The sequence below is a fragment of the Hydra vulgaris genome, chromosome 12 (assembly GCF_038396675.1).
Source record: "Hydra vulgaris chromosome 12, alternate assembly HydraT2T_AEP".
Lineage (NCBI taxonomy): Eukaryota > Metazoa > Cnidaria > Hydrozoa > Anthoathecata > Hydridae > Hydra > Hydra vulgaris.
The window spans coordinates 80,996,600-81,140,778 of record NC_088931.1 but is presented as its reverse complement, the minus strand read 5'-3'; the positions used below and the strand labels follow the sequence as shown (position 1 = coordinate 81,140,778).

The following is a 144,179-nucleotide window of genomic DNA, read 5'->3' as shown; positions in this document are numbered from 1 at the left end:
GATAAAAATTCAATAAATAGGGCTGCAAAAAACTTTTTTTTAAAAATATGTATTTTTTTATTTCAATATCAGGAATATTATCCTATATACCTGATATAATTATATTATATTACTATATTATTATATTTCAATATCAGGTATATTATAAGGCGCCATCTTATTATACCATATTATCTTATATTATACCTGATGACGCTGATCATATTTAGTGAAATATCGAATAATATATATTGAAATAAAAACAAATATACTTTTTTTTCAAAAAAGTTTAAACGCAGCCATATTTATTGAAATTTAATAACAAATATATAAATATATAAATACATATATATATATATATATATATATATATATATATATATATATATATATATATATATATATATAAATATATATATATAAATATATATATATATAAATATATATATAGATATATACATATTTTTTAAAATTGACATGTTTTGTAAAATTTATTTACATTTTCAAAAGATTATTTTACAATAATAAAAAACGCTGAAATAAATATTAAAAAATAGAAGTCTTTACAGAGAAATATTTACGGACAAAAAATTTTACAAAATAAACCAATATATTTATTACAAAATAACTCGGTAAATAACCAATTTTGTAATAAATATATTGGTTTATAATGTATACTTGTTCATCTGTTAATATTTCTCTGAAAAGATTTCTATTTTTTAATATTTATTTCAGAGTTTTTTATTATTATAAATTAACCTTTTGAAAATGTAAATAAATTTTACGAAACATGTCAAGAATAAAAAACATCGTGTTATTTTTAAAAATAATTACTTATTTTATGCTATTATGATGTTCAAAAAATATATATATTTATACATATATATACATATATATATATATATATATATATATATATATATATATATATATATATATATATATATATATATATATATATATATATATATATATATATGAATACATATATAAGGAGCTATTCTAGATCGATTTTCAAAAGCACCAACTGTATTTGGGCACTGTCCAAATTCAGAAAAAGAGGAAGTTTCTTTTTTACTGCAAACATTGCTTTATTCACAAAAAAACAGCTAATTTCCTTACCGAAAATCACCCTCACAGGTGAGACAGCCGCCCAAAATATTGTCCTAGAAGATCTACTCTATATAAAAATATATATTATATTTATATATATATATATATATATATATATATATATATATATATATAAATATATATATATATATATAAATATACATATATATGTACATATATATGTACATATATATATGTATATATATATATATATATATATATATATATATATATATATATATATATATATATATATATATATATATATATATATATATACCCACACATATATTATGTATACAAATAAATTTAAAATGAATTCTATAAATTAGAGTGCTCAATGCTTTTAAAAGTACAGAGCAATAATAAATCAGTAGAAAATCACTTAACAAAAATTTTTTTCATTTAACACAGCGCTTCATCAATAGAGATTCATCAGAAAATAAAAAAAAAGAAAACTTTTTAATTAGTCTTTATTATATAATGTATATATATGTGTGATATATGTTGTAAAATATAATGTGTATGTGTGTGTGTGTATATATATATATATATATATATATATATATATATATATATATATATATATATATATATATATATATATATATATATATATATAGATACAACCCTCGGAATTAGGGTCGGCATTCAGCAATGCCGACCTGAAAATAAGTGAGATCGGCAAAAAATTGCCGACCTCGTTGTAATGTTTTATGGTTAGACCTTTGTATCAAATAATTTTGGTCGACCTCAAAAAGATTGAGGTTGGCAAATTATTGCCGACCTCATTTTTCCTAATTCCGAGGGTAGTGTGTGTGTGTGTGTGTGTGTGTGTGTGTGTGTGTGTGTGTGTGTGTGTGTGTGTATATATATATATATATATATATATATTTAACACCCTCAATTCCAACAAGGCTGCAAGCAACCACTATTAGAGTCGGAAATTACTGGAAGAGAAAAGATGAAGTTTAAAGTGCAAGGTAATGATTTACAGACTTTGAAAGAGAAAGGGCATCATTGGAATACTGTTGCCCTATATATGGCAACAGTATTCCATACAGGACGGATTTGAGATATATAGAGATAAAGAATAAAATCCGGAGTAAGAAAGTGTCAAGCTTGATAAAGAGATGCAGCCATAGTGGATGCTAATTTTGCAATGGATTTGATATATGGTTTCTAAGAAAGATCGGAACTAAGAGTTAATTCTAGAAGATAAAGGGTAGATGACTCATTGAGTACATTACCACCATTCATAAATATATATACGAAGATCTAAATTAATGCGATAACAATTGGCTGAAAATTGAGTTTTATCTGAATTAAAGTTCACCAGTCACTGTGACCCTAATGCTGTAGCAGTAGTGAGATCTTTTTTAAGTTCAAATGCCTCCTCTAAGTGGTCAGAGAGTGTTGGCTTCTTATCAAGATAAGATTAAATGGCAGTATCATCAGCGAACAATGCCACCTTAGTGTGAGAATTTCTGGAAGATCATTTATATAAATTAAAAAGAGTATAGGGCCAAGGATTGAACCTTGAGGAACCCCCAAAGTTACAGGATATGAAGAAGAGTGCTGTCCATTGACGACAACTTTTATACTACGATTGGAAAGGACATATTCAATTATCTTAAAGATGTTATCTGATACACTGTTAGAATAGAGCCTATGGAGAAGATCAGCATGCCAAATTTTATCAAAAGCTTTAAAAAATCTCAAGAGCAATAGCCTTAACCTCTCCATATCTATCTAATGCACGATAAAACCTATCAGTTAAAACTGTTAGACGAATCAAATTGTTCCCCAGAATTTTTGAAAATAGGGATAACAGATGCTGCTTTCTGGAACAGCATGCTGGAAAACATGAGCCTAATTTTTGAGATGAAATATTAGATTTCATGACCTGAGAATAGCAGGCTTTGGAGTTAGACAAAACCTATATATACATACATACATACATACATATATATATATATATATATATATATATATATATATATATATATATATATATATATGTATATTTATACGCATATATATATATACGTATATATATATATATATATATATATATATATATATATATATATATATATATATATATATATATATATGTGGTGTACACTAGGATTTTGGTCAGTCGTCCGAAGGGTGACTGAGAGTAATAATTTAGTTAATCTTGGTCGCCCGCCATTATTTTGAGTCGCCCGTTATCATTAAAAAAAAAAAGTTTTGTTTATGTTCTAAATATGTTTTAAATGAGTTTTTTTAAGTGTGTGTTTTCACTATGAATAAAATTATATTTTCATATTTGATAAATATAAAGTTATAAAAAAGATTATTTATCTTTTTTCAATTTCAGCGGTTACGATACATTATATTTATTATAATAAAACTACTGTTGCATTTATAAAGTAGCATTTAAAACGTATTTTTATTTGCGCCACCTTTTATGTAATTTTATGTAAACTTTAAATGAATGAGAATTGTGAAAAAAGTATTGACACATTTATACAGTAGTGTTTAAAATGTTTTTGGTATTTATGTTTGCATCACGTTTTATAAATTAACCTTAGATTGAATGAAAAATGCAACTTTAAAAACTTTTTAAAAAAAAAGTTTTTTAAAAAACATTTAAACCCCTATAACATTTTTAGGTTACATTAAGTATTTTAACATAAACAAGTTTCGTTACATTACGTGCAAAATGTCCATTATTTTTACGTAACCGAGACGTAAAATTTTACGTAACGACACGTAACATTGTTACGTAACAATACGTGCAAAAGGTCCGATATTTTTACGTAACCGAGACGCAATATTTTACGTAACAATACATAACATTGTAACGTAACGTTATGTGCAAAAATGTAATTTTTACGTAACCGAGATGTTACGTATAACGTATTAATATGTAACATTTAGACCTAATAAGGTGTGATCATGGTCACCTACGGCGGACTTTCAATTTGCAACATTTTGAATTATTGTATGCGATAGCATAATTTATTGATGGTTTATATTTTTGTCACAGCTTACACTTATAGCCGAAACAGTTTAGACTAAAAAAAAGAAACCTTTGTCTACAGTGTAAGGGGTAAACAGATACTTTTACAACTATAGCAATCACACTAAAACTCAAAACATTGACCATCAATACTAATAAAAATTTTTATATTACTTGATTGTAACAAAAACTTACCGTAGTATACTTAATATGAAATGCAGAATGTATGAGATTGTCAAAATTGACATTATAAACACATTTTTGATTGTGGGGTAATAAAAACAAAACAAATGTTGCTCTAATTAAATAAAAAAAAATTAATAAGGTTTTGTTTATATAAAACGTTAAAACGTATTTTGATTTACGATATTGTAATTAACATTAATAATAAGTCCTTTATGAGTTATGTATATATTCAAATTTCATTTAAAATTTATTGATGACGATCAGAAAAATGCATTTAATTCAGAAGTTTATTAAAACGAAAAAAAAAATTAACATAGTAATAATATAATCTGTGTACATTTTGCCTCTAATTACTGTCTTTGTTAAACGAAATATCATCGTTGCAAATATCATCAAAGGCGTTACTGTCAGAATTATCATTACCAATAGATTCAGGTGCAATACTAGCCTTCTTTGGTGCCCGACTAGGTATGCCTATTAGCCTGGCTTCTGCCTTGATTACTGCACGTTTTGCATGCATTAGCATTCGTTTTAATTGATCCCCGAGCGCCTCTGCCACCCTATGGACGTTAATGCGTTTTTGCGATCTTAGCTGCAGAGAATCTTTAAAATATAAAAATAAAATCTACATCTTTAAAAGAATAGAATCGATAAAAAAAATAAAAAAGATTTATCCAATTATATAATTATTGAAATCACATTAGCACAACAGTAAAACTTTTTTTGATAAAATAAATAAATTTAGCGGCAAGACACCTCGAAAAATGCCCCAAATTGTCCCCAAATTATTTGACTTTGAGCGCAAGATAAATCTCAATATTTTGTAAAAAAAATTTTTTAATGTGATTATAATGGTCCAATTTCTTTTTTAGATTATTGTGTATTCTGGTTTTTTGTTTAAAATAAAATAAAGTTTCGCAAAATTTAGTCAAAAAAAACAAAACTTTATTGCGTATTTGCCCATAGTTATTTTTTTCCTAAATCTTTTTTTTTAACTTAAACAACATTTATGAAAAAACCGGAATACATAATCTAAAAAAGATTTGGGTCATTATCACATAAAAAATTTTGTTTTCAGAAAATATTGAGATTTACCTTGCGCTCAAAGCCAAGTAATTTGGCAACAATTTAGCGCATTTTCCGGGGTTTTTTGCTGCTTGAGCACAAGGTAAACGTCAATATTTTTAGAATTTTTTTTTTGTAATCATATTTTTTTTCATATTTGCTCCATAATTGGTTTCTTGAGTATTTTTGTTTTATAACAAAAAAATTTTTGAACACCCCTAATGTCTAGTTTAAAAGCCAAAAAATTCAAGCATAATTTTAACTATCATTGCTAATTGTATACGTATAAATGTATTTCTAATTAGGAGTCGTTCATTAAGTACGTATGCTTTCATTTCAACCCTTCTTCCCTCCCCTTTTTTAGTACCCTCCACCTCAATAAAAGAACCTACCTTTTTTTTAGTACCCTCTACCTCAATAAAAGAACCTAAGCTTTTAAAGTACCTACCTTTTTTTTAGTTTAGTGTTTTCTTTCTTTTATAATTGACCCCTGACCCCCCTTCCGTCGTAATTACGCCATTTACAGATATAAATATAAGGTACAGACGCAATGGAGTGTTCATACATCAGCTGTGTATTGTTTCATGTACCTCAAAATAATGCTTTTCTACAGCATTGAAATCTAAGTTTTAATCAAAAAAGTTGCAAAGAAAACTTGAGTATTAAAAATGTTTTAATATGCCGTCTTCGGACTTATTAACGATTTACGTCGTTTATAAGACTTAAAAGAAGTTTTCTTTTAAATCAAACCCACTAGCAATCTGAATTAGCTATTTTATAAGAAACAGGAATTATTTGAGATCTTTTGTATATAAAAAAGATTAAGTATATATAAAATAATTAGATAGGATTGCTTGTGGGTTTTATTTAACAAAGATTATTTTCTAAACTTATAAATTTAAAAGCTGTTGATCAAATTAAACGTGATGTAACTTTATATAATCTAAATGTGAGACAATTAAAATACATATAGATTTTTTTGACGTTATAGTTTGACGTTATAGTATGACGTCTTAGTTTACACTTATTAAAAGTGCACTGTTATAATTATAAGTGTCATGGTTTTTTTTTAACTTATACTTATAAGTTAAAAAAAACCATACTGGTAACTTTTAACAATATACAAAAAATTAGTTCTAATTTTTTTTTGTAACAAATTTGTCACCAAAACAATGTTTCGATTCGCGAAGTTGCAATTAACTAATTGCAACTTTGCAATTTGAATTTTTTAACAAAAAAATATTTTTCTAAAACTTTTTTTAGTTATTTATGCCTTGACAAATGCATCGTTAAATACCATAACTCATAAATGAATTACAGTATTTAACAAATTTGTTGAATTAACAATATTGTAAATGCACTGAATACATTTTTCCAGACCATTACTTAATATTTAATTAAAAGTTAGAGAATGTAACCTTGTTACCAATTGTAACCGATTAAGACGTAACGTAACTTTAAAATGTTATAGGGGAAACTAGCGTTTTAAACATCTTGGTATTTTTATCGGGCACTCACTCTTTTTTAAAGAGAGAAAAAAAAGTTTTTTTGTAATTAAACTTTTAATGAACAATAATTGAAATATAAAATAGCTTACAAAGTTTTTTTGAAGTTATTCTTTATAAATAAAAATATATCATTATATTTAAATTATTTTTAATAATATAACAATGGAATGTTTTTTATTATAGAGCTTATAATAAAACTTTATTTGTATATTAAAATTTTATTATATTATTTAAAGAAGGTGTTTTCAACAAGCATTTTAACAAAATTAAATAAAAAAAGTTTATATTTAATTAAAAGTGTTTGATAAATAAACTTTTAACATAAGAAATTTTTATAATTTAATTTTGTAAAAATGTTTGCTAATTAACAGCAGTTATGACTTCAAAACTTTTATTCATTTTTTATAAAGAACGAAAACTGGCGTTCTAATTTAAACAGAATGACGTAAGTTAATAGAAAAGAAGGAAAATAAACTTCAACAATAAGACTTTAAAAATATTGCTTTATTGTTATGTTAGATTAAAAAGTAATTATCAAAAGCTGTTTCATTGATAAAAATTAATACTTCGTTGATAAAAAGTAATAGTCTTTCGAAAAACAAAAGAACAAATTTACCTTTAGTTGCAACAATGTTACTAACTGTAGAAATGTAAACTGCGGCAAAAAAATAAATTTGAATAACGGTAACATAAATTTAAGTAATAAGTTAAAAAATGAACCAGTTTTATTAGTCGCCCAGCCAGGCAATTCAATTGCATCAAAACATTATTTCCAGTAGCCCTTCGAAAGATTTGAATGGCATTTGCCATCGGGCGACCGCAAGTGTACACCACTAATAAATGTATACACACACACACATATATAGCTTTTGGAATTAGGGTCAGCATTCGGCAATGCTGACCTAAAATTGTTTGAGGTCAGCAAAAATAAGCCGATATTGTTTCAATGATTAATGGTAAAACCTATGTGTCAAATTTTTTTTGCCGACCTCTAATAGTTTAAGTGTGTGTGTGTGTGTGTGTGTGTGTGTGTGTGTGTGTGTGTGTGTGTGTGTGTGTGTGTGTGTGTGTGTGTGTGTGTGTGTAAAATTCAGTGCTTCACCAATTCAAGCCTGAGTATCAGCAACTTAATTATTTTATTAAAAAAGATAAAAGAAATTTGTTTTCTGAATTCTATTTTGACAATGAATTACAAAAAATATGAAAATATAGTAAAATCTTGGCATAAAGATAACTTCATGTGCATTTTCATGTCAAAGGATTGTAAAGAGATTTTTAAGTTATAGGAGATACTACTCATACTAGTCTAGTCATAGAAAATACTACTCTGTTGGAAATATTTTTTCAGCTGATATTTTTGTTAAAAATTACATTGATCTAGATTTTTCAGATTCAAAGAATAAATTTTTGTTTTGCTTATCTTTCATCTTGAGCAAGAGGATAAAGAGTTAAGTCTGTATTTAAAATCTAACACTGAAAATAATAATATACCATTATTATATAATTCTACTTGTTCAGATGAGCCTAGACTTAAACAGGAACCAAAACAATAAACTTTTTCTTTTTTTAGAGGCAGGTTTATCGAGAACCCGTCTTTGCCAGAAATTATTATGATGTAGACAAATACAGGACGGTTTAATAGGGTCCATTGAAAAACAGAATTTTTTTAAAATTGCCTTGTAATAGCTCTAAATATATGCTATATAATAAAATATCACTGAATTAACAAAAAATTTTGAAATTAAAATATTTTTAGAGTTGCCTCAAAAAAATTCTTCAAAAGTAGATCAACCTAGTACTCAAAAGAAGCAAAGTTTTATAAAATGTTTGAAAATAATATTTATTTTATGTAAAAATTATTATTTTGAATTACATTGCATAATAACTATGGTTTTTCAACTAAAAATAAAAAAAAAGTGCATTTTTACAGATTTTTCGATGATATTTTTTTTTTTAAAGTTTTTTTATAAAACAATTTTTATTTTCGAACTTTTTATAAAATTTCACTTCTTTTGAGTACCAGGTTGATCTACTTCTGAAGAATTTTTTTTCCCCAGAATATTAGGGGCCCTAAAATATTCAAGGGACTAGAGGCAACTCTAAAAATATTTTAATTTTGAAATTTTTTGTTAATTCAGTGATATTTTATTATATAGCATATATTTAGAGCTATTACAAGGCAATTTTAAAAAAATTCTGTTTTTCAATGCACCCTAATGGTTTAACTAGACTTTCATGAACCTTAAATTAGGTATTTTATGGATTTGTGCACAGAATAGAATAGAAATTGATGATTTGAACTTGCAGATTATATTGAAACACTATATTTTATGTAAAGTGAGAGGGTTGCCATTCATTAATATAGAATTGTCGACAGCACTGCGATAGTTATTTGCAGTTTTTTAAGTGTCAGAATACAATGACCTTTTTTTGTTTGACACACCTAAAGTCCCAATATTGCATAAAAATACTGTCTAAAATTTTTTTCTAACACTGCTGCCATTATACCTTTTTTCAACAACTGTCAGATACACGGGGTCATATGCTTGGGTTTCAACTGCACTTTATCGCCAATTTTTTATCCTTTAAACTCAGTCAAAGACATTTGTGTTGATTCAACTTAGTCAATTCAGGAATTTAAAAACATTTTTAATGTTGGCAAATTAATGTGCCATGTTTTGATGGAACACCTTTTAAAATGTTGATTTAGAATGCAGACATGGGTATACAACATTTTGCTCTTGTGTTTTTTTTACTTTCCAATGAATTCTTTCAACAATTCCATTTCACACTTAAAACAGTATTACATTTTTGTGTTGCAACTTATCTATTTTGTTTTGCTTTTTTTCCATTGTTGGCATTCTTTTAAATTCATAAGCAATATTTTAAGTAGTTAGCAATTTTCTGAATATCTGAAGCCTTTGTCGAATTTACATTTCGCATTATCCAACACATTTTTATAGGTTTATCACAAGTCAATTCAGATTTTAACCAATTAAACACATGTTAAGAATCAGATTTAATAGAGGCATTACTTGGGTTCCATTTTAATGCCATATTCAAGCTTTCCATACATGCATCAAGTTTACCTACATTAATATGAATTGCACCAGACTTTGATCAAAGCCATGCCCACCTTGCATTATTACAACTCCTTGGCTAGCAAACTTGCATCACACCCTAAAGTTAAAGATGCATTTAGTTTGACATTCTATACACTTTTTTCTAACTGACAACTTAATCAAGGAAATACAGAATTTCAATTTTCAAGTGCCAATTTATAGTCCATTTTAAAGAGTTACTACAGTTTTTTTTTAATAGTTGTTGTTACAACCATTTTCCAACCATATAGCTCTAAAACAACAATGTTGACAATGAGGAACAAGTTGAGTATCAGAGTTTTTCTTCTAGATAAGTTGGTTTTACCACAGCTAAAGAGTTCACCACCTGTTTGTAAATATGTCATTTATTTAATGCAATGCATTTGACCTGAAATGTTTAAACCTATGCTCTTTATTTGTATTTGTTGATTTGTAAAGTTTAATTTAGAATATAAATATATTTTGTGATTTTTTTGTTACAGAAAAAAGTCTGCCATTCATTTTTAAAGTATTTCTTTACTTTACTTCTAAAAAGTAAAATTGAAAAGAATGTTACTTATAAGTAAATTGTTGTTGTTCACAGAAGTTAATAATCTTTATTTATAATAAGTATTATGATTTAACACTTAATCATATTGTTTCGGTTTATTATTTAATGCACATTTAAAATGCATACACCAAGCACCAATTTGTTAGGTAGCATATTTAACACTAATTTTACACTGAATTATTCTGCCCATTTGTAGCAACAAATCACTTTGTAGTTAAACAGCAGTAATTTTTTGGTTTATTATCAAGTCTATAGTAGGTAGTATTGTTTTGGGATGAGTTCTTATACAAATACCTAATGCGAACTCGTCCCATTTAGGTTTTTCTGGTTTTGTTGACATTAGTAGCAGTCTTTTGCAGCATATTTGAGCAAGCATTTTTTAGCTTTTCCACCAACAGCTAAAAATATATCAGAGTATTAACAGTGCCATGTTGTGCATGGATGGTGTACCTGTTCGCCAGACCTACTTGCTCTTTGTGAGAATAATGTGAGTTCAGCTGTCTCACTATGTAATCTTAGTGTTGATGGTTATCTTATTTTAATTTGTAGAGACTCCAATAGTTACATACTTGGCCTGGGCATTTACTTTCATAAGAACTCCCTCATTTATCAGGAAACTGGGTTTGAATCCACTATTCTTTTATGTGCTTTTATTTAGCACCACTTCACACTATTGCCTTTCTCTTTACTCTATATTCTCTCCTTCATCTCAAGCTGCACTCTTTTAAATGTTATTTCTGATCAAACTGACCAAGCCCTCTCTTTTTATCAATCAGCCAATATCGTTGTTGTTGGTGACTTTAATGCTCATCACACTGAATGGCTTGGCTCTAGTGTCAGTGACTCTGCAAACATTAAAGCCCATAACTTTTGCTTTTCTCAATCTCTAACTCAAATAACCAATTTTCCAACTCGTTTTCCAGACAACCCAAATCATTTATCTTCTCTGCTCGACTTATGTCTTGTTTTTAATCCTAGTCAGTACTCAGTTTCTTCAAATTCACCTTTAGATGCTTCTGATACAGCTTGATCTCTCTAAAACTATTTTCTCATTCTTCTTCATCATCAGAATACCCATTATTATCATACCTCTTACAACTACCTTAAAGCTGACTGTGATTTTTTCTGTGATTTTCTTTGTGATGGCCCTTGGGTAAAAATTCTCCATCTTCCTGCTGATAAATGTGCTTCTTTCATAACTTAGTGGATTCAGGCTGGCATGGAATCTTTTATTCCCTCCCGACGGTTTCAGGTCAAGCCTCATTCTTTTCTATGGTTTAACTAGGCTTGCAGAGCCGGAGCCAGAGCCGGTAGACAGATCTTCCACGATTTCTGTTATTTGTAAATTGCAACCATGAGTGATAACGTAGAAGACAAGAGGTTGTATGATGAACTGAAATGGTTTGCTTATCGCGAAGAGGACGACGTGTTTTTTTGTCAAGTTGATATTAGTGTAGGGGAGGAAGTCAGCAAACTTTGCGGTGAAACTTGCAAAATGCAGTACGAGGGAAAAGAGAAACAGAAAAAAAAACCCACCGCCAACATGAAACGCCATTTTGTCAATAAACATTCGACACTTTTGACAAAAATTGTTGAGGCAAGAGAGCAGAAACTGACGAAAGAGAAGGCCAAAAAGGAAAAGAAACACACCTCATCCATTTTTGGAGGAAATCAGAGTTCGACTAGTGAGACAAGAAAAGTACAAGCATCCATCGATCGCTTTCTCAACAAAGTTACCATCACAATTTCGAAAGAGGACTTTAAGAAAGGCATGAACATGATAATTCTTTAAAACGGCGTTCCCTTTATCCTATTCAGCAGTGAAGGAATCAAGATTTTGACTGGCGAGTTGGCAAAAAATTTTGACCTTGAAAGTCAACCGGGATTCTGCTCGAAGTAAAATCATGGCTTTGGCTCAACAAAAGCGGGCTGAGTTAAAAACCAATCTACAAGGAAAGCTGGTTTTTCTGAAAGTCGATGGAGCTTCAAGACATAATTGAAGCTTTCTTGGCGTCAATGTGCAGTTCTTCATGGATAGCGAAATCATTCTCAAAACTTTGGCAGCAGTTGACAATCATGCCAGACACAAGGCAAAAGAAATTCAAGAATCTCTTGAAGGCGTGCTGGAATCATATGGCATCAGGAAAGAAAATGTCCTCTGAATTACGACTGATAACGGATCGAACATGGTAAAAATGGTTGAAGACTTTGGAAAGACAGATGAAGAAGGTGATGTCACTGACAAGTCTGCTGAAGAACTTGCTGGCGTCGAAATAGAAGAAGAACTTGAGGTTGAAATTGAAGGCAATCTGCCGGATGCTAATATCACTGACGACGACGTGTTTGAACAGCAGAGGCCTTACTTCAATGAAATATCAAAAAACATGAACACCGTTAATCTGCAACGTTGTGGTGCTCACACCTTGCAGCTGGCTGTTAAAGATCGCTTGGAAAAACGAGGCATTAAGTCTCTGGTTGGCAAAGCTCGAGATGTAGCAAAAGCTTGTTGAACGTCGAAAGCAAATGAATTTTGCAAACAACACAAAACTAAAAAGGTACATACAATATAATCGCAAATCGCAATAAACGAAAATGTTTAAATGAATATTACTAAGAATCTGAACTTGAAATTTAACATTTGTCAATTGTGCATTTTCGAATGTTGAAAACATTCAAATTTAAAAAAAAATTACTCAAATTTACATGTTGCAATAATCGACAATGCAACCAGATGGTCCAGTACATTCAACATGCTCAACCGCCTTCTTGAGATGTGTGATTGAATGCACTGGTAGCGGAATATAAAACCTGTGACTTTACGCTTCTAAATTACGAGTGGAAGCAAATAGAGGAACTTGCTCGAGAAACCGGCAGTCGCAACTCAACAATTCCAGAGTCAGGATCTCAGGCCTGGGAACTTTATTTACATTTGGGAAATTCTGAAGGAGGAGCTAGTTTCTGGTGAATTCAAGACGTCTGATTTTGGGAAGAATATCAGGGATTCAATGGTGCATTGGGAATCACTTTTGTTCGATAATCTCTTTTTTTGTGCTGCTGTCTTTGTAGATGTACAATATCAATGCCTTCTTGGATAAGAGCAACAGGTTTTTATCTCAGTTTTCAATCTATTATTTTTTTAAACGAAAATTGGAATTTGAAGTTACGTACTTTTGATGAAATTCAAAATACTGTTTCATTTAACTTTACTTTTTGACATTCTACTTTCCTTAGTGTAAGAGTATGATTATAATTTATTATCTAAGAATATCTAAACAAATTATTATCTATATCTAAGAATAGATTATAATTTGTTTGAAATTTAAAAACATTAAAAATGCTTTACAATATTTCAGTTGATTGCTGAAGACACTCTGTGGAAGATCCAGAAAAAGCTCAATGAGCAAAAGAAGTTCACAATCGAAGGGAGTGGAATTGGTTGTCATGGAAATGACTCTAGCAAGAGTACTGGAAGCGGTTTGGAAAATGAAGAGGAATCCGAGGAAATGAGTACCAGAAAAAGGATGCGAATTCGAATGGAATGTGCTCGGAAGCAAAAAAGCAAGCAGTGCAGCCAAGACATTGTTAGTCATAAATGATTGGAGGAAAAAGAATTCCGAGAGGCTATTCAAAGTTTGCCAAAGCATGCTCAACAGATCATGAAGAAAAAGGATGATGGAAATTCAAAGTGCAAAACTGTTTTGGACGAAATAAAGCTGTTTCCTGAGTTGATCCAGAAAGCATGCCAGATTGCTTCTGCTCTTCCTATGACGCAAGTCAGCGTGGAGCGGGTGTTTTCTGGCCTAAAATTTCTGACTCCGGACAAAAGAAGTCATATGGAATCGGATTTGATTGATAGCATGGTTTTTCTTCGAATGAATAAAGAGTACATTTGACTTTTGAGTGTGTATTGAAAAAAAAAAAAAGAGAAAACATTTGGAATTTGGAGTTTAATGCTAAAAATGTTTGTTGAAAAAATTTTGTAGAAATGACCAGGCAATTGCATAAATTTGCAAGTACGAAATGAAAGGGTATATAAAAGGGACTGATTCTTCAAAAAAATGTAATAGTTTATTTTTCATTCATTAAAAAATTTATGAATAGACGGCAAGGTATACTTTTAAATCTTATTCTACTATTAACATTATAAGGAGCTGGAGCCGAGTTATTGCTGGGAGCCAGAGCCGGAGCGGAGCCATGAAAAAAATTGGGCGGCTCCACAAGCCTGGGTTTACCTCACATTGTGCTGCTGCAATTTCCAATCAAAACCGTTACTTCCATATCTATCAGCAAAACAATTCTTCAGAAAACAGACATCTGTTTACTATTGCAAGAAACCATTGTAAAAAGGTTTTGTCAAACGCTAAGGCCCGCTATTCTCAGGTCATGAAATCTTGTATTTCATCACAAAAATTAGGATCTCATGACATCTGGAAAACCTTTAACAGTGTCTATAATAGGGGCAAATCTATTAGCCCACCTTTCTTGCATAGTTCAAACTCAAACTTTTCATCAATTCAATCTCTTGATTCTACTAATTACATCATACCTGACAACCCTCAGAATGAGGTCGGCAATAAATTGCCGACCTCAAACTGTTAGAGGTCGTCATAAGGTTGGCAAAAAATTTTATACCTAAAGGGGTTACCATAAAACATAGAAACGAGGTCAGCAATTTTGTGTCAACCCTAGTTCCAAGGGTTGTACCTGATATAGTCGATAAACAGGTTGATCCATTGCTTGACATTCGTATCACTCCAGCTCTAAGCAGGAAAAGTGATTTCCTGCTTAGACTCTTCTACAACTTGTGGTCTGGACAACATGCCTGTTATAGCCTTGCAGAAGTGTTTTCCGAAGCTGTTGTCTATACTTTCAAAGCTATTAGACAAGTGCTTATCAGAGTATTGTTTTCCAGTCAGGGTATTGTTTTCCAGCCTGCTGGAAAGCAGCATCTATTATCCCTATTTTCAAAAATTCTGGAGAGCAATCTGACTCGTTCAACTACCGTCCCATTAGTCTTCTTCCTATCATAAGCAAGGTTTTGGATTCTTTAATTAACAAAAATTTAACCTCTCATCTTGAATCTAATAACTTACTTTCTGATCATCAATATGGGTTTCGATCTTCTCATTCTACAGCTGATTCGCTAACAGTAATAACTGATAGTTTTTATTGTGCATTAGATAGATATGGAGAGGTTAAGGCTATCATTTTAGACATTTCTAAAGCTTTTGATAAAGTTTAGCATGCTGGTCTTCTCCATAGGCTCTCTTTTTACCGTGTATCAGGTAAGATTTTTAAGATTATTGAACCCTTCCTTTCCAATTGCAGTATAAAAATTGTCCTTGATGGACAGCACTCTTCTTCATATCCAATAACTTCAAGGGTTCCTCAAGGTTCAATCCTTGGCTCTATACTCTTTTTAATTTATATAAACGATCTTCCAGAAATTCTCACACTAAGGTGGCATTGTTCACTTATGATATTACCATTTAATCTTGTCTTGATAAGAAGCCAACACACTCTGACCGCTTGGAGGAGGCATTTGAGCTTGAAAAGGATCTCACTTCTGCTACAGCATTAGGGTCACAGTGACTGGTGAACTTTAATTCAGATAAGACCCAAATTTTTTTAGCTAATTGTTATTGCAATAATTTAGATTTTCCAATATATTTATGAATGGTAGTGTACTCGATAAGTCATCTACCTATTAACTTCTAAGATTAACTTTTAGTTTCAATCTTTTTTGGAAACCATTTTTTTTTTGTAATTCACCTGGCCGAAGGCCACTACAGATGAGGAGGCTACTTGTGGTTATAATCCTCTCTCAACTCTATAACTCTAAAACACGAACCTTGGCAAACAAGGCCGTTGCAAGGAGAAACGAGTTGAGCGCGGTATTATCAGGGACAAGGTGGGAATCAAACTCGGAACCTCTCCCTTATGAAGCGAGCGCTCTACCACTACACCACTACCGCCTAAAATCATATATATATAATAAATCAAATACATTGCAAAATTAGCAGCTGCTAAGGTTGCATCTCTTTATCATGCTAGACACTTTCTTACTCTGGATTATATTCTTTATCTTTATAAATCTAAAATCTGGCCTGAAATACTATTGCCATATCTGGGGCGGATTTTCTAATGATGCCCTTTCTCTTTTAGACAAGGTGCAAAAATAATGCCCTTTCTCTTTTAGACAAGAAGTAAAAACAAATTGTAAACATAGCTCGACCTGCTCTTGCAGCCAACCTCCAAACATTATCACATTGTCGTAATGTTGCTTCTTTTTCTCTTTTCTTCCAATAACGTTATAGTATTTGTAGAAAAGAGCTAGCAATTCTCGTGCCATCTACTAAAATTCATTCTTGTGCTACTTGTCATTCAATAAAGTCTCATGCTTTTTCTGTGACTGTTCCTAAGTGCTCCAAAAACTCTTATTTGTCTAGTTTTTTCCCTCAAACATCAGTTCTTTGGAATTGGCTTCCATCATCTTGCTTTCCTGATTCATATAATTTGCAATCTTTTAAGTCATCTGTCAATCATTATCTTGTACTTTAAAGTTTATCTTTTCTCTACTAGTAACTTTTAACTCTAATAGTGGTTGCTTCCAGCCATGTTGGAAGTGAAGATGTTGAGAAAAAAAATATATTATTTCACATAACTCCATTAATGAATTGGCCACAAAGTTCTTTCTTTGAAGGCAAGAACTTGCAATCTTGAGCTGCACAAAACACTTGATGTGCTGGAATCACTCAATACAAATCAAACTCACCACAACAAAATTCATGATTATAGAATCATGAATTTTGTTGTGGTGAATTTGATTTGTGTTGAGTGATTCCAGCACATCAAGTGGTTTGTATATATGTGATTTGGACGGATTTCCATAATGCTATTTTCTCATTATGAAATTAAAAAGTTGAGGCAATTACATTAATTACAACACAGTATCTTTTGACCTGTCTTGCCTGTCAAAATATTTTTTAGATCTGGACATCGTATTTTTATTATGATAGCTTATACAAACAGTTTTTAGTTTTTTAGATTTTATTAAACTGAATATAATATTAATAATATATAACAATACCATAAATACTACATTTTGAAAAAAACAACAACTTACGCCTCTTTGTCTTGTGGAACAGCCAAAGCATGATCCGCTAAGAATAAATCATGTGTTCGCTTAATAGAACGAAATACAAGTGTGTGAACAGAGTGCTTTGTTATTTCCTGTTAAAAAAAAAAGAAATAGAAATAGAAAAAATATATATCTTTGTAGAAGTAAAACTCTCAGGTAATCCTACAGGATTACTTTAAACTATTCTTTATTGATTTAACAATATTAAGCACTTTATTATCTATTTAATTTCTCTCTCTCATATATATGTGTGTATATATATTTATATCGTCGTGTTGATTTGACAAGATTCTAACTGATCCGTGAGTAGTTTTGAGTAAATCAATGTCAAAAATTGTTATGTTCCTACAATAAAAATTTATTAGTATCAATTAGAAATATTTTTTACTCACGGTAACATAAGCATTTACCTTTGGTATCACTATTTGTAATTAAAAAGTGTTTTATTTTTCATTAAAAAATAAATACCCCCAAAATGCAGTTAAAACCTTGTCATGGTGAAATAGTCATATCTTCATAATGACAAGATTCTAACTGCTGTTATAACGGTAGATACATTTATATACATTTAGATAACGGTACAGATACATTTAGATAATGCTAGAAACATTTTAGCTACTTTAAAATTTTGTGATTGAAGTAAACTACTTTTAAATTTAACTGAAACAATAGTATAATAAACGGTAATTACCATATTATCTAACAAGATTCAACCTTTATATTATATTTAATAACCATTATGGCTTAAAAGCTTAAAAGCTTTTCATTGCATACTGTCATTTTTATAGGTGAAGAACCACTGGTCTTGAACACAAAAGAAAATACAGACTTTTATTGTGCAAGTTTAAATCTTTGGTTCAACATTCAAAACTCTAGAAGTTGATAGGGTAGTCCTAGCATTTTTCTGTTAGGTTTTTTCATCTTATTGAGCTTTTCAAGTTAGCTATGCGCATGATCCACCTTCTGGTTACATGACTAGGAAGTAAGGATTTTGCAGTGTTCAAGTTAAGGCTAGCAATCTCCCTTTATAAATGTAACACTATTTGATATTATACTGATTTTGAGAGACGCAGCAGTCGGACCAAGTAACTAAGTTGCGCATGTCACTTTCCCTCTGCCATAACATCCAATATCTTGCAAGACACTAGAAAAATGCTTGTTGGTATTGTCCACCATTGATTAAGTCCATAATGCTAAGTATTGTTGTTTGGTTGTTATATAATATGCTGCCGAGTTAATCCCACTTTGCTTTCTCATATAGTTTCATTTCCAACATAATTAACTTAATTTACAACACTTTTAAAAGTTTTTTCAAGTTATTTTAAAAATCTTTTTTATTTAAACTACAGCCTACTTTTTAACATTGCATTTTTAATATTTCATTACAAATTGTTTAATTTTTTTAATATTACTAATGTATATGATTTAGAAAATTAAAATTATATTATTTTGTTCATAACTATATTCAAAATTATACATTCATTAACTGACCATTAGAGATGAATAACAAACATGCATGGTTGATTGTTGGAAACACAGTTGAACATACTTACATTGACTGACAGTTTAGGATATGCATGGCAAAATGTACTTACATCAAATAACGATAAGTTTGTGAGAAGACAATTATTTCAACGCTGATAGAAACCAGTACCAGAGGTAGACTATAGTAACTTGTCACAAATAACTAGACATCTAATTATTAAACAATGTATATTGTTAATTTATAACACACAATTAGATATTTTGATTTAAGGGTGAGTTTTTTTTTAAAAGATCTTGAAATCACTATTTGTTTCTTTGGTTTTAAGTAATTAGTCATCAAACTGACATACAGTCTGTTTTAACTTCACCAGGTTCATTGGGAAGCTTTCTAATGAACCAGGCGAAGGAAAACAGACTGTAGAAGAAATTTATAAAAGTGTTTTTAATAATTTATTGCTTTGTTCTTTAAGAACATTTAGCACACTACAATATATATATACATATATATATATATATATATATATATATATATATATATATATATATATATATATATATATATATATATATATATATATATATATATACACATATATATAGACACACACACACACACACACACACACACACACACACACACACACACACACACACACACACACACACACACACACACACACACACAATAAAAAAAAAAAACTCAATAAGAAAATCAAAAATTAATAAATTAATTTTTGATTTTCTGCATGATCCTATCAAACTTTATCTATGATTTCGTCCATGTCTGCTTTTACTTATTTGGAGCAGATTGGTCAACATTGTGATCAAAGAAAGCCATACATTATACAGGTTCAAAATAAATGTATTCTACTTACAGAAAATGATAAAATTAAAATCTAATTATTACACCCAAGTCAAAAAATCAAATTTTTCTGAAAATTTGCATATTTACAAAACTTGAATATTTTTAAGTAAGGAAATCATTTAATGAAAAAATTGTTTACCCACAGCTGTGTTTTGCTATAATAGTGGATAAAGTTTGCATAATAACACTTGCTCAGCTGTGCAACAAATTATTATATTAATAAAATATTTAACATTAATATTCAAGAGATTTTAATTTAACTTTCAAGAGTTTTCTGGTAGAATAGTTCACCATTCGCCATTAAATAAGATTTTAGTTTTTTCTTATAAATAATTGCATTTTTTTTTTTGTCACAGATGATATTTGGAAATATTTTCCAAAGTTTAAGACCATATTTGGATAATGGTCGATTACCAAAACAATTGCTGCATTTTGTTTCCTTTAATATTAGTGTTCTTTCTGATATTGAGTAGTGAATTAAATTACATAATGACGTTGGTGCTTCCAGAATAATAGATTTGTGCATTATTAAAAGGACCTTGAAATATATTCTTTCTCTAATTTTCAGCTGATGCGATTTGTTAAATTCCTGGTCGTTTACATGATTTTCTATTCTAGTTTTAAATACCAGTCTTGCAGCACAATTTTGAACAGACAGAAGTTTTTTTAATAGTGTCTTTTCAATTCCAAAGTAAAAAGAGTTGCAATAATCTAGCTGTGCAAATATTAGTGAACTTACTATGGTGCACAAATCTTTGTGCGATTTGTTTTATTTTGGAAGAATAAATGTGACATTTTTCCACTCATACTTTTTGTGATTGGTTAATTGACATGTGTCTAAAATGCCTTGAGAAACTGTTATATGTATAAAGTAAATGTGTGAGATAGATCAAAAAAAGAGATTCATAAGATATTATAAATAAATATTTCATGAGAGTAATATTAAAAAAGTTATATTAAATATGCATTAGCTATAGCTTATATTAGTCAAACAAAATCCTCTAAAAATTTAAACAAAAAACACTTAAAAATTGCAAGAAAAAGCAGAAAAACACGAAAAAAACGCACACAAAATAAAAAACCAAATAAAAGAGTTGCATAAAAAAACTTATTTTTAGCAAAACTCTCTTTCTCTCTCTCTCTCTCTCTCTTGAGGTGGCCCCTCTAAATCTCATTCAATTTTTTAACAGAGTGCCTTGTGAGAGCCAATAAAAAGTTTTAAGAATAGGGACAGATCAACTTTTGGATGTATGGGGCGTTGGATGCACCCTAGTATATACATATACATATATATATATATATATATATATATATATATATATATATATATATATATATATATATATAATAAAACAAGACACTCTGTTAAATTTTTTCAAAATTGAACGAGATTTAGGAGGGCCAGCTCAAGTCTGAAACTTGCAACGAGACCCTAAACAGAAGAAAAAAAAAGTTTTTTAAATGTATGCCATGTTGGGTCTCAAGAAGAGCGAAATTTTATAAATTTCGCTTTTCTTGAGACCCAACAACAGAAAAACATCAGGGATATTTCAAAAATATCCCTGATGTTTTTCTGTTACCACATTACATAAAGTAATCATAGGTTTTTTTTAAATTAAATTGTTTTTTATATCAGTTATTAAACTACTCTTTCTGAAAATTTCCAGGAAATCTGATGTGCACATTCTGAATATAGGTTGCACCAAGCACACAAGGTATTGTTGTGAATAAACAAATTTTGAAGCGTTGTTATCCTAGGTTCGCATAGTAAAGTTTCGCGGACCACAAAGTAGTTTAATTGAAATCTGATTGGTGCAAAACACTTATTCTTTTATTTCGCCTAAAAACTAATTTGTTAGCTTCACTGAACAACCTATAGACTTTGATTTTACTTTATTGCTTATATTTTTCATATAAATATTTTTTTCCACCCTACAGTGGATTTAGATAAAAAATACAAAATTTTGCAAGCTGCTATAAATGTCCTTTATAAATGGATAATGCCTACATAACCCTAAACATTCAATCTATATACTTAAGACTCTACAAATGACAAATCTACATATCAATGGTGCTTTGTGCACAACTAATTTGCATTTATTTTTATATAGTAATTATAATATATACAATTGTGTGTGCGTTTATACAGAAATACATTTATGTGTGTGTGTGTGTGTGTGTGTGTGTGTGTGTGTGATGTGTGATGTGTGTGTGTGTGTGTGTGTGTGTGTGTGTGTGTGTGTGTGTGTGTGTGTGTGTGTGTGTGTGTGTGTGTGTGTGTGTGTGTGTGTGTGTGTACAGGGCTCCAATTATTAAAACTGAGGCTAAAAATAAGGATTTTAAGGAAATATTTTCACAAATTTTTGAAAGAAAAAGTAAGGAGAATTAAGGAGCAAATGATTACATTAAAAACAGAATCTTATTTTTTTCAATAAATTTTAAATAAAAACAGAGAAATTATTATAAATTAATATTACTTTATATATATATACATAGATATAAATATATATATATATATATATATATATATATATATATATATATATATATATATATATATATATATATATTTAAAAAAATATAGGTTTGCAAACTAACAAAGAACTATATATCTTCTTCTTTATTAATAAGTATAATCCATTCACTTTAATAAAATTTCCTAGATGATTTAAAAATAGCAGAGAAATCAAAGAGAGCAGTCAAATTTTTACTTTTTTTAAAGTTATTTAAGGACATTTATGGAGGTTTTTATTTTTTAAGGATATTTAAGGTTTTTAAGGAGGAATGGAAACCCTGATATATATATATATATATATATATATATATATATATATATATATATATATATATATATATATATATATATATATATATATATATGTATATATATAAAGCATTTTAACAACATGGTAACATATATACAAAGCATGTTAATAACAGCTTAGCATGTTGAGAATTTTGCTGACAACTTTAAATTAGCCATATAATAACATGATTTTTCAAACGATTTAAACATAAAGAGAAAAAACACTATATATCTAAACTTATACTCTAACTTGGCAATTTTAAAGCTGCTTAAATGGAGTTGAATCAACATTAATCGCATCGCATTTGTTTATACAATTCTGCCCCGTGAAACAATCTTAAAATGAGAAAAATGTAATATGCTCATTTTTATATTTAATATGCCAAATATTTTTTTGAATGAATAAAACAGACAAAAAATATTTATATATTAAAAAATAGTAATCATAAATAACATAATTTAACTATTATAGGCTATTTAGCTGTATAATCAAAATATAAATAAAAACAGAGAATAAGGACAAACTACCTCCGCTAAAGTGGCTGCCATTATATATAAACGAACATGGTGCGAATGTTGGTGCTAAAATGTATAAACTGCCGTCAGCCAGTATAAGCAAAAAAAATATAAATATTATTATTGATGTAATTTTAAAATATAAAATGTCATAAGTGTAATGTAAAATTAACAATTAATAAATGAAAGTTTTATGAAGGTGGACCAAATATAAACTAAGTCGCGTAAAATGTCAGATATTGATAGTATTAAACTGCCATCAGGCAATGTAATACTATTAATAGAATGCATTTTGTCGGAGATTTTTTTCTTCTTGTTTGTTCTTTGTTACAAACTATACAAATAAATAAAACAGAAATTATAATAATAATTTCTTTAAAATAATAATGATTTAAAAAAAAAGCAAAAACTTATAGAAAACCGTGAGGACATCAGAGTTGTTAACGAGGTCAAAAGTTACAAGACAAAAGCCAGTAGTTTTTAGGTCAAGGCAAAGAATAAAATTTTCAAGACTAAGGCCTATGCAAACATTTTTAAGACCAAAGACAAAAATTTTTGTCTTACTTTAAGGCCAATTACTAACAAAACTGTATGTAGCAAGTGCTGTGACAATAAAACCACATGTTGTAAAAATAGACCAAGGCTGTGCGCAATATTCAACGAAGTCAATAAGAAAATATACTTGTAGCTATATATGAAAGTTGAAAACAAAAATACATAAAAATTAAGAATGAAAATTTTTAAATCATTAATTTTATGTTTTTTGTTTGAAGGCCAAGATCAAAACAATCAAGGCCAAGGCCAAGAGTTTCAAGACCAAGGTCCTAATATTTGGCCTTAAAGCAAGACCAAGGCCAAGGGCTAACAACTCTGAGGGAAATGCGCTGAAATTAAACGCGTATAATTTTAACGGTTTAACAATATTGTGCCAAAGGATCTTTTTGCAGTTGCCACGAAAACGGCTAATATCAAATATAGCATGAGTGCTGCGATTATATTTGTTAATGAGCAACTCATATCACAATATTTTAATTGGGGCACGGGTAAAATTTTCTAGAAGTTATACTCAGTATGTCGTTTAGGTTGAAAGTATTAATACCGTCATTATATTCCACTTTATATTCAAGAAGGTAAAATTAACTAATACAGATACCTAAAATTTTTCGAGATTTGTATAGGACTGATTAACTTCATAAGAGTTGCATATGTCAGTAATGTAGATAGCTACATCGCTACCTCAATGTCTGTCTTGGCATTTTTTTAAAAAAACGATTTATTGTTTTATTATATTAAAAAAAAAATTTGCTTAAAAAAAATCAATAATAAAGCTATTGTATACAATTATACTTTATTATAGCACTTTGGTCCACTAAGTAACCAATTAGCAAAACTACAGTGAACCGCTTGAAATGCCAAGAGAGGTCCACTCAAATTCCGCTATACAATATTAGCTGGGTAATTACTTTTCATATGAAGGGTTGAATTATTTGAATTTTCTTGAGTGATCTCTGTGTGACTGACCTGTGTGATCTTATGGAGCGATATATATATCGCTCGATACAAGCTAGCCCATGTCAATTACGGACTTGCTTTTATGGATTTTACCTTTAAATTCTTTTTTTTTCCCACTTCTAACTTCTATTTTATTATATTGAGCCAGTTTGTGTCGCCTTAAAAAAATTACAAAAAAAAAATGAAAGAGTAGACCTTCTTGACTGTAGTGTGAATAAAATAAAAAAATATTTTAAGTTAGACTCGTCTATATTGAGTAAATAGGACTTTGCAGTTATCGACTCCATAACACTCTTGGACTTATTAAGAAGTTTATTAGTTGAAGTCTAAACTAAAATTAATCCTATTAATAATATTTGAGATTTCTAGGATATTGATCATGTTGAAAAGATAGAGAAGATGGCTAAGGTTCTCATGTATATTGGTAGGAAGAGTAATGATGAGTAATGATTGCCCTTAGAAGAATTTTATTTTAGGCATTTGAAGAACCCGCCTCCATTACACACACTCATCACAGTAGAATCATGTATCATCTTTAATATTTTAGAATTTACAGAGGATCAGTGTGTTTGGTTGAAAATTCCCAAGAAAATTGGAAGAGCTTTCCTAGTTATTTAAAGTTTCAAACGTTCATTAAACCAATGAAAGTTGTAGATGATTACTCAGAAAGAGCAGTCAAACTCATTAAGCAGAATTTTGGGAAAGCAAAATCTGAAAGCAAGCTGGAGAAAAGTAATATTTTACTTTCCATTTATATATTTTTTAATAAAATATTTCAATAAGGTTATTTAAAGTGAAAGTTTGTCACAAAGCTCTAATACAAATTATTATTGAACAAATCCGTTCTCGCTAGAAAGAATAAATTTTTTCAATCCGCGCTTTAATAGGTCTAGTCCCTAGTTCTTAGGCATAGACACAGTTTTTTAGTGTTTGAGATGAAATGGAGAACACTCTAAACATTTATAAAATCATTTTTATGTAAAATAAAGATAAAGTGTAAATAAATTTTGATGATTGGAGCAGTGGCGTAGCTAGGGTTTTTGGCGCCCAGGGCAATGCTGAAAATTGGCGCCCCCCTGAAGCAGACATGTGAACAAAAAAAAAACTTAATGATTCCAAGTATATGACAATTTTAATTTAAAAAAATGCAAATACTAATCATAATGCAAACTCAATTTAACTCATGTTTCCAATTACGTATCCATTATGGTTCATGCAGATGGCAGACGGCAGATGGTCAATCAGATCCAATAATCAAGAACTATTTATAAATTATAATTTGATCTTTCTAGCTTTAACTGAAGCAATTTTATCTATAATGTCGTCAAAGTCTATTGATTCTAGAGTTTCTCTTTTGACACTAAGGATTGCTAAATTAACAAAACGTTGTTGCCCCATTGAAGCTCAGAGATATGAAAGAATAACCTTCAACTTGCTGAAGGAACGTTCTCAACTGACTATTGACACTGCAATTGTGAGCAAGATTTGTAATATAATGCGTAAGTTTGGAAAAACATCATTTCCGTATGACAAAATAAATGAAAGTAAATCCAGCGGAGTTGTTGATATTGGACCCCCACGAGATTTAAGCTGCATCTGACAGTCTGGGATTTTGTGAATAATTCTGCTTCACTGATATCTGTACTGTAAAAGTTTCCCAGATCCAAACAATGTTGCTGCAAACTTTCTTGATTTTCATAACCATCCCTCTTTATTAATACTCTAACATCAAGCAGGAATCCAAATTTTTCATTGAGATCATTTAATTGTCAAAGCGAGTTGCTAGTTCTTGTTGGAAACGGTCCAATATCATTTTCAAAACTCTGCTAACTTCATCTTCAGCAGAAAGGCCAATATCTCCAGCACGTTCACCTGGCATTATTCGCCGTTGCCTGACTCTCCTCTCAGCTTTAATTCCCCATTCCATACATCTGCTTTTGATATACTCAATTGTATTTTGACACAAATGATCACGAAATTTTTGAGATAATTTTCATATCAGATGCTGCATCTTTAAAGTTCATCGTGGATCTTGTAGTCGTTTGACTGTTAGTCACTGTTGGCTCTGCATCTGGATCCAGAGTGGCGTCCGGGGCGACTGCCTTACCTGCCCTCCCCTTGCTACGCCTCTGGATTGGAGCATGAGAACAAAAAAACTATGATGATTGGAGCATGGGAACAAATTGCAACAAAACGCAGGATGCAAGTAATAAATATTAATATAAGCTTTAAAAGGCATTATAAACCAGGTTTGAATTTTTTAACCTATTTGAACACCTCCCGCCAAAGTACCAAAAATAACATATAGTTCCCAAAATTAAAAAAATAATAATAGATTAGTACAATGGCACGATCACTTCCCACCGATTATACAAAAAGATAAAAACAGTAACAATTTTCTCTAGTAGCCACAAATTAGCCTTCATAACCCTTGAAATATTTAAACAATCTTTTTTTGATCCAGGCTACACTGACTATATAGGGCCTATAAAACATTTTACATGGGTTTGATACAACCTATATTCCAGCTAGCATACTTGCGTTGGGCCAATGTAAACATCGCAATACATCGCAAACGTCGGCTGTTTTCTCCGATGCAAATACAACGTTGATCCTTAGTTAGTTTCATCGTATATGTATTAATAAAAACCTAAATAACAACGTGATTAAAAATAGTTAGTAAAATTACATTGGTCTAATGTATGTAAAAACATCGCCAAAGTTTGTTGTTTATCCGATCTAAACCCAACGTTGATCCAATGTATATGGATCAACGTTCACCAAATGTGTATAACCCCACATTGATTCAATATATATGGATTAATGTTGATCCAATATTTTTAACCAAACGTTAATCCAATGTGTATGGATTAACGTTGGATTATATACATTGGATCAATGTTAATCCATATACATTGGAATAAAGTTGGATTATATACAGTGGATCAACGTTGTGTTTGCATTGAGAAAAGGCAGATATACAAACATATATTTGTATAATTCATAAGAATTATTTTTCATACAATTATCTCAGTTAACTGTGGAAATATATTTTTCTTATATATTTGTATCTTTCTTATATAAAGAAATATCAAGCCACAAGCAAAGCAAACATGAATAGTGGTTTTTAATCAGATCCGATCTCATTAGTTATGATATGTAATAACAAACGTCCTCAGCAATGTTGATTCATTGAAATGGATGAAATATATATGTATAAATATGAAACATACTGAATACTAAAATATGAAATAAATAAATTTAATTCCGATCAAAATTAAATATAACGTTGTGCAAACGTAAAATATAACGCTGAATCAACGTAAAATATTACGCACTGCCGACTTAAAATACAACGATTGGGCCAACGTTGTTTTTTGGTTGTTGGCGAAGTTGCTTTTGTAACAAAAATGATATAAAAACAACGTTGGCGATCGATGTTGGGCCGATGCAACGCGCAACATTATTCTAACGTTTTATCAACGTATGTGTGCTGTTTGGAATACTATTATTAACTGCCAAAAGATTTATACAGAACATTAATGCGAATAAAAAAAGTCCTAGTATAGATCCATATGTAAAAAAATTTGATAAGAACGTTGTATGTCAAGTTTATCACAATTTGTTATAACTTTTATATTTATAAAAGTTTCGTAAATTGTTGCTTTTAAATATGATCAAAGTGAGGAAAAGAAGTTTTAAGTTCTCACCTAACAACTATTATATTAATTTCTTTTTTTTAATTATTCACCTTCCTCGAGGTCGAGAAAGCCACTACAGTCGAGGAGGCTACTTTTGTGGTTACAACCCGCTCTCAACTATATAACTCCGAAACACGAACCTCGACAAACAAGTTGAAACAAATTGAGCGCGGCACTACCAGGGACGTGGTGGAGATCAAACTCGGAACCTCTCGCTTATGAGGCGAGCGCTCTACCACTACACCACTATAATTAATAATTTGTTTGTTTTTTTAAGTAAAAGTATAACATGTTTAACTTGTGAGACTATTTAAAGTAAAATTAGAAATTTGTTTAAAGGTACCCCACCCATGGGGTACCTTGATACACTCTTAGTGTATCAAGGTACCCCATGGGTGCATCATTAAAAAAGTAAATAAAAAAGTATAAAACATAAAAGAAAAGCAGATTTTTACTTAAAAAAACAAAAAATTATTAGTTTTAACCCAAATAATGTATCCAGTGGTCCAAATCACATTTCAGAAGACCAGATAATATATCGCTTTAAGTGCCATTCTTAAGCGTCAATAAATAATAGCTTTGTATTGAAATTGGATTTACTTCTATTATATTTACATAAATCTTTTTAAATTTGACTGTAAATGTTAAAATAAATGATTTTTAGAGTTATTTATGACACAATGGAGGATTATTCTAAATTTTTAGGGCCCCCCACAAATGCTGTATCAAGTTATCCCATACTTGCTAATAAAAAACAATTTCTTCATTTTTAGTACCAACTTGCTTTTTCAATAATTTTGTTTAATTAAGTAAAGAGCTTATGGATTGTAGTTTACAAAATAATGTTACTCACCGAAAGACACATTGAATAAGATACCTTAAAACTTATGAGCTTTAGAAACTAATAAATTACTTTGTCATCAAAAAAACACAAATTTTGACCATTCGCAGGCCTAATGATGTCAAACATAGCTCTAGTAGTAACTGTTTCACAATATGAAAGTGGTTGTCACACCTTATAAGATGTCTTCACAATTACAATGCTTCATGGTGTCCCATGTTTTATGGTGCCCCACTCTCCCCTATACTTCTTGTCAACTGAAAAACTGGATGTTCAACAAAGTTTTTGAAACTTTACTTTCTATATTATATATATTGCCAGAATGCAAGTAAACTGTGTTTAAAGAAGGTAAATACAGGATGATTATAAATTCTGTCGTAAAAATTTATTTTTCAAAAAAAATTTGCACTAATTTCATATGTCACATGCAAGCTTATTAGAGCATATATAAGAGCACACAAGTCTATTAGAGCAAAAACTCTGTTAAGTATGCATACCATTTATTGTACACAATCCTATTTCATTCAGCAGATTTAAACAATACTACAGTGGTTTCTGCATAACAAGTTCAACATAATAAGAATTGTGAGGACTTGAATGTCGATAAACACTTTTGTAAAAAATGTTTTATTTATACCAAAAAATAATATATTTACTAAAACCATAACTATAATTAAAAAAGTTTTCAAAATCAGCGTTTTACTTTATTTCTTTTAAATGAGAAACTTTAACGCTTTTTTTATTAGTTTAAGCAAGGACGTATAATAAAACTTTTTAAATAAGATCTTATTTTACGTCCTTGATTTGAGAAAACGTTGTGGCTAGCGCAACAGTTGCTTTAATTTTTTATCTTAAAGTCACGGTAGTAAAGTTAATAGATTGGTTTATTTTAAGCCACGGCTGCAAATATTATTAACTGGTTTTAAAAGTTTTATTTGTACAAATTTTTAAAGAATTGCAATTCTATCTTGTTTGTTTAGCATTGTGGTGTCTCATTGGTTCATCTTCCATGATGATCGGGGATCGAGTCCTTCACTAAGAAAAATGCTTTTAAATGTTTTTTAACTATTTTTTATTGAAAGTTATTATTATTGTTATATATTGAAAGTTACATTGGTTTTTATTATTTACATACATCGACTGATATAGGGATAGGCGCAGTGAGTGTACATACATCCACTGATTTGGGATAGGCGGAGTGAGTGTACATTAGGGATATGACTTTTTAATTTTTTTTCAAATAAAATGTTTCCTGTATCATAAATCGATGAACTTTTACCTAAAATCATGAAAAAAGGCCCAAATAGCTTTCTGCAACAAAAAAAGGTCACCCCAAAAAAAAAATTTGATTTACCATTTTTATACATTCATTTTTGACCGATGTTTTAATCTTAAGCTTAATTCTCAGCTTAATTCTATTTATTTCATTATTTTGTTATGAATTTATAAATATAACGCCACACGTTACCATGGCAACGAAACGGCCGTGTGCCGGCAAATACTTGGAATTGTTATGTGATGACGTCATTGTGTTACCACGGTGATATAGACGACTGTAACAGACTGTAGAAGATTATAGAACTTAGTAGAACATTCTGGAAGCTCTAAATAATTATATAAGCGAGCTGCTGTCAGAGCTCAGTGTTGATAATGTGAATAGTTCTATGAAGTACTCTGCGTGTAACTGAGCTAATAAGGAACTACTGTAGCGAACTAAAGACGCTGTAAGTGTACGAAGTATAAGTAGTTGTAGCATTATCGTTAGGATACGGACTGGATTATCGAACTGTTATCAACATTGACTGGATTATCGAACTATAATTGGATTACTATACAGTTAAAGTATTTTATTAATTAAACGACTTTATTAAACGGATATTTACGCTCAGCTATCCGTAAAGTCGTAACAATATTATATGATGTCTCACAAGAAAAGTCATACCACAGTAACAAAGAACAAGAAGACTTGGACTAAAAATTTGGTGAGATTTCAAGAGTCACACAGAAGAAGAGGAAGCGTGGCTGTAGAAGAACATTCACTCGATGAAAAATCCAGAATACCACTTCAATTGCAGATCGTAGGAAGATACCAGTTTCTCGGAGCATATGTTAAAGGAAGAAAAGAACGAATAGACCAAATTTCTAAGGAAATTACAAAATTGTGGGACAATAAACTGAATTTTCCACGTGTGTCTGATCAAGTGATAAGAGCAAAGCTTATGAAGGTGCTGAAGGTCTATGATGAATGTGTCAAGCGTGGAAAATATGATGTTCTCAATGCATTATTTGACATCACGAAAGTGAATGGCCAGTGGTTATCCTCGGAAGATAAACGTCTATACCACCTACAAAAAGAAAGTAAAGGACAGGTGGGGTACTCAACAGGACAAGTGGCAAGTAAAGAAACCATTCACCCTTCCAAGAGAAGGAAAGTCCAGTCTGGAACAGCAATACCTTCCACATCACAAGTCCTGTCTACCACAGACAGTGGTACTGAATCTGAAAACTGCAAAAGTAAGAGTGAAGATGATGAAGACGACAACGGTGATAAAGACGATGATGAGGACACTCATAAAAAAACTAGAAAGCACTACAAAAGTAAATTTGCTGTAAGTATGGTTACATCAAGTGGAGTTTCCACAAAGAAAGCTGCTAAAATATGCAATGTATTATCACAACAAGGTATTGATATTCCAACTCCAAGTCAATCAGCAATTTACAAGTCCATATTCAAAGAGGCAGGTAAATTAAAAAAAGAAATGATACAACAACTTAAAATGGAACAGTGGTCCTTACACTTTGACGGCAAACGAATAGATGATAAGGAATATCAGGTAGTTGTACTTCAGAATGAAAGAACTGACGTGAAACTTGATGCACTGCGTTTAAAAGATGGCAAAGCTGAAACTGTTGCTGAAAAAATTGCCAAACTTATCGATGAATACAATTTGTGGAATTCAATTAAGATGATCATTACTGATACAACAAACGTCAATACTGGGAAGAGAAATGGAGTTGTTGTGAAGTTGCAACGTATGTTTAAATTAAAGGGTGTCACAATACCACAATTTATCGGTTGTCAGCATCACGTACTAGACAGGATTCTCCGTCTGGTGATGGACGAAGAACTTGGGGGTGATACCAAATCTCCAAACATTGAATACCCATTTGTGTCTGAACTGTTGAATAAGTATGATGAACTGAAGGATAAGTTTGTGAATGGAACTGTAGAAATTCTTGATAAATCAGGGTGGAGAGACGATATGAAGTTTTTGTACCATTTAACAAGAGTGTTTAGGTTCTATGAAGAACAAAGAAACTTCCCTCTGATTCACTTTCAGAACATTCCTAATATGAGCAATGCCAGATGGAACTCAAGAGCCATTCTCGCCATTCTGGCGTTCATTCTTATGCCTGAAGCAAGAAAGAATTTGGAGAAGGTTTGCAGGTTCATTTCATATGAGTGGGCAGAACATTGGTTTAGTAGTCAAAAGTACAATGACAATGACTTCAAGAATTTATCTGATGTATTGAAGCCTTACAAAAAGGCATTGCAGTCATTCAAAAATCACTGGAAGAAAGAGCCATCCGTCATCGACATACCACGAAGTAATCAGATAGCTGAACGTGCAATCAAGGTGATGCAAGACCTGTATGCTTCCTGCAGAAAGAAAGACAAACTGCAACTTCGATTCATTCTAAGTAATAAGCGCTAGACTCTTTATGAGACGTGAGCATCATGTGACCCATGTACTAAACACAGTAGGCCTATAGACACAGACAGTTATGTATATTGTTGTACTAGACGCTTTGATACTGTTAATTTTGTAATACTTGTATAATTATATATCACATAATGTTTTTTGTTATATCACAGTACATGTTGCATAAATAAATAAAATAACAACAGGAGTATGACTCTTACAACATCTTCAGCCTTTAATATTCATTTACTGTACAAAAGTGTACCTATTGAAAATTCGATTTTTTGGTTTTGGGGTGACCTTTTTTCAAAATATGTCAAAATGAAACATCTATTCGTTCTTTTTACATAAAAGTTCATTGAATTACGATACAGGCCTAGTAGGTTGCAAAAAAGTCATATCCCTAGTGTACATACATCCACTGATTTAAGGGTAGGCAAAGTGGAGCACACATACATCGACCGGTTTATGGATAGGTGCAGTGGAGCGCACATACATTGATTAAGGGTTTTGGTTTGGGCATGCATTCTTTAAATAAAAGAAAAAAAAAATTAACCAATCAGAAATCACAACCGTGACTTTAAGAAAAAAATTAAAGCTACGGTACCGTTGCGCTAGACGCAGCGTTAAGAAAATACCCAATAATAAAGAATTCTCGAGGAACCTCAAGAAATCAACTAAAATAAAAATGTTTTTACATTTCCTTTTTTTTAAGAAAAGTAGTTTTATCCTAGGATAATTTTTTTAAAATAAAAGTTTTTGATTAAAAAATGCATTACTACCTCTCGTAAAATTACATTTTGTGCTATCTCTTAGAATAAACATCTTTATCGACGTATTTTTGACAACTAATTTTTTATCCTAGTTTTATCCTAGGATAATTTTTTTAAAATAAAAGTTTTTGATTAAAAAATGCATTACTACCTCTCGTAAAATTACATTTTGTGCTATCTCTTAGAATAAACATCTTTATCGACGTATTTTTGACAACTAATGAATTGTTGATGGCTGCGATCAATGATTATTCAAATTTTTAAAAAGTTGAGGCATTGAAAAATCAAATTATAGATGTTAAAATCGATCCAAATTACAAATACCAAAATTACGTCCACGTTAGATTAATTGTGCATAATCGTTGGGCCCCTATTATTTTAAATTTTTATAAATGATCTTAACAAAGCCTCTAACTTAGGCACTATAATTTTTGCTGATGAGACAAATCAGCAAAAATTATAGTGCTTAAAAACATAAATACACTTTTTCATAATAAGACATAAGAATTAAATAAAATCTCATATTGGTATAAGAAAAAGAAACTGTCCCTCAATATTGATAAAACAAAATGAACACTTTTTTACCCAAGAAAAAATGGTTGCCAAATACGATGCCCGACCTCTTTATTGATAATAAAATACTAAAAAGGAAATTTTTGAAGTTCTTGTAAACGAAAAGTTATCCTGGAAACAACAAATCAATAATATCTCCATGAAAGTTGCTAAAAGTATTGGAATTGTATATAAAGTTCGACATACGTTAAATAAACAACAATTAAAACAACTATATTATTCGTTTATCTACTGCCATTTAAATTATGCAAATATTGTATGAGGAAGCGCGCACAAAACTAAACTTAAATCTCTTTATCAGCATTAGAAACAAGCAGCTCGCTTAATTAATTTTGTAAATCGTTTTTCATATTCAAAACCGTAAAATGAAAGCCTTAAATGTATACGAACTAAATGTTTATAATATTTTGTGTTTCATATTTAAATGTAAAAATCATTTATCTCCTGATGTATTTATAAACTTTTGTAATGTAAAACCCATAAATAAATACATTCTTTGTAATGGAAAAAATCTCCAAGAACCTTTTTGCCAAACTTTGAACAACTATTTATTTTTTATCGCGATCCTTATTTATGGAATAAAACAGTTTTGCCTAATTTTGATTTGTCTTTAAAATAGACTTAAACTTCTTTGTTATTATTATTATTATTGTTATTATTACTACTATTATTATTATTATTACTATTATTATTATTATCATTATTATACTTGATATTGTAAAGGACTTCATGATAAGATTGTATGATCTTCTGGAAGTCCAGCCGATTATATTTGTAATAAAGCTATTCTGTAATTGTAATTTTTTATTGAAGGCAAATAAATATTAAAAATAAATAAATAATAAGAATGTATATTATTAGTATGTTGTGAGGTTATATAATATATTTGGATAGTTGATATTAATACGGAGGTATTTATTTTTTTTATGTCAAAGGTGGGGGATTTTATTATCGCAATATTTTGGCAGAGTATCCATAGTTGACATCCATGTTAAGACGTGAATTTTTACTGTTTGCACCATACTTGACAGTTTTGGCTTAACATTAAAATGTCTTGAATTCCCACCTGCCCTCGTCTAGCCAAAAACTTACCTGTGCCGTTGTCTTTTTATTAGCATAAAATATACGATCGAATAATAACAACCAAAAACCTCTTACCCGTACTTGACTTTTATACTGTAATTCTAATGAATGAAACTGTTATTGTTTTTAGTATTTTCAAAACGTTAAAAAACCAATAACAATATGTTTTAAATTAAAATAACGTATCGCTTCCTAATGACTACTACTTCATAAAAAACTAATTTTTGTTTTATTTTATTAAATGTTTTTGGAGATTTGCTTTTACTGATGTCGATTTATGTGCAAATTTGATTTAAAGTTAAGTTATGAATCTTAGTTTTTCGGAAGCCGACTTGGTGCGTAAAATGTTTCTTCGAATGTTTTTTTTTTGTGTCTCGGAACAAGAATTTTATCGTTCGCAGAGATGTAGCTAAAATTTATCGTCATAATTAATTTTAGAGTCAGCACTTTAATTTAAATTTTTAATTCATGGGTCTTATGCAGACTACAATTACCTTTTTATGTATTAATAAAATAAGTGGTATCTATTTCATGCACATTTTTCGTTTTCAACATTACTAATTATCGGATACATATATATTACGATACGAAACATAATTATTATGATTAGAGAGCATTTATCTGATCCTCTTTGGAGCAGCAGCACAAATAGAATGTCAAACAAAAGGTATTCATTTTAATGGAGTGTTGATAATTTAGTTATCTATTCTTTATATTACTCCCTAAAGTAGCAGTCTTGAAAAAAGGAGTTTTGTTTCGGTTACAACAGTAAATCTTTGTAATATATGAATATATTTGTATAAGAAAGTATTTATTATGATTGTAGAGTTTAATACCTATAGTTATAAAAATTAGCATATATGCTGAAATTTTCATACATAAAGAAATATATTTTTGTTTGTTTTATTCATCTGTTAACACTATACATAAGAGTGTTTATAAAGAGGCCTGAAACTCTTATTTAGCTATTTATATCTAGAGAAAACAGCAGCAAGGTTATAAAGGGAGAGGAGTCAGATACTAATTTTATAAAGCACAAATTTTAAATGACCTAGTACATTTTAAATATGTACCTTGTAAAACATGTTTCAATTTTTTTTTGGGTTTCACTAAGACAGTTTACTAAGAATAACTTAATAATAGATAATATATTGCTATCCGAAAAAGGACTGAATATGTGTAATAAACTAAAAAGGTTTTAAAGTTAAGATTGTTCTTTTTACCTGGCTTGATTATTATTTTTAAAGTTCAAATTACTTTATAACCAGTAATTGTTAGGGAAATTATTGTTCAAAATTAATCTAAAAATTGATGGTATTGTTTATCAGATTTGTGTTTTAAAGTTACGGGGTTAAGAGAGGATTGTAAAAACAATTTTTTTTTAAAAAAGTACTTTAACCAACCTCATTGACTGTAGTGAATACAGTAAAAAAAGAGTTCCAATAAAATACATTTTATAGTAACAATATTTATTAAGTCTATAGTTTTTAGTATTTCTTTTATATACAGTATTTCTATATTAAATTATAAAACTTGATAAGCTTGTTAAAACAGGTGAAAACTGGTGGTTGGTAATTTAAAAGTATTGACAGCTCATCTTAATAGTTTAAATTATTTTTTGTATTTAAGTTCACAAGGATTTTTAAGATATTTTATGAATAATTTAAAAGCAATACAATTATTAGTTTCTAATTCATTTTTTTTCAATTATCTCTATAGATAATTAGTAAACAGAGAATATTAGAATATTAGTCTAAATCTCTCTTAAAATACAACTTTTTGTTGTGTTTTACATCATTTAATATATTGGTAAATAAGAAGGTTACAAGATACAAGGTTACATCATGCACAAACAAAAAATTAAGTCATGAATGTAAGTTCCAAGTTTGTCTAGTTCATGTTGTTGTTTATATGATAATAAATTGCTTATAAGTGTTTAAAATGAATAAAATATCATTTCAGCTTATATTCAAAGAAATTGCAATCATTAAATATATCTAGTTAAGGGTAAATTATATTTATGATTTTAAAGAGTTAAATTTATTAATGTTATAATCTTCTAAAATTTGTTAAAATATTTTGATAACAGATATTTTAGTTTGTATATCTATTAAGATGAGTTGTAACAGCTTTAAAAAACTTAGTTTAAGAAAGTTGGCATAAAAAAGAAAAGAAAAATATAAAAAAAGATTATCAAACCTCTTCATTTAAATAAAAAAAAAATTATTAATAAAAATAAATCTACAAAAGTATATATTTTTTAATGCTTAAAATTAGTATTTTACTCCTCAGTATCCTTTCAAGCATTTGTAAACAGTAAATTTTATTGAAACAGGTTTGTTTGTAAACATTAATTTTTATTAAAGCAGGTGAGTTTGTTAAAAATTTAAAAAAAAATTGTAATTCATTTTTTTTCCTTTGAACTAAAAAAGCTGTTATTGAAACTAATATAGTATAATATAACTATATAATATAAATATAAGACTTTATAATAAATAATTTATGTAATTTCATCTATTTTACTGTAAATAATAAATTCACAAAATAAACATAAAAAAAACAACTAAAATAGCCACTAAAGTTCTGTAAATGATGAATTTAGAAAATTAAAATAAACTGCAAATCAATAGTGTCCGACTCGTTTTTGTGTAAGTTTGTAAACAAGAGTTATGGAATATGTAGCACTCCCAGATTTGTAAACAATATTAGTTTTATAAAGTCATTTTGACTGATTTATAAAGAATATTTGTTTTGTAAAGATGGTTAGACTGATTTTTAATTAAACATACTTTATAAAGACATACCACAATGCACAAATCTAATTTGATGATTCTATAATTATTTAAGTAAAATGCAATTGTTCTGAAGATTTGCATTCTACTTTATGAATCAATACATAATTAAAGGAAAATACTGTTAGAGTTAATAACTACTTCTTTATTCTATTTTATTTGTTTTTTAACATCTTTACTTCCAAAAAGTCTGCAAGCAACAGCTATTAGAGTTACTGGAAGAAAAAAGATTAAGTTTATAGTGCAAGATAATTGATTAGGACTTTAAAGATTGCAAATTATATGAATCAGGAAAACAAGTTGAAAGAAGCAAATTCCAAAGAACTGATGTTCGAAGAAAAAAACTACACAAATAAGAATTTTTAGGAACAGTCTCTAACAAAATGAGACAATTGATTGGCGAATAACACAAGAATGGATTTTAGAAGATGGCACAAGAGATGCTAGCTCTTTAGAGCAGTGCCCATTATAGTATTTATAGAAAAGATAAAGAGAAGCAACATTATGACTATGTGATAATGGTTAGAGGTTGGTTGCATAAGCAGGTCTAACTATGTTTACAATGCGTTTTTGTACCTTGTCTTAAAGAGAAAAGGCATCATTCAAAGATCTGCCCCCGATATGGCAACAGTTTCCATACAAGGATGAATTTGAGATTTATAGAGATAAAGAATGGAATCCTAAGTAAGAAAGTAGCAAGCATAATAAAGCGAGGCAACCTTAGTAGATGCTAATTTTGCAATCAATTTGATATATGGTTTCCATGAAAGATTGGGAGTAAGAGTTAATCCTAAAAGATGAAGGGTAGATGACTCATCGAGTACATTACCGTTCATAAATATAGGAAGATCTAAACTATGGATATAACAATTGACTGAAAAAAATTAGGTTTATTTGAGTTAAAGTTCACCAGCCACTGTGAGCCCCATGCTGTACCAGATGTGAGATCCTTTTCAAGCTCAAATGCCCCCTCCAAACAATCAGAGAGTGTTGGCTTCTTATCAAGACAAGAGTAAATGGTAGTATCATCAGTGATACTACCATTTACTCTTGTCTCATCAGCGCTAACCACTTCACATCTATTTAATCCACAATAAAACTTATCAGTTATTACTGTTAACAAATCAGCTGTAGAACGAAAAGATCAAAATTCATATCAATGATCAGAAAGCATGTTATTAGATTTAAGATGAGAGATTAAGTGTTTGTTAATTAAAGACTCAAAAACCTTGCTTATGATAGTAAGAAGACTAATAGGATGGTAGTTAGATTTTTTATAAATATATCGAGTATAGATGAGTCAGATTTTATATAAATATATCATTTATTTGTTTTGCATGTGAATATACTGCTTTATGTAAGAAGTATATATACAAACATGTAGGAGAACACTGTTATAAATGTCACATCAGATTTGATTGACAGAGCTAATCTGTGACTATTGATGACCCATAAATTAAAAGTTGCTACTTTAGTTTCTTTTTTCTCTGAGTCTAATAAAGTGTTTGATCCAAGGAAAATTAGTGAGAATTGTTTTTTACCTTTTACAAATTTACCTTGAATAAATTTGTAAAAAATAAACAAATTATAACCCATTTTTTTGATCTCTAAGGTTGCTTAATGCAGTCCTAAACAAGTTGTTGTAAACATTCTAACTTATTTTGTTGTATGATAATTTTTCAAATATACATAAATAATACTGAAGATGCATAGGACACCAAGTCTAGTTGGCTACAGAGGTAATCACATTTTAGGCTACAGAGGTAGACACATTTTAGGCTACAGAGGTAGACAGATTCAAGATTTCTAATAATAATTACATTTTGTAGCTCAAAAATCATTTTAATTTGTTTTAAATATTTTTTTAAATAACAGTTAAAGCTGCTTCTTAGTACTAGTTTTTTTACCTATAATTTGAGTGCTTTTGATTATTACACCACAAGTTAAAACTTCAAAAATATAGATTTTTGTGTAAACAAAAAAAATGATAACAATTACTTAAACAAGTTACTAGACATTACATCTCCAACTACAATAATGCTTCCAAACTGTTTCTATAAAAATCTTTAATATGATTTTACATCATTTTTTACACTGTTAGGTCTTTGACATAAGGATCTGTCACTAATAATGAGAAAATTTGTGCTATGATACATTACAGGGCTCAAATTAACGCAAAAAAATCTAATTGTGAAAAAAAAGATTTTTTTGTTACCTCCCCCTTATCCCCCCCCCCCCATTGACCCGGGCACCGCTTTGCAGTAATGGAGGGGGGGGGTTGCATTAGTATAAAATTGTATCTTTTGTACATTAGTTTGTAATTGTTATTTTTTAGGCATATTATCTTTCATATTTAAATATTATTTTATAATTATCTCGTTTGGCAGAGTTTAAAATAACGTAAGTTACTTTTATAATTAACAACTTAAGTAATAATATAAAGTTTAAGTTGCAGCTATAGTGTAATGAGCAAATAACATATTTAATACTATAAAGATATTACTTTTAATAATTGTTTTTACTAAACATGATACTTAAAAAAGTAAAAGTAAAAAAGAGTAAAAGCACTAATATTACAATATTTAAACCACAAGTTTAAATATTGTAATATTTGCGTTAATTTTATTTATTATCCATAGAATACTATTTACATTCATTCCGACGATAAAAAACATTATTTTTAAAGACTTTTAAATTGTTATTGTAAAAAAGGCTATAAAACAATGACAAAAAAAACTGCAAAGTTTTAAAAGTATAACGAGCTTGTGTTAATGTAAAACAATTTCGTGACACTGTTTTATTGCTGTTTTATACACTTTGTAACTTTAATAACATAAAATGAGTTTAAAATAAAATGAAGCAAATAAATAGAATTGTTCTAATTAAAAAGTTATTGTTATAAAACTTTAAACTTCATATTTGCGCAAAAATACAAGTCTATATTACACTAAACGAGTAAGATCAAAGCAAAAAAAACTTTAGATACCACATTTGTTATAATTTATTGTTTCTTGATCGAGCGTACTATTAAAAACTTAAGTATAATTAAGTTTTTCATTCAAATTGTTAGTGAATGTTTTTATTCAATTTTTTGATAAAAAGTGAAAGAAAAAAATTTGGTTTAATAAATCGAATTATATTTCCTTTATATTTCCTGGAACCACCAACACAATAACCTACCTTTAACTTTCATCGATTTCTTTTCCAAAAGTGCTAACACTTGTTATCACCTTCATTCCAATAGTAATTTAAACCTGTCTGTCTCTAAACACTGGTCTCATAAATATGGGCATAAATCTATAAAATATCAAAGCATTAAAACTTGGAACAACCTTCCTTATGAACTAAAAGCTCTCAATTCATTCTCAACCTTTAAAACTAGTTTATTCTACTTTTTATTAAAAAAATATAGTTAATGTTTATAATTTCTATAATCAATTTTTGTTGTCTTTAGTATTGTTTTTTATTGTTTCTTTTTTGTTTTTTTTTAATTTCTATTATATATTTTGTTGTCATTACTATTGCTTATTGTTATTTTTATAAATATTTACATTACTATTATTAACTACTTTTAACTATTACTACTAATATTAATATTGTTATTATTATTACTATTATTATTTTTATTATTGCTATTATTATTATTATTACTATAATTATTATTATTGTCGTTATCATTTTTTATTATTATTATTATTATTATTAGTAGTAGTAGTAGTAGTAGTAGTAGTAGTAGTAGTAGTAGTAGTAGTAGTAGTAGTAGTAGTAGTAGTAGTAGTAGTAGTAGTAGTAGTAGTAGTAGTAGTAGTAGTATTAACACCATTATTTTCATGTTATAAAGTTTATTATTTTTATTATATATTATGAAAATTAGCATTATATTTATTTGAATTAGATATTATTAACATTAGCAGGTGTTTACTTTATATTAGTAAATTTACTATATGTAAACATCCTTGAATGTAAAATCTTAATTCAGAAATAAATTATTGATTGATTGATTGATTAAGTTTAAGAATATGCTTAAATTATTTTCTTAGTTAAAAATTTCTTTGAGCATAAATAAAATAGTTTATTAATTTTAATTTTTTATATTTTTAATTTAACTTTTGCAATCACTGGTTTAATGTTTGCAATATAATGTTTCTACTTTTAAAACTATTTTCAAAAATCAAAATTTAATTAAATATTTAAAACGTTTACGGTTTAAATAAAATTGTCTTCCTCGCTTGCACAAGTATATTAAGTAAATTTAATAGTTAAGTAACTGTAAGTTACTGTAGTAATTAACTGGTTGTTTTGATTTAGTTTAAAGGTAAATTTACTGTGATGTACTTTATCCACTCACTAAATCAAACTAAATATAACTTTAAAATATTATTGGCTTCCACACAGAGACTTAAGGTAATTTAAATTCAAAAGCGTTCTATGTTGAGTAAAATCTCCGCGCAAGAAATAAAGATTATACTTCTATTCAAAAGATAAATTTAGCGTGACGTACTTTATAACCTCGAATAAAAAACTTAGACAGAAACATTACTTTTGACTTTTAAAAGAATGCCTAAAAATGCTAATTTAAAAAAAAAAAATTGCAAAAAATTTTTTTAAAGAAAAAACTAATCGCGAAAGTATGAAAAGCAATCACGAATGTGATATGCTTTATTTGAGCCCTGCATTAGTTAATAAAATTATACATTTGCAAAATTACCTAATAGAAATTTATAATTTTTATTATATTTATTGATTAGGTATGTATTAATCAATATATACTTCCTAATACTTTTTGCTGACTTATTTTGTCAAATTAGTATTTGATGTCAATAAACCTTTATTTAAAAAAATGCAAAAATATGCATCCAAAGGACTAGACCGAGCTGTCAAGCCCAAGTGAATTAAGGAAAAAGTTAGGAAGAAGAGAATGAATTAAAGAATTAAAAATATGTATTGAACAGATGTTCAGAACAAAACAAAGACACTATAGTAAAGCATGTAGTAAAAAATAATAATGATAATTTGACACTGCGTATGTAATAGAAATGTAATAAAAACAAAACAAGACATAAGTAACCATAAATCTACAGTAAATACAAATATAATAATATAAATTGTTCTAATAGAAAACCACAAAATACTTAACTACACTACTAATGTGATAATTGCTGTTAGATAAAACTTAATTAAAAATACAATAAGTTGCTAAAATTGGTACTTATTGGATAAATAAATTTAAGCTGATAAGCTATAAAATTATAAAAACGACAAAACCATACAAAGTTTAACGCTACCATAGATACCTAGATTAAATGTTGTTAACCAATCAAAAAAACAGGTTTTAAATAAAATATAGCTATAACAGCAAAAACAGTAAATGAAACCACTACAACATCAAAAATTACGTAGGGCAGGAAAAAAATCATATATATATAAAAAATGACAACCTAAAAACAAACATTTTTACATATATCAGGCTTGTACAGGAATGGCATGCGATCGAGCGCTATTGCTGACTATGCAAATGATTTTTTTTTTTACAACTTGACCACGATTGCTTATATCTTTTGATGATTTAAACATTTCAGAAATGGGCTGGAAATAGAAACGCTAAGCTCAACTTAAACTAGGGGGGAAAAAAATATATTAGTAATAAAGAAAAAATAATTCCTTACGAAAGAGAAAATATATAAGTGCTAAAATAAAAATAAAAACCTTAACTCAAAATGAAACTTTTTGTTACGTTTTAAATTGCGTTTGAAATATGTTATTAAAACTTATCATTTTAAATGTTTAATAAAATGTTAATAAAAAATGTTTAATAAGACTTTAATAAGAGTTACGCAAAAGCATTTAAATTAAGTAACAAATTACTACTGATTGTTTTGTTATTAAATGAATAAATTTTATCAAATACATTAAAAAGTGTTTTATATATTAGTTTGAAATCGTATAAACATTTTTTCAAAAAAGTTGCAAAAAAAAGTTGCAAAAAAAAAATGTAGTCTTTTTAAAATAGTAATTTTTTATAATTTCATGCTCTAATTATTAAGTCAAGTTAAAAAAGAGATTTTAAACTTTTTTGTTCGTTAAAATAGAAACAAAAAAAAATAGCAATTTAATTTAATTTTAATTTGAGCATTACAAGCAATTTGTAACTTTATTGATAAGCATTTCACATAAAGAATTTAAAAATTATTTTAAAAGATTTAAATTAATTTTTTTCATCTATTCAATATATATTTTAAATTTTTTCATCCTTCCTAATTTTTTTCTTATTTCACTTGGGCTTGACAGCTCAGTCTAGTCCTTTAATGCATACTTTTGAATTTTTTTGAAAATCGGGGTAAAGCATAAATGGCGATGATGTTTATCTGACGGGATAAACTAGGTATTGGTGCTAAGCCTCTTCAAAACGCTGGTAATAATAAACACAATTCTGAGGAGAAGTTTATTACCACCACTACATAAATTATGATTACACAAAAGCAATAATGTTTTTTCTTTATCTTATACCTCCTATCATTTTGTATTTATTCATTTTAAATATTTATATATCTCTACATATGTATATTTGTTTTGTATATTGTTAAATTTTTGTATTTACTGTAAATTTATGGTGACTCGTGTGTACTGTTTTTATTACATTTCTATTACATGCTCTAAGTTATCATTATTGTTTTTTACTACAGGCTTTACTATAGTGTCTTTGTTTTGTTCTGAGCATCTGTTCAATATATTTTTTTAATTTTTTTATCTGTCCTCTCTTCCTAATTTTTTCATTATTTCACTTGGGCTTGACAGCTCGGTCTCGACAGCTCGGGCTTGACAGCTCGGTCTAGTCCTTTGATGCATACTTTTGCATTTTTCAAAAATATTTGTTCAATCTGCACAAATATTTATTTTGTTATTTACCTCTTCTGTCTTTTTTTGGCCTCATTTTCTTTTTGAAATTCTTTGATAATTTGCTGACTGGTAAAGGCACCATATTTCAATTTGAATCTTCCCTTTCTTTTTGAATGATTCTGCATTTCCTAATGCTACCTCGCTGTTTTGCTTAAAAATTTAAAAAAATTTTCAATCCAGAGGGTAGTCATTCTTAAATTTTGTTGATGAATTGTTGCTTCTTAGCATCTAAAGTATAGCCACTGCTTTCATGTAATCAAGTTTTGTGCATCTTGTAAGCTTATCAGCGATTGATTTCTCCGCTTCCTTTGTCATTACACTTTCAACTTCTCTTTTGGAGATCAAATCACCCACTCCATTGAACCATGTGTCTTCTTTTTGTGTTTTGTTTTGACACATTATTCCTAATTATAAAAAAATATTGCATGCAAAATTTCAGCTAAAAATGTTGAGCGGTTGACACGATACTGCAATTTTATTATTGACCTGGTTTCCCAAAATAACCCGGTTTTCATGACATTCTGAAAAAACATTTTTCTTAAAAAAATAAGAAACAAAAATGACAAAAATATGAAAATGAATATATATAGTGTTTTTTTGATGCTGAATTTAATAAATGTATCTAAAATGCTGAAATGTTAGAGGAACATGCCTAAAAGTTAATAAAACAACTAGTTTCTATAAACCAACTTTGGAGCCCAATATCTCCAAGATGTATAAATTGATGAAAGCTACAAGTACCTGGTAGAGTTGTTACACCAATATACCTTTCTTTTTGCTTTTCACGATGTAATTGTAAATCCAATCCCTTTATGTAAATGAAATTAACAACCTTGATTTTCTCAATACAAAATTCATACATAGCTTCTGTTGTGAGATTTGATTTGGTTTCTGTTGTGAAATTTGATTTGGTTTCAGTATGGTCGTTTTAAACTTTCTTGCATTGTTAACATTTTTACAGTACCATTAATCTCATTGCATGGTGACTTTCCATGGGATGTGGAAAAAAGTTCCATTCAACTTTAAAGGCAAATTCGCTCTCTAGTTAGCATAGATTGTAAAAGCTTTTGCAATTTTTGTACTGTCCTGCGCAACCATCAGTGAATAAATATAATTTAGACAGATTGAAAAATTTTGTTTTTAATATTGGTATGATTAGTTGGAATATTTTGTATACATAAGTTACATCATGTATCATGTCGTCTGATATAAAACAGTAAGAAGTATGTTTCAGTACACTGTTATCATCTTTATAGTATATCACTAATGGACATAAAGAACATTGTTGGGTGTTCCAATAATAGTTTTTTACTTCATCTTGGACTACAAAAGCATAATTTTCAGCAAAGTTGCCATTAATGATAATGTTTGATTGATCCATAATTTGTTTTAATTGGTACTGTGATTGAAAGTAATAAAAAAATGAGCTTCTAGCTTTTCAAAGCAAGGTACTAATAGTTTAACAAATGTTGGAACATCTGCTATTAAACTCAATAGTGTTGCACAATCAGTAGTTTGCCATTGCTTGTAGTGTCTCAAAATCATCTTCGTATTCTCCAAAAATCTCATACAAATATTTGGTAAGGGTTTTTTTACCAGGACAATTATTACACTGTGCAAGAATTCATTCTTTGTTTTCTACTGAGCAAACAGTTTTCAAAAGTAAGTCTTTATACTTTAGTCCAATATTTAAGGCATCTACTAGCAATATGGCATTTTGGTGATAAGAACAAACACAACAGAAGGTGTACCACTTGTACCTGGCAAAATGCACCAGTCTGGTCTAAGTGAAGCAAATTTTGAGTAACTTATTTTTAATTCTGGATTGTTTTATTTGTATAATACATATTGTTCCTTTAAATTACACAAAAGCAGTTTTTTTTGTTTATGGATGTTCTTTTGAATGCTAACATAATCTTTTTTTTTCCAGGCATAGTTCTACATAAATCACTTGAGTCATGAAACAATTTAACAGAATCTTCTATTTCTTTGTGTAAGACTTGACCTTTATACAATGGAAAGATAGCTTATTTTTAATTATTTTTTATTAAAAATTTGTCTAGCCATCTTTGCTTGGTTTTCTGTAACTCCAAAGTTATTTTGTACTTCTAATATGGACCAACTTGGGGGTGCCAGTGTTTGAAGTTGAACAATAGTCCTTTTGTCAGTACATAGAATTTTTTCTTTTATCAAGCTCAAAATTTCATCAAAGTTTTCAGCCTTCTTTTTCATGTTATATTTTATAACACAGTTTTGAGGGAACATAGACTTGACTTTCAGTTTTTCTAGTAACATTACTTACCATTTCGTTGATGTGCACAACTTTTCGCTTTCCTTCTGAGAGTATATATTTTGATGACTTTAAATGAGATTTTAGAGATATATTAAAATTTTTGAGTTCTTTATTGATCTCCTGTCTTTTTGATTTGAATGATAATATTAGAAAATCCTCATCTTGTTAACCCTGACTTTGCTTCTCTTTTTTAAGATCTTCTTTTCTGACAATCTTTTGCTTACAAGGTTTGCAAAGTTTATTCCCAGGACCAATATTCAAACTACTTCTCATCATGACTTGTGACTCATTTATCGTAACTACTCTAAGATTTTCTAAAAGTAATTTTAAAAATAGTAAAATTGAATTGTATAAAGCTTATCTGCACAATTGTTTAAAACATTGTTTATGTTTTGGAAAATACAAATTAAAAAAGTATATATATTAAAATATTAAAATTCTACATCTACTTACTACATCTATGCTTTCTGCCATATAGGATACATTTTCAAATATTTTGTAGTATGTCTTTCACATAATATTGTTTAGTTTGATAATTTAATGTTACAGCATAATGATATAGTTATTTTTTCTTTATTGCTTTAAGTTTCAATCACATCTTGTTGGCCTTTGCATGCCTCTGATGTCATTAAGCCAATAGAACACATCTTAAGATAAATTACTTAGTATGAATGTGTTTCCTAAAAAAAAGAGAATTCTTCTTTCCTACTTAATTTTCAGTAAAAAAAAAAGTTTTTAATATAGAAATAATTCAAACCTTTTCAGAATTTTTCTGTTGTATAATTTTTTGCACTGATAAATATTTTTAATTTATATATTTATATATATACAATCTATGTATATCAAATTATTAATTTGTTTAAATTTAAATAAAATTTTACCAATAAATGTTGTTCTATAACTGAAATTTTTATAAACTAGTTTTTATAAACTTTTACAAACTATAGTTGTCAAAATTTCAAAAACAAATGCACTTCAATATCACACTTAGTCAGTTTTTATATAAAAACAAAACAGGATGTTTTTTTCAGTTGTTAAAATCAAATAAACAAGTTATCATATAATTAAGACTTCCTTAAATATAACAAAATTGTTTTGTTTTTTTCTTCTAAGGAGTCTATAAACTAAATTTAATATTTTAAATAATTTATTGAAAATTTGATATATATTTGAAATTAAAGTTCCATATGTTTCAGTTGTTTTTCCTGTTAGATTTTTTGTGCCTAGTAAGATTATAAGCAACTGAAAATATTAACAGCAAAAAAAAAATATTTAATGGGAGTGTTTTGAGATATTGGGCTCCAAAAGTTGACTTATAGAAACTAGTTGTTTTATTAACTCTTAAGCATGTTCCTTTAACATTTCAGCATTTTAGGTACATTTATTGAATTCAGCATCAAAAAAACATTATATATATTCATTTTCATATTTTTGTCATTTTTGTTTCTTATATTTTTAAGAAAAATTGTTATGAAAATCGGGTAATTTTGGGAACCAGGTCAATATTAAAATTGCAGTATCTTGTCAACCGCTCAACATTTTTAGCTGAAATTTTATGTCTTAACTTTCCTTTAAAATATTTAACAGCCAAAAAAGTTTTTAAAAAATTTAAAGACCCATGGTTTAAAATTTCCTAAATTTTGGGTGATTTGATGCGGAATTACCCCTGAATAATCTTTAGTGATGTACCAATTGCACATTTGTGGCCCATGCCTAGACTGATGCCGATGGGTAGGAAAAGGCAATAGCAATGCCGATACCATTAGAATAAGTAATTATTAAAATTTTTAAAATATAGAACCATACAATTTTAAATCATATAAACTTTTTCATGGAATCAGTACTGGTAAACAAATACTTGGACCCAAATTAGAGCCAAACCTTTATTTTAAAAGATATTAGTAAAGCTCAGTTAAAATAATATACATTTTTTTTTTTTTAACTATAAAAAGAAAACTTTCAAAAAATAAATGCAATTTTAGAGAAACAATTTTTATTTCAATTTTAAAAATAAAATGCTATTAATATAAGCAGTTTTCTTAGAATTTTAAACTCTTTATAAGAACGAATAAATAAAAACTTTATAACATGAAATATATTTTCTCAAAATAAAATAAGAGACTTCAAAATCGATACCAAGAAAATAATAACTCTAAAAACTTCTAAAAAAAGCCCCAATAACAGTTGTAACAATGTTTAGTATTCAAAATTGTGTATAAATATTGTAATGTAAAAACTCACGCATTTCTTCTGTTTCCAGAGCCAACCTATTTTGTTGTGGAGAATAAATTTGTCATTCACAACTTAAAAATCGTTCACTTTCAACAGAGATTGAGGGCATGACAAAATAAAACAAAATAAAATAAAATTATTCTAAAAACATGATAATAAAAGTATAAGTACATTGAGCTGTTAAATTAAAGCTTATAAACATTATCTTAAGAAAAAACAAGTTTGCCTGTAAACAAAATCAATATAAACAATTTCTCAAAAAAATTATAATTAATGCATTAAGTTTAGTTTGTTTATTTATTTATTATCACAATGCAGAATAAAAGTATTAAAATTCCATTGGTTAGTAAAAAATTCCATTGGTTAGTAAAATTCCATTGGTTAGTAAAAAAAAAGTTCCAGTTTCCATTGGTTAGTAAAAAAAGTTCCAGTTTCCATTGGTTAGTAAAAAAGTTCCAGTTTCCATTGGTTAGTAAAAAAAGGCAGATGTCGATACTGATTGTGCAAAAATGGCAAATTAAGTTGATTCTAATACCAATGCTGATTAACTGGTACATCACTACTAATCTTTTATCGAAACCATTAATAAAAGAATAATTAAAAAGTGATGGTTGTTTGTGGATGTCAAATAATGGAACCACTTCTTGGTGATACATTCCAGTTGTTATTATTGAAATATTACATTAAATGCAACAAATCACTAAACAAAAATTTTTATTGAACTTTGCTGTGCTTGAGAAAGCTAATTATAACACTATTGCTAAGCTTTTTGATGAGAATTTTTTACAAAGACACTATTTTGCTGATGCTGCACCACATATGGTAAAAATAGCTTGAGCAAAAAAATATTTTATCTTAAAATAGTAAACTTAACCTATCTTGCTCATGAAACACAGTATGTAAGCTAATACAAAGCATATATCCAAATGCTGATCAACTAGTATCGAATGTAAAAAAGGTATATTTTAAAAAGCATTGTCAAGATCAAGAGTTATATATTTACAACCTTGCCTTGATTTGCCATCACAAAATATAGTAACAAAATAAGGAACTTATTTTGTTACTATATTTTGTGATGGTAAACTCACAGCTTTGAAATACTAAGTCAAATATTTACATGGTATTTGACTTAATGAACAAAAATATTTGTTGTAAAATAAAATAATGCAAATAACTGTTCATTAAAGTTAAGGCATTATAAAACAAAACTTTTTACATATTTTGATAATTTAGATTTTGTGTATTTTAACTGCTTAAATCTTAAACAGTTTTAGATACAATTAGAGTAACCTTCAATCCTAATCCTAGAAACCATATAACAAATCTGTACTTATAATAAATTGCAAAATAAACTTTTGTTTTATAACTCCATTTTCTTGCTAAATTTAAGTCCTAAGGTTGGTAGTAATGTTTCCCAAACTCTTTGGTAGTTCTCAGAGAAGCTGATTCCAATAACAGCTGTAAAAAATCCCTGTATGCATAAGACAAGTTTTAGATGTATACAATATGTATTAATACATGGACTGTGTCCCTGTTGGTGCTTTTAGTGGGCATTGTCAAGGCCACATAAGGAACCCTAAGTTACAACTTTGGGTTAACTAGCAGGACTGAGACAACTGCATAGCTCAGTGCTTAGGATGTCATGCCTTAAGTACTTAAAAATATTTAACATAAAAAATGATCATCACCATTTAAAAAAATATCTTTCACAAATATTTGTGGTCTTCAAAGTAACTTTCTATTTTATAATTTTTACCTATTGCAAAATTCACCTGACTTGCTTGCTTCTGAGACTAATTTGAATTCAGCTGGTTTTTCTTCAAATCTTAGTATTGATGGCTACTAAGCCATTGTCTAAACATACTTTTTTTTTCTGAATACATTGGCTCATTTTGGGATTATGGGATACATATATATAATCACGGTTCTAAAAAAATTAGCTGATTTGGACTGAAGGTAATTTTGGGAAGTCACTTCAAAGTTTTCAACTATTTGTCTGTTTTCCTAAAAAATTATTACCCCTTTTTTTTTTTTCAATATTTTTTTTTATTGGAAAGTGTTCACAGAGAGTTCTGATTTTGTTTTAAATTCGGTTAGTTTAATAGAAGCTAGAATTTTTATCTCACGCCTTTGTGCCCTGTGTATGGTTTATCTAATTTTTAACATTTATTACTGGCAATACAAAAACTTTTTATTTTTCTCATATTGGAAGAAACAACAAACTGTATTTTAAAGAAATGTTTGTCATTTTCTATATTTTTTGTAACATTAAAGGTGATAAAATTACTTTGGAGAAAATATGCAATGGTCGTGTTTCTGTTGGTTTCTATTCTGTTCTGGTTTTTAACCAGCATGTAATTATGCCTCTTCACCGTTCCATAAACATTTTTTAAGGCTTCAGAGGAAAGTTCCACCGATTGTGAGTTGTTTGGCAGATCAGTGAGAGAATTTTTTCTAGCAGTTTGAATAGTTTGTTGTAACTTACATAAGGTAATAAAAAATGAAGTAGGATGCTCAAAATTTAATAAAGCCACATCAACATCAAGCAACATTAACATCAACAAACTCCAAACTTCAACTTTGAAGTACAAGGATATATCTTTGATTTTTTGTTTGAAATCCTGATTGATTTTCTTGAATAGCATAATTTGAAAAATTTGATCAAGAGCACAGGCTCTTAAAACTTTCTCATCGTCTTGCAGCATAGCATCAAGAGTTTTTTTTTGAAAAAAGCAGCCTGAAGGAGTAACCCTGGAGATTTTTGAATTACTAATGGTTATTCATACATGAAAATTTCAAATATTTGTTTACCAGTAGGACCTTCATAGTTTTTAGGATCATTAATTTTTCTATTTCCGATATAAAAGAGGTAACTCACTCATGGTGAAGTAAGCAAACCACTATATGAATGCTACGTTTAAAAAATTTTTCTTATCGGATAACTAAACCATTGTTAACACCAGTAATGGAACTTGTATTATCTAGACCAATCACTTCTAACCATTCAATAGTATCATATTCAGTAAAAACATTTAGTGTTGTTGAAGCCATACTGTTTTCTGTACCGTTCTCTACTTAAACATGTGTCATATTTTTTCCAGAAATAGGGAAAAACAACTACTTCTTTAACAAGTAAAATTGATGTGATGTTTATCTTGAGTTGTTCTATACAATACCCATTACTCATCAAATAGACTAACAAAATTTTGTCATTCTTGCCATCCACACAAATTAATTTTAGCTGTGAAACCTATGGCCAATGCTTAGTTTCAATTGAAATAGCCATTTGCTTTTTAACAAAACACTTTTTATTCTGTTATTATCTGAGATTTGTTATTCTTAACGACTCCATTGTCAATTAAAGTAGCTGTTGCTATTGCAGCTGTAGCAGCATCATTAATCTTAAAACTTATTGCAGCTTTGGCTAAGTTAGTAATTATCATCATCATCTTTGTTTCCGTGCTTGCACGGGTTGGACTTTTCTCATAATGTCATTTCTCTAACATACACAGTCTTGAACATCATTCCTTAAATGTAGCTTTTTCAAATCATCTGAAACACATTCTTTCTAAGTTTTTCTGCTTCTACCTTTAGCTTTTTCTTCTGAAACTTCCAACTCTCTACATGCTGATAACCAGTCATCTGCATCTTTATGCTTTACATCCCCAAACCACCTAAATCTTCCTTGACGTACCCAATCAGATATACTCACAACGCCTAATATTTTATTATCTAAAATTTTATTTATTTTAATTTTACGCCTAATCGTAAATCATCACTGCTTTTATTGTCTTTTAAACAACGGATATCCATCGAATCATTATCTTTTCTGTTCTTTCCAAAAACTAGACATCATCAACCTTCATTGTCCATGTTTCATTGCCATGCATCATAACACTCTGAACGTATGTGCTGTAAAACTTTCTTTTAATCATTAATGAAGCACCTCTTGCTGTTAAAAGTGGAGATAATTCTTGGAACTTGGCCCAAGCAGACCTTACTCTTGCCTAGATGCTTCTTCTGCTCCAGCAGCTGATCCAATTGTATCTCCAAGATAACAAAATTTACAAAAATACACTATCTTTTCTCCACTTTTTATTTCAATCTTTTTTTTTAATTTCTTCTCTATACACTCCAAAAGTACACTTTCTACTCTCAAAACCAACAATCTTTAGAGAACATCTCTTATGAAACCATTGCATGTAAACTCTCTTGAGAACAAACTTTTTATTAATGCAAGAAATCAATGTAAAAAAGTCTCAAGCTAAGTTTCGTTATTATCAACTTGTTAAATCTTGTATCTTATCTCAGAAGAGACTTTTGGAAAATCTTCAACAGTGTCATTAACAAAAGTTGAACATTCCATTTTCAGCTAAACAGGTTAACCCATTGTTAGACATTCAAATCACTTTGGCTTCGATTGCTTAAGTCATATCTCAATTAAACTCTTCCACAGCTTGTGGTCCAGACAACATTCCTGTCAGAACCCCCTACAATTCTCTCTAATCTATTTAATAAGTGCTTGACTGAGTCTTGTTTTTCTGCCTGCTGAGAAATGGCATGTGTGATTCCAATTTTTACAAACTCTAAAGAACATTCTGACCCCTCTAACTATCATCCAATTAATCTTCTTTCTGTTATTTGCAAGGTCTTTGAGTTTGTAATCAACAATTTTCTAAAATCTCATTTAGTGTCTAATAACTCTCTGACGATCAATATACAGTAACTTCTGGGGTACCTTAAGATTCTGTCCTTTTTCTTATTTACATTAATAATTTTTCTGACAATCAAAACCTCTGGTGATAAAAAATTTGGCAAAAAATTTATTTAATAAAGTTTTAATTATTTTTAAAAAATCTTGTAAAAATTATCTTTATTAACTTTTATAAACTACCACAACAAAATAAATTACTGCAAAACAAGTTTATTTTATTAATTAAGAAAAACAAATTATTTTTTTAATGTATATATTGTAGAATGTCAATGTTGAAAAAAATTTTGTTTTAATTTTTATTTTTTTAATTATAAGTAATTAAATTTACTATTAAATCTTTTATTATCATTTAACATAAATTAATTTCTTTCTTCTCTCAACATTTGTATAAATAAATTAAAAAATGTGCAGTTTTGCAAATAAACAGGTTTTTACTTTTAAAAAGTTATTAATAAAGAAAAAAAATTAATTGTCGCAAAGAAAAAAACTCAAGTTAATTACTTTACCAGTGCTTTTTTTGTGTGACAAACAAAAATTTAAGTTTCCAAGTATCATTTATTAAAAGATATATACCGTTGTGCTTTCACTTGCCTTGAAACAAAAAAGCTAAATGTATGCTTTATAAATATTTTTGATGCAGATTATAAGTTATAACATATTAACAAGGAGTTTAATTTTTTATAAAAAATAGAAAAGGAGAAAGAAAAACTGACGGAAAAAAACAACTAGTTTTTTTAAATTTCATTAACTTTTTTAATCAAAATTCTTTCTTAATTATAAGGAAATTTCTGTTTTTACTTTTTTGATATTGCATAATCTGTTATTTATGTAAAGCTGATGTAACTATTATAAAATATTATTTTTCTAAACTATCACTTTTCGCAAAATAAAACTTATAAATATAAAAAAAGATATTGCAAGAGCTATATTGCTTCAAGCGTAAGTTCAAGCAAAAAAAAGGTAATAATAGAGTTACATCCATAAAAGAAATTTTCTTTTTGATTATGAAAAAATAAACTCTTTGTAAGATGTCGTTTAAAGTTTGTAATAATATTTTTTCATTTTTTTGATAAAATCAATTATTACATCAAAATAAACAGACAAACAAAATTTAAAATATCAAAAGTGGCGCTAATATAAAATAAAAATTAACGTGTACTATTTTTTAGCTTATAATTTTTTATTTTGTTTTTTATTTATTCTTTTAAATTGGGTAATTATTTTTGTTATAGTTTGCGCTAGGTAATAAAATTTATTTTATGATTTCTTTTTTTAAGCGCTTATAACATTTTTTTTTTTCTTTTACTGAAAAAATTTACTTTTTGATGGAAAAATTTGGTTAGTAAAAATAAAATTTTTTTAAGTTATTACATTCGTAAATAGCGCGAATATCAAATGTAATTGTCATACAAACTTTTTATGTAATCGTCATTCAAACTTCATATGTGGTTTTTATAACATTATTTACTTAATTTCTTACTGCTTTAATGATTTCTCTAGACTTGTTTAAATATAAAAAAATGATTCAAAATTGCTTACATAAATTACTGCTTACGTTAAATGGCTTAGCACATATGTAAATGGCACATCAGTTTACGTTTTATAACTAGGCCTGCATATGTTCATAATGTTTTTATAGCAGCTGACATCTTGCCTTCCACTGCCTATAATTTTTTATAACATTTTTTACCATATCTGTAAGAAAAGCCCAATAAATGATCTGCCTATAATTTTTTATAACACTTTTTACCATATCTAAATAAATGATCATATCTGAATAAATGAATATTCAGTAAAAAAGTAATAAAATACTTTGCTTAGTATGATTGTTATGAAACACACATGCACACACAAGTAATTCACTTGGCACTATTTACTGAAAACAGTAGAGGTTTTGACCCTCCCCTTTTTAGGGGTGGGGACACAAGTTATGTCTAGCCTCCAGTGTCATTTTAGCTTGCTACAGTGCTGAATGTCAATATGCTAAGCAAATAACATGGTAAAACAATTTTTTGAAAATTTTGAAAGCAAATTATCATATTTGCTACTGTAGTTACAATTAAATAAACTCAACAAAATAAAAAAGTATTTTACACAGATGGTTATCTAAAAATTTTATAATCTACTTTGCAATATTTTACCATAAAGTTGGCCATAATAAAATTACATAATAATTATGTAAATAAAAGTAAATAAAATTTTACTTAATACTCATAAAATAACTTTGAAATAACATAAATTTTTTTTTTTCAAATTTCCCTAGTCAAAGATTTCTGGGAAATTTTCATCACTACTCTAAACCCAATTATATTTTAAATTACATTTTAAGAAAATTTAACAGAGTTGCTTGTGAGAACCATTAAAAAATTTTAAGAGTAGGAATAAATCTTTTTTTTTTTGAAGGAAGAGGTTTTTTAATGCACCCTAATACACATGTTATAACTTTGTTGAAAAATGCACATATCTCTTTGTCAGAAACAGGCAAGTTATTACTTTAACATTTTTATAATTAAAAAAGAAACTTTAAAATTAATTTAAAAAAATGAAATTAAGATATGAATTTTTTGTTTTCCTTTTTTTTTTCCATTTTTAAAATGGCTCATTTTAATAAACTGCCCAAGGTTTCAAAATGGTTAAAGTTTAGTTACTTAGTAACCACCCATACATACTTACTAAACCCATACATACTTAGTAAACACCCATAAGTTCTGCTATTCTGTAATATCTGTTGCAAATCAATATTATATAAGTTAATTATTTCATTCTTTTAAGTTTTCAGAGGTTGATTGAAGTAAAACTTTTTTTAGCATATCTGAAATCAAGTTACTTAAAGAACAAGCAATGAAAGAGAGACACAAAAAGGCTACTGCACAAGCTGCATCTCAAGCCTTTAAGGTTTTTTCTTCTTTTTCTAGTCTTTATCTTTTTTTATTTTAATATTTAAATAATATGTTTTAAAACCTTAATAACTGGTAATATTAAAACAAGTTCTAAGACTAACACATGTTTAAAATATATATTTTTGAAAAGTAGTAACATGTTGTTTACTAGCATTTCATTGTCTGGTCATGTTATCTATAATTTGACTGTAAAAAATGTTTAATAATTGTTTTTTTAATTCAAGAGGTTTGATGGGATGTTCAATATTGAACCAAGGCGTGTAAGTAGTTTTTATTTTAAGTTTTGTTTCATTGTTTTTTTACTTATATTTATTCAACTTAGATCAACTATAATTAACTTTTTATAATAGTTTTTGCAATAAAATTTTTTTTTTTTGTTATTTGTATATAGGAAGCTTTTTGTTTTCTATGATTTTGATATTTTGTTTTATACATGTTTTTTAGCCACAAGATGAATCATTTCTGTCCACGACTATTAAGGTAAATATTTCTGTCCACGACTACTAAGGTAAATATTAATACTAATTATTATTAATTCAATTATTATTGTTGTTGTTAAGATTTAAGTTTGATTTAAAGCTTTTCCGAAAAAATGTTTATTTTTAAATCACTTAAACAAAACTGTGTTTGTATAGAAAAAAATAATTGCAAAGCGCTGTACAATTTTTTATAGTTTCGTATTTATTTAAAATTTTTATAAAAATTTCTGATTCTTTATTAGAGATTCTTTCTAATAAAAACTATTTATTTTAACAAAAGAATATTTAGCATTCTCTTACAACTGTTTTGAAGTTAATTGACTGGAAACTGCAATATCTTTATGTCCTAATAATAAAAAAAAGGAAAAAAACAAACAAAGTATAACTAAAAAATGTTGTTCTCCGCGCAGCAGCTTTGTTCATCAAGGTTTGTGTTTTGAAGTTATAGAGTTGAGAGAGGGTTGCAATCACAAAAATAGTAACCTTCTCAACTGTAGTGGCCTTGGTGAATTAACATTTAAAAAAATTGATGTGGTTTGAAAAATTTAAGACTTGATTTTACAAGTTTTACTGATTTCTCACTTTAAAGCATGTATTTAGGTCTTTAAAATAGATCCGGGTTAAAAAATGTGCAAAGAAGCTTGAGATTTTAACCAGTTTATTAAAGGTTTTTCAATTATATCAAATAATTATCAAATAATAAAAAAATCTTAAATTTATCTATTTTACTACTGCAACTTTAAAATGACTTTTTTTGTCACAAAAAGATCAAAACCTTGCAGAACTATATTAAAGTTGATTGCTTTTTTAAAACCTGCAACCTGCAGAAAAAGTATGTAATGAACAATTTTTTATACTTTTTGATAGCGTGTTAAATATATATATATATATAAATATATATATATATATATATATATATATATATATATATATATATATATATATACATATATACACACACACACATATATTTTTGGTAATTTATCTCCTCAAGGCTGAGAAGGAAATTAAATAGCCTCCTCCACTAAAGACAAGGAGGCTACTTAATTGCGGTTGTAACCATCTTTCAACTCTTTAACTCCGAAACACAAAACCTTAGCGAACTAAGTCGCTGCGCGGAGAAACAAGTGGAGTGCAGTACTACCAGGGATGTGGTGGGGATCAAACTCGGAACCACTTGCTTATGAAGCAAGCCCTCTACCACTAAACCACTACTGCATTATATATATATATATATATATATATATATATATATAAACACTTATATGTTGTCTGAAAGTTTTCTTCCATATTTTGTTGACAAAAAGTAAAAGTTAAAATACAAGACCGGATTTTTTATTTTTATTAATTGATAGACTGCCTGCCCCAACCAAACCCTCAGTCGATGTAGCAGCACTCCCTTGCAAGTCAGGCTAAAAGATAGTAGATGTAGCAGCACTCCGTTGCGTGTCAGGCTATTTGTCAGTCAATATAGCAGCACTCCCTTGCGAGTCAGGCTATTTGTCAGTCGATGTAGCAGCACAATCTAGCAAGTTAGGCGATAAGATAGTTGATGTAGCAGCACTCCGTAAATGATTTACAGTAAAAAAAATTAAAATAAAAACATTTTATTAAAAAAAACAAAAATAAAAACATTTTATTAAAAAGAATAAAAATAAAAACATTGTTTATATTGTTAAAAACATTCAGAATGTTTTAAAAAACATTCTGGTCAATTAAATTTGCGTTTTTGCAGCTTTTTTAAAAAACGATTAATTTGTAATTAAATTAATGGTTTTTACTTTCTGACAACACGCAAATGTTGGACGAAAGTCAAAAGTAATTAAAAGTGACGTATGTGTTGGCGTAAGAATCACTTTTTTCCTTCCGCTCTTCCCAAAGACAACAAACTATAGACATATATATATATATATATATATATATATATATATATATATATATATATATATATATATATATATATGTATATATATATATATATATATATATATATATATATATTGTTTTTTTAAAACATCTTTACTTCCAACAAGGCACTAATTAAAGTTGGAAGTTACTGAAAGAGAAAAGATGAAGATTGTAGAGCAAGATAACGATTGACGGACAACTTAAAGGATTGCAAATTATATGAATCAGGAAAACAAGATGAAGGAAGCGAATTCCAAAGAGCTGATGTTCGAGGTAAAAAACTAGACAAATAAGCGTTTTTAGAGCACTTAGGAACAGTCACAGAAAAAGGATGAGACTTAATTGAATGACGAGTAACACGAGAATGAATTTTAGTAGATAGCACAAGAGACGCTAGCTCTTTAGAGTAGTGCTCATTATAGTATTTGTAGAAAAGAGAAAGAGAAGCAACATTACGACGATGTGTAAACATAGTTGGATCTGCAAGAGCAGATCCAACTATGTTTACACCTTGTCTAAAAGAAAAAGGGCATCATTAGAAGATCCGCCCCAGATATAGCAACAGTATTCCATACAAGGCCGGATTTGAGATTTATAGAGATAGAGAATGGAATCCGAAGTAAGAAAGTGATAAGCTCGATAAAGAGATGCAACCTTAGCAGATGCTAATTTTGCAACTGATTTGATATATGGTTTCCAAGAAAGATTGGAAGTAAGAGTTAATCCTAGAAGATGAAGAGTAGATGAATCATCGAGTACACCACCGTTTATAAATATAATTATTGCGATAATGATTGGCTGAAAAAAATTGAGTTTTATCTGTATTGAAGTTCACCAGCCACTGTGAGCGCCATGCTGTAGCAGAAGTGAGATCCTTTTCAAGCTCAAATGCCCCCTCCAAGCAATCAGAGAGTGTTGGTTTCTTATCACGACAAAAATAAATGGTAGTATCATCAGCAAATAATGCCACCTTAGATGTAAGAATATCTGGAAGATCATTGATGTAAATTAAAAAGAGTATAGGGCCAAGGATAGAACCTGGAGGAACCCCTGAAGTTACAGAATAAGAAGAAGAGTGCTGTCCATCGAGGACAACTTTTATGCTACGATTGGAAAGGAAGGATTCAATAATCTTAAAGATAGTACCAGATACACCATAAGAAGAAAGCTTATGGAGAAGACCAGCATGCCAAACTTTATCAAAAGCTTTTGAAATGTCAAGAGCGGTGGCCTTAACCTCTCCACCTTTATCTAATGCACAATAAAACCTATCAGTTATTACTGTTAGCAAATCAGCTGTAGAACAAGAAGATCGAAATCAATATTGATGGTCAGAAAGTAAGTTATTAGATTCAAGATAAGAAATTAAGTGTTTGTTAATTAAAGATTCAAAAACCTTGCTTATGATAAGAAGAAGACTAATGGGACGATAGTTAGACAAATCAGATCGCTCTCCAGAATTTTTGAAGATATGGATAATGGATGCCGCTTTCCAGCAGGCTGGAAAACAAGACTTATAAGCGCTTGTTAAATAGTTTTGAGAGTATAGATAGCAGCTCCAGAGAACACTTTGGCAAGACTATAACAGGTATGTTGTCCGGGCCACAAGATGTAGAAGAGTTTAAGCAGGAAATCACTTTAGATACAGAGTTGGAGTGATACAAATGTCAAGCAATGGGTTAACCTATTTGACGGCTATATCAGGTAGAATGCAACTAGTGGAATCAAGAGATGATAATGATGAAAAGATTTTAGCAAACAATTCAGATTCAAAAACCTTGCTTATGATAGGAAGAAGACTAATAGGACGGTAGTTAGGCAAATCAGATCGCTCTCCAGAATTTTTTAAGATAGGGATAACAGATTCCGCTTTCCGGCAGGCTGGAAAGCAAGACTCTGATAAGCACTTGTTGAATAGTTTTGAGAGTATAGACAACAGCCATGGAGAACACTACTGCAAGACAATAACAGGTATGTTGTCCGGGCCACAAGCTGTAGAAGAGTAGAGGCAGGAAATCACTTTAGATACAGATGCTGGAGTGATATCAATGTCAAGCAATGGATCAACCTGTTTGTTGGCAATATCAGGTAGAAAGCAACTAGTGGAATCAAGAGATGATATTGATGAAAAGTTTTTAGCAAACATCTCAGCTTTGTCTTTAGGTGAGGTGACAAAGTCTGAACCATACAAGAGAGGTGGAATTATAGATTTGCCCTTATTATTGATATTATTAAAGATTCTCCAGAAGTCACGAGAGCCTAATTTTTGAGATGAGATACGAGATTTCATGACCTGAGAATAGAGGGCCTTGGGGTCAGACAAAACCATTTTACAATGATTTCTAGCAGTAATAAACAGACGTCTGTTTTCTGGAGAATTGTTATGCTGATAAATATGGAAGTAATGTTTTCGATAGGCAATCACAGCAGCACATTGTGAGGAAAACCATGTAGGAGAGTAAGGCTTGGCCTGGAATCGTCAAGAGGGAACAAAAGATTCCATGCCAGCCTGAATCCACGATGTTATGTAAGATGCACATTTGTCGACAGGCAAAGGGTTTCTACCCAAGGGCCATCACGAAGAAAATCAGGGAAAGAATCCCAATCAGCTTTACTGTAGTTGTAAAAGGTTCCATAATAGGGGAATTTAGGTGATGAAGAAGAATGAGATATGAGTTTTAGAGAGATCAAACTGTGATCAGAAGCACCTAAGGGTGAATGTGGAGAAACTGAGCACTGACTAGGATCAGAAACAAGACATAAGTCGAGTAGAGAAGGCAACTGATTCGGGTTGTCAGGAACGCGAGTTGGAAAGTTGACTATTTGAGTTAGGGATTGTGAAAGGCAAAAGTTGTAGGCTTTAAAGCCTGCAGAGTCACTGACACTAGAGCCAACCTATTTAGAATGGTGAACATTAAAGTCACCAACAGCAACTATATTAGCTGATGGATAAAGAGAAATAACATCAAAAAGAGTGCAGTCTTGAGATGAAGGAGAGCAATATAGAACAAATAGAAAGGCAATAGAGTGAAGTGGTGTTAAACCAAAGCACATGAAAGAATAGTCTGTGGATTCAAACCTAGTTTCACGACAAATGGGTGAATTCTTACAAATGTAAATACCCAGGCCAAGCATGTGACTATTGGAATCTTTACGAATTAAAGGAAGATAACCATCAACACTAAGATCGCAAGATGAGACAGCTGAACTCAATTTAGTCTCACAAAGAGCAAGTAGGTCTGGTGAACTTTGCAAGTAATAAGGCTCAACAGAAGAAAAGTTACTTCGAAGACCATGAATATTAGTGAATGATAGGTTTAGAGAACTTGGTGATGATGATGGTTTTTTGTTTTATAGTTTTTAGTACTTTATTCATTTTAAAATTATATTGAAGAACTTGACTCAAAGCATTGATAGTACTCAGAACACTGTTTAATAGCTCAAGCAATTGCCTCATTACTACTAATAAACCCTAAGCTGTAACAAAGGGCTCCAAATGTGGCCTCCGCAATGCACACCAAAAGTACAAACAGGGACACCATTCATGCGCAACATGGCACTGTTAATACTTTGATATTTTTCAGCTGTTGATGGAATCAGCCTCTCTGAAAGCTACCACAGAGTTTGGGAAACCTGACTACCAGCTGGCCTCAGAACCATAAAACTGAGTTTTAGAGCTGTACCCTCGTTAGGAGATAGTAGAATGAGTTGGTCATAAAAGCAGAGATACAAGCAAAACCCATGCATTGAGTCAAGAAGATTCAACATCCTAAACTAGAAACAATATATTAAAGCATTCAACATCCTAATCTGGGAACAATGTATTAAAAATACATTTGCGCCAGCCTAGTAGATGAAGAAGGGGTGCGAAGATGGTCAACAGATAGGATCTGTTTACCCCTTAATAATATATATATAAAGCATAAGATTGAAAAATATGAGAAAGTTAAATCTTTTCAAAAATATTTGAAATAACTGTTTTTTTACAAATTTCTTTAATTTTTATTTGAAGGTAACAAATTAAAGAGTATAAAAATACTTTTAGTTTTAAAATTTTTCTTTATTTCTAAAAACTAATTGTACATTATTAGTGCCCAATAGTTTCTGCACAACTGTCATTGTCATTTTCTTGCTTATAGTTGACCATGCCTTCAGCAATTCTTGTACTGAATTAATAGTCTTGCCTGTTTTATGGAAATATCCTTTATCAATATCACAATAAATTTCGACGGGCCGGAATTGTGGGCAATTTGGTGGATTAATAGTCTCGCCTGTTTTATGCAAATATTCTTTACCAATACCACAATATTTTTCAATGGACAGGAATTGTAGGCAATTTGGTGGATTGAGCTTTTTTTGTACAAAATTAACCTTTCTCAAATTATAGCACTCTAAAGTTTTTTTACCGTAATGGTATGAAGTTAAGTCAGGCCAAAACAAACTAATTTTAGTGTGCAATCAAATGAGTGGCAAAAGTCGCTTTGAAGGCACTCTTGAATATAAATTTCTGATGTCAAAGTCACAAAAGTTCTACTCTTTTTCCACAACTATATAAATTGAATTTCTTTTTTTATGTTTTTTGACAAACTATCATTACTTGATTAAAATATTACACTATTTAACACAATTTTTGTTTGCTAATGTTTAGATTTTCTAGATTTACGATTGTACTATAAATCACTCTCTCGAAGTAGTCGCTTCTTGATGAAAGCACTCATCTTGCTCCTCGGAGTATGTGCCCATGTTTTCCTTTAATTTTTCAAGATGCGAATCAAGGATATGGACTTTCAGAGACATTCTGCATCTCATTTTGGCATAATTCTTTATGAGAGTCTGCACCAACTCCATATAGTTTTCAACTTTGTGATTACCTAGTAAGTCCTGAACAACTGCAACGAAACTGCTCCAAGCCATTCTCTCTCTGTCCTGTTCAACAGCTTTGCAAAATCCTCACATTCTATGATCTTTTTGATCTGTGGTCTGACAAATATATGAGCCCTGACCTTAGACTCAGACAGCTATGGAAAAAGTCCTTAGAGTTATTGAAATGCTGTTGACTCTTCGTCAAGAGCAGTGACAAATTACTTAATGAGGCCTAATTTGATGTGCAGTGGTGGCATAAACTTTTTATGAGGTTCTATCAGCGGCTCCCAATTTAAACTGCTCTTTCTAACAGAAAATTGGTCCGTTGTGGCCAGTCTTTTGTGCGATAATGTGCCTTGATGTCATGGCTGTCTCAAAGACATGGAAACAAGCAAATTTTGTGAAATCTCCTTGAAGACCCACGAGGAATGATATCATTTTGAAGTCACCAATGAACTCCCATCCATAGTTGTTATACTTACACTGATTTAGTTCTCTTGGAGATGCACAGAGTGGGGCATCGGGAGAGACGAGTAGTTATTTCTATTGTTGAGCAACACAACTTTAAGGCTCCGGGATGAACTGTCTATGAATAGACAACATTCAATAGGATTACATGCAATACCTATAGCTTGGAATAGAACAGCAAGATCACTGCAGACGCACAGCTCATAATGTTGACTGAAGAAGTTGGAGAATCTTTGATACTTCTTCCTTTGACTTGTCACTTCCGTGACTTGTACGCCATGATCAACCAAGTGCTACTGAGCCTGGGTATCAGAAGCTCAGCATTCTATTTCAAAAGCCTGAGGTCCCTAATTAATTTGTTCACGTCTTTCTGGTTAGGGAAGTATGGCTTTCTTTCCCCAACTTCATCTGCGGAATCGTAGTCCATATCTCCAGTATCTATCTTGCTATCTTACTTGCTGCTGTCTCTTAAAGATGGCCAATGCCTCCTAGGAGGAGTTGGAACAGGCAGATCGGGCTGTGTGGTACTGGTGTGGTACTGTATGCAGGCGATGGAAGGTGTATGTCCGGATAAATGATCTGAGGGGCATTTTTCCCTGTGCAACTATATTTTTGGTTTACCATGCAGAAGTAGCAGTTGCTGGAGTATTCTGTTGGCTCTTGTCAAAACTTGCAGCATAGCAAACTTGATCGCTCGCTTCTCTCCTCTGTACCAACCTGTAACACAGCACATAATAATTATAATAATTTACAGGACAGAAAATTTCAAAATATGGAACGATTTCAAGATTGAATCTATTATTATTATTGTATTTGCCTACAGTGCATGACTTATGACAAAACTTTGTAAATTACAACTCCTTGAATTCAACTAGATCTAAAGCAAGAAATTTTATGAAAATAAATTAAAAACATCTAAGCAAGAAGCAACTGTTCAGTTTACCTTTCTTTTACCTTCGGTTTGTGTCTGTGTGTGTCTGAATGTACATATGTAGACCTTGTGATGAATAAAATATTATGTAATAATGTAATCAAGTTTATTTGCTTCGGTTTTTTGAAATATAAAATAATTTGTTTATTTTTCTCAACATTTGACACAATCATGTTATGACTATAAATGAATGAATAAAATATGCTAATATTTGATTTTGTTTTTTAAATATTAATTTACAGTTTTAAAAGTAACGGTTATTTTAAATTTTTAAAAAGTCAACAGGTGATAAACTTAAAACTTTAAATGGTAAAAGAATAAAAAAGTGTGCAATTTTTTTTATCAGCAATTTTATGTTAAAATTTTTTATAAAAGTGTTCTGAATAAATAAATGTAAACTCAAGCTAAAATTAAAAATGAACTGAAACCATCAACTGAAGCAAGAAATAAAAACTAAACTAAAAAAATAAAAAACTTAAATAAATGATAAAATAAATTTATAGAAATAAAAAAAAAAAAAAGAAGCGTATAATTAATGTCTTTATTTTAATTTGAAATTGTTTCACTTCATAGAAAAGAAGTTTCAAAGTTATTTAAAGCTTGAAAATTTGATATTTTCTGATGTCTACTAAGGAAATAAAACAAAACAATAATTATCTATTATAAAAATTTGGACCCTCATCCAATGCCGAACTAACAGTCGTGCTTTTTAAATATAACAATAAATCAACCTAATCGTTCCACTATCATAATGATATAAGAAAAATTATTAACTTTAAAGTATTAATTGAAACGCTTTTAAATTAAATTAATTAGGTTTGAATTATTGAGATGCTTTTAAATTAAAAATATATATTTTTATTTTTTATTTTTTGGTTCATCCTTTATTTATTTTATCATTCATTAAGTTTGAGACTAACTGTCAAATGATAAAATCAATCATTATATTGAAACAAAACAACATTTAAATTAAGTGAAGCTAAGTTAGATAAAAAAGTTTTTTAAAGTATTTTTTTAATTGCCAGTTGTTGCTATATTTTCAATACCTGAACAAATATAATTTATAAAATTAGCATAGTCTAACTAAATATTCACATGATTGCTTTTGCTATTTTTGCTAGATTATTTTGCTTAAATTTTTTATATATTTTTTTAAATATCGTTCATTTACGTCGTTTTAAAGCAATTAACAAATTTTTATTCTGTTGATGAATATTTCAAATAAAAAAGTAGCTTTAATAAAAATTTATACTTTATTTTTTTATTTCATCTGAGTTTATTATTTGAAAGTAATGAGAATTGTTTATATATTTTTTTATTCAAACTTTTGTAACAATAGTGTGCAGTTTTTAAAACTGTAATTACTTCATTAAAATATCTATTAAGTTATTTAAATATTACCAAACAAAAAGGTTTTTAGCTCAACGTAAGCAACTAAACCTTATGCAAAGTTGCTTTTTCATGTATATATAAGTGCGTTTTATGTAGGCACATGAAATGCACTTATATATAAAATATTTCTTATTTAATAAAAATTAATAATATTTAATTAGTTTTAATGAAATATATTTAACTGTTTTAATATACAAAATTATTTTAGCATGTGTTGGGCGACTATGCAACTTTTATGAATTTAATTGAAGCAAAGGAAACTGCTCAGTACTATGGACTTGATAACACTGTGCCAGGAACTCCTGAAGTAAAGGATATTGACTTTGATAACACAAACAATGGGTATACAAATTTAATGATAAAAGGAAAAAATGGAATTTCTTCCCATTCATCAGTTCCATTAAAAAAAACTCTAGAAAATATCAAAATTGATAAAAATGATCACACTTTTTTGGAACCTACAAAAACGAGTAATGGGCCTGAAAATGATCAATCTTTAAAGTTAAAGATCCCAAATAGTAACTCAACAAGTAACCATTTAACAAATAATAAACACTCACAGGTGTGAAAGTTATAAATTTTTTAGCTAAAATATTTAAATGAGAATTTTTTATTTTAGACATGGATTTAGTAAAGTTTATTTTTAATTTATTTTAGGGTAAAACACCAAATGAAATAGAAAGTATTTTGAAGGTAATCACTTTTTTGTTTTTTTTTCATTTTATTTCTTTATTTTTATATTCATCAAAACATCATTGGCTAACTCTTATTTAGTGTCATTTAAACAAGAAAACGGCATTATCAGAACTCATTTAAATCACGCAAGTGTGTTATTAGTAGAGAATATAATCTAAAGAATTTTTATAATGATACAAACATGAGATTTGTTGGGTTTTTGAGCTTCAGATAATATTATCTAAAAAAAAATCAAGCAAAAAAATTCAATGCTATATCTCTAATCCAAGATGGTAGTTATAAAATATTGAAATGAGATTGTAGTTATAAAATGAGATGTAGTTATAAAATGAGAAATGAGATGGTAGTTATAAAATATTGAAATGAGCTTAAGAAATGAAATTAGAAAAATAAACATGCAACTGTATTTTTAACATATTGCTATAAATCTTAAATAATTACAACAAATTGTATGACTTTTTTCACTTTTTCTAAAAAAATGCATTATTGCAAATCAAAATAAATAGTTCATTTCGATATCATTGAATATTGATTATTTAATAGTTTAGCAAGGCCTACAACAACACTAATTCATTGCACCAATTCAAGGTTTGCAGGGAATGTGCATAATAATGTACTTGGGAGGCTGGAAACCATGCTCGAACCATGTTTGAATAATGTATGATATGATCTAGTTTATTTCTTTTAGCAAAGTATTGAGAAAAGTTAAAAAATAAATAAAAGATTCTTACATGACTTTGATATATTGCATTAGGACTGAATTTGGAATACTGTTTGAACTGTAAAAGTTGAGTTAAAAATATTTTGCACTTGAATATAACAAAGTTCATATGTAACAGAATGCCAATACCATGTAAAATTCTGGAAATTGAATTAAGAAGCTGCATCACAGTTGACATGTTCATGCATATTTTATCAAAATATTCTAGTAAAACTGCTAGCAATTATCTTTTTTCTTTGTATATGTGCTACTTTTAAAGCTGTGATGGGATTGTTGAAATAATTCACTTTTGATAAAATACAAACTTCTTTATTGAAAACTTTCTTTTATATGTCTCAATCTTAAGGTTTTGTTACAATAAAAGTTAGTCTGGCTAAACTCATAATAGCTAAACCAAAATTGGTAAAATCTGGCTGAGTTCATTTTCACATCTTTAAGACAAAATATTTATTGGGTTTTTAAGATGCAGCTTTACTTGTCAAATTACACAACCAATTGTGAGAGTGCAATTGAGTTTTTTTAAATGCAACTGTGCAAATTTATCTTTTACTTTTTTTATATTTATCAATGACTTTGTCTTATAGTGTTGTGTAACAAACAGTTGATTTATTTTTATTATTTATGTATTCCACTATCTTCTGGGAGATAACTGTTTTCTGGGTTTAAATATAAAATGTTTCAGTTTAGGTAATCAATTTTTATATATGTGCTTCAGCATACATAAAAAGTAGATTTTTATATATGCTGAAGCGCACAAACTTTTTTTGAGTGTTTTTTTTTTTTTTACATCTTCATATCTTTATTTAAAGATAAAGTTTTCTTATCTTTTCTTTTTTTAACTATTTGTGCGTTGTTAAATAACAAATAATAACTGACATGGTGCATAGCATTATGTAGCTGTCTGTGTTGAAATGTTTTCAATTTTGATTTCGCTATCAAATATATACATGTTTATATGAATTAGCAAGGTCAATAAAACCTAAGAAATGTTGTTTTATTTCAAGTGATTTTTTTTTTTTTTAGTTCTTTAGAAGTTTTAACAACTTCACAATAGTTACAAGAATATAATAAGAATATACATAAAAAAATGTATTTATAAAATTTATATTCTTGTGAAATGGTATAATCATTTATAACTAAATGGTTATTTACAAAATCTAGGTTACAAAAATGTTACAAAAGCCAAATATTTTTAGTGACTTTTAAGGTTTTAATTAACATGTATAAATTTCACTGCCTTCTGTATTGCCAAGGTTATATGAATCAGTGAATGTTAAAAGGGCAGAAGTTCAACAATGTAAACTTTGAGAAATTAAAGAAAAACTGCATTTTCCCCCATAGCAAATTTTTGTTAATGGTTTAATAGTTTTTATTCTGAAGAGGATAATGTTTTTCACCTTCAAAAAAAAAATTATTAAACCATTAACAAAAATTTATTATGGGAGAAAATACAGTTTTTTAGTTTCCCAAAAGTTTACATTGTTGGACTTCCTCCATTTTAACATTCACCGATTCATATGTTGTGTTGATATATAATATCTCACTAAACAATTGAAATGGTACTTAGGTATAAGTGCTGAAATTAATTTTTTTAACAATTTATAATATTTATTACCATTATCTTAGTTTTAGTTTTAAATTTTGAATATTTATAAAAAAAAAGTTTTATAAAAAATATAAGTTTTTTTTATTATTAAGATAATAAGTTTGCAATTAAAAATTCTGCGAAATATTTTTTTATTTTATTTTAAAGACTTTATTTACAGGAGATGACACAGGGTTTGCCGCCTTTACTTACAGAGATTCAAACACCTCGCTCTGAAAATGATTTTTTTTCTTTTCCATCTAAGGTATGAAATTTTTTAATGTACAGGGCTCAATTTAAAGGTTGGACATCCCACCCCCGGACTGTTTTTAAGATCTGATTTATGGGGGCAACCAACTCTTGTTCATTTTTAATGAAAAAGTTAAAAATGGTTTGTTGCCCTCCTCTAACAGGTCTAAAATTGGTCCCAGGGACAGCGATGTCTGACCGTTAAATTGAGCCATATATATATATAGTGTATATTATAACTATGTAGGGGAAGGTAGAGTACAATGGAGTTTAGAGTCACAGTGGTTTAAAGTTTAAGTATCATATATCCCAATAGTTTTTTTTTCTTCATACTACGATCATGATGTGTTTTAGCAAACTAATGTATACATTTGAAATATTATATAGTTTGGGAAAAGCACAGAAATAAATTAAAAAACAACATTAAAGATGTAGTAAAATTTGAGCTCAAAAAACAGGAAGTTTAATAAAATTAACAAAAAATTATGGGGTTTATATGATTTATATCTATTGATTAGGATTGTTTATTAAATGTCAGATTATTTTTATTTTTAATATCAATTAGGTGAATGTGGCGTCCAATTGTCTTGCTACAGTTGATCTAAGGTAAACAAGAAAACAAAATAACTTTGTGTTATACATTATGGTGCATCCAATTAATTATGGTAAAATAATTTTTGTACTTTGAGATTGATTGGTTTCATTATTTTCTTGGTCTCGATATTTTCTAAATCTTGCTAATTTTTTGGTGGCATTGCTGTCTTGGTTTCACGGTTTTTTGAGTTTCACTAATTTCAATTTTTTTCCTGATTTTCATTATTTTTTGGTTTTCACTATTTTATGAGTAAAAGTACATACATAGACTATCTTATAGCCTGCTACCACAAGAGAGTGCCACTACATTGATTGAGGGTTTGGCATGAGGCAGCAATCTTTTCTTTCATTCTTTGTTTTTTTCTTCTTTTTTCTGAAAATGTCGTATAAATTAATAAAAAAAAAAAAGAGTAACAATATATATTGTGTATATATATATATATATATATACAACCCTCGGAATTAGGAAAAATGAGGATATAAGAAACAATCTTTTAGAGGTTGGCATCAGATTGGTAAAAAAATTTGATACTAAGGTCTTACCAGAAAACGTAGAAACGAGGTCGGTAATTTTTTGATCTTAAACACTTTTAGGATGGCAGTTATGTCAGCATTGCCATGCCGACCCTAATTCCTAAGGCTGTCTATATATATGTATATATATATATATATGAATGATAAAAAAGCACTAGTGCTTTTTTATCATTTATATATTTATTTAAAAGAAATAAATCTTTTTTCAAATTTCAAAAATTCAATTATTGTTTTTTTTGCTTGGCATACCTTTTTCCATTATATTGTTTATTATCAATTTTGTAGTTATATATATATATATATATAAATATTTATATATATATATATATATATATATATATATATATATATATATATATATATATATATATATGTATATATCAACTAACTAAAAATGGTTAGTTGATATATACATATATGTATATATATATGTATAAAATCAACTAACCAAAAATGGTTAGTGACAGCAAATCAATGCAAAAAATAAAATGTATTTTAAAAGTTTTTATTTACAAAACTGTGTTGAGATTCAACCTTTTAAAATGGGTAAAAGAAACTGTCTATTGGCATTTCAAATATTGTTATAAAAAACAAATTTTTCTATGACAAATCTGATTGAGAAATTACCACACAAAAAAAAGAAACTTAATTTACTTGCAATTTACCATTTATATTTTTTGCTGGCATTTTATGTTTACCTTTCAATAATTTTATTGTTAGTTATTCCATTTTTAAAGAAATGCGACATTTTTTTTTATCTTCATTTCCTTATATCTTTTTCAAATGCAATAAAAGTTTTTTATAAAATTTATTTTGTTTTAGTGTAAGTTCTTCTGCAAACGACTTATCAAAAGATGTTTCCAATGAATATGTACAGTATGATGGATTAAATGACTCAAACAACATGACATCTGAATTAAAAGAATTCAAATCTTGTGATGAAATCAAAAATAAGGTATGTTATTTTTGCTGTTGCATATAAACTACATTTTCAAATATAACTAAAATTGTTACAATTAGTTTATTACAGTTTTGAAGTAACTGAAAAACAGCAAACAATTAATGATTTAAGGAATGTCAGTTAAATATCCTTCAAATGGTGTTTGAGATCAAAATAACTATAATAACACTAATAAATTATTTTTATCATTGCAAATATACAGTAATAATTGTTCTTAATTATTTTGATTATTTCCAAGATTTTTTTATTTTATTTCCAAACTTAATCTTTTGATTTTTTGAACTTTTTGATTTAAAACATCTAATATTTCATTAGATGTGTTAAATCAGTGTTCTTCTTTCAATGATTCTTTTTTCAAATTGCTGTTTTATAAACTGACTAACTGGTATTTTTATTTTATCCAACTTTTTATCTGGGCAATTAAGTTACAATTTATAAAAGAATGAATCAGCCTTTTATTTAGAAAGTGCTTCAATTGCAAGTTTGAGTGATTTTATGGCAACACAAATGTTAGTAACTTAATCAAGTTCATCTTTGGAAAGAAGAAAATCTTATTTTCAAAGATGAAAATAAATGGAAAATGCTGATCAAAACTATTTTTTTATTTCTTTTTCAAGTTTCAAAAAGTACAAGATAACACTTTGACCTTGAGTTACCTAGACTTTTTTTTTCAAATCTTATAATTTTAACGTTTGGTTGAAGATCATCATTATCACTTACAAGTGTTCTATGAGACATTTAATTTGGGCCACAGGTTCTTAAAATTTAGCTGTCATTGGTCAAACCTTAGTTAGAGGTTTGAATACTTTGAATATATTTGATGTCATTTTAATCTCTTTTTTTTTGCTGTCCTCACCATGATGAGGATGATTAACAGCGGTAACAATAGTTTTAGTGTTCAGGTTTACTTTCGTAGTCAATTTTTTTCATCAAACTGGTCAAAAAAGTAATTAGTTCAATGACTTAAGAATGTCAAAAGTGCTGGCATTTTGCCATGCATTTTTGACATTCAAAAAGATTAAAATCCTTAACTATAATAAATATATTTATTATTATAAACTTGAATATTTATTCAAGTTTATGTATCTTCTGTTGTTGACTAATAAGTACTTACCAAATGTAAAGCTAACTTTGTGATCTGTTAAAACTTACCAAATGTAAGGCTAACTTTGTGATCTATTAAATGTAAGGCTAATTTTGTGATCTGTTAAAACTTACCAAATGTAAGGCTAACTTTGTGATCTGTTAAAACTTACCAAATGTAAGGCTAACTTTGTGATCTGTTAAAAGTAAAAAGCATCCTCCATTGTAGAAGTCACTGCAGTATTGACAGCGATAATGTTTAATTTTCGTATAAGGTTTTCTTAATGCAGAGTTATAACAATATAAAATTCCGTTTTTTTTTTTAAATTATTAACAAAACAGGGTGAGGTTTAATATTTATTGGTGTCTCAATCATTAAAAAACAATATCAAAGTAAAAAGTTTTTAACATATATAAAAAGATGAACAATTTTAAAAAAGATTTTGAACATTAAACAGAAATTTTATAAATTTTTGATGCTTTTTTTTAGAAACTGCAAGATAAAACAAAGTAAGTGAATATTTTTTGATTAGTAAATTTTAATTTAACTTTATTATTTATTAAAATTTTTTTTTGGTGTCTATGAAATTATATTAATTACATTTATTCCAAAAAAAATAATAGTTACATTTAATACAAAAAAACTAAATTTAAAGTATTAAGGATTAGGAAACCTTTTAGAAGAGTTTATTGGCTTTTTGAGTACAAAGTTTCTACAAAAAAAGTTCAATGCCAACAGTGCAACTTGTTGAATAATTTTATTATTAGGAAATATCATATTTTAATGGATGTATTTTTATTCTCCCAATTAAAATAAAATGTTTTTACAATTAAATAAAGAGAATGTAACAGAATATAAAGAATAATGCTAATAATAGTATTATTTCCTATATTGATAAAATAAATAAATGTGTAAATAAAAAAAAAGAATCTAAAAAAAAGAACAAAGCTATAGTTATAAGTAAAGTTTTTATATAACACTTATAAATATTTATAAATATAAGTATATCAACACTTATAAATATAATTTATAAATACTTATAAATATAAGTACATTAACACTTATAAATATAACTTTTATATATATATATGTATATATATATATATATATATATATATATATATATATATATATATATATATATATATATATATATATATATATATATATGTATATATATATATATATATATATATATATATATATATATATATATATATATATATATATATATATATATATAAACAAACATTTATAAATATTAGTATACTAACACTTATACTGCTGCGCTAAGCAAAAGTGCAGTATCTCCAATTTTGGTCAAAATTGAGGTATCGGTACCTGGGGGTTAACAATGTGGTTTTGTACCACTCGGTGTAGTTAAGGCAATTAATTATAGTGTCTGCATAATATTTTATTGACTATGAGATATTTCCATTAAATTATCTGGTCTGTGAATTATGAAAAAATGAAAAAAATTAAAATGATAAACTTTACAATATCATAAAGTATAAATGTTTGCAGTGAAAAAACCCAGACAAAAGATTCTTTTTAAAAAAAAATCATGATTGTTTGTTCAAATTTGAAAATGATTTTAACTAAATACGCTTTTTAGGTGAAATGGACATCATAGTTTAATAATATGGCAATTTTTTATAATTATAAGCTCTTTCTTGGTCGGAATACTAGTAATTTTTGTAAAAAATTATAGAAATATTGTATTTTGACAACTATATATAGTTAATATGTCAAAACCAATTAGAACTAGGACCTATAATGGGTTAAGGCACTTTTAAAGTATTTAACGAAATTAATGTTAACGTCGATGAGCAAAAGTGATCTAATGACTCCAAAATGGTGTTCTTTAGATTCACTATTAGGGATAGTAAAAAGGTTTTAAAAATTATATAAAAAAAGAAAAATTTAAATATTAAAAAAACCTGAAGCAAAAAAAAATTACAACATCTTAAGCTCTTGTTTGGACATGATACGCTGATAAAATCATGCTAATTCCAAATAAGAGAATTTGAATAATTTGTAAATCACCTTAACTACACCAAGCATTTTTCACAGTAAAAAAACAAAACAGTAAAAGTTTATCCAATATTTAACATTAAAAATGAGCATTTGAAATTAAGAAAATAAACATAATTTTTGTGAAACTAGGAGCAAAAATACAGTGACTCCCAATAAGTAGCTAATAAGCAGTAAGCAACGTGAAGTTACTGTTATTTTGTTTATTTTCAAAACATTTTATTGCTTATTTTCAAAACAGATCAGTAAAAGAGTCTAAACCTATTTTGGCACCTGTTTAGTCGATTTTGCAACATTTTGCTGTTTTTTGCTTAGCACAGCAGTATAAATATAGGAAAAGTTTTATTTTTCTATTTTTAACTTTAAGGTCATCTTTACGGAAAGTCTCGGTGTCATCAAGTTCTTCCAGCAATTCAGAAAGTTCTAGCACATCAGAATCTGAGAGTGATCTAGAAGAGCAAGCTACTCAAGTAATTCTATTTTAGTGGTTTAACACTTTCTTTTTCTTTTCTTTTTTTGTAGATATTGCTTATACTTTATTATGATTATTCAATTATAAGTTCTTTCTTTAGTGCTATATTTCATCAGATAATTTTCAAGGAAATTCTACTAATAATAATTACTTACTTGAAAAAGATAATGCATCAGTCCCAGAATCCAGTTCAACTTTGAATAGCTATCAGAATTTAAATGGTATTAATGAAGATTTTGGTATGATTGATAATGACGATAAAATAAATTCACTAAATAAAAGATCGATATCAATTCTAGATGATGCAGCTTTAAAAAATATTGAAGATTCATTTCACATTGGAATAGAAAAGACTGTAAGTCCAATTAGTGAAATTTCTTTTGATGATTTAGACTTAATAAACAGCTTGCCCTATGATCAAAACCATGACGAATCAGATATCAAAAGTGATAATCTTAATCCAAACGTCCTTTCATTTTTAAAAACTAACAACAAAAACTATAATCAAGATTGCATGCAATCTATTTCTAATGACTCAATTTATACAACTAAAAATAATGATGTAAGGAATGCTGCAAGTAATAAAATCAATGAAACTAAAGATAAAAGTAAAACAAAATCTACAAGGACTCCTGAATATAATACAAGGACTCCTCCTGAATATAATACTGATATTCAACAAACTTTACCTATTCCACTCTTTAAACAAAACACTTCATTAGAATCAACACTTTATATTGTTGATCAATATACCGAAAGTTCTATGTGGGTTCCACATGTAACTCCTTTACCTAACTCTCCAGTTTTGTCTCAATTACCTGACAATATAATAAAAACAGATTGTACTTTTAATACTAATAGTGAAATATATGCTAGTGCTAGTCCTCATATTGATAATATGTATGTTGTTACAGAAAATAGTATAACAAATATTGATACAAATATAAATGTTATTAAACACGATGAACATAATGAATATGAAAAAATTAGTTGTCTTGACAAAAATATTAAAGTCGAAAATCTTCAAACATCTTGTATAACACCCTTTAAAATAATAAATGATTCTCAAAATGTAACACAGGAGTTAACCTGTAAACCAATAAACGATTCTCAAAATGTAACACAGGAATTAACCTGTAAACCAATAAACAATTCTCAAAATGTAACACAGGAGTTAACCTGTAAACCAATAAATGATTCTCAAAATGTAACTCAAGAGTTAACCTTTAAACCAATAAACGATTTTCAAAAAACACAGGAGTTAACTACAGAAGTAAAAATGGAAGTTAAGGAGTTAGACATTAGTACAAACCTGCTAAAATTACATAATAACTTAGCTGACATATCTTTTTCTAAAATGGAAGAACAAAATAATTTTTATAATGACTTAGATGTATCTAATGAAAAGCCTGAATTAAAATTAAGCAATGATAGAAATATGAACAGCTCATTGGTTGTCAAAATACCTCTAAAAAAAATCAAGTTAAAAGCTAAATGTTTTCAAGACAATCAAAAGGAAAGTGTTGAAGGAGATGAATTAATTAGAGTAGATAATCCAGTTTGTATTAAAAAGCTTCAATCTTATAAACGAAAATTAATAGATGATGACAGCGATAGTTGCAGTGAGAGTGCTTTCAAGCTACCTCATAGTTCGAAATTTGATGATCTTTTAGTAAAAATTAATTTATCAAGATTAAAGCGAAATCCAATTGCAAAGGTTGAAGTTTCTAACCGTTCATTGCTTTTTGAAATAATTTAGTGTTTTATATCTTGTATTTTATATCAGTTTAATATCTTTTTTAGACCATCCAATCAGAAGTACAAAGGTAACCATGGTTATCAATAATTTATTACAAAACTTATCTAAAATTTTTGTCATAAGTTTAGAATTTCTGATATTTTAATGGTTGTTTGTAAATTTTTTTATTTTTGTACATTTGCTTTATATTAAAGTGATTTAAATATTACTCCAATCAAAAATGAAATTTCTTTGGATATTGATGAAGAGGCGTCATCCGACTGTTCATCTAACAGCATCAATATTGGTATTTTAATACTATTGTTATAATGGTTATCATTATATATTTTTTCATATGTTTATTCAGGTCAAATTATATTGAGATTTTTAATTATTTGTGTTTTATTAAAACATATACTTTGATTACAAAGGTTTAAAGAAAAAGAATGGTTGTCCTCTTATAGATAGTAAAATGGAGTTAGGATTTAAAAACACCAATAATAAAGTTGATGTAAAGAGATGTAGTGAATGTGGAATATTAAATGCTGATTCAGGAAAAGATCCTATAAAACTCTCTGGGTAATTTTTTTTTTAGTTTAAACAAATTATTAAATTTTGTAAAGACTTTTTGAAAGACCAAAAATTTCTTCTAGTCTATATTCAGATTTCAGTTCAAAGAAATTTGAAAAAATGGAATCATTATCAATTCATAAAACAAGATTTTTAGATAGTTCTACAAATTTCCATATCAATGTCTTATCAATTTTTTATTGGTTTTAGTGATACTTTTTGATTTTTGTATTTTTTTATAAAGTTTGAAAGGCTCATGTACCCTTTAATGAAAATGTACCCTTGATGTACTCTTTAATGAAAAGCACAAAACAGAAAATATAAAGATCTAGATACAAATTCAGATATAAAATCCAGCAGAAAAGAAAGATCTCAAAGAGAAAAATGTGGGATGTTCTGTATCAGTATGATAAACATCAAAACAAACCAAACAAAGTAGGACAAAAACTAAAATTAAAAAAAAAAGGTAAAAAAAAGCACTCAAACGGATTTAAACCCCATGCAAAAAAGTATACCAGCTCAACGCTTTATCTGATCATGTTAAAGAGGTAGTGAATAGTAAAATTAGCTGTTATTATAATAACTAGCTGGCCTGTAAAATACGGGTCTTGGTATTTGACACCAACCATTTCTATACTTATTCCTTATTTCAATCTTTTTTAGTAAACCATAGAAAAAATAATTCACTTATAAGTTGTGCCTAGAACCAAAAAATTTAATGTGCGCACTTTTTCCGCATACTTTTAGCTTATCTGGTTTATTTATTTTGAAAAACAAAGTCTGAATTTAACATCTTTTCACTTTAAGAAAGAAAATCGTTTTTTTACAGCGTTAGATGTGCAGATTTACCTGATTGATTACATAAACGCATAAAGTTTCTCTTGGTGTTTTTAAAATTTAAGACTATAATAAAATTTCAATCCTCTCATTAAAGCTATAATTATTTACAAAGCAAAAGAGGACATGAAAACATATCAGAGGAAACTAGGTATGTTAAATATGTTAAGTCTATCACTTTCATGTAAAAAAAAATTCAACAGAAAATGATCAATATATCCATAGAATGAACAAAGTAAACCATAAATTCTTCACTAAAAATATTCAAATAATTGAAATTCTATACGTGAAGATAATAGTAATGGCTTTAGGTAAATCTCCCTTTTAATTTTTAGATTCAATTTATATAATTATATGAATTATAACAATGTAGTAATGGTTAAAAGTACAAGAAAAAGTATTATAACAATTTTCATTACAATATTGTAATTTTTAATAAAATATTTAAATAGCTATGCTAATTAGTATGAAGATTAACGATAATTTATTTCCTTTTTTAGAAAATGATAACTTTAACAGGAACTTTACCTAAAAACAGAATAATGCACATATAATGTAATACAAAACTGTTAAATACTTTAGTTAACACATTTTTTAGCCGGGTACTTTAAAAGTGCAACTGTATTGCATTGCGGGTTAAAAGAAAAACATATAGTAGTCATTTATTTTTTAATTCAATACCATATTTTTGAAATACCTACTTTAAAAATGAAAATGATCCTGTATAAACAATTTAATCAATTTTCATACTGTATTTAAAAAGTAAAGATTTTAAATGATAAATGAAATCTAGTAGTAAAAATAAAATTAGTAAAAAACAATATATAAGTATGTAAAATATAAAGATACTTTAACTAAATTTTTGATAAGCGCAATTGCAACGTTGTTTTTATTTAAATTAGTTGTAGTTAAGTTTTGTAGTTAAAATTTTTAATTTTTAATGTCAGTATATTATTTTCCATTTATCATAATAAATAAATATTTAATATTGTGTTAATTTCCTAAAAGCATTTTCAGAAACTATTTTAATATATATATTACAGTTTACTAAATACCATTTTTGTGATATCACACATGTATCAAAAAACAATGAAAAGTTTTATTTGTGAGCAAAACAGAATGCGTTTTTTTTTAATATTTTTAGTTATAGGTATATTTAAATATGCTTAAAAAAAATTAAAAAAGTTTGGTTACACACGTAATGCAGTTTAATAGTTAATGATATATGTGTGACATTACACAGATAAGAATATTAAATTCAAAGAATCAAATTGAAAGTTTGGAGAAAGAAAAAAAAAAACCAGCAAAAATGAACAGCACAGAAAATGGTTTATATAAAGAAAAAACCGAATATGAAAAAAAAATTAAAGACTAATTAATTAAATAAATCTATATCTTCAAGTTTAAATAATTGTAATCATTACCAATGTAGTCAGACATTTGGAAAAGCTTTATCAAAATTATTAAGAGCACTGCCAAAATCTCCAACTAAATGTTAAGTTGTTGTACAAAGTTTGGCAAATAATGTTGGGTTTATTTTTAGTAAAATTGAAAAGGAAAAGAAGTTATCAAGTGATATTAATGAAAAAAATAAGTTAGTATTTGATTTTTATTACAGAACAGACATTGCTTTCACAATGCCTGATCTAAAAGATGAAATACCAATGGAAAGAGAAAAAAAAAGCGTCTACTAATAAAGCATCAGCAATAATAGTTCATGATAGTTAGATAACCACTGTTGGCCTTTATAATTCTTTCTCTCTCCAAGGCTCTCCAAATAGTGAAAAAAAAAATTTACATTATTGTTTTAACCTCTTAACAACAGAAAGCAAGTTGAGTGTGACACTATCAGGGACTATACCTCGTCTTTATACCTTTTGTTTGCAAAGTGAGTGCTATATTGTTGTACCACTTCTTTACAGAGTTGTTAGTCCTTGGCCTCGGCCTTGCCTTAAGGCCAAAAATCAAGGCCTTGGCCTTGGCCTCAGCCTTAAAAAATTTTTAGCCTTGGCCTTGATTGTTTTGACCTTGGCTTTCAAAAAAAAAAAATACATAAAATTAAAATTTTTCATTCTTTATTTTTATGTATTTTTGTTTTTGGCTTTCATATATATCTACAAGAATATTTTCTTATTGACTTTGTTGAATTCTGCACATAACCTTGGTTTATTTATACAACATGTGGTTTTATTGTCACAGCAATTGTTCCATACAGTTTTGTTAATAATTGGCCTTAACGTAAGTCAAAAATTTAAGTCTTTAATATTGAAAATGTTTGCATAGACTTTTGGCCTTGTTAACAACTCTGCTTCTTTATATTTATTAGTGCATATTGCTGCATATTATTATTTTTATCATGCTCACCATATTCTTTATCTATATTCTTTATTGTGCTTGCCATATTCTTACTCCTGATTATATTCTCTACCACTATAAATCTCTTATTTGTCCTTGTATGAATTACTGTTGTCATATTTGGGCTTGTTCTTCTCTCTATCTTTTAGACAAGGTCCAAAAACCTAGTTTAAATGTTGTTGCTTTGCCAAGCTTGAGTCTCTGTCCTTTCTTTTTTCTACAAGTATTACCATAGTTGCTGCTCTAGTAAGCAGCATGTAATAATCTTGTTCCATCAACCAAAACTCAATCTTGCGTGACATTATTCAGCTAAGTTGTCTTGTTTTACTGTAACTGTTGATGCAAAAAAAACAAAATATTTTCCTTAAAGCAATATTATAAACAATTTCTATGATTGATTTACAAAAATTATAAAATTTTTTAATGTTTGAAACTTTTTTGAACAAAGTTTTAAACATGTATTGGTTATAAAGATAAACAGCACCACCCAGGGCTGTCCCAAGGGGGGGGGGGGGCAGACTAATAAAATTCATAGGAGGGTGTCTAACCCCTCTACGATTTTTATTAGTCTGCAAATTAGACACTGGAGTCAAAATTGGATCTATGGTTGGCAGTTGGCAAATGTCGGGCAATGAGGACCATTTTTAAATCAGCAAAAATATTTTTCTAGGCCTTAGTCGTCAAAAAACAGATATATCAACCCCTCTTTAAGATCACTTTAAGGCGGCCCTGGCAGAAAAAATAATTTGATTTTTGTTACAGTTTTAGATTTCTTGTTAGATTTTTAGATCACTTATAAATTCATCGTAATCATGCTTACTAAAATTTAACTTATTTTCTTTTAATATGCTTTCAAATTCTTAAGATAAAATGATTGCTAATAGTTTTTCCAGCAAATCTAGATGACCTAGAATTTATTTAGGATATAAGTAGTATCAACACATTTGATAAAACACTGCTTTCATTATAGTCTGAATAAGTCTCTAGAGACTTATTCAGCATATAGCAAAAGTCTCCTGAATAAATGACACTTTCGAGACCATTTTAAAAGAAATGGTTAATGAAGGAAAATAATCTTGAACTTTGATCAATTCAATGTTTTTAATCAAATGTGATTTGATTAAAATCATTGAATTGATCAAAGTTCAAGTACTGATTCTTTGTTAAAATTTGATTTGATAATATTTTTAGCAAGTTTAATTATTGTTGACTATGAATATTAGAAATGGTTTTGTGACTTATTTGAATGCGGTAGTGGTGTAGAGTAAGAACACTTGCTTCATAAGTTCTGAGTTCAATCGCCATCATGTCCCTGCTAGCATTGAGTTTAACTTGTTTTTCAACTTAGGGGCTTTGCTTGTCAAAGTTTGTGTTTCAGAGTTTGAGAGGGTTTTAACCACAAAAAAATTAAAAAAAGTAGTCTCCTCGACTGTAGAGGAGGCAATAGCATTTAAAAATAATTGAATTTGGTTTTTGAAAATATTTTATTAATGATACTTAATCTTTGTGCTGCTTATCATCATATCATGTTAGCTTATCATATATCGTGTTAGCTTATCATATAGGTTTCTGAGTGCCATTTTTACATTTATTGCTCAGAAACATTAAAAACTGAAATTTAACATCTTTTTAAGATTTTTTAAGAAAAGCATGTGAACATTATTAGTTTAAATCATTATCATTATATAGCTCTTGAATAGATGATTAAAAATTATTTAAAATTTTTTGAAATATCTTTTAAAACTTTAAAATTAACTATATACTTTAAAATCAACTATAAATCCTTATAAAAACTATTTGTTCAATATCTGACCAATCTCAGAGAGTGCTTTTTGAATGCATGGTTTCAATTTTACTAACCTTTCAATCGTAAGAATCAACAAGTTCCAGTGATCTTTGTTGGTAAAGTTTTGATAATATTAAGCATATACAAAAAATTATTTCTTTCAAAGAATAACACTATGATGACACTTAACAATTACTTATCATCGCTATGATTACATTATGATGACATGAATATTAACACACTATGAAGAAACGTATCTAATTTGTATAAAAAATCTACAAATGGCGGAACAAAAAAATTTATTTCATTTACAAACTTTGAACACAAGAATAATGCTAATGCATCACTTTATGCAATTAAGTAAACATTTTTAAACGAAAGAAATTTTTTTGTACAATGTATTCAACAAATTGTGTTAATGTGTTTAGTCTTATAATAAAATTTAGATTATTTTTTAGATTATTTGGTCTTGTAACTTGTTTTTTCTTGTAGTGTCATTCATGTGTTTTTTTATATTGTAGATATAAAGTTTACCGACCTTTTCTTAATGAAGGTGTCATGAAAAAAAGAAAAGCAGATAATCTTGTAAGTTTTTTGTTTCCTTAATAAAGGTGTTATAAAAAAAAGAAAAGCAGATAATCTTGTAAGTTTTTTGTCTTGTTAGCTAAGTTTTATACCCTTTGAAAAAAAATTTTACTTTTTTATAATTTTTCAGAAAAGTCCTATGGAACGTGCACATACTTACACTGAAGCAGTTCTAAATTATATCAGGTATCTAATTGGTTATGAAGTAGCAGGCAAACTAATGACAAAACAAGGAATTGATGAGCTAATGCGTATTTGCAGTGATTGTATTCGCTTAATAGAGTAAGTATATATTTGTATTAAAAATAAAAACTGTTTGAATTTTTATGAGTGCATTATGATAATCTTTTATAACTTTTAGTTATGTAGTTGAATTGTGCAGACGAAAGACAAATGATTCTAACAGATCGGATCGTAGGTTTTTGTTTCTATGGTATGTAGCTTGATATCTCTTTAAAAATACTTTTAAATTTTAGTAAAATAAAACAATTAAGTAAATTTATTTTTCATGGAATTTTTAATTACACTCAAATAATGGAATTTACAAATAGTATTGCAGAACTGTGGATGGAAAAGTATCAATGTTTGTAGTTTTAACTTTAAATTCTCTTTGAGATTTTCAAAATACAATTTTTTCATTTTTATACCAAACTATAGTATAGATATTATTATTGAACATTTGGAAGCCAAATTTAATTTTGAAAAATAATATTTAATATCAAGAACCAACCTTGAAAATATTATTTTACATTGGAGCTTGAAGTTTTCTATTCTACATATTACAAATATTATTATATTTGTAATTTTTATCTGTGTAACTTGAGATTCAGTTCATATCTTTTTACAAGTCAAGATTCATTTTACATCTCTTTAAAACTCGAGATTCGATTTGCAGATTCATCTCTTTACAGTGGTTGTTTTTATCAACTAAAAACTTTCTTTAAAATTTTTTTATTCTATACAAAGTTTTTTTAATTTAAAATTCACGTATTGTTATAATATATTGTAATTAGTGGTAATTTTTTATTTAAAAAAAAAAAGTTTTTTTTTATAGAAATTTATTAACCAGGCAAAATTAGCAGGTGGTTTAGCTAGTAAAGCTAAACCACCTGCTAATTTTGCCTGGTTAAAGGTAGACTATAAAGGTTCAAATAATTTGGTGTCAGCATGTATTGATAACAGTTGCAATAGTCTCTTTTTTTCTTTGAAATGTATTATAATGATTAACCCCTAAAATGTCAATGATGTTTATATATACAAGACAAAACTTTTGGAATAAAAAAATAGTGATGACATATATATAAACAAATATTTGTTTAAAGCAGTGTTACACTTGCAATACCAAACCTTGTAACCAACCATAAGTTCTAGAACATTTTTTCCACAGAAATTTTTAACTTATAATGGATATATTTTTGTAAGTGTAACTGATCAATCTAAATTTTAGTAAACACTGTTTAAAATTCCAAGTTATAAAAAAAATGCTAGTGATGTTAAACTGAATTCAACAGAAGATATTGTTAGTTTTATGCTTGAAAGTGATAATGAAAGTGATAATGAAATCTCAGATTTGAGCGATAGTAGCTTTGATGATTTGATAGATGGCATAGATACCTCCTCTGAATAGGATAACAATAATATAAACATTTCAGTTGCTAAAGTTGATTTAACTGGATTGACCAAGGTTATATCTGTTGTTGTTCCAACTTGTAAAAAAAAGAAAAGTGACTTGAAAACCTAAAATTATTGATGATATATGTTAGACAAAAAGTAAACCCGTAAATTGCCAAATATTTCATAGTGAGCCAGGTATCCAGGAGTCTGTTTTTAAGGACGTCTAAGCTGGAAACAGTTTATCTGCACAAAAAGTGCATGCTCTGGACACAAATCATTTGTTTTAAGTAATGCAGCTACTGGATATATTTGGAATTATTAAAATGGGAGCAGACACATTATGAAAAGACATTCATAATGTAGATTACTATGCTTCTAAAATTATCTTTCCTCTTCTTGATAACTTGTTAGATTTATTATAGAAAGTTTTTCATTGGATTTATTTAGATAATTAGTACACCTTAATAGAAGTCTGCAAAATACTCAAGCTACTGATATAGTTAGTACAATTTGCCATGAATATAAAAGTAAAACCATCAGTAAAAAAAATTAAAGCACGAAGATAGAGTAATAGAGTATGTACATATAAGGAATTGCTCTTTTACATTGGAAAGACAAAAGAAATGTATTCATGGTGAGCACATGTATACCAGACAGTAAGGAGTTGTAGCTAGTTGTGGCATTTCAGCAAAGATATCAACTTTTATACAGGAGTACAATCAATATGCGGTAGTGGTGTAGTGGTAAGAGCGCTCGCTTTGTAAACGAGAGGTTCGGAGTTCGACTCCCACCACGTCCCTGGAAGTACCGCGCTCAACTTAGTTTCTCCGCGGAGCAGCCTTGCTCGGCAAGGTTCGTGTTTCGGAGTTAAAGAGTTGAGAGAGGGTTGCACCACGAATAACGACTAAAAAAAAAAAAAAAAATTAGTATCCTCCTCGACTGTAGTGGCCCTCCTCGGGCCTTGAGGAGGTGAATAATCTAAAAAAAAAAAAAAAAAAAAAAAATAAATGGGCAGTGTAAATCGTTCAAATCAAATAAGAACTTTGTACCCGACATGATAAAAAGTGGTATAAAAAGTCATTTAGTAAACATGATTCAACATCATTCACAACAAAAAAAATGTTGAAGTTGATGCTCTTTATTTTAAACTAAAGTTGATAAAACATATTGCTTTAAAATATAGAATAGAAGTAGACACCCAACACTTAAAGGAAACCTTTTTCAACTTGCAGAGTCTAACCATTACCCGAGTAAGATACCAGCTGCGGCATGCAAAGATAATAAATTTGCTTAGTATGTTTTAATAAAACGAGCAAACCATCAAAAAAATCTCGTTACTTTTTTTCAAATGTGATGTTGGATTATGTGTTTTGTCTTGTTTTGAGAAATATCATATTTGGCATTAAGATATTGTATTTATTTTATTTTTCATTAAATTCTAGTTTTTCTAGAAATCCATAAAATTTTCCAAAAATACAAATAAGGATTTTTTTTTCAAAATCATCAAATACTTGAAACAATTACATATCATAAAAGAATTTTTAAAATAACAAAATTTAACCAATTTTAGAATACTTTTAATACGTTTTAAGATGACCCACAACTTCAAATGAGTTTTAGCAAGTTTCAAAAAATTTAATTTTATCTTATAAAATTACCTATTTTTACCTTTTTTTTAATGCAACAATGAAAACAACAATGACTTGAATTTTTTTTGTATGGGTTCAATTATTAAATTGAAAATAAATTAAATCTAGGAGTAAAAAAGCTACAAGCTAACAATAAAATTTTATCAGTTTTAGTGTGGCTAATTCAAAAGTATTTTGAAAATATTGCTACAAACAACATATTTAAATGTCAAACCATTTAAATTGGTTTTAATTGCATTAAATTTGTTTACTTAATATATATAATTTGTCATTTAATTTAATTATTAAAATATTGTTTTATTTTAATATTTAACTTAATTATATTTTATAGTTTTCGTCTTCAAAGTATGTTACACATGAAACTTTTTAAGACAAGGAGTGATTCAGTATGGAAAGTGAAGAAAATTATGACAGATTATTTTACAGTAAGCAATAAATAAGTTACTAATCATACTTAATTATTGTTGTTCTAATTTTTTTTTTTTTTTTTTTTTTGGTTAACCTCATTTGTATCTTATTAAGCTTTTATTATAGCAATATAAACCTTCGTCAAGAATAAGTACACAATCAGCTGAGGGGTAATTTTTTTAAATTTATTACATAGTGTAAGAAATTATGCTTTTTAAATGTTTTTAACAATTATGTATAAGCAGATATGATTACAAAATGCTTTTTTTTAAATGTCATTACTAATATGAATAAAGTATGAACAGTTATTTTTTAATCCCTTGTTAATTAGATGTTTATTGAAATAAAGAAATTTTTAAAAATTTTTATTTTATATGTATGCAGGTTATTGTAACTGTTTGAAGTTATCTGTTAATTATTTGTGGCTTATAAGTTTTAGTGATTTTTTTTAATATGTTTTATATAGTAATGCTAGCACACCTTTAACTTCATCGCCAAGTTTTGGACCTTCTCCTGGACAAAGTATTGGCTCCAATGGAAGCGCTGGTAGCTCCAGCAGTGCAAGTAGTAATGACAGTAAAACAAACTTAGGTTTGGCTATGGTTAGCATCCCATCAGACATGCACGAAAAGTCATTGCAATATCTAGAGTTCACCAAACATATAATAGAAGCTCATCGCCTATGGAGTAATGCAGAAACATTAATACCTTACTGTGAAGGTAATATGATTGTATTTTTAGTGAGAATTATTAATACCTTACTGTGAAAGTAATATGATTGTATTTCTAGTGAAAAATAGCAGTTTTGAAAATATTTTAAATCTCTTAAATTTTTTACTAGATTTTATCATTGATGTTACTCGGAAAGTTGGTCCACTTACGCTTTATAGGTATTATGTAATTAATAAATTTATTTAGGGAAAACCTGAGCTAGGAAAAGTTAACAATTTTATTTTAAGTTTTCAATTAAAGTAATAACAAATTAATAAGTGAACTTAATAGTTAAATTTACAAATGTCAACTTAAATATTCATATATTAATTGAGCCTTTTTCACGCTTAATTAACAAACTTATTAAAATCATTTTTGTTCTTCTTACAAATGTCAAAATAGTAATTATTATATTGCATGATAATTTGTATTCTAATAAATAATGGTTAAATTTACAATTTGCAAATTTACAGTTAAGAAAGTATACAAGAGATAACTTTTTAGAAATCTGACTTTTATATTAATACAATAGTCACTTTGACAACTCATTTTACATATGACATAAAAGTTTAATCAAGTTTATTAATTATACCTTTTTTGACACCTGATAAATATTTTACTTAATTGTTGCTTTAATTGGGTCGAGTACTGAGTATTTGTAATGCTTAACTAAAAAAATGGTATCAAATTTACAAAACAATATTTTGATTGCTAAAAATTGTCAAATATTAACTTGCAATATGCTAAGTTTAAATTTGAGTGCAAATGTGTTGAAAATCAGAGCATCAAATAACAAATTATTTTTTGAATAAAAAAAAAGCATTGCATGTTTGAATTTTGCATGCTAACAGTTAAACCTGGGTGGCGAGTGATGCTTCAACATGTCTTACATCTCTTGTTCTAGAAGTTGAAAAAACTTAAACTGTTGAAGCTTAGTGTCAAAATAGGTTGTTCAGAACAAAACAAATCCTTAGCAACAAAGTTATAATATATATTCAACCAGTTCTTTTTTAATTGAAATGTAAGCAGAGAACTTGTTATAAGAATAGCAAAAAAAGGTGTTACGTCTTACATTGCAGTAAAAAAACTTATCATGTCAGCATGAATTGACACATATGACAAATGTTGCAAAGAACATTTGCATGAGGCAGAAGATTGAAAAAGGTGATTTCGAGCAATAAATTTTCAGATTATAAATTACAAAGGAAAAAATCTGCATAAAAAAGAAATTTTGTTTACAAATTTCAAAATTACAAATTTTGAAATTTGGTTTGAGAAATTGGATTTGAAAATTAGATAAAAGTTATCTGAATGCTATTCACAAGCAAGGCAACAAGGTAGTGGATACTCAGCAGGCATATTTTCCGCAAAAGCATTTATATTTGTAAGCATTTTATGACCGTATAAATTAATACACTTACAAAAATACATTAGAATCATGTTTGATTTCTTTGATAAATCAATTGTATGGCAGAATAAAAAATACATCTTTCAGCAAGACAGTGCTCCAACACACACAGCATATAATATAATGCACTTGTTCAACACAAAAGAAACCATTTCTTTGTTTTAGTGCCCTAGATCACCATATCTTAACCATATCAAAAATATTTGTTCATGAACCAACATTCAATCGGTAAACCATTTAATTTAATCAACTGAGCATTTGAAGCAACTTTTGAGAGGATATTAGTTTAAGGTGCCATGTGAGATATGTATGAAAATAGTTGAATAAAAAAAAGAGTCCTTTTTTGCTTTCAAGCAAAGTAACTTTAAATATAAAACTTGTATTTATTATTTTCAATTTTCTGTTCTAAATTTGAACATTATTACACTTTTATGTCACTCTTTTTTTAGTTAATTAATTTTTTGTGATTATTTTTATAAGTATTTTTTCTTTTATTAGATGTAACAACTAAAATCAGATTACATTAAACCAGCACAAACTACTTTATATTTATATAATCACACTTCTTTGAAAGGTTTTTTTTTTTTGTCGAGCTTAAAATTCTAGGTTATTTGTTGTTTGTTTTTTTACTGCTTAAGCTTCCTAATTAATAAAAACAGCTAAAATTTTCATGTACAAAATTAAGGAAATCTTGTAGTCTGATCCAAACAAATAAAAATCTAGCTTAAGTTAATGTTTAGTTAATTCAGTCGCAATCTACATTACTATGAATTTACACTAATAGCTGGAAACCTTGGTGACTTATTTTTTAGCTATATTAAAAACTATGTATAGAGTTGCAAAAAAAAAGCGTCTTTTTTAATGTGTTTTTTTTTTGCAAAAAAAAATGTTTTTGTTTTGTTTTTTTGACTTTTAGATTTTTTAAATTAAAGAAACTTACAACATGTTATTTTGAAATTTATTATAATGTCAACAACTAATACAAAATTTTAAATAATTGTCTAAAAAATGAATTACATTATTTTTTAAACAACAGGTTACTGAACCAACCTTACTTAACATACAGAATGTTTAGAACGTCGGTTCAGTAACTCTGTTCAGTTATTTGATAATCAAGGATCGGAGGGTCCTGGGCTTTGAATCCCAGAAGAAGAAAAGTTTTGAAATCAAGAATTTCTTTTTGAAATAACCACACCAGGCCACTCCTTAATGAAAATATAGTTTTTAGATTTCAGATAAAGTTAAGATGCCAGAGCAAAGGAAGATCATATTTAAAATTGTTCAGGTTCTTTGAGTCCACCGCATCTTGGCTAGAAGCATTCCATAATTTGATAACATGGTTAGTGAGGAAGTTGTTTCTTTCTGCATAGTTTCGTACAAGTTGTGCTTTCAGTTGTTTTGTGTATCCACGCAGTCGGAGACTGTACTTTAAAGACTTGGTGTTTGGTTGAAGCTGAAGAACGGTGAATTTAACTTTGTAGATTTTGGTGATGATTTTGTATTGCTCAATAAGGTCTCCTCTTTCTTGTCGTTCGGTTAGCTTTGTCAAGTTAGTTCTTGATAGTCTCTGAATATAAGGCAAGTGTTTGAAGTTGGCATTATGTTTTGTGGCTTGGTGTTGAACTTATTCGAGTTTGGCTGTGTCTTGAGCTGGAAACGGTGGCTTGTACTGCAAATTCTAAGTGTTACGACCTAAAAAAGCTTTCTTGAGTTTGCCAAGCATTCGGTTGCCAGCTGATGCAGCCATAAAGACTTGTTTTTCAACCTTTAGATTGTAAGTCATAACAATGCCTAAGTCCCGTTCAAATGTTGTGCATGACTGCTGATGCAGTTGGCATGCCAAGTTATTCATAATGTAAATTGCAGTAAATTTTTTGGTGCTGCTGCGCCCAGGTGTATCATAAAACACAAGTTAATTTTTTTATCTTTGGTTTTTGAGACCCTTAATTTTGTGGGGAGCCCTGTCCCATACCACCCCCTACTTTTGTCTAAATTTGGACCTGTATTTAAAATCAAAATCTATTTTACTTTTAATTGTGGATTAAACATTGTGTACTAAATGATTTTTTAATTTTCGTACTTGTTGATGGAAGCGATAAAATTTAACTAACAGTATTGGACAGTGTTGACACTGTCCAATACTGTTAGTTACAACAAGATCGAAAATACCTATTACAGATTAACAAAATTGAATCTTCAAGATCTACCTCATGGCTGTCCATTAGTTATGTCAACAATTTTTTGGCAATTTTTAGCTTCCCCTCTCCCTAGTCATCAATTTGTCAAAATTCCAAAGCCCGCTTTCCCCTCTCCTATAAAATTACGTCAAAATTTGACTACTCTTCTTTCCCTCCCTTAACCTCGTTTAAAAAAATTAATTTGAAGAAAACATCCTTTTTTTTTTAATAATTTAATTTATTTTATAAAGTAACATTGGTGGCGTAACTTTTTCTTGATTTCCCCCCCCCCTCCCTTCCCCTACAAATATAAATTGTCAAACTTCTTTCCCCTATTTTATTGAAATAACTAATGGACATAACTTAACTATGTTTAAAATTTAATACATTAGTATTAAAAAGTAGCTTTACAAAACACAATTTTTCTTATATTTTTCTTATAGTGTTTTTTTTTTAACATTGATGTGAAAATAGTTATAGCTAATATATTGGGTAATACACATTATATTAAACAAAAAAAAAACATTTATATTTTAAATTTTATATGAGATGGAACTGTTTTAAGGTTCATTAACATCTAAAGAATACTAAAAAAAAACAACCATAAAACCCATGTTTTTAGGAGTGCTTTGTTGTTTTTTTTGCAAAAAAAAACGTTTTTTTTTTAAAAAAAAAACAAAACGCGTTGGTCTTTTTTTGAGTTGCAACTCTAATGCTTTATGCTTTATAGAATTTATATAAACGATGTAATTAATGTAAATTAAATAATATTTTAAGACGTAATAAAACATATAATCGCAAGAATGTGAAAGGGCGTTAAAAAGTTGACATAAGGCTTTTCTTTTTTTTTTACAGATAAAAAAAAATCTCGTAAAAAAATTACTTGAATATAAAATTTGTGATGATAATTGTTAAACTTAAAATAATAGTTTTAAAATTTTTGCGTTTATTTAAGTATATTTGAGGAGTTAAAAAATTATGAACACGCTAGGGATAAATATTTAAGATTTAATATTTAACATAATTTAATATTTTTTATTAATTAAGTTATTAATTTAATATTTAACATAATTTAACACAACAAAAATATTTTGCTTTGGTGTTAAAAATTAGTATTAAATGAATGATAATGTATTTTTATAAGATGACATCTTGAAACAATTTACTTTCAGAAACTTTTAAAAACCTTTTCATTTACCTTAAGAAACACTAAAGTTTCTGAAAATAAATAATTTACAAGAGCCAATTTTTAAATGAGGGTCACACAAAGTATAGTTGATCTATAATGGAGTTGAAGTTGACCTATAATGGAGTCTATAAATGGAGCTACGTCTGATGCAAAGTTTTAGTAAATTAAAGTTAAAATATTTTTACTGTTTACAACATTAGTAAACATAAATTTATCAGCTTTGTTGTCAATAAAAATTACATGTCTTAAAAATAAGGGCATTTTTTTAACTTTTAAGTTGCTTATACTATGCAAACATAATCTTGTATGCTTGACTAAAAACCAGGATCCAGGCCTTATACAACTTGGTTAATTAACACGAATTACTTTGTTTTTTGGTTTACTGTGCCCATTATGATCCTTGTTTTAGTTAAAATATTAAGTTTGACTAAAAGTACCAAACATAAAGTACTTAGAGCAGGTTCTTCAATACATTTCGATCCTCATGTTTTTTATTTATTTATTATTTTTAAATAAATTTACACATTAAGTAGTTGCCATCTTTTTTTTAGATGTTTATATGTATTTTTAGTTCTCTGGCGCAAATGGTTGACTATATGACTTTTGGCCTGCAAGTGATTTTAGATTCGCCTTACCCCTCATGACAATATGTTTGTTTAATGATATTTATTTTGTAACGATAGTCAAAAGATTATGGCATTGGTTAAATCTTTCAACTTTTTTCGATGGTGTTGAGGTTTTTATATGCGATAGGCGCGAGAATTTTTTTATTTCAAAGAAATATAGATAAGTAAAAAATGAAAAAATTTTATTTCTTATATTTTTATGTTTTAATTTAACACAATTAGTAAAACAAATCAAATAAAGCGTTGTACGCATTCTACATTATATTTAATTTATAAATATCAATAAATAAGAATTTTCTCAAATTTTTGTTATTTTTGAGAAATTTTTGTTATTAGCAGAGTATAAGGTATCGAAATTGCTCGTTATGTAATGAAAGCTGAAAATTCTTGTTTCAAAAGTCGATTATTTCATTAACAAAAAATTGAGATTTTGCTATTTAGTCTCTCTCTCTTATCATATTTTGCTATTTAGTCTCTCTCTTATCATATTTGAAGTGCATTTAATAATCTTGGAATTTTTTCATGGTCATAACTTTTAAACGTTAAAAAATTGTTATATAAAACTTAAAGCCTGTCGATGAATTTAAATATAGTATATTATGCTAAAATTTATATTTTATCAACTGATAGCCCTTACGTTCAGGGTAAAGTGGGAGCGAACTTTAAGTGTATTTTTGTTTCCAGGCTCCAATCAGCGTGATTTTTTGCAAGACATTTTCATTTGAAATAAGCATAAGCATACTTAAACTTAGAATTGACACAATGCATAGTTTAGCAAAAAGGTTAAAACGAAAGGTCGTTATTATATTGACTTTTTTAATTATTTGCATTTAACATGCATACGTAAACGACAAAGAATATTTATTTTATAATGCACTTGATCTATTTTTGTATACCATTTTGGACGCCTCAAAGTCAAAAAGTTGTTAAAATGTGTGAAAAACGTGAAATACTAGTAAATAATGGTAATACAGCTGCGACATTTAAAAATAATCTATCCTTGTGGAATTTAAAATATTTATACATATTTATCTATAATTTTATAATTATTATAAATGACAGGGGTTTTAATTTTTCAGTAAGTTTTTTTTTACAATTCTTCGTGTAAAAAAAACTTTGCGATACTGGATTTCAGCGTTTGTATAATGTTGAGATGAAGTTAATTTAAAAACATGCTTTATTACTAACACTTTATTACTCTAACTAACTCATAATGAGGAGATAGTCTTCCCTCGCTAGCTTACTTAGGGGTCGTAAGGTACGTCGCTAGCTTACTTAGGGGTACATAAAGTACGTACGGTTTTTTCCGCCGACCCCCTCCTGCATTTTCCCTTTCTAAATTTAGCTTAGTAAAACTTATTGGTATTGTCATTGTTTCTTATTTTAGAACAAAAATTAAAATTAATGGTTGAAAATAATGCTAAAATACAAAGTAAATGGAGAACGCTAAATCCTGTTTAAGCATGGGGGACAAAAATAGAGTCAAGAAACCCGAGAAAAAAAAGTAGAAAATATACAAAATTACTTAAAGATAATAAACAAAAAGCTGCTATAGAAAGAAAGATTGAAGAATGGGGAAAAAGCTCAGTAGACAAAGCAAATACAAATAAAACTAATGAAATAATTTGCTGCAAGCAGCTAATTATTTCATTAGTAGCAGCAAATATCATTCTTTATCAAAAGCTTAAACAAAATAAATTTAATATTATCTAATATACCCTCAAAGCAAAAAGCAATTGTTCTAAAATATATAAGCTAGTAAACTATATTGCAACATTGTTGTAAGCTAGTAAACTATATTGCAACTTCTCATACATTTAGAGGAAATTCTTTGAATGAAAAAAATCAAGTAAAAAGTATTTTTTAGAAAAAGATGACGTTAGCCGTACGTGTCCTGGAATATAAGTTAAATTAGCTATAAGCAATAATAATAAAAAAGCTTATACTCAAAAACAAAACAAATACATGAGCATTTAGAAGACAAATGCTTATTTTGTGGCAGAAAATGAAAGCATACGGCTTGTTACGAGTAAATTTGTATGTTTAAGGCCATTAGATGTTCTTCTTAGTCAATACACGCTAGCTGATTTGTGGATATGTATATATCCTCAAAATATAATTCTTACGCTAAAAAATTTTCAGATTATAGTGCAAACATACTTCCTTATTCAAAATAATTTTTAGTAAACTTTGCATTCACTGTCCAATAGGTACCAGCAATTTTTGGTATTAAGTTTCTTCAAGCTGGAGTAGATAGTTCATAAAAAAAAATAATAGTCAACTCAAAAATAAAAAAATCTAAAGTTAAATAGTTGCTATCTTATTTGAAAAAAAGTTTGAAAATCAACATAAATAAACCACTTTCAAGCCAACCTTAAAATATGAAATTTTTCAAAATTTCAAATTGTACGGTTTTACCCAATATCATATACGTAGAAAATGATGGTGATATTTGTTTTTCAAAAGAATATTTACAACTTATATGATTTTATCATTAGATATAGGTGGTCTAATTTTTTTTTCTAAAAATTGCATAAATTTTGCGATTTCAAAAAATTTAAAAAACGAAGCCTACCTGAACTTGTTTTAATCATTGGTAAGCATTTAAAAGTAATCCTGAACATCCGCATGTAGTTTTAAAGTATAACCAAAAGTATATCTCCAAATATATTCGAAAAGATTTAATAGAAGCATGCTTTTGCTGCTGGCAGATATATTTTGTATTTATATATTATAGTTCTTAATTTACTATAATTTATTTGATTCGTGCTAGAAGTCCTACTTGTGTATTTAGTTAGATGATTATGATTATTATTCAAATTTAGAAAATAATAAGTATGGAAAATAAAAAACTTGATGCTGGAAAAAGACGAAAGGCAGGAGGTCAAGAATTTTCAAAAAACGACGTTTTCATGGCAAAAGTTTTTTTAAAGCTCCTGAACCCAACATTGACTCGGAAAATAGTCTTGTTAATAACATATCTTCAACAAGTAATTTAAATGCTTCAACTTCATCAAAGAAACTTACATTATTAAATCATAAAGCAACAACAGTATCAACAAAACGAACTTCATTACCTAATAACAAATCGAATTTTCCACACTGTTACATCATGTTGGATAGCTTTGTTTTAAAAAGTATCATAGATGAAATTGCTATGTGTCCTAAATGTCAATTAAGGAGTATTGAACTTCCAACAGATTTATCAAGAAAGAAAAGACTGTCTGTTTTATTAGAGTTTACATGTACAGCCTCAGTCTGCTCATGGAGTAAAAGGGTTTACACTAGCCAAGAAATTGATGATGAATCTCGTGGGCAATATCAATCGGATGTAAATATGAGATCCATTATTGCTATGAGGGAAATAGGAAAGGGGCATGCTGCTTTAACACCCTTTTGTGGTTTTATGAATTTACCTCCACCAATGCATAAATACATTTCATGATATTCAAAGGAATATATTAGTGGCTTACAAGCAAGTTGCTCTAAACTTTATGAATAAAGCAGCTGTTGAGATTAAGCAAGGTCTTGGTGAGAACAAGACAGATATTACAGTTTCATGTGATGGCACCTGGCAAAAGCGAGGATTCTCTTCTTTAAATGGTGTTGTAACTATAATTTCAAGCGATACTGGAAAATACATTGACTACCGCATTAAATCTAAAGTATGCCATCAATGTGATAAATGGGAAACAAAAAAAGGCACTGATGAATATGATGAGTTTCTTAGTACACATGAATGTAGCATTAACCATAAGGGCTCATCAGGCGCAATGGAAGCAGCTGGAATTGTTGAATGTTTTACATCATCAGAGTCAGACAGAAATTTATGTTATGCTTATTATATTGATGGCGGTGACTCAAAATCTTATCTAGAAGTTGCTAAATGTAATCCATACAAAAATCTTATTGTCCAAAAGTTAGAATGTGTTGGACACATACAAAAAAGAGTTGATAGCAGACTTCGTAAATTTAAAGTCACTTATAAACTAAAATTGTCTGGTGGGAAACCACTTGGTGGAAAAAATCGTCTTACCAAAAAAAAAATTAATAAACTTCAAAATTATTTTGGAATTGCAGTACGTCAATGTAATGGTGGAACAGTTTACCAGTTAAAAAAGCAATTGGTGCAGTACTTCACCATTGCTCAGATGCACTTACATTTGATAGTCGCCACCATATGTGTCCAAGAACCACTGAAAGTTGGTGTAAATACCAGTCTGATAAAATAAATGATACAGCCCTGTATAAATAAAAACCAGGACTACCCATTGTTGTAAGAGACATAATAAAACCAATTTTTCGTAGTTTAAGTGATGATGATTTACTAAGTAAGTGTTTGCATGGGCAAACACAAAACAACAATGAATCGTGAAATGGAATTATTTGGAAAAGATGTCCGTAGGATATTTTTGTTACTAGAGACACATTAGAAATTGGTATCTCATCAGCAATCATAAATTTTAATGAGGGAATAAATGGAGTTTTAAATGTATTTGCTATGCTAAATATGTATAATGGAAAATTTAAGCAAGAGTTTTGCACAAATAAAGATTTTGTAAGAGTCGCTAATATGAATCTTAAGTCTACTCCGAAAGTCAAGCTTAAACAGAAAAAAAAAAGAGCTCAGCGTAAAGAATTTCCAGATGCCAATGAAGAAATGAAAGGAATAGTATATGAGACTGGTCTTTTTAAATTATTTTTTTCTACGTTATTATACAATTTTTTCTACATTATTATATATAGCGTTTTACTAATTTACAATTGACTAATTTATTGCTTTATGTATTTTTATTCTTTTCTTGTTTTTAAAGTGGTTTTTAAACTTTGAAGTCTTAAAAAAACATTTCTTAAGCCAATAATGGTTTGAAACAGTTTGTTTTTCAAAAATAATGCTTTGTTAATGCAATTTGTGAGTTTTTGGCTTAAATTAGACTAAACGAGTTGGATTTTCTTTTTCTTTTCTGTTTTTCTCAAAATAAGGTTTTTTGAAACGGTGCGATAAATAACTTTTCTCAATTAAATGCTATGGACCTGAAATTTGGTACATTGATTCTTTTATATATAATCTATTAGCTGAATTTAAAAAAATTATTTTAACTTTTTTGGTTCTTTAGTTAATTGGGCTCAAAATCTGTATTTTGGGTCAAAATTTTGCTGCCATTTTGAATTATCATTTAAACAAAAACTTTTTAATAATATTTTTTTTTCCTTAATTCAGCCAATTCAACTTCCTTATTAGATGATGTACAAAAAAAATCCAGAACTTTATCTTTAATCGTTCTTGAGTTATTTATTGCAGTGTAAATGCCCTTTTTTTGGTCCCACGGACCAAAAAACTGTTCCAAAACCAAAATTTAAATTCCTTAGTTTTATAAGGTTTTTTATATTGCAGCCAAAAATTGAGTTTTTTTATACAAAATTCTAGAAGTTTTTTTTTTTTTTTTTTTTTTTTTTTACTGCATTAAGTTTTTAAGCTAAAATATTAATTTTTTTTTTCTAACTTATACACAAAAATATCAACAAAAAAATGTCTAAACCTAAATAAGTTGCATCCATGTTTTTTTATTTACATAAGTTCATCTAATTATATGGCTTTTATGTAAAACTATCCAATTTTACAGGGCCCAAACATGTCTAAAAATAAAAAATTGATTATTTACGTTTACATAAAAATACGCTGGAAAACTTTTTACATCAACACTCATTTTAAAAATTCATTAATTATGACTCACTTTAATTTGTGTTTCTTAATAAATTAAATGTAAAAAATTTAAACAAGATAGAATTGGAAAGACTTGCAACTTTCACATTACAGTTTTTTTTTTAATTAAATTTTTCACATTATGGTTTTTTGGTCTAATTAAGGTACTCCTGCTTGAAGCAATTAATTTTTCTAAAAAAAAATTGAAAATTGCTGGTGCCTAATGTCCAGACAACTCAGCATTGTTGGTAGGGTTGCCAACATTAAGACATTGGTTAAACATTTAATTCTATGGTTAAACTACAATGTGGTTTAACCATAGAGTTGCACATAGTGCGGTATTTTGCTTCCAGAACTGATGATACTAGCACATTTTTTTATTCTCTGGATCAGCAACGTTGGCAACACTAATTGTTGGCTTAGCTTGTTTTAGCATGAAAATTGTGGTTTCAAAAAAAAAAAATCCATTGCAGTGTGATAGAGAAACTTTAGAAGTTATTGCTGAGTGGAAACAATGTAAAGAAGATAATGGAATGATGAAGCATATAGTTCAAGGTACTTTAGTGGTAAGCTTGTATGACTATCTGTTCTTATTGATGTCTAGCTTTTTAACTCCTAGGTTTGCAAAAAAACAGCACGATAAGCGTTTTGAATCTGAAAGAAATAGCACAAAAATGAAGTTTGAAATGCACGCTGGAACTAACAACAAGTAACTATTACTTCTGAGACTTGGTTTTAAAGTATGATAAGATAAGATAAGAACTCATGATAAAAGAGACATCATTAGTAAATCTTGTAAAATTGATTCAAACTTACCGAAAGAGGTTATTGAGTTGAAAGTTTAGATAGATGGCTTTTCAAGTCAGTTAAAAAATAGATATATTATTAGTGACTCAAAAAAAAGCATAATCAAATATATTTAATGTGCAACTAGTCTTGTTAAAGGTATAAATGGATTTAGATCAAAAAGTTTTAACATATTTACCAAAGAAACAATGAATTTAATCTAAAACTGAAATTTCAAAAATAAAGTAAAAGATATTTCATTCTTTTCATTACTTTTATTTTTTGAATGATGGCGTACAATCAAATCTGAGCCTGAAACGATAACTTTAATCGAAATTGATATTGTTACCTATTCTGTTAAGTAGATTTTTAGATTTTTATTATATATAATAAATAAAATACTAAAATTGAAGTGTAGAAGTATATGCTGCAATTTTAATAATAAATGAATATTATTGAATTTTTAAGATTATTACTCTAATAATATAAGACTTATATTTTTTTGTTTTGATTGTTAATAAATTATGCCCCGTAAGTAAAAGTAAATAATTTGATTTATAATATATAAATAAATTGCTAAAACAATCTCTTAAATAACTTTATGCACAAAGAGAACTACTTGATTTATCAGAATCTGAAAATATAATCAGAAACTAGTTTATGTTGTATAATCAGAAGCTTGTTTATTTAGTGTTATCAGAAGCTAACTTATGTAGGTTAAATAATTTAAATAAAAGCGATTGAAGACCACACAATGGTAAAACCGCAGATGTCTACTTTTTGAAAATTTTAAGTTTTATATATTTTAAAGATATTTTAGTATTAAGCTATTTCAATTTAAAAATTTGTAACGAAAAAACTATGTTTTTAAAGTGCTATGGTCATTTAAAAAAAGGGCAACTTTGAAACAACCACTGTTGTCCAATGTTTACCGGGTAAAAAGTACAGTTGTCCAAGTTGTTTGTAACTAAACCAATGATAATAAAAGTCACATGATTAACTTTTACAAGAAAAATACGTTGGATGAAGTAAACAACATTACGTTCACAGAAAAACATTAAAAAAAACTATATATATATATATATATATATATATATATATATATATATATATATATATATATATATATATATATATATATATATATATATATATATATATATATATATATATATATATATACATATATATATAAAATAAGTTTTTTTTAACACCTGTTCCATGAAATTTGAGACTAACTTGAATTAGCGATATTTAATTAGTAAGCTTGATAAATAATTAGTATTTGGCATCAAATGAAAGCTCTATCTTTCCTCTTTCAATTAGCATATAAATTCTCTGGTTATTTTTTGTTTAGATAACAATTTAAAATGCCAAACCAGCAAGCCCTAAAAAGTCGTGTGTATAACTTTTATAAAAAAAAAAAAGGAAAACACGTTGTTTGGAACCATTTCAAGATGGAGGGCTACTTAAAAGCTACAATTTATAGATATATGAACAGTTACGATCAAAATAAACCTTAATACGTAGTGGTGAACCAAGAGATCTATTTAAAAGAGTGTTTTCAAAAGCGCTTGCAACCTTTTGTTAATAAATATTATCGAGACACCAAGTATATCTTTTGGCCCGATTTAGCAACTTCTCATTATGGTAATTCGGTAACAAAATGGTTAAAAACCCAGAAGATACCATTTGTTCAAAAAAAAGACAATCCAGCAAACTTACCAGAAGCTCGTGCTATAGAGGATTTTTGGGCAATGCTTAAGCGGGATGTGTACAAGAATGATGGTCTACAAATAATATTTCAAACTTTGAGCGTCGGATTCGTCATTGTGCCATTAGACTTGACCTAAACGCTGTACAAAAGCTGGTACAAGGTACCAATACCAGACTTGATCAAATTCGAAGATATGGAGTCTTGTGATAAATTTATTTTTATTTTCCTATTTTGCATATTTAATTCTAAGAACATACCAAAAAAAAATTTTTTATTGTGTTTATTTAAGTTTTTATTCAAGTTTAACGCATAAGTATAATAAAAATTATATTTTTATTGCTATGATGAAACTGTTGAAAACAGATGGTTTGATGATGTATGTTCTATGCTGCAACATTCTGTGTAGGTATAACATTTTGAATGGGACAGAAACATGGCCATTGCGAATCAAATTCACACTAGATGATCTCACAAAAAACCAGAACAACTCAATATTATATATAAACATGATACAAGAAAAATTTCTGAAATTTTCAAAATTTCAAAGCCAAACTTCTTGGTTGTTTGTTTATTCAAGACATGTTCACTTAGAGAAATTGAAATATTAAAGGCTAAACTTAAATATATATGGAAAACTGGTATATTTAATTTTGTGTGTTAGATCCCATTGTGTTTAGATCAATGATCATAGTGCCTGATAAACTGAAACAAGTATACGTAGCTTTGTTGCCTCTTTTTTGTTAAAAATATAAAAACTAATGGACGCTAAACATTTTCTAAGTGGACAAAATAAGACATTATTTGATAATATTTTATTTTTAAAAAATTTATTTTATTTTTCTTTAAAATTAAAAAAAAACATTTTAATTAACGGTTTGTTCACAATTTGTAGCGTTGGTTTGACAAGGTTCTAACTGATATTTTTGCCAAACTTGACTTTATCATTTTATTAGACTATTTAAATCATGATGAACATAATAAACTGAAATTTATAGCGATATAGCTGTAAATTTCAGTTTGACATAAGTTAAAAATTAAATAAATACATACAATAAGAAATATAACAAGATTTTTTTTTTTCATTTATAAATACAAAAGTATGTTTGTGTCTGTTAATTCAAGTAAATACTGTTTAACTATATTTTTTAAACAATTTATTGAAGTTATACTTTTCATATTTTCATTAAGAACTATGTTCCACAGACGAGGCCCTCTATATGAAATTGAGTAATCAGATGTTTTAAGAGTTGACTTAGGTAAATTAAAATTACAGATAGAGCACCTCGTTAAGTATTTATGATTTATTTTTAGAAATAGTCATTAAAGAATTTTGGAAGCATGTCATTTTGATATTTAAACATGAATAACAAGTTTTGGAACACGTTTAACTCATAGACGTTAAGAGCTTTTATTTCCCGGAGTAACGGCTGGGCGTATTTATGCACATATAAAATTCTACTGGTTTGTTTTTGCTTAATATAAATATATATTTTTTAATGCTGAACGGCAAGTACTTGTCCAAGTATAACAATAGCTTATGTAGCTATGGATAAAAGAGTAGTATAAATCTATTAAACGTTTTTTACTTAGTTTTTACTTTGGTGTTTTGTTTTATGCATAATGCCTATAGTTTTAGAAATTTTGTTTTCAACTAGCGTAATATGATTTTTCCAATTGAGATGTTCATCAAATATTATTCCTAAAATTTTAAGTGATGAAACTCTTGTTTACTATATTGTTATATATTATTAGCTGGGGAAGTTGTAGAGACAAGTCATCGGATTTAGATTGATGATGAAATAAAATGTACTTAGTTTTACTGATAGTTTGTTTGATTTAAACCAGTCATTTAGGTTTTCCAGCTCACGATTTACTGTAAAGAAAATTGTTTTTATTTTGGAATGGGTATAAAAAAGATTAGTGTCATCAGCAAAAAGAACAATCTTTTACGTAAACTAGAAATAGTAAGGGTCAAAGAATAGAGCCTTGAGGAACTAAAATTATTTTGTTGCTTTCACGTTTGGGGCAGTGGGGCGAAAGTTTTGGGGCTTTTTTGTTCCCAGCCTCCAAACATCGCAATTTTTTGCAAACCCTCATTATTTGACATAAGTATAAACATATAAATATTTGGAGTTTGCTCCATGTCTGGAAGTTACCTCGAACACCGAAAAAATTTTGTCTACGCCTCTGTGTACTTAATGTAATGGGGGTGAGCGGCTTTAACATCCCATCACACACTTAGTACGTTGTGGTTGTATGTTACAATGTGTTACCATCTACCTTTAAAAAAATAGGTGCTCTAAAAAGTTACTAGCAAACGTGGTTTATGAGTTGATGAATTAACAACGGAAAAATCACAGATATCCAAAATAAGTATCTTGTTTTCAAAAAAACAAAGTGAATAAATAATTTATTTAGGAGAAAGACTTGTATTTAGGAGAAAGACTGCATTTGTATACAGTGTTAGGACTAAAATATCACAAAAATATGCTTTTAATTAAATATATTACTAATAAACAAATATCTAATGTCACTAAACACAAAGTTTCATTTTTCAAAATAAGAAAAATGTGGCATATGTGGTTTTACCCGTGTGGTCTAAAATACACGGATTTATAGTTTTAGTTCCGTTCCGCAAATTATCTTAAAATTGTATAGAAAAATAAACATTTCTAGAATTTGAGAAGATTTAAGAAAAAATTTGAGAAGCAGAATATGACATATTGATATTACTTTGATATAAATTTTTTTTAACGCTAAATATCTTTTCTAACCATATTTATCACTTACTTAAGTTCGAAACATTTATCTTACTAAACGATTTTGTGATAATTTACGGAACGGAACTGAGACTATAAACTCGTGTATTGGATTAACGCAATGCTTTTTTGCGTCCTGTAAGTAACACACTGTATAATTAACTATAAATTGTAGTTCATTATATGAAGTTATAGTATAATTCAAAAACTATTAATAATTAAACGAAGTTGCAGTAAATGTATAATGAACTATAATTATAGAAAAAAAATCTATCGATTTTTTGGAAGCCAGGAAGAAACCATTCAAGTGACGTCAGCAGTTAAATGAATCCTTCGCCCAGTTGCCTTTCAATTTCCTTTTTAAAGGTTTTCTTTCTTTTTTTATGCAAAAATGTAAAAAAAGGGGTTTAAAATTCAATTTTAACAAATGGGCCATTATCAAGACAAAACCCGCCATTTAAAAGGGAACATTTGCATCTCCTTGCAATTTGCATTTCAATTTCAAGAGCTTCACGAATTCCAGCACTAATTTGTTGTTCGTTTCACTTACACATCTTCTTGAACATTTGCATTCAATAAGTTTTGGGTTAAATATTGCGTAGCAATTTAATTTTGTTTTTAAATGTTAGCAATGTTTTTATATTAGATTTGATTTGAAATATACCAAGTTTTCCAAAATACATTTTTTTTACAGTAGAGAAGTTTTCAGAATATGATTGAATTTTATTTTCTTTATGGTCTAATTTCTTCCAATTAGGTTAGTAATACCTTTAAGTTGGCAAATACGGTTAGCCAAATGTTTAATTCGGCTTTTATCGTACCTACTTTTATTAAAAATTTGAATTTAGATATTTATCTCATCTTGTGAAAGAAAATTATTGCTAGTGGTATAAGTCTTGTAAACGCAACCTTTAAATATTGCGTTTAAAAAAAAGGGTGTGCTGGATTGGAAATTTTGAATTCCAGCCGAAACCGGATTTGCCGGAAATGTTAATAAAACTCCGGTCGGAATTCTGGCCGGAACGAGAATTATATATAGGGATAGTTCATGAAGAGCGTTGTCTCCGATGAAAAAAGGGGATCTGCAAATGACGTATACGAGATAGAGGCAGGTCAATTATATATCTAAGGAGACTAAATTGAAAAAAAATATCATACTTTTAGGGAGGTGAAGGTTACTCAAAAAAGCGTATAGCAAAATCATAGTGGGAAGAGGGGGGAGAGGAAGGAGGGCCGAAATAAAAGCGTAAGTATTTTATGGACGACCTCTTATGTAATTTTTTACCTTCAAGATTGAAAGTGAAAGCCTGCACTTTAGCATAGTGGCTACATAATATATATATATATATACAACATATATATATATTCATATATACAACATACATATATATATACAACATATATATATATATATATACAACATATATATATATATACAACATATATATATATATATACAACATATATATACAACATATATATATATACAACATATATATATATACAACATATATATATATATACAACATATATATTGTGCGGCCGTGGCGCAGTGGTTAGAACGCTTGCTTTATAAGCAGGAGATCCAGGTTCGAAACGAGCTCTGGACATATTTTCGCGTCACGGTAAGGAAGGAGGCGTGAACTTCCTGGTTAAATGCACTTCCGCGGTGCTCTGTGTCAAGACCTTTTTGACTTCTGGGGGCACCTATAAAAAAAAAAAAAAAAAAAAAAATATATATATATATATACATATATATATATATATATATATATATATATATATATGTATAACCTATGTATGTATGTATTTCCTATTTCATTAATTTAACTACTTCATTAATTTGATTCTTATTTCATTTAGATCTAATATGTTGTTTTTATTTGTTTCTTATAATTTTATTCATTGCAAACTTTATATTATTTGTATTTAAAATTATTTCTTTTTTTTTTTTTCTTTATATTTATATTATTTCTATTATTTTTTTTTTATTTAGATTAAAATTGAAATATTTTTTATATCAGGCATCCTATACTTTTTAATTGTTTAAAATGTAAGTAACGTTCAAAATGAGACTATACTATTCACCTAAAAAAAAAAAAAAACTAAAAGAAATTTTATCATTACTCCTTTTTTTGGTTACCATAACGACGAGCCACCTTTTTTAAAAACATCTTTGTATTTTGAATCTTAGTATAATATTTTTTGAGCGACTAATAAGAAAGTTAGTTTATTTGCGCTATGTTTCAGAAACACTGGAAAAAGGAAATTTTTTTTTACCAGAAACAGTGTTTGCTGTAAAATTGACAAAGCAAAAGTTTCAGCTACATTTTATATTAACTGCGTAAAACTTCCACAAGTTGATTTGCCTGATGACGCAAAGGTTAAATAAATTCTTCAATGGAGTGGAAAAGAAAATAGAATTTAAATTTTACTTGAAAAATATTTGAAGTTCATGGATAACACTTTATTCGCAAACTAGTAGAATCAAAGTTTAGGGTTTTTAAAATATAAGCTACATGATGGTTATTTTAAAGGTAAAGTATGCTTAAACTTGCTGAAATATTTTATTTGTTAAAAAGTTACGACCCTCCAAAAAGATAGATCTTTGACAAAGATGATGGCCTGTATATAACAGAAATATAGCCTTTTCATTTTAATATTTTTTGTCTAACATCAAGAGTTAAAATCGTTAACGTTTTGACCTTCTTACAACTTTCCATTCTTTATCTTCGTCTGTTTCCATTTCAATATCTAAATGAGAAAAAAAAAATTGCATATATTTTACACTTCCAGTTAAATAACTTCCTACTACACTTCCAGTTAAATAACTTCCTACTACACTTCCAGTTAAATAATGACGAAGGATATTACTATACTTCATTTATGAAAGTTTTATCTTCCGTTAGTTATCTATTAAATCGTTTATGATCTATGCTATCTATGAAATAATTTTACTAAAACATATAATAAACTCGTTTAACAAAAAAAGCTCTAGGTTTTGTAAATTAATGATTAAATATTGGTAGAGTCGTGCGGTGACATGGAACAATCGATCGTTCCGGACGCAAGGACCGCAAAGGCGTCTATCAAATATTTTGTTTGCTATTTTATTTTATTGCTTTAAAAGTTTTTACTGATAATTAAGTGTAATGTAATGTAATTTTTGATATAAAAATGCTTACTGAAAACCATTAATTTTAGTTGTTATTGCCACTATTTTCACGTTGTGACAAATAGGGCACCAATTATTTTATTTCAAATATGACCAGCAAAACTTAAAAACCCAAAATTCCAGAGCAATAAAAATTCTATGTAATAGATCTAAAACAACACTGACATTCGAAAAAAAAATCTAACTGAAGTTAGTTTCAGCATGCTTTTATGTCACGTGACAATTTTTGTGAAGAATCTATAATTGTTAACCTGAAGCCACAAATAAAGCTTTATAAACTTTGAAATAAGTTTTTTAACCTAAAAATGTTTAAAAAAGGTATGTTTTACATAGGCAACATTTGGACGATGAATAATAGGCCACTGCCTACTAGGTGTTTTTTTTTTAAAATCATAAAGAGTCACCCTGGCATTTGTTTATTGCAATGTTAATAACACAAAACAATAATATTTACTTTTTTTAAAGTTATTTTCCCTTCGGGAAATTGGATTTAATAATCACACTTTTTAGCCATTTTGATATGTTTTATAGCCTATTTTTTAGCGGTCTAAAAGCCCGGTTTTCTACTTCTGGTGCCCGAGTGCAACAATAATATTAGGGGCCCACAGATATAAGTATAATTTTATACTAACAGGCTTCTTGAATTTTTGCAGTTGGTTGAAAAAAAAGGTTTCGAAGATAAAAAACAGAAAAACTATTGAAAACTGAAATTAAACCAAATTTTTAATAATTACAATAATTTTATGCGTATTTTTAGTCATTTTGAATAGTTGTTAAATTAATTGCAAAAAAAAAAGTTTTAATAGGAAGTTGATTAGCGTTTGGGGGCCCCTAAATCGTGGAGCTTGTATCCATTTCACCAACTGCTCCCCTCCCTAGAAAACCGGCACTGGAAGTCTATGTAATTAGGAATTTAATATCAATAGAACTATACTTAAATATTTATACAATAAATATTTCATTCAGCAGTTAAAGAAAAAAACAAATAAACAAAAAGTATAACTAACATACTCGACATTCATTTTATAAAATAGTCACTTTTTTACGTTTCTTTTATTCTCTCTGCGACTTTGGGTTTTAGTCAATGAATTTGTGTCTCTTTTCGTAACCATAAACCTGTTTAGATACCTCTGAGGTTAATTTGACTGCTCTCTCCACAGATTGAGAATTGTTAGGCATATCTATTACACAAAGTTTTAGGTTTGATTTAATAGCCTCTCTCAGATTTTCTGACGTTATGCAAAGAGTTGTTGGGGGCTCAACCTGAATATCATCAACAGAAATAAGATAATCCCAAGACTCAGCATCAAAATTTATTTTCATTGTGGATTTTGGCTTAAGCTTTGGTTTAAAAGTAATGTCTTCTTTCAATGCTCTTATTTAATGGATTTGGTTGAGGGCTTGATTTCTTATACTCAGATTTTCATCCAGCAGCATGCAGTACAGGAAATTTTCTTACAAACAACAATATGAATTTCCTTGTATGTTCTTAAAAATATTGCTTTGAATCCTGCTGTCTTGAAGCTTGACTAATTGAACAGAAGTTTTGTACAGAAGTTGACAAGCATCTTTGTATTTTCCGGAGCGCTTAATAGCAAACCACATTACACAATAGACTTGAACAATATATTTAGTTATTACTAATAGCTCAGGAGATGGTTTATCAGTCCTAACATAAACCATCATTATTTTTAAGGCTAGAGTTAGCCATCTTGCATGAAAAATTGGTTCAGGTTTTTTTGTAAAAATTTTTTTAGACATAAAACCTTTTGAGATACCCACACAGTACTCATTAAGCTATCGCTGGTCTGTATTAAGATCGCTTATAACCTCACTGCTAACAAAAAACTCTATTTCCGAATATATGGGAACAAACTTAATCATTAGCTGTTCATGAAGAGTTTGATGAGATGCAGCATCTCCAATAGGCCCCTTATAAGACTTAGGACCATTTGTGTTTCCATCTAACTCACATATAATGTGTCGCAGTGGAAGTTCAACTTGATGAAGCAAACATCCTAAAAGGTGCAAACTTCTTTTAAGAATTTTTTCGAGTTTTATAACCAAACCGTTATCTGCACCTGTATTAGAAGTTGTGTTATCTACAATAACAGCGATTAAGCTCTGAACACTATTATATTCTGTTAATAACCTAATAATAATAATATTATTAATAATAATAATAATAATAATAATAATAATAATAATAACCTAATAATAATAATAATATAATAATAATATAATAATAATATAATAATAATATAATAATAATATAATAATAATATAATAATAATATAATAATAATATAATATTAATAATAATAATCATTTCTCTAATACCTATACAATGTTTTAAATTTATTAAAAATAGCCAATTAACCTGGTTTGTTAATACCCAAAAGCTTTTAGTCACGTTATGATGTTTACTACTAACTGATTAAGAGCATGTCTTAGAATTTTAATTTATAAATAATTTTTAAAAAATCTTTTATTTAAAGCCAAGTTGATATTGATATTCAGGTTAACTATATTAGCAGACTTATGGTGTTGATCTAGAAATAAAAAATCCATCGAAAAACTTTAGTCACGCCGTGACGTTTTACTTTTTCTTGCATGAATGAGAGCTTAATATACTTACCTAATATATTTTACTTACTTTTTGCAGTATCTAATATGAGTTTACTAAATACCATAACTTTATGCCTATTTAACATACTTATACTGAAGACTAAAGACAAAAATTGAGTTGTCATGCTGTAACATGTTGTCATGCTGTAACGAGTGTGGAATTGCTCATGTGCGGATTGAATTAACTTGCATTTATTTGTTATTTTTTACATATACAAAACAACTTGTCAATAACTATTTTAACAGCGTAACCAATTCATTTGTTAAACTTAACGCGTAAGTAAACTTGACGACTTTAATTTAAAAATGTTTAAAATAATATAGATGTAAGATTGTTTTGCAATTTTAACAAGTAAAATTTATTTAATTGCTGTCATTTTTTGTAGCTAATGAAAAATCTTTTGCTATGTTTTACTTTAACAGTTGAAAATCTACGTAGCTTTTTTATAGTATAATGGATAAAAATTAAACTTGGTATAACTATCATCGTACAGAAACAAAAGGATGCACAAAACACTCAAGGTATAAAAACATGTGAAAGTAGCGGTTGACATGAAAATCAAAATAATGAACATAAAATTAATGTATTAAAAAAAACATAGCAAAGAGCAACCAAAAGAACTTACAGTTGCGATGGAATCAAAAATTACTTCTTTATATTTTAAAAAACTCACATATCTCTTCCAGCTGTACTTTCAAAAATGATAGATAAAAAAAGGTGATAGTTAATAAATAAAATTAGTTAAAGAAGGTAATAATTAATATATAAAAAAAGAAGGTTGTTTTCCATTTCGATAAACTTTGTATATCTGAAGAGTTAAAATGTTATTAAATGTAAAAACTAAAATTGTCCAAAACCATTCAAAAGCAAGTATTAGATTATGCAGATAAAATTAGAAAATTAGGTGTTAAAAAATACATGCAAGCCACATTAGAATTAAATTGTTTTATTCATTTTCTATAAAAAATTTCCACGCCTCCGTTTATTCCAACCTCCAACCCTGTATTAAGCATGAGAGAAGTTAACAAAAATAATCAATTATGTCTTGTACATGAACTACAATTTTTAAAACAATTTTGCATATTTTTATTGAGGTGTACCAATTGTCTAAATAAATACAATAACCTAAATCTAACAAGCCATCAAGATGAGTAAGGATGATTTTAGATGCATGGCAATCTTTATCATGACTGTCTATTCCTAATGTGTAATAAAGAATAAATAAATACATTCCAGAAATAACCAGTAGTTTTTGTTGCTCAAAATAAATTTTTTCCAAAGCTCTTTTTGTGCAAATAAACCAGCTTAGACAACTTTTCCGCAAGAGCAAAGATTCTTAAATTGAAATATCATAGTTAGTTAAATTCAATTAAACTAGACTTTGACTTAAAAGCAGCTGTTTGTTTAATTGAAGCATTAAACAAGGCTAAATAGTACCAATATTTGCAGAATTATCGTAATTTTTCCATAACTCCTGATTTTTAACAAAGTGAAGAATACTTTTCAATTAGTAAAAATTTAATTTGAAACAGGAATCTAAATTCAAGTTTTGCAATACATAAATTTTTAGAATAATACCAGTCATGTCTTGGTTTGTGCAGCAATATATTATAACAGCTAAGTGTATGTAGCTAGATGTTGTGTCTTCCCATTTTGAAATGTCTTATAGCATACTTTGACCATTTTGCATTGATCTGCATACTTATTTGCCGTTTTTACTATCATATCTACTAGTCCATCGTAAATAAAGGTTGAAATACCTCCACCAAGTGTCCATCATCTAATGTTACAGACTCATGGACATCTGGCTCACTATGAAATATTTGCCCATTTAAAGGTTTACTTTTAGTCCAACATGTATCATCAATAATTTAGCCCTTCATCAATTTTTACAAGTTGGAACAACAACAGAAATAGTATCAGTGACACCACCTTTGATCAACTTCAGCACCTGAAATGTTTATGACCTTATCATTATCATCTTCAGAGAAGATATCTGCAACACCTATCATGATCATCTTCAGAGGGGCCATCGCATCATATTCATCTTCTGGGCCATTGCATCATCAAAGTCACTATCATTAAAATCTGAAATGCCATCATCATTTTCAAACATAAAATCAACAATATCTTCTGTTGAATTCAGTTTAACATCACAAGCACTTTTTTTATAACTTGTCATTTTAAAACAGTGTTTATGAAAATTTAAACTGAATCAGTTACACTATCAGAAAATATATATTATGAGCTTAAAATTTTTGCAGAAGAATGTATGTATAGAAGTATACTATGCATATATATATCTATAAATTTTAAGCTCATAATATCCATTATGAGCTTAAAATTTCTGCAGAAGGAATGTATATAAGTTTGGTTGTGCGCCACAAGGTTTGGTATTGTAAAGTGTCACACTAGTTCAAACAAATACTTGCATTTATACACGTCATCGCTGTTTTAAAAAAATTTAGTCTTGAGCATATGTCATTAATGGTTAAAGGGTGAAGCATTGCAATAAAATAAAGAACGAGCATGTTGTTTTAAAGGAAAACAACATTTTCAGACATGTAACACAGTTTAACAGACACTAACTTGTTTTTTTCTGTAAAAGACTATTATGATAATTTTATTATTATTATTATTTTTTTTTAATAACTTTAAAAAGTTATTAAAAAAAAAAAAAATGCTATTTAACAAAAATAGTACTAAAACAGGGGCGGATCTAGCATTTTTTGGTCTTTGAGAAAGCTAACTTCCAAACATGGAGCAGACTGCAAATATTTATATGTTTATACTTATGTAAAATAAGGAAGCTTTGCATAAAATTGCGATGATTGGAGCCTGGAAACAAAAAAGGTCCAAAACTTTTGCCCCCCTCCTGCCCCAAACACGAGACCAACAAGTTGATAAAATATTTTTTTGTACTATTCTCAACTAGATTTATATTCATTGATAAATTTTAAATTCCATAGTATAATACTTCATTGTTCAAAAATTATGACTATATAAAGTCAATCTGAGTTTGCTTCATGTCTGGAAGTCAGCTATTTCAAAGACCAAAAAATACTGGATCCGCCCCTGTACTACACCACTATTTCTGTAGATTTGTGTCTTATTTCTGGAGATAGGAAGAGATGGTAGTAGAAATGAGAGGTGATAGAACTTGTAGGAGAGATGTGATCCTCCTTAACACCTTCCTTTCTATATTTTAAATAAAAATTTCAATTTAATGTAATATTGTAATCCAAAATAAGGTAAGTTGTACTTTTACGTGTTCTATGTGTTAAAACTTCCTTAGCTAATAAGTTAACATTATCTGTTAACTTAACAAGTTTAAATTTATCAGTATTTTACTGGCATACATTATTTCAATTTTCATTTATCGAATTAGTGGTATATAAAAAAGTCTATGCATTTCCAACGCAAGTAAAGGTGGTGTGTGTGTGTGTGTGTGTGTGTGTGTGTGTGTGTGTGTGTGTTTGTGGTGAGTTAACACTTTTTTGTTTTAACTTATTTGAACTGTTTCAAAAGAATAATTCTCATAAGATAATTCTTATGAGAATTATTACATAATCTTGATAAATATTTAGATTTATAAAATGCATTAATAAATAGATAAACTAATAACAAAAAAATTACTAGATAAGTAAAAATGTGTTAATAAATAGATAAACTAATAACAAAAACATTACTAGATAAGTAAAAATGTGTTAATAAATAGATAAACTAATAACAAAAACATTACTAGATAAGTAAAAAGGTGTTAATAAATAGATAAACTAATAACAAAAACTAGATAAGTAAAAGAAAAGAACTAAAATATTGACTCTTGGTAATTCTAAAAATTGATAAAATCTCATAAGCATTTCAAATCATATTTTATAATTTGATCCCCCCTCCCTCCACCAAAACTCATAGTGATCAAATTAAATATTATGTGAAATGTCTATAAAAAAAAAAAAAAAAAAAAAAAAAAAAAAAAAAAAAAAAAAAAAAAATGAAAAGATCCAAAGCTATTTCTTGGTTTGTCATTAAGGACAGTAGTATGATACAGTTCAAGTCAAAACTTTAAACTTAAAAAAGCTACAAAAATAATCACGCTTCAATAAATATAAAAAATTAAAACTACTTAAATTTTTTATTAACTAATATTCATAGTTTTTTAAGCCTGCAAAATTTACCAAGCATTTTTTTTTTCAATGCTAAACTGATTCAATATCATAAATCTCTTTTTTTGCTAGTAAGAAATTTTTTGTGTTTTTTTCCTCTTTTGACAAGATACAATGTCAATTTTGTCAGCAACTATATCATCATAAAGTTGCTTATTATTTTTATAACTTGTGGTACTTAAGCCACCTGTAAATTAGTAAACACCAACTTTTAAATACAACAAGTATTAAGTACAACATACCGTATTAAAAGTGTGTGTAGTGTGAAGTACAAAAGTAGTGTTAAGAGATAAGTATTAAATGAATATTTGTTTTACTATTACTATTATCTCTAACAAAATTTTTGTGTTGCTTATGTATGCATGTGTACAGTATTGAAGTACTGCTAAATGATTGTTTGAATCCAGGTCAGCTGAGATTTAAACAACACTGAAATTGCCTAATAATTGTTCAAATCAACTTTAGTTGCTTATAAACAACAAGTGGCAAGTAGCTAGAAAGAAAAAAAAAGCTAATTAAGACAATTCTAGACACTGACGCAAATTTACCTTGTTCTTGTTGTGTATTGTTTTCGCTAATTAATTCATTCCCATTTGGAATCTGCAAATAAATGTTTTTATATAACTAATAGAAAACTGAGATAAACTATCACATTAATAATTAAATATAAATAAACAATACCCCTTCAAAAATCTGACTGTTTATTTCTTCTTCGCTTTCATCACTTTCATTGCAAACTGCTATCACTGCTGGTGCCCTTCTTGCCAGAGATCCTAGTTTATTTAGCTCTTCATGAACTTGTTGATACTGCTGGTTAACACACATATCATAAAATCCACATAATTGTTTGCAGAGCTATATAAAAAAGATTAATACACATATCATAAAATTGACACAATTGTTTAAGAGAGGTAAAAGATATAGGAGAGATGTGATCCTCCTTAACACCTTCATTTTCTTATTTTAAAAAAAAATTTCAATACAATGTAAAATTGTAATACAAATTAGGTAAGTTGTACTTTTACAAGTTCTATGTATTAAAACTTCCTAAACCAATAAGTTAGCATTATCTGTTAACTTAACAAGTTTAAATTCATCATATAATCATCAGATATCATGCGAATAAAATGGTATGACAAACTGGCATCACAGCAAAAAATAAATATTATTTATGTTGCATAACTAGGATCCAAAACCATTTTTAAAATGCAAACAAAGAAGTTACATGTGCACGAATAACTTCAACTATTACACTATGATTATATTTCATATAATAAAATTCATGATTATAGTACACTAGGGTGTTGCATACTTTTGTAAAAAAGGTTTTTACAAAAACCTGGTACATGGTAAACATTTGTATAACTATTTCAAAATTAAAATTAAAAAATTTATGTTAAGCTACTGGGAAGTGTTTAAATTTTATTTTATTTATTTACTTATTTTTTTTGGGGAGGGGGGGGGGTTAATGTTTACAATATTTAAACCCAAGGTTAGCTAATTATAAAATTTGCTATTTAAATATGGCAATATCATCAAGAACAAAAAGTCTTTTTCAAGACTTGAAAAAGATATACTTATATATAATGCAGTCAATCTGATTGCCAGGGGAAAAAGCAAGTTTTAAGGATAAGAGTTATAATGAAAATTATTTACAAAATTAAATAACTAAAAAAGATTCTACCAAGTTAATTATTAATTACAATAAAGTTAAGAAAAAGTTATTGTGTCTCTTTCTATACAGTTTGATGCTCAAGTCAGAATTAGCATTATTGATTTAGTTTTTTTAACGATAAAGAACAAGTTTATTAAGGTAGAGAATAAGTTCATTAAGGTAGAGAATAAGTTCAATTATTAGTTTAAGGTTTATCAAAATATTATCCTGCTACAATAAAAAAAGAACATTTCAAATGTCCAGTGGTAGGAAATTTTTTCACCTAAAAGAGTTTAAAAACATATGAATCAAGCTGAAATAATTGTTCACAGTACATATGAATAATTTTTGAATGGTTTCAATAAAAGCTAGTGTTCGGCAAAATCAAATATACGTCAAACCTTTAAAGATTTGAATTTGAACTGTTCTTTGAGGGGATAGATTTGAATTTGATTTGACAAATATCTGGAGGATTTGGATTTGATTTTCAAATATTTACTTTGTTCTCAATTTTTGCGTTTGAAAAAAAAACGCCAAATTTTACAGGCCCGCAAACATATATATCACTTTATTCCGGGGTCTTTGCAGTGGTTTCGGAATGGCGGTCGCCTTTCAATAACGTAAAAAAAAAAAAAAAAAAAAGAGTTTTTTATTAAAGTTTGTTAATATTAAAGAGAAAGTAAAGAGCATAGAGAAAGAAAAAAAGAAAAGAAATGTAAACAAAGTACAAGATTAAAAGAAAAAACGTAGAAAAAAATATATGTAAAAATCAAAAGAAAAAATTGCAAATACAATTTAACCACAATAAAAATGGAAAAAGTAAAACAATAACGAATCGAAAAACATTCATTGAAAGAAACAATCATTCGAAAAAAGAAAATAATAAAAAAATATAATAATGGCTTGCTTGAAAGCAAAGAATTTTTTTTTTTAATTTTATTAATTTTCTGTGCGTTTTTGTATATTGTCTTGTATGTTTGTCTATTGTTTGTATTTTCCGTCGTGTATTCAAATTCAAATTTATTTTAATATTCGTTATTCTTATTTTCATTAATTATTTTTCATTATAATAGTTGCTATATGTCATATGTTTACTATATGTTTACTTTTACGTTTTATCAGTTTTAACTGTTTGTAACTGTCTAACTTTGTTTATGTAGCTATTGTATTTATAAAGACAAGTGACTTATATATAATTATTATTATTGTTATCATTATTATTAATATTATTTTTATTATTTAAACCATTATTATTTTAATCATTTTCATTAGGTGTTTACTTAATATTAGTATATTTACTATTTGTAAACAACCTTGAAATGTATCTATTTCAGAAATATATATTACATTCCTAATTATGTCGGATAATCCAGAACCCGAATCTTTTTCTGTTACAAAAACCACCAAACGTTCACAATCAATTGTATAGGATCATTTCACAGTTGATGAGCATGACAAAACCAAGGCCATATGCCAGCATTGTCCAAAGCACAAGAACAAGTATGCTTACAATAAAGGTGGGACAACAAATCTAATGAACCATTTAAATTCTCAACACAAAAGCAAATTACTTGGGGACAGAGAACCAAAGCAACGACGTTTAGATGACATGATAATGACACCAATCGTTTATTCTCCAGATCTATTCAATGAATACTTAGTTAGCTGGATTGTCAAGAATGATCAATCATTTAATGAGGTAGAGTCCAGCCACTTTCGTAAACTACTCACTCTACTGAAACCAAATTTGTCAATCATGAGTGCGCGCCAATTAAAACGCCAGATAATGGACACTTACAACACCAAAAAACAATTGCTAAAGACCCTTTTTTTGAATCTTGACTCAAAGGTTTCATTCACCACTGACTGCTGGACATCACCCAACAACATTGCTTTTATGGGCATAACGGCTCATTACATTGACAAAGACTGGAACCTACATGCCAAAACTCTTGATTTCAAATCCTTGCCTGATTCCCATTCAGGTTTAAATTTATCTAATGCATTCTTGTCAGTTTTGATTGAATTCGGTCTTACAAGCAAAGGAATAATAATTCATTTATGGATATTTTAAATTCCAAGTACGAAATTAAAACCACCTTTGAGCATATCCGGTGTTTTGCTCATGTGCTGAATTTGGGCGCGCAAGCAGGTTTGGATGTTTTGAAAGATGATCTTGTAAAACTTAGAACAGGAATTAAAAAAATCCGATCCAGTCCTCAATCATATTCTAGGTTCAAAGGTTTCCAGCAATCAAATTGCACCTTAAAACCAATACTTGATGTCCCTACAAGATGGAACTCAACAGCTGATATGCTTAAACGAGCAATGGAATTAAAAGTTGGTTTCATTGCGTATTTTTGCGATTTTGACTCAACTGCAAACAATCCAGACTGTTGTCTATCAATTTCAGCAGATGTTTGGAACAGGTTTGAAACAATTGTTTTGTATCTTGAACCATTCAAGGAATTTACCCAGCTCATTAGTGGTGATTCATATTCCACATTGTCTTTGGTGGTTCCTCTCTTCAATATTCTTTTGGATCACATTACTGAATGGATGACCACAAAAACCAACCCTGAAGATAATCTACACCACTCTACAGTTGCAGCGCTCGCAAAAATTTCAAAATATTATAATTTGACTAGTGACTGCTTTACTATCTGCACTGTCCTGGACCCAAGATTTGGTATTGAATATTACAAAAATGATAAGGGCGCAAACAGCGAGTCGTATACAAAGATTATGGACACAGTCAATTGTGAATATCAAATCAATTATGCCCCAAGCAATGGTACAACTGCTACAAGCATTCAAAACGTTTCAAAATATACCCCGTTCAAATCGCGTGTTTCATCAAACCCATGTAATGAGTTTGAAAACTATTGTAATGATACAAGTAAGATAGATGGCGGCAATAATAGCAACATATTACTTTGGTGGAAATCTCGATCTGACAAATATCCAAACCTATCCAGAATGGCCAGAGATTACCTGGCCATTCATGCTACATCTGTATCATCAGAAAGGCTCTTCTCATTAGGAAAAAATCTTATTACTGATAAAAGAAATCTTCTCTCTGCAGATACCATTCAAGCTTGCCAGTGCTTGAAGTCTTGGTTGGATTAAAAAGAATAAAAGAAGCTGTAATGTGTGAGAAATAGTAACAAATGCTGCAATATGAATAAAATTTATAGATTCAGATAACTAAAATTAATAAATGAAATAAGTTAAATAACGTTCAAATATACATCAAATCTTGGAAAGATTTGAATTTGATCTAAATTCAAAATAGGAAGATTTGAATTTGGCCATTTCAAACATTTGACGCATATTTGATCAAACTATTTGAATTTGTGCCGAACACTAATAAAAGCTTTAAATGATAGGTTGTGATTCTACTAATTGCTGAAAATGAAATTGGGAAGAAAGTTGAACTGATTGGTTTGTGCACTTCATACAACAGCAAACTATTAATTGCTCTGGAAATTATTCCATGCTTTACAAATATTGATGTAGGCAATCCTTTTATCACTTTAAAGGATGAAGTAATCAAAGATTATCCTCTGATCAGTTTTATGGGTACAAAATATTCTCTGCTATTAGAAGTGGCAGAGACTATTTTATACTTATAAAAATACCCAGAGATATAAAACATATAAAAATACATTTTTTTAACATATAAAAATATATAAAAATAGGTATGTTATGTTAGTTATTCTAGAGGTCAATCTGGAATGACTAACATAACATACCCTAGTTAGTTATTCCAGATTGACCTCAAGTTAATAACTGAATTCATTGTAGGAGTTTACACAGCTTAAAGTTGAACACAAGTTTACTGAAGGACCAAAAAAATTTTTTTCCCAGTTTAGCCTTCTGACACATTAATCAAATGAAGTAGTAGAGACTGTTGTGTCAAAAGCTCAACTTTCAGCATGGTATGCTTTTTCTGAGCCCATCAGGTCTTGCTTTGCTAAGATAAGGTAGAGAAAAGAAAGTATTGCTTAACTGTGAAAATCAGAGACCCTGGTGACGAAAAGCTTTCAAGTCGTGATAGAAATCCAAGAGCTAGAATAACTTGAGAAATTTGATGCAACAATACTTATTGATGATGCAACAACATTTATCGATGATGCAACAGTATTTATTGGCTGAATAACCTATAAGCCTATATTCTACTTGTGATTTGACAATTAAAACAGAAAGTATTTAAGTTTATGTTCCAAATTGGCCTGTCAAGTAACAGAAGCAGTAAGTTTATTCTCATGAAAAATGGGATGGCTTTAAAAATTATTACTATTTTTGTAAAAAATTTAATAAAATTTACTATTCTTAAACTTAATAAAATTTACTAATCTTATAAGAAATCTTTTTGCGGAAACTCACAACAATTTTTAGGGGATCATCCATAAATTACATCATGTCACTTTTGACAATTTTGAACCCCTCTACCCTCCCCTTTAGTAACAAAATTTCATGCTTTACTGACCTTAAATAACAAACTTTACTAAAATTTGTAACCACACCCCCCACTAAATTTTTTTTATGTGGTATTAAATATGATAATAATTTAAATTTTCTTAGATATTTTTTAGTTAACTAATGATTACATTTCAATAAATATAAATTTTAATTATCATTATTCAATATTATAATTTGCTTTTCTATAACCTCTGAAGATACTTTTTGGTAAAAACATAATTTTAATAACTTAATAATAATAAGCAATAAGTTGGCACAGTGTTGTGGGCATTACTATTACTTCAACTAATAATATGTTGGTTTAAAAAGCAGCGTAGGGTGTTTTAAACTTACCATATTTTTTTAAGTATATGTTTTATGCATATTAACTATTATTGTTGTTTAATAATTATTATATTATCATTTTTTCATTGATGATATAGCTGTAGACTGCGGCTACGACTATATCATTGACTAATATAGCCATAGACAAAATGAAGTCTATATTAATTTAATGACTTATATATAATCGAAATTCGTTTAAAAAGTAAATTTCAATAAAACTCAGGTAAATTAAAAAATTAAATTTCAAGTTAGGCAAAATTGGAATGGTCACAGTGGAGTGTATATACAACAACTAAGGGTTTATATTTGTCTAGGCACTCTTTTAATCAAAAAAGTTTTTTTTAGATTTGAAATTTATTGAGAAATGTTGCGCCACAAAATCGAACACCCCTCCCCCAGTAACAAACCACAATATCACTAACCCCTAAATTTTTGATGTTGTTGCATGGGAGTTTATCAAAAACTTACTATTGTTTTTATCAAAACATTAGTAAATCCTAAATCACAAATTCCAGCAGCTTAAACATTTCAGATTTTTTAATCTAAGCTTATTTTAGTAAAATTACATTTAAATGCTTTTAGAATACATACAATCCAGAAGAATGCTTTTAGAATACATACAATAAAATAAAAAAATAGCATGAGTCACCTTACTATAACACTATTTAATAAATATTTATTTTTATTTTGACGTCAGGTTGAAAGAGTATTTTCTTAATCTGTTTTGAAAAAAACAAATTAAAAATAGCTACTGTTCCAGAAAAACTTCTGCGACCAGGACAACTATAATTTGAAATTAGAGTGTTTTTGAAAAGTTCTTGATTCATATTAAATACTGAGCATTATTCTAGAATATTCCTGAACTGTTAGAAATGTCCCGAAAATCCAATAGTTTTCCATAACTTTCAAGAACATTTGAACTATCTAAAAGTATGTCATACAGTCATACAAGTGTAAAAGTACACAAGAACCAATAGTACAGGTGGCAAGAACCAATATTTAGTTAGTGATATTGGTGAATAACAAATGATATTTGAAGGGAATAACAAATGGTATTTGAAGAGCAATTATTTCATTCAAATGACATAAAGAGGTTGTTTTCATCTATAAGATACATTTTGCTATGTGTGTGGACAACTTATAAAGATAAGAGCGAAAAAGTATTTCAAGTAAGCAAATTGTAAAAGGTGTGAGGCCTATCATCAATATTGTATCTTCAATTGTATACCTAATATCAAGGAAGATATTAGAGATACAATTTACAGTTTTAGTGGTGGAATTTATGATGAGATCCATTATTTTCGAATTACCAAACCCCATATTTTATCTCAGAAGTTAGGAGCTAAATGCATTTTTTTTTTTTTGAACAGAGTTTGCACCTAGCTCGTTTTAAATTATGCTCTGGCCAATGAATTTTAAGATTTTCTTTATGAATTGAGGACACTACAAAATAATTGGTCTTTCTTCTTTTTTTAGTGGAAAGTCTGTTGTAGGAGATAACATAGGCTTGCCAATCCTTTTGTAACCAAGGATTCTGCAACTAATCTTTGAAAGTTAATAAGCCTCATACTTTGATTGGTTATTAATTTGATTGGTTATTTTTTTGTGAATAACATAAGAACTACATATTGTTTGATCAACACGAAAATCATTACGAACAAAATGCAATGTAACCTCTTTTTGGATTTTCTTAAATATGTCTTCTTATAAATTCTTTTTTTTCATTCATTCTTAAAAATGTCATAGCAAACAAAGCGTATCAGCTTTATCAGCACCTCCCATAACCTTCTACTGCTTTCATTCCACAAATGAGTGGCATGCTTTACATCCTTGTTCTTTCTCTTGATGTATTTCTAATGTACTTGTTCTGTGATAGTTTGAAATGACATAAACAGGTTTGTTTTCTTTAAATCAAACATCAAATAATTATAACCAAATATATTAAATACAAAACAGAGGTCCATAAAAACTAAAGGGACATATATTTCCCACAACAAAACAGTGAAAATAAACAACCTAGAAATTCAATATAATTTGATCATACTACTGTTAAAGAATACAAAAAAAAAGTTTAAAAATAAATAAATAAATATAAGTATAAGTTTAAAGATAATGTGATAGTCTTATAAAAAATAATAAAATTTTCTTAAGCCTAACATGCCCATCAACAGTTTACCTTTAATAAAAATTAGTATTTAAGCCATTAAAGTGCTATAATTGCTGCTAAATGTTGGTATTAGATATTACCAAACAAACATGTTCTGATAGAAATTTTTGTGCTTCCAAACTTCAAATGGGTCAAAAGGGACTTAAGTAAACTGGGACATATATGTCCTGCCAAAGGATTAAACAAAACAACCAGGACAACTTTTTGTTTTAAAAATAACATGAGCACTTGAACATATATTTAAATATTTGAACAAAATCAATTTTATATAATTTATTTATTTAAATCTAACTGCATTAATTGCTACTTATAAACATTCATTGCATTGAAATTATAACTTGTTTGTAGGTATTGTCTGTTATTTGAATATTACTGTTACAAAAACCAAAGTTATACATACAAGATTTAATCTACCACTAAAAAAAGTCAAAACTATGAAATATGCATACCACATTTAATGTTCCATCTTCAACAACAGTGTCAAACTCATTAAATATAGCTTCACTGATAAAATCTTCTAATTCGTCAGGAAAAACAACATCTATAAAGAAAAAACAACATCCATAAAGAAAATAAAAATTAAAATATTTTCAATAATTTATACCAAATTTTTTTTTTAAAATAAGTAATTATTGATTTACTGGAATGAATTATCCAATTAAAATCTTCACACAGTATCTATGTTTGACACAGCAGCCATGTTTAACAACATGTTTCAGAGTTTAGGGTTGAAAGAATTAAAAATAAAATTCAAAAAAAAAAAAAAAAAAAAAAAAAAATCCCTCAACTGTAGTGGAAACCTCTGGAATCTTTGGAAGGTTAATTTAAAAAAACAACTTTGCTGAACATTTTAGAGCGAAATTCCAAAAAAACTTAATTTACTTAGTTATTTTGTAAGCAAGGTTTCTGGAACTCCGTGGTCACATTAATTCTTTTGAATATTTACTGCTTCATTATAAAATGATGTAAATACTTTCTTTATAACTACGTTCTATTGCATAATTTCTTCATTTTAAGTTGTTTTTATAATGGTTTTTTATATATCATAACTTTATAATAAGTGTGTTAGGGTGGTCCTTACAAATGAAAAGTTGAAATGTTAACTCCCACCAAATGTAAGCTCCCACCCCCTAGAATTGTTTATATGATAGGATGCTTGTGTAAAAATATTAGGACATTTGGTTGATGCTTAGAAGTCAAGCAAGCAGTCCAAGGCAAATCATTTTTAGAGCAAAGCTTGCCATCATAACTTGGAATACTTTGTAATTTCATGCACTTGTGATCTTTCTCACATTGGTCATGATTTCTTATGTTTGGACCCTGAAACATAGGGAGACAGAGATGATGACAGGCAAGGCATAACAATCTCAACAAGCTCCTTGGCACTAATAACAATGCTGATACAATGAGGACCAGTTCTAACTCCTGCTCAAAGTTATAGCCAATCACCACCACTGCTACCCAGATCTAAACTGCTGAAACAGCCTAATGTCTAATAATTAAACACTAAACAGTAAATATTTTCTGTAACAATACATGTATAAGTGTTGTGAATTTTCTGTAACAATACATGTATCAGTGTTATGAATTTACTGTAACAATACATGTATTAGTGTTATGAATTTAAACATCAAACAACTACAACATGCTATTGTACAACTATCGGTTTGTCAGTTCAATCATTACTCTTTTGAAATAAACACTGCTCAAATTTTGTTTTGCATGATCAAAATATGAGCTGGGTGACCTCAAATTATTGTCTGAAAAAAAGAAATATTTTTTGTTGGTTCTATTGTTGCCCAAAAGAACATTGTAAAAGGGTGGAAGCATTTCAATAAAAAATTCTATTAATCTTAGGACCACCCTAGAGGGTGGTCAATATTGAGGGTGTCAATATTGCAATTAAGTATTATTAAAATTATACAAAAAAAGAGTTATAACCCACAAAAAGAGGTTTTAATAGTTAAATTACTTCAGTGCAACATTTAATTTTCTCAAATTCAATAAAATTTTTACTTAAGAACTCAAAGAACATGAGAAATTAATGTATTAATGTATGCGGTAGATTTTGCTTTTTTTTTTTGAATTGTGGTGATTTTTAAAATATTTTTTCTTATAACAATATTTGTTTTTGGAATATTAAAAAAAATCATAAAACATCTATCTTATTTTAAGTTGTAAAATTTTTTCAATGCCTCATAATGATTCTTCGTGATTTCTCATAAAGTTATTGCAAATATCTGTATCTAAGCTGAGTATGATTTGTCACATTTCATTCAAAAATTTTATAGATTTTCATTTTTTTGTTTATCAATTGAAGAGGTTAATGGTATACAAAATGGTGTAAATGAACTCATAGAATTTATAGGTTTTAGTTATTTTGTTTGTTGCTTCTTTAGTAACTTGATCAAATTTTCTTTTTGCATCAAGTTATTGTCAATGATTTGGCACTGATTTAAGCCTAATAGGTGACACATTTCAAGACTTTTATTACAAGATGGGTTCTTGTTTAAACTAGAGCTTTAATCTTAGGATTTTATTTCCTCTTTATTTACACCTTGTACCTTTTTACAATAACTACATAACTTTTTACAATAACTACATAACTACATAACTGCATAACTTCCACACTTGTACAGCAAAAACGTCTCATATTTTTTAAATCATTACCATTGATAGCGGTATCTTTACAATTCCTATAAAAAAAAAAAGAAACTTCTAAAGTTTAACGAGTAAGCATCATTGTTAAGAATATATGAAGAATAATTATCAGTTTATACTTTTTAAAAAATTATTAAAAGATTTATATTGTTTTCTTAAAAAAACAAAACATTTCTTTGTTACTATTTCTTAAAAATATTTGGATTTGAATCAATTAAAATATTACTCTTTTAAATTAGTCTGGTTTAAAATAAATTCTACATTTTACTTCCTATTACCTTTTTTTTTAAAAGAGGTTACAGCATTTCTGAAACCTTTTTCTTTTTATCATTTCTGAAACCTGCTGAAATACAACTCAAAAGAATTCCTATGGTAACAGCTAACAGTTGTATACAATTTTCCATAATCAAATAAAGCAGCTTTCCATAATAACTCATATTCTTCATCACTTGAAAATATATTTTGGGCTTAAAGACCTTGTCGTCTTGTTGTCTTCTTATTGTCTTCAATGTTGTCTGCTTGTGACAGCCAACTTCGCATAAAAACTAAATTACTATTTATAGGAGATTAAAAAACAAAAATTAATGTTTTTTGGAAAGAACATGAATTTTATTTAGTTTATAAAAAAAGATTTTTATTAACTTCATTTGTTTGGATATGTGATATTATATGACTTTCTCTTATGCTGAGTCAGCATTTAAATAAGCTTTAAATAAAAGGATGTTAATCTAAAAAGATGGAAAATATACCAAATTTCAGGTATATATCACTCTATTCATTAAATATTGCTATTTGATGATGAATAATTATTGTGCAAAAAATGCTATCTGCATAAATCAGCAAAATTGAAACCTGAATAACACAAGAACCATAATGAGTTTGACACTATAACTTTTAGCTTTTCTTAATTTTCATAAGTTCTTTAATATATATAAAAACTAGTAAAATCCTAAAAATTTAGAATGTCGCCAATATGTCTGCTAAAAATTTAGAAAGCAGATGTCGCCAATATGTCTGCTAAAAATTTAGAAGGCAGATGTCGCCAATATGTCAGCTAAAAATTTAGAAGGCATATGCCAATATGTCTGCTAAATTTTAACATATTTCAAGAGAATATCAATACCCTCATTACCAAGTTACAAAAAACCATTATAAAAACAGCTAAAAATAACAAATACTATATATATATATATATATATATATATATATATATATATATATATATATATATATATATATATATATATATATATATATATATATATATATATATATTTAATTGAGGAAACTAAATAAATTTTATTATTTTTTAAAAAACCACAAAAATTAACTTTATGGACTAGAATAACTTTCATTTAAAACAAAACAAAAAAAAACAAAAAAAAACAAGCACACTACCATAATAAAACCTTGGGGGTCATGGTTGACCAGTTGAAAAAAACTAGAGTTTTGAAAAACAAGGTTTGATAAATAATCAGGATGTAATTTGGAAAATGCACTAAATTACAATTTCATAAAATCATTTAAATTTTGAAAAAGTGTTTAAAATAGATTTTTGATTTATGATATGCTTCTATAATTTGCTTTGTTGACGAATATTACAAAAATAATTAGTTTATATTATGTTTATATTAAACCATTTAAGTTTATATTTTGAAACTTGTATTTAAATATATATTTTTAGATAGTAATTAAAAATAAAAATGGCAAGTGCATTGTTAGATCTAACTTTGTATTGGAAAAGCATTAAATAAAGATTGTCATGACATAAAATTTACCAAAATCAAGAAAATTAAATGAGGAACTAACAGAAAAAGACCGAGAATTTGCGTACTTACAACGTAAATGAAAAAGTATGTCTCAATTCAAGTTAATGGTAAAAGACAACATTTTTAAAAACAACTTTTAGTTAATATAAAAACGACTATTAGTTAATATAAGAGAACTTTATTTAGAGTTCATAAAATTTCCTTTGATGTGAAGATTGGATTTTCTATATTTTGTGAACTTAGACCAAAGTGGTGTATTCCTATTCAAAGTACTTCAGGTCTCCATTCAGTATCATACTTACAAACACATACTATGTGTGAGTCCCGCCAGAATGCAAAACTTTCGGCACTAAAAATACCAGATATTTCAGACTATAAAGACTTCTTGACATAATTTGTATGTGACTTGATAAATTGAGATGTGCATGCTGCACAGTTGAGATAACTGTCCATACACCAACATAAACCAATTAAGAGACCATCACTAATAGCAAAAAATCAAGCAACATATTTACAGCATCAAAAAATAACCATACCAAGTAATCATATTTTAGTACTACTAGACTTTGGTAATTATGGTTTTTAATTCAAGATGCAGTACAAGGTTTCCATTGCAAGCAACATTGCATCTTTTTTTTATTTACTATATGGAACAAAATAAGATAAAATGTAAAAGTATTTGTACCATCCAGGGGTCAAAATAAGTGTTGGATATTGCCGCCCCTCAGATCATTATTAAGACCTGCTAGAGGAGGGTAATAAACCATTGTTCATTTTTTTAGTAAAAATGAACAATGGTTGGTTGCCCCTATAAATCAGGTCCTTAAATCAGTCCAGGGGGTGTCGATGTCTGACACTTATTTTGACCCCTGATCGTCTCAGATAATTTGCAACATCAATGCAAACTCAGTTCATTGTTTCATTTATGAAATAATAAAACATTTATAAGAGTTGATGTCATTACTTTAACCATTGCATTTCTTTTTAGCGATGGTGCAGATTCACAATACAAAAATTACAAAAACATATCTAACTTATGTCATCATGAACAAGATTAGGAGCTATCTGCAGAATGGCATTTTTTACTACATCACATTGAAAAAGTTTTAGTGATGTTTACAATCACTAACAAATCCTATCAGTTCACTTGAGAATATGTATGATTAGTCTACAAAAAATATCAAAGGAACACATTTTCAATACATTTCAAATGATGCAATTGTATTAAATTGCATAAAGTTTAAACTAGAAGAATGCTATGCTACTTGTTCAACAACTCCAGGAGCAAGAAACCACCATTGTTTTATACCACAATCATTAACTACTTTACAGATAAGACAATATGCATACTCATGTAAATGTTTCTACAATGCAACATAGGCTTTTCTTTCACTAGAAATTAATATAGCATATGTTTATGATGCAAAATGGTTTATAGACAGTATTGTAGAAATATCTGAAAAAAATCAAGATATCCTTATCAAAGTTCATGAAGCAATGCATTTCCTTAAACACTTTTAATTGGGTGCATAAATAAGATATTTGCTGGGTTCCAATAACACACGTTTTATGCAAAATTTCATCTTTAAAAAATCAATCATCAACTGGTAGATGCTATAAACTAACAGTTCAAGAAAAAACTAAAATATTACATTTGTACAATAACAAAAATAACATAATTAAACAACATAATAAAATTATCATAAGATTATTTGTTTTAAGCTTTTACAATTATTTGGCAAAAATTGATTTTAAAGCATATTTATATAAATGATTTAATGTTTATACTGATTGTTTATAATCAATTTGTGCATTGTGTTGACTAGTCAAATAACTCTTATAACTTGGTATAAGTTGTAATCTAAATTTTAAAATGATAATCAAATAAATGGGGAGGGGTGGAATAGTGAAGGGATTGGAAAAAATGTTACAAATTTATAGTCATGATATCAAAGAGTAAGGAAATTAGACTAAAAGTCTTTCTCTTCATTTTTACCTAATAAGCTACTAATTTTATATGCAGTCTAAGAATATCTAAGATTACAAAATCAATGTCACAGCTTTTATATGTGTATGTTGTATTGTGTATTTTATATGTAGTATTGTGTTAGTGCATAAAGGCACTTTATGCATCGGACATAAGCCCAGACACACAATTGTTTCTAGGTTATGGGCAATAATGTGCATGTTGAAAAGTAAATAGATACTTATTAAAAGTAAATAATAGATACTTATTTTGAAACATAGGCTTTTAATAAGCTTATTTACTATTATTTTTAACTTTCATTTCAATTTAAATATTAGCAGTTCTATTCCTTTAACTTTTACTAAACGTTAATAATTTTCACAGAGCCTTAAAGCACATTTTAAATAAAAAGATAATTACAGTAAACTTAATGATTAAAAGAATAGTGAGCTAATGATCAAAAGTTCATTTAGACTAGAGTTTTTACTTTTGTTCATTTATTTAAAAACAGTTAACATAAAATTCAGTTAACTCTAAATTGCCAACAAGCAAAAATGTATATATATATATATATATATATATATATATATATATATATATATATATATATATATATTATATGTTAATATAGAAGACCAGAAATAGTTTAAAAACCTAAAAAAAAAACTTTTTAATTGATAGATTACCTGTCTAAAAAAAAACTCTCACTCAACTGTAGTGACACTATTTGCATGTTCTCCCTCTTTAAGTCAGTCAATGCATGTACACTCTATGCATGTTTTGACCTATTTAAGTTAGTAGGACTACTTCTTAAAATAATTTATTCAATTTTAAATTTTTTTTATTAAAAATTTAGCACTAATGGCCTTTCATAGTTTCATCACTAGTGTTATTATACAAAAAAATTTCAACTAAAAATTTTTGGTAAAGAGGAAATTAAGTTTATGTTATTAAGAGTTACTATTGTATTGTGTCTCTTTAAATAGGAAGTGTTTATTACAGGTATTTTGTTTGTGTAAATAATTTTCATAAGATAATAAATTCTTTACACTTTCAGAAAAACAAAATGCTAGAAAAAAGTTTCCATAACATGGTTGTTGAACCTGTCAGTTGATTTTCCAGTTTTGCAACCGGAAATATCACCATTTGTCTGTTTTCTTAAAAAGTTTGTTTTATATTTTTTAGATATATTTAGAAAATTAATTATATTAAAGATATTTTCTTTTTCAATAAGTTTGATGCCATAGTCTAATGTAAAGCAGATTGATTCATTTAATTCTGCATTAATATCACATGTAAGTATAATACTTTCTACAACCATTTTTTATTTTAATTTTTTTTAAAAAATCCCATCTTTTATATAAGCCTATTTTTTTTGTACAATTAGTGATAAAATTGTGTAAAAATTGGCATAAATGTGACGTCAGTGAATCTATTCCTGCAATAATAGGTGATCCTTTATGGTCTTCTAGTGTTTCCATCTCAATAAATAAAGTACTAGATTCATGAAACTTTTTAATAATTTCATTTATTTTTCCTGCAAAGAAACTTTATCAATTGATAGATGTTTAATAGGATTTACTTGTTCGATTTTTGAAATTATTTTATTTAGCTCTAGAAAAGTTGTTTTACATTTTTCTTTGATTTCTCTTTTATTATACTATTATCATTGTTTTGTATTTCATTAATTTTTGTTTTACTTTAAGTTTTCTTGTGAACAATATTATATTTGAATTAATATATAAAAAATATATAATTTGGGTAGTGGTCAAGTGTTTGGTGGATAATTTGATGACCTTAGATTGTGTGTGCATGCGTGCGTGCATGTGTGTGTGTGTATGTGTGTGTGTGTGTTTGTATGTGTGTGTGTGTGTATATATATATATATACACCCCCCTCAGAATTAGGAAAAATGAGGTTGTCAATATTTTGGCAACCTTAATGTAAGCTTAATGTGGCAACCTGTAAGAGGTCAGCATCAGATTGGCAAAAAATAATTTGATACAAAGGTTTTACCATAAAGCATGGAAGAAAGGTTGGCATTTTTTTGTCAACCTAAAACACTTCTAGGTCGGCCCTAATTCCGAGGGAGCGTATTATATATATATATATATATATATATATATATATATATATATATATATATATATATATATATATATATATATACTATATATATATATATACATATATATATATATATATATATATATATATATATATATATATATATATATACAATTTAATTTAAAATAAAAATATTACCATTTTCAGTAAATATTTGCAATACTGAGTCATACAACCATTCCTCTTTTTCAAATGAATTTCTTCCGCCAAAACCATGCTCTCTTGATATTTGCAAAACAGACCAATAATTGAATGCTTTTTTTATGGCGTAAGCAAAGGTATCTCTAGAATTTAAACCATCTGCCATTTTCACTTGAGTATAGTTAATGACATGGGTATTATTGCCTATGAAATTTATACAGTTACAAATATATACTACTCCAATAGTAACATGCATTATTAATAATTTAATAGAAATTATAAATCATTTAATTTATAGATCATTTAGTTGATGATTTTATTACATAATCTATACCATAGTGAGTACATGAGAAGGCCCTTATGCCTCATTAGTTTTTAACTGTTTGCAATTGTTCCTCACTATTGTATTCATATGCAGTTATTAAATTGAAAATATATTGATTGAATAAGTACATGCATGTTTTTAATTCATTTAAATTATTTTTTTGTATTACGACCAAAATCCTGGACGCGGTAGTAACAAACTGTTATTTTACAGCATACTATGTGTACCGTAAAGTGCAGTAAACCGGGGTTAATCTTTAATATCGCAACTTTGAATAGCGGGGTAACTTTGCTTACAAATTTTTATTTTTTTTCTTGCTGTAATTATTGTAACAAGTATTTATATAAAACTGTTCAAATTTTATTTCGGACGAATAGAAAGCAATTTGTACACTACATTGTACCCGATCATATATGATTAAAATAATACAGTTCCACAGCATAATTTGAGGTGTTCTTCAGGGCATTTTGGACCGCTTTTATTTCTTTTGATTGGTGATTATTCCAATCTTTTTATTTCCCACAAAGATATTATAACGCTTTTAAAAGTAGTTAAGGAACAGTTATCTAAAATTAATTTGGAAGGAATAAAGTTTCACTGAATGCGGATAAAGGCAAATATATACTTTTCCATTAAGTAATAAAATCAGGAAATATTCCTCTTAAATTACCATATCTTGCAATTATTATTATAGCGCATATATTAAAAAGGCAACACCCGTAGGCGTTTTAAGAGTAAAACTGGAAGAAAATTAACAGCGGCATATTTAAATATATATAGAATTGGGAATAAAATCTTAAAAAATATCACAATGATTTAGGACTAGACCTTTTTAAAATATAATTTCGACTTTAATCAATCATATAGCAACGAAGAGCTGGGGTCCAGATTTTTACATAGATATTTTTTACATAAAAGTTCTCTGAAATTGCTAATTTCAAATTGAAAGTTATGAATGCTTTTCTTTCAAACATCTAATGAGGCGATTATAGTTAATTATATAGACTTTAGTAATGATATTTGCAGCTTTTTATATTTTAAACTTGAGCCTAAATTATAAGAGATTGAATAACAAGTAGCATTATTTAGAATATCTTTTAAAATTACACAGCAACTCGCATTGGTTGGTATTGTATATACTAAATTAATATTTTTGTATTTATAAAGTTGTTATACAGATTTTAATTAGTTTCTTACTTTTTCTGGGTATTAAATAGTTTAAATGCCTAGAAACATTTTATTTTGTAATAATTTCACTGACATTTTTTATTGGCATTCTAGATCTTTATCAGTTTCATTATATTTTATCTAAAGTCACTTGAGAGTGAAAGGAGAGTTAATGTGGTAAAAAATTGCAAAGAATGGTTATATATGTAAACTATATATTGACCAATTTTAGTACAAAATATTATTGCAACCAACAAGGCCAGAAAAAGTCGTCAAGATACTTTAATGTTGAACTTTTAACATCGTTTCCCCAGTCATTTTCAACTATTTTGTACAAATCCATCGTTGCTATAGAATCTTCAATTGAGCAATGACTTCCAGATTGAATATCTCTTCCTAAAATGACATGCGCAAGACGTTTTAATGAAACAATTTGATTCGAAGGAAAATTTGCTAACTGTCGTAAAAGTGTAGATGTAGAAATATCTCTCATCTTGAAATTGTTACGGTTCAACTTAAGAACTTTAAAATCAAAATGAAGAGAATGCCCAACAATTACTTTATTTTTAATGATATTATATATTTCACTACGAGCTTTTTTAAAAGATATTGCTTGGTGCATGTGATGAGGTTTTATTCCACTCCACTTAGTTCTATAATCAGTAATAGTACTTTCCGGCTTTACATATTTGTCATATAAAACATTTCCAAAGTAATCTACGATACTGCAACGTCCTAAGGCATCTTGGTTGTTTGAAATGCCGACCATTTCACAATCCAATGAAACTACTTCACTTGGATTAATATTATCTAAAAATAAAAGTAAATTTAACAATCAATAAGATCGACTTGCAAAGCAACAATTTAATAATTAACACATATATTTAAATGTAGTAACTAATTTATTTTCCGACATTCTTTATATAAGGAATCTATATATAACATACCTAATCATTCTAATTTTAAACAATTACTAGTAAGGAACAGAATAGAAAATACTTTTTCAAATTAAGACAAGTTTTGAGATTCTTTAAAGCTCTACACTTGTCTCTGTTTTTGATGTCACCAACTCACAATCTTGAGGTACACCTCTAAACTCACAAATAAAGCATTAAAACTTCACTGTTAACCCTATAATAACATAATGATATATAGAAAATTCTTGACATTTTTTTGTTGTAGGTCTTTTGTCCAAGTAAGCTCTAGAAATTTATAACCATGTTTAGTTGTATATATGTTGTAGGTTTTACCAGTTTTGAAATCAAAGAATATTTCCTGATATAGTTTCCATTACACAAGTTTAATTAGGAATATTTTTATCCAATTGATCAACAAAAAAATTGCTTGTTTTTTGAATATACATTGTGCAGGCTTGAAGTAGAAATAGCTGAAAATTAATTGCAATGAAGTAGCTTTATTGCAAACAACACTCAGCTCAATGTCTAACCAAAAAATGAAATTGCACTTCTCAATCAAAATATTTTTTAGCAAAAATATATACAAATACCACATACTAATATATTTTTTAAAAATGTGCTACAACATTTTTAAATTTAGACACCAAATGTTGGGTTATACTCTTTATTATTTCAGTTCCAAGATTTTCCAATATTCTGCCACTTTAATAAACTTATTTTGTTGTGCTATAGTAGGTCCATCTCAATTTAAAAATCATAAAAAATTCCAGTGTACCAACAAGAATAGTTGAATGCAATGCGGCTATTCTCAGATGTGATTGGTTTACACTTAGTATTGATATGTTAAACAAGTCAAATGGGTTATCAGTTAAACAAAGTATTGCATTCAAAACCCTTATGTTAATTCATAGCAACCTCAGCTATAAGAAATATTGAAGAGTTTCAAGATATACCATATCACTATGGTATGAAATAGGAATGTTATAGCATATTAATTACACAAGAATATCCAGTGACTACCTAACCTAACAACAAAATAACGTTATTTTGATGTTATACATGATAGCGCAACTATATATCCTGATGTGTACTACAGTTTACCGCAATATTTGCTGTTTTTTTTTTCTTTTTCCTTGATTTTTTGGTTCAGTTTACATGAAGTAGTGATTTTTATGTTTAGGTGTTTAACAATATAAAAAAAAGTAAAAAACATCAAATATTAGTGATTTTAAATAGTTAATTGCTAACCATTTTAAGAGTTTAATCAATTATTTTGCATGAAAACATTGATATGATTTTATACTTTTTAAACGGAAAATTAAAACATTTAATGTATTAAATACAGCACTGTATCTAAACCATGTTAATTAACGTAACAAAGCACAAGATTTATGAAAATAAATACATTTTGGATATAAAAAAAAAAGTAAATGCAGAACATGTTTGCAAATTTATACAAAATTTATTTACCTACCAGATTTAGAAAATAAGCATGTTTCTTCGGAAAATGTGGTATTTTTTTTCGTCATCTTCTTATTTTCTTCATCGATATTTAGCCACGAGGGCTAAGACTAGAACACGAGTTCTTCTTGACCAGCCAAAAGGCCGATCTGTTGCCATTTCCAAGCTTGAAAAGCATAACCCTTATCAACGGTACCGAAAAAAAATAGTTGCGTGATTTACTCTTTTCAAAAAATTTAGTTATTCGCGAAATTAAAATGAAAAAATGACAAACTAAAGTAAAAATTGGCCAACTTAAATGCAAAAATGTGTAATTGAAGGCTCTTGTTCAAAAATTGCCATTTTTATCAAAATAAGACTAAACATTCAATGGCGTCTTTTCCATTCGTCACCAAGGGTAAATGCTGGGAAACCACAATAAAAGTTGAGGCTATTTTAAAATCAATGACCTTTTTTCAGAAACCATTTAATCAATCAGGAACTATTTTATGTAAAGAAAGTTATCTTCAAAGTCAAAGATATGTTATAAGTATCACTTAATTGCAAAAAACACTCTGACTTGTTTACATTGATTGCTTTTTAAAGAAAGTGCACCATAAACTTTCGACATGCATTTTACTTTTCCTATTTTCAAATACAAACTGAAAAATTTTATTATCTTAATGGATGATGTAGTCAGGTTTTTTTAATTTTATATTTTCTATAGATCTTTTATTGTTAACAACGTTTTATTTTGCTGGTTGTGTCTTGATGTAGTATATATACGGGTCATGACTTTTTTTCAACCCCATGCTCCTTTACTGTAGTTTGATGAACTTTTACCTAAAAAGCACAAAATAAACTATTGTTTGCATATCTTTTGAAAAAAGTTCGCCCCACCATTGAAAAATCGGTTTTGACATAAGTACTACTATGTATTCAAAATGTATTTAGAATGTCATAGTCATGTAATACAATAAATTTTCAATCCAAAAATGACTCAGACCGTTGACCTAGCTCTTGCTCTTGCTTGTTGCATAGAAGGAATAGAAGGTGCAATTTGTCTTTATTTTTGCATGATAAATACATTTCCTTCATTACTTTGATTGCGTGCTCTGCACATTGATTACTTCTGGTGATCTGTAGTATAGATAGCTCTTGCTTCCAATGATTTTTCAAAGAGCTTAAAGTCTTTTTGTATGGATTCAGTACTTTAGCCAATTTCTTAAAATTGTTTTTGTTATACAGTTGGTCTGTAAACCCAGCCATACGATATAAATTGAAATACTCTCTGCAGAACTGTCCTTGTTGAAGGAATTAAAATAAAGGCCAGAATCGCCAGTATAGCACTGGAATTCCACCTCGCATTGCTGATGTTGGATAATTTCTAAAACCTAATCAATGGAAAATGTTCCCTTTTTCATAAAATTGGAACACTCGAGTGAGACGAAATAAAAATTTCATATCATCTTTCCAGTCTGATGTTTCGAGAATTACTTCTATTCCGTTATCAAACTGTGTTTTCAGTTGTTCGTACTCCTTCAACAGTTGAGATACAAATGGATATTCGATGTTCGACAATTGTGTTTTACTTCCAAGTTCTTCATCCATTACCAAAAGGAGGGTTCTATCTAATACATGGTGTTGACAACTGATCAACTGAGATTTGTTGATGCGTCTCTCTGTGAACATTCGTTGCAATATTACAACAACACCATTCTTTTTTCCAGTGTTAACGCTGGTGGTATCTGCAACAATCATCTGTATTGAATTCCATAGGTGAAATTCATTGAGGACTTTATAAATTCCTTGAGCAAGGGTTTTTCCCCTGCCATCTACCAAGCCCAGGACATCCAATTTGATTTCTCTTCTTTCATTTTTAAGGACAACCACTTAATTGCTGATATACTTGCCATCAAAGTGTAAGGACCAACTTTCCATATGCAACTTTTCAATCATTTCTTTTTTCAGCTTGATTGCCTCTTTGATTGCTGACTTGTAAACAGCTGATTGACATGGAGTTGGGATGTCAATACCTTCACGAGCCAATTGCTTGCATATGTTAGCAGCTTTGATTATTGATACTCTTGTGTAGGTCACCAAGTTGACAGCTATTTTGCTTTTATAATTTTTCTGCTTGGTGTAGGAGTAGTCTCATCTCCTTCTTCTTCATTTTCATATTCATTGTTCAGCCTCAGTCAGAATCACTAAAACTAGGATAGTAAGTTGATGAGTTGGATGACCTAGTAGAAAGTTTTTGTCTTTTAGAAGGATGGATTGTTTCTTTACTGGCCGCTTGGCATGTAGAGTATTCCACAGTTCATTTGCTTTCTACTTGGAGATGGTACAATTGCTTGTCCTCGGAAAATAACCATGTTTCATCCACTTAAGTAAAAATTTCATCAAGGGGGTTGTAGCTTCCCCGCTTGACACATTTATCATAACATTTCAGTATTTTATCAAGGTTTGCTCGTATAACTTGATTAGATACATGAGGAAAATTCAGTTTATTCTTCCACAGTTTTGTCTTTGGAAATTTTCGCTATTCACTCCTTTCTTCCTTTGATTTTTGGTCCAAGGAGGTGGTAGCGCCCAATAATTTGCTTTTGGGAGGCATTCTGCCCTTTTCTTCCAGTGAATATTCTTCCAAAGGGACCATTCTTCTTCTTTTATGAGAGTCTTTAAATTTTACCAGATTATTGGTCTAGACATCCTCGTTCTTCTGAATGCTACTATCGCTAGGCTTGTGCGTCGCTATGTGTTGCTTCTGCAATAACTATAGAGTTAGATAAGCAGATATGTATACACAGTCTAAATTGTTCTAGAATAATTTTAATTGTTCCAGAAGGTTCTAAATTGTTCCAGAATGTTCTAAATTGTTCCAGAATGTTCTAAAGTTGTCTGAAATATTCTGGAACTTTCTAAAACGTTTAAAAATTCTAAACACTTCTAATCTATACAAGTTTTAAATGATTTTCAGCAAAGCCATACGTATTAGTAGTAACAGTGACAAGATTAAATAAATGACGATTCGTATTTTTATTTGCGGGGTGAGCTTTTTTACAACCTAGGGGAATTGATTATGTTTTCAATGTTTTTAACAAAAGTTCATCAATTTATGACACAGGAAATTTTTTTTTTTAAAAAAAGTCAAAAAGTTATAATCCTAATATACACACGCTTGTAAAAGGTTCTGATGATAAGATTAGATCTTCTTTTAGAAACCTTGTTTGTGTTTGTGAAAATAATTTATTTACTACGACAATAAATGTAAACTAAAAAAAAAAAAAACTTTGCACGTGCATAAAATTTTTACGTGCATAAAAGTTTTAAAATAAGAAGTGATTTAAAATATGAATTACAACACGATAGGAACAGTTAATGTTTTTTTTTATTTGATTTTTTATCTTCTTTTTTCGGAATTTGAGATTTTATAGAATTTTTTTTTTAATTTTAATTTTAGGTGTCCCAAGTAGTCCTTGCGTTCTTATCACAAAGCACCGCAGAAGAGAATTTGAAAAGAAGTTTACGCCTCCTTCCTTATCAATGTTATAAAACTTGCCTAGAGATGACCTTTAACAATTGATCTCTGGGTCTCCATGCTATTTTTAAAGCAGAGGTCTTTAACTGACATATTAGCATAAAAAATTAATAAGACAAAAAGTTCTCCTGAAAAAATGGGACCCATAAAACTGCGATACTTAGGAATATAGACTCTGCCCCCTCTTAAATCTGCACTTTCAAAGGCCAATTTCTTATAAATACCAGGGGGCCAGTTGAAACTAAAGATGCCCCTGTAAAAAGTATTCCGTATTTGCCTTATTTTTATCTATGTTTTAAAAACTTTTTTTTCTAGGTTTTATTTCCAGTGGGTACAAAACGTTCGTTGGGCGTCTTAAGAACATCATACAGATTTGTGCCGGTTATAGGCGTTGTATAGGCGTCTTCACGGACGTTTGTGCCTGCTGGGTTGAAGCAAAATGATTTATTTTTATTTAAAGTTAATGCTCTCAGAAAGATAACATTTGATTAAACATTTTGTCAAGCCATTTGTCTTTGTTGATTACAGATAATTTTTGACCTTTATTCTACTGAAACTTTTAAAAAGAAAATCGATATTGCATTTTTAAAATGCACAAGCTAAATAACATTCTCCTGGTAATTTTGCTGTAAATTTTTTCTGAAAAAAAAGCAGGTAACTTTTGAAAACCTTTAGTCTACTAAAGCCTCTCTCATCATAAACAGATGAAAAAGGAAAAGTCAATTCGATTTTGTAGAGTATAGACAAGTTAGGAAAACATGGTGTCATCTATTTCTTTATAAAGAATAAATGTACGTCTTTCATTTGTAGTTCTGTCGTCATTGCTGGAGATATTGATGCATACACCATTTTGAAAATAGGACCGGCACAAGTAGGTTTCAAGTGGAAAGGGGGGTACCACATTGATTTTTACTGAAAATATTTTTAATATATCAAAACAAATTTATATGCTCCACAATATTGAAAACTACTATGAATGTACAGTGAACATCTGTCACTGTACATTCATAGTAGTTTTGATACACCGAACTATGTTAAAACTCCATTGACTGTGTACATTATGATTGCAAGAGATTTCTTTTTTAAGCAAAATGTCTACATTTTATTTTCTGCCATAAATGCGTGCAAATTTGCAAGGCATTTGTAAACGATGGTTTTGTTGTTACTTCGTTTTCTATTTAATAGAAAACTAGGTAACAACAAAACCATTTTGATGCCTGTCAAAGATATTATGCTCAAATTACAACAGTCAAATCAAAAAATGGTACCAACACCACTAACAAGCTCCAGAATCAACACAAGCTGCACAAAAAAACGTTAATGTTTTTAATATTCTACCGAAGTTACACAGGCCCTCAAAATGAAGCACGGATACAGGTGGATTTTGAGAAAGATTTGATTAGAGAAAAAACGAAGGGGAAAAAATAGAGTTACATAAATCTTAGAGTGGGTATCATTAATCAAAACAACAGGTGTAAGGAAACGCTTTACTTTTTTTTATATCGAACATCCATTGAACAATTGCATTATATATGATAGAACCTCTATTGTCAAAGTTCTTAATATAAAAAAAGCATTTGAATCGTTGCTAAGACCCATTAAGACTATAAGTGAATTCAGAGGAGCTAAGTTTGAGAAGGAGCATGAGCCAGTAAGCCGAGTTTCAATGACTTTAGAATATTCTGAGAAAAAAACTCTTTCAGAACGTGGCAAAAAGCTGAATACTCTTTTAGCATTGATATACGGCCTTTGTAACAATTCTGTCGATTAAACAGCTAAGATTAATGATATTAATTAGTTATATAGTTTTTATTGAAATTCTAGAGAAAAAGTGACAGTCCAGGAAAAAGAAAATGATGAATAAGACTAAGTTTAATGAGTTTGAATATTTAAAAGTTATTTATCAATTTTACAATTTTTTTTTGTATTAGTTTCTCATTCTATTGATTTTTTTAACCATTGTATATAAAGACTAGTTTATTTAATTTTTGAAGTTTTTAATATTAAACTTTGTATATTTTCAAAACAACAGTTATATAAAATTATTACTATGTTTATTGTATTCTGTTATTATTTTTCTATTTTTTTTTTTATTTCAGGATCACTTAGAACTTTCAAGCTCAATTTTCTCAAAACGGACATTTTGTGACTTTACTCTTCAATTAAACTCTTCAATTGTGTTACTGTATATACCTCAGAATGTTTTCCTATTGTTTTAAAAAGTTATAAAAATTGTGGAGAAAACATAAATGGTGACAATATGTTATTTCTATGGATATTTATTTTGCTAAATCATTTATTTCAAAACTCAAAAATGCAAAGATAAAACAAAATAATTCGAATCTCGCAAAGTAACTATTTATTTTTGCCTTTACTTATTTATTCAAATCTTTTTTTAAAGCCAGTTCGCACTAACACAACTATAATGTATCTATATAAAAAGTATTCCGTTAATTCGATATATAATAGACATTAGCAGCTATTCAATTTTTCTAAAAAATTTAATGACTTAAAGCATTAGTACATTGATATCAATGAAATAATACCTAATCATAATAAGGCTATAAAGCGTGCATAAAATGTGCAAAATTTGAAAGTTCCAAGTACTGATTTTACAATCATACAGGTTTATTTTTATCATTAAAGATCCTTTTCTCTCTCTCCATAGAACAAATAGCAGAAAAAGTTTTAATAAAGTTTTTTCTTTAACTTTTTTAAATGTAGTTTATAATACATACTAGGTACCCCCAAAAGAGCTGCTATTAAAATTAAACAAACTTTTTTATTACAGTCTTTTGCACTAATATTAATAAATTAATGCAAATTAAATGCGCTACCAATTTACTGTTTTATACACAGTATATTTTAGTAACCATAATAATTGCAGAAGAAGGGTCACTCGCTCGCACCTATTCCATTGTAGAAACTCTGTCAGGGTTAGGGTTTTAAGCTTAACCAATCACAGGAACTTTAACAAAGTATTGTTAATCATAGAAGTACTAGTTTTTTATTTGTTCGGCAAAGCTAACTTGTTATGTGAACTAATCGGTAAAAATTTTGTAAAACTTTTGATTTAGATTCAAATTAAAAACACTTTCTAATTACTGTTTGTATCTCAGTACAAACATTTATTAGAAAATGAATTTGGACATTTGAGAGTTAGAGAGCATGGTTAAAGAAATAACAATGAATTAACATGGTTAACAAAATGTTAAAGACTTTAATTTAACTTCTACGCGGAATGTTAAAGACTTTGATTGTAAATTCAAAGAAAGAACCTTGATTGTATTGAAATTAACATAGTTGTATTGAAAAGAAATTACTCAAACTTTTACTCGGAATCTCATTAGTTTTTTAAGATTTTTACACACCAAATCAGCTACCCGAAAAAAAAAAATGTCCTGATTTGAATCCTCAAAAATGATCTGGTTTTTGAGAACATATTTTTTTAAACTATCGAGAAGATGTATTTTATGTTTGTTTTCAAATAACCTGAAAAAGTGTTTAAAATATCTTTAGAAACAACCTTGCTATAAAATTGGGACTAACAAGAAATAGAGAACTCTTTTAAAGTAAAATCGACAGAGATATGATGTTCAAATCGATTCACAAATTAGGAAAAGTTGCTGGTTTGTAGTACTTTTTTTTATCATACCTTAGAATTCACAGGTATTTTTGCAAAGTTGGCATTGTAGCATTTTTTGCTTTAATTTAAATTTGGGACCGTTTTTTAACTTTACGTTCGTAAAAAAGTGTACCCTATAATATGGAAACCGAAGAATCTACCACGAAAATACACTTTCACATTTAACAAAAAAATATTTTCTTAGTTGTATTACAAAAATAAAATATATAAAAAAAAGTGTTGGTTACATAATTAGTTAATCTTAAATATAGATTAAAAGAAAAAAGCAGTTAACAAAAAAATCTTACATTTTCTTAGAATATATAAAACTTTTGGGTTTTGCTACGGCTTTTAATCCGGGTGGGCAAGCCCTAGCAACTCCCAGGACTATATCCAGGAGTCGCTAATTTAAATATCCCCGAAATTATATCGAGGTGTAGTATAATATCTGCATAATATAAACTACAATGAACAAAAAAAGTACATTGTTAAACAAAAGCATGTAATTAAGAAATAGATAATGTAAGCCACTTGTTGCTTATATAAAAGTATTTTTGCAAGCAATAAATGGCTTAATTCTTATAATGTAGTTTTGTCCCAATCTCCTTGAAGAAAATTTATTTATTCAACTAATAACTTTTTTTATGGATAATTTATTTGTATAACTTTTTAACAATATTTCAAGAGATTATAAAAATAAAATACCGTTATAAATGCATAAGCAAAAAAAAAAAGATAAAATAAAATGAAGGAGTGGGGTAGTCTAAAAGTTAAATAATCAATATTTTATTTGATCATTTACAAAAAATTACAGTATAAGTTTGAACTTGGTAGTTTTTGAAGGTAGCTCAATAATCTTTTCGATATGTCACAATCTCTGAGGATCTCTGAGGATATGCATCATAGGTAAGCCATTTAAACGTTCGTGTCTGTTTAAGTCTATTTAAAGTTGAAAAACAACTTCATTCTGA

General features: G+C 28.2%; 3 protein-coding genes across 5 annotated transcripts in view; 1 reads left to right on the top strand and 2 right to left on the bottom strand.

The window, feature by feature from the left end:
* LOC100211391 (pleiotropic regulator 1) overlaps positions 1–23,413 on the bottom strand; it is a 71,531-nt gene extending 48,118 nt beyond the window's left edge. The window contains exons 1-2 of the mRNA XM_065814633.1: positions 23,338–23,413; positions 17,639–17,745 (exon numbers count right to left, since the gene is read on the bottom strand). Coding sequence (XP_065670705.1) covers positions 17,639–17,745; positions 23,338–23,358 — 128 coding nt within the window. The 5' untranslated portion in view covers positions 23,359–23,413. The remainder of the gene's footprint in view (positions 1–17,638; positions 17,746–23,337) is intronic.
* A 12,182-nt stretch (positions 23,414–35,595) lies between these two features.
* Positions 35,596–94,572, top strand: LOC100210786 (putative uncharacterized protein DDB_G0282133). 2 transcript variants are annotated; one of them, XM_065814632.1, is made up of 24 exons: positions 35,842–36,179; positions 57,248–57,335; positions 57,565–57,600; positions 57,785–57,820; positions 67,590–67,943; positions 68,039–68,074; positions 70,565–70,648; positions 71,198–71,238; positions 72,583–72,715; positions 74,295–74,314; positions 76,207–76,309; positions 76,412–78,028; positions 78,115–78,137; positions 78,265–78,356; positions 78,481–78,628; positions 84,119–84,150; positions 84,209–84,240; positions 84,313–84,464; positions 84,544–84,615; positions 87,777–87,870; positions 87,980–88,023; positions 88,320–88,573; positions 88,695–88,743; positions 93,910–94,046. In XM_065814632.1, the coding sequence occupies exons 1-24, from the start codon at positions 36,115–36,117 to the stop codon at positions 93,980–93,982; spliced, it is 3,678 nt and encodes a 1,225-aa protein (XP_065670704.1). In that variant the 5' UTR covers positions 35,842–36,114; the 3' UTR covers positions 93,983–94,046. The 2 variants fall into 2 exon arrangements, with proteins under 2 accessions (XP_065670703.1, XP_065670704.1); XM_065814631.1 differs by lacking the exon at positions 84,209–84,240 and having other exon boundaries at positions 35,596–36,179; positions 84,119–84,182; positions 93,910–94,572.
* A 13,006-nt stretch (positions 94,573–107,578) lies between these two features.
* On the bottom strand, positions 107,579–136,239 carry LOC100197810 (interferon-stimulated gene 20 kDa protein). Of its 2 annotated transcripts, XM_065814628.1 has the most exons (6): positions 136,077–136,239; positions 132,191–132,397; positions 123,979–124,070; positions 115,581–115,754; positions 115,448–115,499; positions 107,579–107,684 (listed from the first exon to the last, which is right to left on the bottom strand). In XM_065814628.1, exons 1-6 carry the CDS (start codon positions 136,129–136,131, stop codon positions 107,623–107,625), a joined length of 642 nt encoding a protein of 213 aa, XP_065670700.1. In that variant the 5' UTR covers positions 136,132–136,239; the 3' UTR covers positions 107,579–107,622. The 2 variants fall into 2 exon arrangements, with proteins under 2 accessions (XP_065670700.1, XP_065670701.1); XM_065814629.1 differs by lacking the exons at positions 107,579–107,684; positions 115,448–115,499; positions 115,581–115,754; positions 123,979–124,070; positions 132,191–132,397 and adding an exon at positions 133,884–134,495.
* Between the last annotated feature and the right edge of the window lie 7,940 nt (positions 136,240–144,179).

Excerpts from the sequence above, each read along its gene's own strand:
- LOC100197810 (XM_065814628.1), bottom strand. The coding sequence starts at position 136,131 with ATGACGAAAAAAAATACCACATTTTCCGAAGAAACATGCTTATTTTCT. Across the intron at positions 132,398-136,076 it reads ATGCTTATTTTCTAAATCTG|GCAATAATACCCATGTCATT; the intron begins GTAGGTAAATAA and ends TAAATTTCATAG. Across the intron at positions 115,500-115,580 it reads ACAGTCAGATTTTTGAAGGG|ATTCCAAATGGGAATGAATT; the intron begins GTATTGTTTATT and ends ATTTATTTGCAG.
- LOC100210786 (XM_065814631.1), top strand. The coding sequence starts at position 36,115 with ATGATTAGAGAGCATTTATCTGATCCTCTTTGGAGCAGCAGCACAAAT. Across the intron at positions 68,075-70,564 it reads AAATAGAAAGTATTTTGAAG|GAGATGACACAGGGTTTGCC; the intron begins GTAATCACTTTT and ends CTTTATTTACAG. Across the intron at positions 78,029-78,114 it reads AGCGAAATCCAATTGCAAAG|ACCATCCAATCAGAAGTACA; the intron begins GTTGAAGTTTCT and ends TATCTTTTTTAG.